Consider the following 123,620-nt stretch of genomic DNA (forward strand, 5'->3'; position numbering starts at 1 on the left):
GGGAGAAGCTGAAGTAAGCTGGAGGAAGGTGCTATGATCTGGGGAGTCCAAAGTTGAGTTTTTTGGCCATCATTTGAACACTGCACATTATCAAAAACCAACATCATCCCAACCGTAAAGCATGGTGGTGGCAGAATCATGACGTGAGGATGCTTTTCTGCAGCAGGACCTGGAAGGCTTGTGAGGGTAACAGGAATGCAGCAAAATATGGAGACATCCTGGAGGAAAACCCGATGAGGTCTGCAAGAAACTTGGGAGAAGATTTGCTTTCCGGCAAAACAACTCCTCTAAGCATAAAACCAAAGCTACAAAAAGAATGGCTTCAGAACAACAAAGTGAATGTCGTGGAGAGGCCAAGTCAGGGTCCAGATCCCAATCCAATTGAGAATTTGTGGCTGGAATTGACAAAAGTCTCTTTACTCAAAATCTCCATGACACCTGGCAGAGCTTGAGCAGTTTAACAAAATGCAGATGTGCAGAGATGATAGAAAATGAGAAACCTGAGCACACGGACTCAAGGCTGTCACAAGTACATCTATTAAATACTGACTTGAAGGGGGGAATTCTTATGTGATCAATTATTTTCTGTTTGATATTTGAAATTTAGAGCACCTTGCAGAGATCAGTTTTCACTATGACATTCAAGAGTGTGAACAAAGCCAAATTAAATCCACCGTGATTCAATGTTTCCTAACAATAAAATGTGAAAACACTTTGTAGGCACTGAAGGTGGGAAGAGAACGTGCATTAGTTAAGGATTCACTGCTCACGTACAGATTGTGTAACCGAATCACACCCCCAAGGATCTGTAGACCAATTGATTTTTTTCAGCCACTCTTCCCATTTCAGGTCCTCACCTGGAGAAGCTGCCTGGGACTTTGGGATGTGTAAATCAGAAAGTAACAATTTATCCAGCAGAGCTAATGAGAAATCCCTCACAACGCACAACACAAGGATTACTCTTTAGACCAGGGGAGTCCAGCTCCGCTCCTGGTGGGCTGCAGTGGCAGCAGGTTTTCATTCTAACCATCTTCTTCATTAGTGACCAATTTTTGCTGCTAGTTTACTTTTTTTGCCTCAGTTTTAATTAACTTGACTCAGACCTCTTAGTTGTTCCTTTTTTTTTAATTAGCTGCCAAACAAAAGTGAGACACAAAGCGAGCCGCCACATGACCAGCTAACCACAGCATCTGAAAATAAAGTGAAATTCTCGGTAAGGTTAATCTGCTCACCAAAAAATTTTGATGGTGTTCTTAGAAAAAACAGAAAATCAACAGTTTTATAAATGTCTGCTGTGGTGGAATGAGAGCAGCAAAAAGCCATGGAATTAAATAACGGGTTTAATTACCAGCAAAAATCGGCTTCTCACTAAGAAACTGGATGGCGTGAAACTGGTTGGAGTTTGAAGCCCCGATTTAGCTGGTCTTCTGTTGGCTTGTTTCGTGCCTCATTTCTGTTTGGCTGCAATTTAATGAAGAAAAGAATCATTTCAGAGGACTGAATCCTTAGAAACAGGGCTATTAAAATGAAGGGAAAAGGAGTTAATTAGCAGTGAAAACTACTCACTGATTAGGAAAAGGGTTAGAATGAAAACCTGCAGCCACTGCAGCCCACCGGGAGCAGAGCTGGAAACCCCTGCTTTAGACTTGATTTTTTTTGTACTCCGTATGTAAAGAGACCTTGGGTTTGTGAAAGACACTCAATAAATGTAACTTATTATTAATATTATTATTAAACACAGAGAGAGAGAGACCACCAGATCATGACACCTTTGCAGTTGCAGTTTAGAAGTCAGAAGACCACTTGCTCACTCTGGCTAAAAAAAAAAAAAAGTCTGCTCCTGCTTCCTGAATCTGTGGTCTGATGATTGTGGCCAGCTTCTTCAAGTGACAGGAGCAGGAGGGAACCCGAGTTATTTATCAACAGTTACACTCTCCCATCCCAAAAATATGCAAGTTAAGGTAAGTGGTGACTCCAGAGTGGACAGGTGAGCGTGCACAGACATCTTGTGATGGACTGCCATCCTGGCCAGCATTGGTTCCTGCTTTGTGACCAGTTTTACGGGGTCACCTTTGTCATGTTAGTTCATAATGCTGCTGCCAATATCTTTACCAGAACTGAAAAGTAAGACCACATAACACCTGTCCTTGTGCTGTTACACTGGCTTCCAGTTAAGCCGACTTCTAAATCCTCCTTCTTACATACAAGATTTAAATCTCCAAGGCCCTGCTTAACAAACCAGAGGATGCACTACTGTACATGCTCAAGATGCTGGCCTACCAAAGATTAACAAAATAACATCAGGTCGTCAAACTTTTAGTTACAGGACTCCAGAGCTATGGAATGATCTGCCTGCTTATAACCGATTCCCCTTTGTGCATGCTATTTATGTATCATTTTTCTCATCTAATTTTGTTTTTCTTTGCATCTAAGTACTTCTTAGGTATCTTGTAAAGGGTTTTGAGACACATCACCCATATGAAAATGTCCTATAGAAATAAACGTTCTTGTTATTCAGTTTCAAGCCAAAGACTGACAATTTCAGTCTGGTACACCCTGACTAGAGCTGCTGCATCTCTCACTTGTGCAAAAATTAAAGTAATACAATAATTATGAACCACTACTAACCCTTTTCTGTTCTGTTTCTCTTGTTGATCTGTACTGTAGACCGCCACATTCCCCTTGATGATGGGGAGAGCCACAGTAACTAAATAGTCAGTGAGGCTCTTTATGGGCCCCTATGTAATATAATCCCTGCATCCCCCAGATGTATGTCCCTGATTGCATCCAGTTTGACACGGTAGGTTCTGGTCCTTATGATCTTGAGCTGGCATTATGCAAGTCTGACAACTTTCATGTACAATTGTAGAAGAATGCCGCACCTGTAAAGCATGTATTCATTATAGAATAGCGCTATACAGCATACTGTCAAATAATGCTAAATTGATGAGGTGGAAAAAGGTACTGGACTGTAAACCATAAGAGTCATTGGAGAAAAGTTTATGGTCATACACTACGTCACCTAACCCATCTGTTCAGTTAATGTAGTACATGAAAATGTTACCACACTGCAATTATACACTCAAAGTGGCTGCCGTAGAGGTGTACTTTAAACATAGAGGGTAGATGAGCATTTACACACATGCATAACTCAAAATGTTATGTGTTGCAATGGTCCACATTGGTCATTGGGACACTCTTGAGAAAGGAGTTTGCATGTTCTTCCCTTGTTCTTGCAGATTTCCTTCCCAGCCGCCAGTTTATCCACACTTAGCACAGGCTGTCAGTGTATGTGAGAGGGAGGGGGGGGCTTGGAGTGGCCAGGACTGATAAAGGGGGTCCGCAAATGAGCTGGGTGGATGGATGGAATATGACAGAGAAATCTGATCAAGCCACAAATGCACTACCTTTGCTGAAGACTCCATGGACAGTCTTTCATGGAAGTGAATTTCACTTCTATCTTTTGCCTCTTCTGGGGTGGACGCCAGTGGGGTAATGCCAGGCTCCTTCTCATCCTGGATTTTCTTTTTCCTGCACCGCAGAAAGCCCATCGTAAACCGTTTGGACCGAGTCTTTTTATCTTGAGGCTGTAAAGATGGTTGATCTTTTCGAGTCTGGGTGTCTCCTGGGCAGGATGCACTGTGTACCTTAAGGAGAGAAAGAGGTGGGAAAACTAGTAGGAGTAGCAGTAGTAATATTGTTACATGGATTTCTATTACACCCACTGGTGGGTTCACCTTGATTGTGGTCTGCCGTTACACTCCTGTCATCACTAAAAGGAAGGGCTTTCCATTTCCGACACCGTTACAAAGAGTTCACAGCATGCCATTCACAGATTACTTCAACTCTGATAAACTCTCCCCCTATTTAAAGTCACTGTCTATGGAGAAGATCATCTCACGTCTCACACCCAGTGGGGGGAAGTACCGTAGCACAATTACTTGGTTACGGTACCCAAGGACATTATTCAGGAATCTGAACTTAAGTAGATTTAGCTGTAGATACTTTTACCATTAATTCTACTTCATCTTACAGCGAATATCTCGCCTTTCTACAATTCTACATGGCAATGTGTTACATTTTACAGGCACAATACTGCAGGATGACAGAAATGGGCGATTCAAGAATGATTCATTATCTGATCGACTCTTTTCGATAAATCATGGGAAGCAATTTGTGAGCACCAATGAATGGAGTCAGTAGAGCTCAAGACAGTGGTTCGAGCAGAAGTGATGTATGAAGCTGAGACATGGGCAGCGAAGGGAGGGCAAGAGAAGAAGTTACAGTAGATGTGGAAGAAATGTGTGGAGTTAGAAAAAAAGGAGAACATAAGAAATGAGACAATCAGAGTGGGAGAGACATCTAAGAAAATACAGACAATGAAAATGTAAGAAAAAGAGTGAGGAAAGAGAAAGCGAGGGAGGCCAAAGCAGAGTTGGATGGATAAAGTAAAAGAAGATCTGAAGTGAAAGGCTCTGAATGGAGAAGAGGTGCAGGACCAAACGTTTGGATAAGGTTGATCAAGCACATCGACTCCACATAGAAGTGGAGAGAGAAGAAAAGACAAATACAAATACAGTGATACCTTGAGATACGAGTTTAATTCATTCCGTGACCGATCTCGTAAGTCAAAATGCTCGTATCTCAAATCAATTTTCCCCACTGAAATTAATTGAAACGAGATTAATTCGTGCCAGCCCCCAAAAAAACCACCCCAATTTTTTGTTAAATGTTTTCAACATAAGAAAAATGTATTTATAATGAACAAATATTGTATACAAATAAAATTAAACCTAATACATAAAACAGAATCTAAAGTAATAAAACAGATGTTGGTGAAGCCGATTAGCGTATTGTAATGTTTTTTTCTTTCACTTCACTTAACTTAATTTTCTTCTTCACTAGTTTTTTTTCGTTTTTGCCACGCTTTCCTCACTTTCATTCGCAGGGCGTTTCAATAGAAACCTGTCCAAGGAGCTTTGTTTAGTCATCCCCTTTAGAATGTTTCTGAAATGAGTTAGGACAGTGTTATTAAATAGCGCCGCTGCATGTTCAGTTTCTTTTCAATAAAGTCAAGCGTTACGCAAGTGTCATTAAATAGCGACGCTGCACGATCAGTTGCAACTTTTTCAGGGTATTTCTTTTCTTTAAAGTTCAAAACTTTTTCCCACATTGCAAACACTTCCTTTATCTCACTTGATGAGGTAACCTCTTCCGCGATACCGATCTCCTGCAGAACCTCCATATGTTGCCGCACCTATAGTTCCGTCAACACCTCCGTCGTCAGTTCCTCGGAATGTGCGGGGACAAGCTCTTTGATGGCTCGTATTTCGAATTTTGGCTCGTAACTCAAGACAAAAAAAATCGACCTAGTGACGGCTCGTATCTCAAAAAACTCGTACGTTGGGGCACTCGTATCTCAAGGTACTACTGTACTAGCTTTGCTAAACACACGCTTGTTAAAATGGGCCTTATGGTACAATGGTAATGCCTTCCATTTCGATTGCGTCATGCATTCATGAACCACTGTTCAATAAATATGCCTTACAACCCTCTTTCTTTGTACGTCTTGTTGTCTTTCTTTGTCAGATATTCCAGTTATGGACGCCAGACGTTTTATCGCTGTATGTATATTTCCCTAAAGTTTTGTTGTCCATTTCAGTTCATTTAATGAAGCTGTGAGGTTTCTGAACTCTTTTGGGATCCCCCCTCCCCCAATGGGACGAAACGCCAAAGGGTGATTGCCATGTCTGTGGATGGCTTCTTGTCCATCGCAGAGGCAACCGCAGGTTCACAGCACAACAGTATAGCAGCACAGAAACAATTACAAGCCGATTGCAGTCGTGCTATAAACGCCTGTCGCCAGTGGGTGATGCAAGGAACATTAGAAATGCAGGGAACAGTATAACATGGCCACTGACCTGGCCACAACTCTGTCCCTTTGCTGTGTCTGTGTATAGGACAGTGGTAGCTCCTGCTGCAATAAATAACTATGCTGTTCCTGTTTCAAGTTGAATAGTGCTGGTTTTGCTAAAGTACTGAGACTCAGCCTCGTGTTTTGGGGAGCAAGACAGTGACTCACGCCTCACAAACCGCATTGCAATGTGTTAGACACCGAATAAGGAAAAAATGCCACCCCAGGAAGAACTGCTTGTGCAATGAAAGCAAGCAAGAAAGTAAGAAAGGTGTGGGTCTAACTGAATAAACCAAAGAAACAAGTGGCGAAGTCAACGGGAGGACGTTCGACCCGAGACCCATCATAATAGGGAGCCCACAAATGTGAAAAAAAAAAATTAATATTTGTTAAATCCTAACATAAAGCCTCATATAAATTATGTATATACAGTATATATAACACAACGCCATTTTGAAGTTCAGAATGTTCACCACGTTACACCATCACACTCCCTCCTGCTACAAAATAGGGAAGCACACATCAGGCACATGGGAGAGCAGAAAACAGCGACACGTTTGGTGGCGGCCCTCCATGAAGACAGAAGAACCCACAATTGTCTCTAAAATAACTTAAAACTGACAGAAGTAATTGGCGTCCATCATTGTTTATTTCATATTTAATAAAAATCATATTTTGCTTTAGAGTTTTGACTCAACAGAATATTTCAAATAATCATACAAGTGAACATGGCATGGACAAAAACAATGGGACCCTTAATGTAATATTTTGCTGCATAACCTTTAGAGTCGATCATTGCAAACAAGCCATTCCTGGAGCTCCCCATGAGACTTCTGCGCCTGTCCTGAGCAAACTGCTCCAGCTGTGTCAGGTTTGAAGGGGTCTTCTCCAGACTGCCTGTTCCAGTTCTTTCCATGGATGGTCATAGAAGGCCACTTCAGAATAGTCCAATGCATTGTTCTTGGCCACTCTTGGGTGCTTTTAGCTGTATGTTTTGGCTCATCATTCTGCTCAAGGATCCATGACCTATGACTGATACAGAGCTTTCTGACGCTGGAAGTATGTTCCGCTCCAGAATGTCTCGATAGTTTTGAGATTTCATTGTTCTCATCACAGACTCAAGCCCCCCCAAATGCCAGACACATCAAAGCAGCCCCAAAGCATAAAAAAGCCACCATGTTTCACAGAAGCTGCAGTGTTCTTTTCTTTGAAAGCTTCATTTTTTTTCATCTACGGACATTGAGCTGATATGAATTGCCAAAACACTCCAGTTTTGTCTCCAAATGTTCGAAGGACATTCTTCCAGAAGCATTATGACTTGTCAATATGCATTTCAGAAAATTCCAGTCTGGCTATTTTATTATTTTTTTTTAGTCAGTGGAGTTCTTCTGGGTCTTCTTCCATTGAGCTCACAGTCACTCAAAAAGCAATGGATGGTGTCACTAGACCTTGACTGACCGCAACCTGGCAGTTCAGCTTGTGTGTCTCTTTGGAATTTGTCCTTGGCTTTTTGTCTACCATTCTCACTATCCTTCTGTCCATTCTGGGGTTCATTTTCCTCTTGTGGCCGTGTCCAGGGAGGTTGACAACAGCCCCACAGACCGTAAACGTCTTAGTAATATTTGCCTCTGTTGTCGCCGCAATATCAAGATGGTCTTCTAGTCTTTGCCTTTAACACGCTTATCAGTTTCTTTCTGATCTCCTCAGGAAACTCTCTCCTTTGCTTTCTCTGGTCCATTTTTCAGTGTGGGACACCCGATGATACGAAACAGCAGGGTGACTACTTTCTCCATTTAAACAGTCTGAATGCCTGATTGAATGATTAGAGACATGTAAGATACTAATTCAAGAAAACAGCACTTTGAAAAACCACTCAAATCTAATTATTTAGGATCTTTTCTAGGGGCACCAACAAATGTGTCCAGGCCATTTTAGAATATCTTTGTAGAGTAAGCAATACTTGATCTCATTTCATGCTTGCTTTGCTTTACTTGATGACATATCAAAGACATGCAGGTACACAGGAGACAACTGCTTTTCATTCAATCACTTTTCAGGAGGCATATGGCGGTAAGGGGACCAACAAATTTCACTAACCCCCAAGTATGTGGCAGTTTAACGGTTAAAGCCCCAAGATCCCGTCGAAACGCCCTGCACCTTCTAAGGCTTCTAGCAATGAAAATGCGCTTGCATGAACTACAGTACATATAGCAGTAACTTCGGTATTTTACATTCTAGCACTGTGGGAGACATAGCAGTACAGTACTCTGCAGTATACAGGTTTACCTTTACATTCTTTTTTTTTAGGTAATGTATTAAACTGAGTTTGAAATCAAATTAAAGTGTTTTGGGGGCATATTTAGGGTTTAAACTATAAAAATACCACATCCAATCCCCGCGAATTTTGGGGGTGTACTCTATACCAACATGTTAAAAATCATTCTCAGTTCTTTGCTGTAAATGGTATTCTTTGGAAACTGTTGCCCTTCCAAGTAAGCTAGTGTGTTTTGAAAGAGGAATCACTTACATTGATTCATTTGATCGAGTACAGTGTACGCTTGACATAGTGGCATGAAAAAAAACGTGTGAATCCTTTGTAAATAACCACATGTATGTATAAATGTGTCTTAATATGTGGTCTGATCTTCATCTAAGTTACAATTATCAACACACATTGTCAGTTTTTGCCAATAAAGCAAATTATATATTCCTTATATATAAGAACAATACAATATCATTCAAACAATTGTAGTGTAGGTTGGAAAAAGTATGAACACCAAGGTTGAGGACTTCACCAAAAGCTAACTGGAGTTAGAACTTAGTAAGCCTGGTGTCCAACCAATGAAACAAGGCTGGGGGTGTGGTTTAGAGCTACTCTGACCAATAAAAAAAGTCTCAGGCATATTGAGTTTGACATTCACAAGAACATCTGCTGATATGAAGCACGCCTTGCAAAAAAAGAGACCTCTGAAGATCTACAATCAAGAATTGCATTTTTGTGTAAAGCTGAAAAAGGTTGCAAAATCATTTCAAAGAGTTTAGATCTTCATCAAATTGCTACTTTGTTTATGTGGAACATAAAAGGCCACTTATAGGAAAAGATCATTTTGCAAAAGGCTAAAAGTGGGCAGAGGGAATGTGGCATGGCATTATTAAATTTCTAATTTTACTACTAAGTCATGAATATACTGCACATACTTAAATCAATGGAAGGAAACAAAAAGCTTGGTTAGCCATGGACAGGAATTAGAGTTCAGACTGTTCTCTACATACCTCTCTCTGTGCCTCTGTGTTTACTAATTAATTTCCAGCAGTTAGACCAAATATGTATAAATGGAGATGATTTAATACAGGGGATACTCTTCGTAGCAGTAGATCCCCAGGAAAGAAGACTTGAAAGGCACAACGGAGAATGTTCAATGGGGTAAAAAAGAACCCTCAAGAAACAGATGAAGGCTTAAAGAAATCATTGGAAGAGGTTCAGTCTACCATATGGAACACATTGAATAGGCATGGTGACCTGCCAGGAACCCAAAAAAGACTGCTGCTGCCAGTGATCATCTTGACACTTCACAACATCATTGGGAAAACATTCTGTGAACTGGTGAAGCTAAGGTTGAATTGTTCAGGAAGAATACGCAACAGTACACACAGTGTAAAATGGGTACCAAACACCAATATGAAGACATCACCCCAGTGGTGAAGTATGGTGAAGGGAGCAGCATGATTTGGAGCTGCTTTGCTGATTGGGGCCTGGACAACTTGAATCTATGAGGTGCAAATGAATGACTTTATGAACATATCTGACGCTATAATGTCATGGTCACCGTCAGCCAGTGATGCAGCAGGACAATGACCCCAAGAACTGAAGTAAATCTACTAGAGAATGTCTTCAAAGAAAGAAAATCCGCCTCTTGGAGTGGCTCCGTTAGATCTCACATATAAACCCAATGAAGATGGTGTGGAATGGCATCAGGAGAGTCTTTTACACCAGACATCCTAAGAACAGGGCTGAACTGAAGCAGCTCTGAAAAAATTCTCCTTAATGTGGTGCAGGTCTGTTCCGCAGCTACCAGAAGCACTTGTTTGAGTTTATTTTTGCCATAGGAGGTTCTACCAGTTGTTGAATCCAAGGTTTCTCTTACATTTTTTCCAAGCAACCTGAATAATTCATGGGTGTGTTCAATAAAAACATGAAAGATTATAACTGTTTGCATGAAGATCAAATCACATTTTATGACCAATCAATGCAGATAAAAAAAGGTCATTCCAAAGATTTCACAAACTTTATCATGTGAAATGCAGTGCTTTCCACCACAAGAACCACCGCCACACACCTTGGAGATTTCAAAGGAAAAACTACTGATTAGTAACATAAAAAAAGGCAATGCTCATCCCTAACCGGGCCACACATGTATTTGTCTTGAGCTCATGGGAGATAAAGAACTAAAACATTACTATCAAATGGGTTCAGCCGCAAACATTGAGATCATCGGCAAACAGCTCACCACACAGATGGGACTCCATTTATCTAACCGTGTGACGTCTAAAGAGCCCATAAAGGTGCTTCATGGAATGAACAGAAAATAGTTTCAGAATTCACAATTTCCACTTTGTTTACAAATTATAATTTATCAGGAGAATTCTGTTTCTCAACAAAATACGTTTTACAGTTAATATGATGCACTGCACCAGGGACAGACACTGGTTGTGCGAACCATCTATTTGAATAACAGATGAAGAGGTGAATGATTGAATTTTAGAATCAATAGGAGTTAAGAGATTTAGGATACTCACACCATCAAAGGCCACACTTAAGATAGAAGGTCATAGTCCAAAAAGCATGACTCATCCAATCCAAAACCCATTTTTGCACTTTGATCCATCTTTTTAATTCAAGTATGGTTATCTAACTCAATCACATCAAACAAGACATCTCATTTTTTAACAGAAAAAAATAAATCAATCACTATGGTAGTAACTTAAAAGTGATCTCTTGGTAAGAGGACAAGCCTGTACAGACGTACCTTCTTATTAAGAAAGCACCTAAGGAGTTTACTGCCAAAGCTCCCCATGTGACCCTCAGCTTCACACAGAAATGACTCTGTGGCCGGGGCACTTGTGTACTGGACTCTGCTCTTTCGTCTCTTAACGTCACCATGCACGTGCGTCCACTCAAGAGTGTCGTAACTGCCTATCAGGGATATTGTTGCTGTGCACTTCATATGCATGCACATCCTGGCTGGTCCGGTTGCCCTGCTGCTGACAGAATTCTACATTTCATGTTTTGCCTATAGGTGGCATCGGGACAAACCACTTCAAAGCCTGATGGGTAATACCTGGAGTGAACCATTTCCCTGTGGTTGGAAATGAAGAGAATAAACTAAAGGATTATAATAAGGAACAGGAGGTTGGGAGTGTGCTCTGATTACAGCGCATTGCCGCACCCATCACACAGCGTACCACCCGGATTGAGATCCAAGTGCAGCCGTGCAATGGGTGACACCTCAGCACCACACTGAACAGTGTGAGGTTTTTTATGGTGGCTGGAGTGCCAATTCTGCCACCAAACCCCGAGATTTCCCTGCAAGTTAGAGGACCTGCTTGCAGGGCTGGATGCAGATTAACGTCATACCCAGGATGGAGTAATTGCAGGTTAAGGGCCTTGCTCAAGGGCCAAAAATTAAAAATTATTTATGTTTAGAAAATTAAGTAAAAGGCTACTGATCTCAATAATGTGTAATCCGATGAAACGCCATTATTTAAAATATTTCCACAGAAAAACCAACATCTACTCCCCATGACTCTGTAATGGAAAGTGTAGGATCAGGGAGTAAAGGTTTGACCCAAGTGACACACTATTCTTCATATCTACTGAATCCATCGGCCATTTCCTAAGGAACACATGGTTGTTTAAGGCCAATTAAGACTCCATTAACATAACATGTATGATTTTGATAATGTGGAAGGAAAAACAGATTACCTGCTTTTGTTTAAAAACTGCATGCCCCCTTTCATGTTTGAGAGGTTCCCTGCATTCCCCAAGGGACTTCCTGGCCTGATCGTCATTACAGAACTGTTTTAGCACAGCGCCATTTGATCACTTAACAGGCTTAGAGCAGCACCAATGAATTTAGGTCTTCTTTGGATCTTACAGAATTTCTACAGAGTTTAGCTCTCAGTAGGTTATACAGAAGTGCTATGGGGTTTTGGTCTCCAAGTCCTACAAACCCTCTGTGGAGTTCACTTCTCATCATTCTCGTTTTGGTCTTCCTTGGATCCTACAGAACTACTCTGGAGTTTAGGTCTCACATTTATCACTGGTTCCACTGCCATTTTCCTTAACCAGGTTAACCAGTGGCCCCCTCTAAATCTTTCTCTTCTATTCTATGCAGTCCTGGGGATTACTTTGTGTGAGACTCGGACTTTTGATATCATCTGACACCATCTCCAGCCTCCATCTTGGTGACCCTTCCTATCCAATCGTCATCCTTGGACTTCAGCTCCACATGCTCAAACCACCTTAATCTGTGTCTCCTCAGCACAACACCTACTGCTTCCATATTAAGTCTTCCTCTTTTCCTGTGACACTCCACACATCCACCTGATCATCACCATCACTGTACTTTCCAACGATGGTTTATATTTCACTTTCATCAGCCATTTCTTGCTCCAATACTCCTTTTCATACAGCTTTCATAAACATTACCCTTCAATGCCAGAGAAACTCCTTTAGACGTCAGAAGGACAGACAGCTTCCAGAATTTCCTTCATGTTCCTTTCACCCTGGCTATCACTGCTTTGCCTGCACTTGCTACTTGGGTGATATATCAGGACCCAACTTTCTTCAAATGAAATCCATTACCTTTCAGTAGAAACTTAAGCAGACAATGCAATGGATTGAGTTTCTCCTAAAACCCTTTACCACATACACTGTATATTACATAACTTTGCACTCATCACCGATACATAACATGCCACTTCAACTTCAACTGTGGTTCCTGCATTAAGCTTGAGGCCTTTCCTCTTCCAAGTTACTTTTTATTATTGTGGTAAGGCCATATCATGGGGGTCAATGAGTGCCTGGGGTAGCATGATTGGGTGTTAGTTTACCCTTCTCTGATTAGCAGAAAAAGTTTTTGCACTTACCTCAATAGGAGGAGGTGGTACAGTGCAGCACGGGATGCCAGGAAAGGTGGCTGGACCACTGTACAGAAGTGCTATGTGGGTGAAGGTGGTGGATGAGCATGTGTGGGTACGATAGGCTGATCAAACTGTGCACGTGTCTGACAGAGGAACTGAAAACCTGGTGGTACACCATTGCCTGTTGAAAAAGAGTGACAGTTGAGATGCCAGCTAGCAAGAAGTTGTGCTAGGGCCCAGATACAATTCAGGAAGACGTTATACCTCAACAGGGTTCAGGAGAGGAGACTGGACCCCATGGATCCATCCTGTGCACGTGCACACATGGGAAGATTTGAGACTCCATTGATATAAAAGTGGTGATTACAATGATTGCAGTTGTGTTAACTTGGCAGCGTATTAGACTTTGGGTGGGACTGAAGAAATGTCTGACAAGAATTGGCCACATGAGAATACTTAAAGACACCCCAATGGCCAATGGGGGGGTTAGCTTTTGTTGGTGCAGTGCATATAGCGATTGAGGTACAACAGCTTTCTGCAAACTGGACTGATTTCATTAATACTTCATTGTGTGGGACAAGTCTGCAAAATGGCATATACTGTATACTGTGTAATAAACAGCTTTTGTAATTTTTCATAAGAAGCTTGTGCTTGTGTCCCTCTGTCCTCTTACTCTGGTCTTTCAGCTATGGCTACAAGTGCCCATAGTCTGAGCTTTTCCTCTTCTAAATTATTTTGGAATAATGCACAATTCATGGGAGACTCAAAGATAGCTATGGATCCAGATCCCAAGACACTACAGCAGCTCCAGTGGATCTCTTATCCACCACCCTATTCCTGATGGCTCACAAGAGATTCTTCTGGAGTAATTTTTCACCAACATGACTTTATCTTTCCACATCTGATTTTTGTTCAGTTTCATTCAAGGATCTGTACTATCAGCCACTTCTGCCCAACAGAAAAGGACTTCTGGGAGAGCAAAGACTCTGTTCTGGCTGTCCTCCAATCTTTCTCAAATAATGGATGTCTGACCTTCCACATTTCCTGGAGACTTCTGCATGTAAAACTGGATGCCTCTGGGATATCCAGGACCATCAGACAGGCAGATCTGGTTATCTGTACTATACAACTGATCTTAATCTTATGGGGTACACTTCATAATAATATGTATAAACAGCAGACACTTATATGTACAGTACTGTGCAAAAGTTTTAGGCAGGTGTGAAAAAATGCTGTAAACAAAGAATGCTTTCAGAAATATAAATAATGATTGTTTATTGTTATCAATTTACAAAATGCAAAGTGAGCGAACAAAAGAAAAATCTAAATCAAATCAATATTTGGTGTTACTACCTTTTGCCTTCAAACCAGTATCAATTCTTACAGGTCCACTTGCAAAGTCAGGGATTTTGTAGGATTCTAGTCAGGTGTCTGATCAACCAATTCTACCACACAGGTGGGACCCAGGTACACCCATCTACTGTCCGGAGAAGTCTGGCCAGAAGTGGTTCATGGAAGAGTTGCAGCAAAAAAGCCATACCTCCGACGTGGAAACAAGGCCGAGCATCTCAAGTATGAGCGAAAACATAGGAACTGGGGTGCATAAAAATGGCAGCAGGTGCTCTGGACTGATGAGTCAAAATTTGAAATATTTGGCTGTAGCAGAAGGCAGTTTGTTTGTGGAAGGGCTGGAGAGCGGTACAATAATGAGTGTCTGCAGGCAACAGTGAAGCATGGTGGAGGTTCCTTGAACATTTGGGGCTGCATTTCTGCAAATGGAGTTGAAGATTTGGTCAGGATTAATGGTGTTCTCAATGCTGAGAAATACAGGCAGATACTTATCCATCATGCAATACCATCAGGGAGGCGTAGGACTGGCCCCAAATTTATTCTGCAGCAGGACAACGACCCCAAACATACAGCCAGTCATTAAGAACTATCTTCAGTCCTGGAAGTGATGGTATGGCCCCCACAGAGCTCTGATCTCAACATCATCGAGTGTGTCTGGGGTTACATGAAGAGACAGAAGGATGTGAGGAAGCCTACATCCACAGAAGATCTGTGGTTAGTTCTCCAAGATGTTTGGAACAACCTACCAGCCGTGTTCCTTCAAAAACTGTGTGCAAGTGTACCTAGAAGAATTGATGCCGTTTTGAAGGCAAAGGGTGGTCACACCAAATATTGATTTGATTGAGATTTCTCTTTTGTTCATTCACTGCATTTTGTTGATTGATGTAAATAAATGATTAACACTTCCATTTTTGAAAGCATTCTTTGTTTTCAGCATTTTTTCACATCTGCCTAAAACTTTTGCACAGTACTGTACATAGTCACTTTAATTGAACTTCTTGTAATTTTATAGATTAAGGCTACTCATAATGGCACCATAAAGATTATGATTGAAATATATAAATCTCTAAACACTTAACAACAGTCAAGCCTCAAGTATTAATATTTGCACATGACTATGCATCAATATAATTGAAGCTCTATTAATGTATCCCTCCATCATTCTATTAGACTCACTTCAGGGATGAGGAATTACAGCCTAACCTGGCAGTATAAGACAGAACTAACTCTGAACAGAGCATCAGTTCATTACACCACCCAGTTTTACAGGTTGAATTTAGAGACACCATTGTGGGAGAAAACTCAGTGTACTTGGAAATAAAAAAAACAGACATACATACATGTCGCCTCCACACAGTGTAAAGGAATAGCAGTAATGGAATTGTCAAGGTGCTTTGGCCGTTTTCTTACTATCTCTAGCTTCTCTTTCTCCCATCAGTTGAACTCTTCATGGCCTTTCGAAAGAGCCTTTGGAACTTGAGCCTGCTGGCACTTTAGGGGTAATTTCTAGACCTTTCAGAATTACATCCAGGGTCAAGATCTGATCGCCACTTGAACCAGGGACATCAAACTGGAGTTTCCCCTGGAAACACAAAAATAATGCTGGACAAAAAGTTACAGAAGGTATTTGGAAGGAATGTGTGGACTAACATGAAGGAAAATGCAGGGACGCTTAAAGCTCCGAAACTATTGTAAGCCAAGTCTCCCAAAACGCTGCACCGTGGGGTCAGGGCCACTGCTAATATATACCCAATATTATGAAGCAGAACATAATCACAGATCTTAGTTAATGCAAACAGTAATCACACAGCATGATTTTGGATAATAATAGACCTATTAATCAAAGGAAAGGCTTACTGTAGCTCTCTATCCAGTAACTGCAATATTTTGAAGAACCACCATTGTTTTGGTCTTATATGTTTAAGTGCTGAACTCTTACTAGACACAATTGAAGAAAATATTTATTTAATCACAAATTCCAAGTCTTGTAATGTGAAAGTGACTTGAAGCATTTTGTTATAGTGATCTGGTTACCAATTGTAATAAAGACCATACAAGCCATCACCCACACAAAGGACAACATGGCTAAGACATTCAAGGCTGGTGGTGAGGTACCTGTACATATGCTGTTACTCAAGAATAAAACTGAATAAAAAAAAAAAAAATCTCCACAATCATTCCCAGTCATGCACACCACAGTTTTTCCAGTCCTGGCCTCGGTCACGCACAAGATCTGGCACCGATTTCAGAGGTAGTATAACAAAACAAGTTTTGTGGGAGGGTTGTGGGAGCGTGAACATGACTGAGAATAAAACTGAAAAAAAAATGCCCAACTTTTACAAGTACTATAAATTTACACCAGCTGTTACAAACACAAATCAAATGTATGTTTTTATTGTATAAAATTAACAATAAGAGCAGCTCATTACTCAAAACAGTAAATTTGGGCGGCAGCCAGTATTGAACCGGCGACCTCTTGATTACAAGTCAGCAGTTCTTACCATTGCACCATGCAAGCTGTCATATCAAAAGCCTATCCTAACCTGCTTTCTTTTTCTTCAGTTATATTCTTGAATAAAAGCGTACGTATTTTGTTATACTTGTACCTTTTGTGAAAGTGTTTATTTGATATTTGGACTTCAGGCTTCACACATTATACACTTCATGTCTACATTTTGTCACTTATTACTAAAACATGAAAAATGTTTCAGTTTTATTGATGTGTTTACATAGATTGTTGTAGACACAGAACACACATGTATTCCAAATGACAATGTATTATTTACCCTATACAGCTCCAGGCACTTTACTCCAAGATAAACACTGAGCACTGAGAACCTTCTTTGCGAATTGAGCTTCTGCGGCGGTGGGCAGGTTGGGGGTATAGCAGGCTGCTTACTGCTTGTGTTGATCGACACATTTGCAACACAAAAGATGCTGACGGAGTGGTGTGAAGGAATTTAAGGTGGGCCGGGATTACAAGTTTTTTCGTAGGCTTTGGGAATTCTAGTGTTAATTCATTATTATAAAGGCATTCTATGAAAAAAAAAATATGAACAGTCTAAAACCCTCATCAGGCACAAAGAGAAAGGAATGAAACCTGAGGTGCCAGTTTATTGCAGGGACCATTCATACAGATCTGACACTCAAATGCAGCCAGTTCAGTCACCAACAAGCCTAAATTGCATGTTCGTGATAATGTTGGAGAACTGGAGTACTCAGAGGAAAAAAATGAAACAGATATTGTCAGGAACATGTCCAAGGGCACAATGATCAGAGACAGAATTTGAACCCAGGAGTCTGTATCTGTGAAACAGCATAAATAACCACCTTCCCACCATGCAGTTGTAAATTTGGCTTAGTTAACTGGAACAGAACACTACCATTCAACACCCTAAAAATAAATAAATAAATCCTCAAAAGCAAACAACCTAAAAATAAATTCATTAAATAACCCCTCAAAAGAAATGACAATTTCCCAATTTGACCCGCAGAGCAAACTTTTGCCAATCCATTTTCTTAACCAGCTTAAATCAATAATGGCTTGATGGAAGTCAGAATTTAACCATGTAGCATATTTTAATAGGTTGCCAGTCCATCACTGGATACTTTATTCACACATGCCCTTTCATAACTGCTCAGTTTAGAAATGTCAATTCACCTTACCTGCATGACTGTATAAAGGTGGGGAGAAAACCAGGTGGAAACAGAAAAAATGTGGAAAAGAAAATGGACCCCTGGTGCTATGAGGCTTCACACCCTTTACCACTGTGCTTGTCTCTAATGCTAATGTATTCAAATATTTATATACAGACCATTGGAAAGACTAACAGACACACACATATACACATGTAGCTCTTACCTTTGGAGTTTGCTAAATGATACTGTAGTATAAAAACTCTGAGTAGTAGCTTTTCACTAGTCAGGTTTATAATTGATAGGCAACCTGAGTATATGACTGCTATCAAAAAGACAATTATTTTGTCAAATGTCTTGTGCCAGTGCAGAACTCCAAGAACAACATAGTAATAGATAACACAATAACTTGGCTGATCTTTTATCTTAAACTATCAAACAAATCTTGTAGACTACTTATTTACTTGTCTTGGGACATAAGTTCTTAGGCTGACTCAGTTATCTAGATGAACATTATGAACCTATCTCTATTAAAAAAAATTACATTTTATTCTACAATTACACAACCAAAATAGAAACACACACTACACACATGAAAGGAGAGGATTAAAAGGAACACTAATACAGTGTATTGCTCTGAGAATTAAATTTATCTCAATGTTTCAAAAATAGCTGTACACCAAATATGTCCCAATAACAATAATTTTTCATTTCATGTAAGAAGAAATTTGTTAGCCAAAAACAATGATTATATATATATATATATATATATATATATATATATATATATATATATATATATATATATATATATATATACACACACACACACACACACACACACACACACACACACATATACAGTAAATCTGCTTGTGTGATAAAGTATAAAATACAAAGCAACAGTTAAATTCAAATAAGAAAATTGTCCCATTGGATTTTATCATGCATTATATTAACAAATAATAATCATCATTTACTGCCATACAATTAGCTGCCATAACGTACATGCTACATTATATGAAATAATATTTTAATAGGCCTGACGTAAAAGTTAAACATTTAAAATGTGAACCAAGTTTGTGCCCTACAGTTACAGATCATCATCTTCAAGACTTGTCTGCTTAATCATTCCCAGGTTGAAAAGAATTGAAGTTAAATTTATTGATAAAAAGGCATGATCACGATCAGTGGTCCTGTGCATCTCCTGGATAATCAGGTGGAGTGTGAACATTTCAAACAGTCTCTTGTTCTTCCTGCAATAATGGAGAAATATTTTGGACTTACATTGAAGGTTTAGCTAGAACACCAATTGATCAAAATGAAAATCAAGTTTACGTTTTATTTCATTGCATGCATAGTACATGGTGAGGCAAAAAGAAGTACCACATTTCAAATGCTTATTCTACAAAAATGCTACAAGATAAAATAAATTTCATTACGGCACAAGAAAGGGTATACAAAATATTTTTTTTTTCACTGTATTTTAAAAATTATGACATCAAGGTGGTGGGCATCATTGGTGACACACTCTTCAAGACGATTTCTGAACGCACACAGGACTCGTTCGGCCATTTCAAGGGGAATAGTGGCGATTTTGTGGTGAATAGTGTCCTTGAGCGTTTCAAGGTTTTGAGGTCAGTGTGTGTATACCTGCTACTTGAGATAGCCCCACAAGAAGAAATCACACGGAGTGAGATCCGGCGAACGTGAAAGTCTAAATTTAGCCACCTACTGAAGAATTGTTTGCCAATTTGGGAGGTCACCGTTAGAAGGAATGCTGAAGTGCATTCAGAAGGCACGTTGCATAGTGATGATGGATTTGTTGCTTTTGAGAATGCTTTGACAGCGAAAGCACAGTACACACTAGACCAAGGCATGTTGCAGACTGAAAACTACAAGGGATCACATATCAAAGGACCCCCACCCCAACCCACTTGGCTGCCTCTACCTCGCACAATGACCTTGAGAAATGTGGTACTTCAGTTTGGCTCATCCTATACTATAAAACTTCTACTTGCATCTCTACCCCCAATTTCTGACAGAAGTACATTACTAGCAACAGACAATGATCAGAAAGGAACACATGGGGTTCAACATTAGAGAACAGAAATAAACATGCATCAAGTGCACTTATCAGAACAAGTAGCTGTTGAGTAGCCTTATGACAAAAGGACAGAAACTATCCATATACCAAGTGGTGCAAGTGCCAATGGTGCAGAATTTAAGAATGAGAAAAGTGGACAGAATTTCTGAGGTTCTGGACAGTATAATTTGCCATTCTGAACAAGAATGTGTGCATACTACGGTTTGGACAGAAGGCGGTTCTAGCACACAGAATACATTCTGTTTTTGCAATGGATGGAGATAGAGATATCGTATAATACAGCTAAAAATACCAGGCGATACACCTGTAGCAACCATAAAGCCAGAATGACTAAGGTTTACAATGGATTAAAAATAATGGCTTTCATAATTAGAAACAAACTGTGAGAAATCAAAATACAAAATAAGGTAATTAAAACAAGCCACTTAGGGCCAGCCTACAACTAGTCTTCCTTGTATTCATAAAGTGGGTTGTCTGTGTCAAAATATTTTGCTCCAAAAGCCGCAAGGTCTCCCTTTAACTCTCATTCCTCTTTTCTCAATTCCTGGCCTTTCTTCCTTCCTTTGGTTTTTGCATTCAAAGCACATTCCAATTCAAGACTCAAATGCATATTAATCATACTTCTGAAGTCATTCCTGGCCATGCTCACTTTGTGGATCTGCCGAACATACATGCTGAATAAACTTGCAGTATTTTCAGTATTTATTTTGAATCTTTGTTTAATTGTTATCATCATTTTACAGACATTTCTATACCGCTGGTTTGATCAATAGACGTCTTCATTTTTAGGGTTTTTTTGATTGCATCTGTGAACAGCTGCTACCCTGTGAGATGACTGGTAGTCATGTTGTGTTATGTTCGTTATGCACCGTGATTTAAACTGGTTACACATGGAGATCCGTGTCCAAGTTAGTGGATATCAAAAAAGAAGAAGAAAAAGAGTCCAAATCATTTAGTAGCCATAAATGTTGTGTGTTTTCCTTAACTACAAATTTTGGTTTACGTATTTGGTTAGGTGCAACAATTGTCTGTGTCTCTGGTACTGACATCCTTTCCATCATTGGCTCTCTCCCTTTCATTGAAAAATGCATCCTGGGAAAATAAACAGCTTTCAATTTTACTCCTTAATGATGGCATCACTGCCTAACTGCATTACTGGGAAACCAACATATAATCTGGGCATACTGCCCCCTTGGTGGTGACCACTTTATTATTGAGCTATGAGGGTGATGTGCTTTGTCAATGCCAGTACAGATATGTGGTAAAGTGAGTTAGGAGTCCATGGCTTTGGAGTTTGTAAATAATAATCAGTGTAGCCCTGGTTCCATGTCTGTACATGGTCACGTGGCCCCAGGATGTTTAATGTGGAGATTATGGCTGATTGCACTTGCAACAAGTGTATTATTGGTTCAGGTTTCCTCACTGACTCTCTTGTGGGTTGCAATAAGGACACTCTGCTCACTGGAATACAAATTGAGTCTGAGCAGGCATGAAGGAAAAGGAAGAAAAGATGAAAGGAGGACAGAATCAAGAGTGTGAACCAACATGGTGGTGAAGAGGCCGGCAGTAAGTGGCCCTGAGAGGGAGCAAGGGGAAAGGCGCACCAGGGGTGGATCATTCCCCACTGATCACAACAGAGTAGTGGGGAGAAACCAGGTGACCTCCTAGGGACCCTGTAAATGCCAGGGTGGGTGGGTGGAAAATGTACGTCTGGCACCAAGCATCCTGGTGGATGCCGATTTACCCAGTTGTGTTAAGAGTCAGAGAAAGGAATAACAGCTGCAGTGTCTCCTCTAGCTGAGAAGACCTGAATGAGTGAGCAGCAAAGAAGAGAGAGTAAGATGCACTGGGGCTTGGAGAGTGAAGATGAAAGGGAACTTGATTTTTTAACTGTATTTTATCTGTGGATTTGAACATGTATGAAATTTAATTATTTAAATTTTATCCTTCATGGAAGAGAACATATTTTTATGGAACTATTTTATGGAACTGTTTATTGCATTTAATGAAACTGAACAGTACTGTCTTACCACTTTGCTTGAATAAACAGCACAACACACTGTTTTCACTATCTCTTACTGTGTGGAAGTGTCCTTATTGCCCAGTCCATCTTGGTTTCATGACTATTGTTGTTCCAGGCTCAACCCGGCTAATCACACGCTACTGTTCCATATCACTCTTCCAGGCTTGCAACACTCTAGGTCAACATGACATCCATCATAATGCTTGATGGGTAGCATAGTGGTTAACACAGTAACCCAACAATATAGGAGGACTAATTTTTCATTAAAAAAAATCATGTGCAGAAGCCATGTGTGAAAAAATAAGAACACCCCATCCCTTTCTGTTACTACCTGTTAACTCAATTTATCACAAAGACGTGTCACGTAAGAGAGAGAGCAAAGGCAAATAAGGTTTTATTAAAAAAAAAAAAAGCAGCCACCCATGAGTACTCCAAATAAAATGGGAAATTTGTGAATGCGAGGGCTTAGCTGTAACTGTTCTCTGCCGCCTAAACTATGTTTCATAGCATTTACACTCTGGCCACCTAACTAGGTTTGTGTGTTCATTAACACCCAACCATATAACAGCAATTCATTCTATACAACATGCAGACCTGGTCAAGATGTTTACTTGTTGTTTGACTAAACCGTACATTGGGCAAGGTGCATGATCTACACACATTTGAGCAATGTTGTGCTGGCATCATAGAAACAGGTGTCCTCCTGGGATGTTTTTATGGACTATAGTTGGGGTACTCATTATCATTCCTGGAGGGACATAATGGCAGCAGGTTTTTCTTAAAACCTAACTACTTAATTAGAAGTCAATTGTTGTTTCATTTTTAATTTGTTTGATAAGATTTCCATTAATAAACTGTTTTAGCCTTAAATAGCTGCAATTCCCATTTTTAATTTTTTTATCTTATTTTTGTAACCAGCTGCCAATTAATGAGACACAAATGAACAGGTACTGTAGCTCAGCATCTAACTCGATCCCATTACAACCTGTGTGTGTTCGTTATGAATTATCTGTTTAGAAAGGAATGGAAGAGGGTAAAAGACTGAAAATTGCTACTTTTCTTCAGGCCACAAATTATTTGGATGATATCCTGAGAAAGGATAAATATAAGAGTGAGAAGAAGTGGAAGAATGAAATTACTAACTTTCCCAAGAATGAAAAAATAAATCTCATTATATGTAAAGAATTAGGAAATTTGTCTGGAACAAAAACAAAGCCATTGCGACCTTCCAGGACTGAATTTGAGAAGCCCTGCGCAATAGTCTCTAGACTTTATAGAAAATGGGGTGATAAACCCAAAAAACTTCCAGCGAGTAGCCAATGTAAGAGCAAAAAAAATTGTTAATGAGAAAGGTCAAAGATGAAAGGTCAGGTTCATTGAAGCCAACAGAAATACCATAAAATTCTCCGTTATCACATCTTTGGCACAAGACTGCCGAAGGGTGTCTCTAAATGTCTCACATATCATGCCTTAAAGTGGATGCGCTCCACTCCTATACCCTAGGCTTCAGCGATTACTAAAACTAAAATATATGAAAAAATATTGCCTAGTTGCACGAATTTCAACTTCTACTATAACACATGGATGGTATTGTCAGAATCTGGCATAAATGCGAAAAATTAATAAATCTGCTTTGCTTTACATAAATATTTTGTTGGTACATATTGGGCCTCTTAATACCACTTCAATGACATTTGAATGCCATACTGAACCAAGTAATACTGTTGACAATGATCATCTTTTTCTGACCACAGTTGACTCTTTTTCAAACTAATAATGATCCATGTCACAAAGAATCCATTATCTTAAGCTGATTCCATGAACATGACTGACTTCAGTTTATAGAACAGGTCAGCACAGTCCCAAGATTGTAAACTGACTGAAAACATTTGGGATGAGGTTGAACAAGAGGTTAAACAACAAAAATGCATGGCCTAATAATTGCAGGAATTATATGTAGCAATTGAGCCTGCGTATTTCCAATTCCTAGGTGAATTAATGAATTAAATAATTCTGCCTGTTCTAGAAGCATAAGGGGTCTTACCTAGTACTTAATCCGTGGATTATATAAAGTGGTCACAGACTAAGCACTTCTATTAGATCCAATTCACAGATGGGTTTACACCATGAAACTGAGGTACCGGGATCAGTTTTAAAAGCTCTATGGTGAGTTGCATATTGATAGAAAATTGTAAATGCCTTTTCATTTCACAAAATAGGTGTTCTTCTACCAAAACTGTCTGTTAGACATATTGCACTTGATAGTTTTGTCTGATGTCTCGTACTTGTTATGCCACAACAGAGACTGAGACTGCATCTGAACTTGCCACACCTGGAAAACATTTGTACAGGCACTGGTTTTGTCAGGCAACACATTCATTGGCTGTCAAAATGAGGCAAGTTTATGATACTGTCAAAATCTTACAATGTGCTGAAATGTTGTGAGGCAGCTGTGTTATCCATCATACCCTGTAATTTATAGTTGTGTAATCCGACAAACTCAAGGCAACAAGATTTTATGAACTGCTCTCTGACTCTTAGGGCTGGGATATACTTAACGCTATGTGACGCATCTGCTTGCAGACATGTACTTTATGTAACCAGGTGGCAGTGTGAGATGCTGAAGTGAAGGTACATAAAAAAAAAAAAATTGCATTATTACAATGGGGAATATGCAATATGGCTTATGGCCGAATCCCTATTTACTTTCTCAAACATTTTCTGCTTTTCTCGGACATATATTTGTCCCGAATTTGCTTTCATTTCGTCTTGCACGTTCACTTTCAAAGAGCTGGCAATTTGATGTAAGCTGTTCTGATAGGCATGTTTATCACTATAGAGATGTTCATAGTAAAGAATGATATGGACATCACATACCGTACCAAAGCATGAACACACACACCACCCAAATTTTTGCTGGTACTGCACCTTGCACACACGTCACATTCATTTCTGATGACGTGCCAATGCCAAATACTACATCATAAACTACTGAGCTATGCTGGGCAGACAGTCTTTGTCCTCATGAGTTTGGAAGCCTGTAATTCTGAAAGACTATTTGTGGGGTGTGGCGCTTGTAAATGCAGCCTACTTGTTCATGCAATAACGTTTTTCACATTCTTTTTTCCAACTGTGGAGTCTCAAATCTGTGTATTATATTTGATAACTGTATCAAGGAACTGTTTTGTGTCAAAACCTGGGAACATTTTTTGTTGACCACCACATGGCCCACTCATCCCATGTAGACCTTGATAAAACAGAACAGACAACATACAGGTAACAGACAATAACAGGAAGTAGCATTGAAACAGCATGAGGTCCCAAGGATGGGGCAGTGAAGCACTGGGTTGTTTTGCTTATGATAAACCTCTCCACATTATTTTCTGAGATTACTCTGGTGTTAAGAACAAGGTATTTTTTCCTAGAACCCACTGCATCAGACAAGAAGGAACACTCAACAAATTTTTTGATTTCAAGTGTGTTCATCATCTCTTTCTAGTTGGCATTATCAGAGAAGCAGAAGAGCAACGATAACAGTTTTTCAAGTGCACAGAGAATGTGCAAGATTAGCAGAACAAGTACTGTACAGTATGTTTGTAAGGGTAGAGGGACTGAGAGATACCAACAGTTTTTGAGGGAAACATATCAAAGCTGGACTGTATCACAGAAGAAAGAAAATTAGAAAAGTCTCCTGTCAGTTACAAGTATATTATATATATATATATATATATATATATATATATATATATATATATATATGATACAAGAACCCAGCAAGTGGAAAAATGTTCAACTGATATTGAGAAAAAGATTAAATTTTAATCATTCTGTTTTTTCATTTGCTGTTTTATTTAATGCTAAATCCAATGGATGCATCGTATCTGAGATGCACATTAAGTTTTAACTGAAGAGGAACTTACTTCATTTTGGAAAGCTTTTGCAGAATAATGCTGGTTTTTTCCAGGAGTTCCACTTCTAATTTGGGATTACGGAGCAGCAGGGACATAACTCGGAAAAAATGCTCATTACTGCAGGCTTCCAGAAATTGATTCAGTAACCCTTTTAGTGAAAAGACAAAAAAAGAAGACAAGATTTTTTTTTTGTTCTGTAGCTTTTAATTGTCACTTTAAACATATTACTTTATTTTTGTATTTTATAACAAACAAGGCTTGAAGCAGGCAAGATTCTGACAAACAATGCAGTTTCACAAATAAATACAGGAGGCAGTACAGTAATCCACCGCTCTATTGGGGTTCAGCTATCGCGCCCCTGCTATATCGCGGAAAAATTCCATAAGTACATCCTACCTGTAGTGTACTTTGCAGACAATTCATAACAAAGCATATGGTTTTCAGCAGACAAAGTTTTGCGTTACAGCACCCAGATGATTTCTTACAAAGCCCGTTATTGGCTGAAAGAGGAGACTCAACCAATCAGAGCGGATTTTATTCTCTTGGGCTTTGATTAGCTGCTGCTAATCTGGTGTAATCTCGCAAGAACAGCGAGCGTGAGTCCCCGACGAATCACGTATTGCGTACCTTGCTTGTGATCCGACTTTTCTGAGCAAACTTTTGTGAACTTTCATTTTATTTTAGGCCCTGCATCTTGTAAGCCTTCTGGTAGCAGTGAGCTTAAGCACCAGAGGAAGACCTTGACCATACGAGAAGGTAAAACTGATGATGATTATTATTATGTTACTCATATCTTTAGCCCGACATCTGTGTATCATATGTGTATCCAAAGTGTGTTTTAATAAGTTTACAAGTGTTTAAAGCGTGTGGGAGTGGTATTTTAAGGCTTAAACTATAAAAAAAAAAAAAAGTGGTCTTTCTATATCACGGATTTTCACCTATCGCGGGTGGGTTTGGAACGTAACTTCCGCGATAGACGGGGGATCACTGTAAGCTAGTACAAGCAGGGGAAAGTATTACAAAAATAAATAAAGCATTCACTCAAAAGTGCAGAAGGTGGAACTTTATAGGTTCATTTAAGAATGTACCTGATCTGGGAATCTCCACTTAACACATTAGTGTTTATTTCTGTAAATTTCTTTGCATCTGTACTTCAAAATGTTTCTGTTTATTTTTTACTTCTTTCTTTCAAACTATGTTTGTTATTTCTGTATGTTATGCTGAGCTCAAAAGTGGAAGATTAAAAATATGAGTGTAAAGGAGTCATCAAAAATCAAAAAAGTAGACAGAAATGCCATCTAAGATAGTGTTAATGTTTATCATCTAAGCTCCACTTTATACTTTATTTTGAAGAGCTCAACTGATTCACCAAGAAATTCACTGTTTATGTTACTTGGGCTAAAGCATAAAAAGAACAATTCGGTGGAAATGTAAACCAAGCAGACAATGATTAAACTGAATAAGAGAGTATCCCAACTATGGTAAATTAAAAAGAGTAAGGTAACTCAACCAGATATTTTGGTAAAATAACAAGGTACTGCAAGATAATATAAAAACATGAAATTTTACAAACAAAAGGAGGCAATTCAGTCAGTTAAGCTCACTGGTTAGTAAACAGATATTCATAGAATCTACAACATTTAGAAAACTAAAAAGCTTTCAGTGATGCACATATATCCTTGCCTAAATTGCACATTTCGTCGAAACGTCAGGTGATATACAGTACTGCAGCCTACTCTGCCCATGACATCGCCCCAGGTGTTGCACATGCCAGGCTCTGCCTGCCTCCTTTGCCCAACAGTCATGTTGCTTCAAATCTGCTATGTAATTTTTCACGCATGCTTCTGAACTACACAGTGACTGGTCCTGGTAAAGATAAGCTGTCTGCTTTTGCTCCTCCTGGAGAATGAGGACTTAACGGTTTCATTTCTGGTCGTTATGTGAAAGTGGTTTCAAGCCACCAGTGAATGACTGCTTAATAACTTTTTTTTTTTTTTTACACTACCACATTGATCAATTTATGGCAAACTTTTTCTGTAAATTTTACATTTTGCAAGCTACTGTGCTATGCATTTGCCTGCACTTGAAAGTGAAAGAACAAATACAAAAATAATATCATCTCTGTTATAAGGTAACCAAATGAAATGTTGACATAACATCTCAAACTTAAAACAGGATATATTTCTGTGCATTTTATAGAACAATTACTATTTATATATTAAATCTGACAGCATGAGATGTCAGATTAAGTGAAACATACACTTTGACCATTGAAGCCCTAATTTTGCATACACCTTCATATAATAAAAAATTTTCCACATATAAAATACTGGAATATGGTCCATTTGGCTTCACTATATTTTATATACACGGTCTACAAATAATTTCCATTATAGCTTCATTGAACATTTTGAAAGCAGTGACTGTATTTACCTGAATATTGGCCGACATGTGGAATAACTTCTCTTTTCACATTGCAAAAATACAAAGACTCCATGGGGTTGGCATTTCTCTATAAATATGCCAAGTTCTGATAACATAATGTTTAAACTTTTTTTTTTTTTTTTGGAAAAGTTATGCAAGATTAAAGAAAAGCAGATTATTTGTGCAAGAACAAAACACCGAGATGCATTTAAGCTCTGAGAATGCCAAACAAATGTCCCTCCAGAATCACACCAGGAACACACCATTATATCTCGCAATATGATGGATGACAAATCTTTTACAGATTCTAGACTAAGACATCTAAAAGGTAATTGCACCAACTGACATTCCATCCCTGTGTCCAACACGGCCCAAACAAGAGTTAGGCATGGAAAGCTTCACATTTAATACATGTTTTGTTAATGTCAAAAGAGCACTTATACAATACAGCAATGAACGAACAAAAAGTACAAATACATTACAAAACCTCCAGAAAATGTAACAAACCTGTTTCTAATGTTGTTAGAGAAGTGCCACGTCAACTGGCATCTACAAAATGAAAACGAGTTAAAAGCTAATTCCAACAGAGGTCAAACAGTACATGCAAAATTTTGGCTACTGATCATCATATTTTTGAGTCACCAATGTTCTTTTGAATTTTTACAGTGAAATTAACGTTAACTTTTCTCCTTTTTCTAATTTTATTTAGGTGTTAAAAGCTAAGACTTTGATCTTTGCATGCCAACCAAAATAAAACCATAAATAATTTACAGCTATGTTCTTGAGAATGTTATATAGTGTGAAAAGAATCGACACATGCAATTAATATTGGACAAAACCAAATACTTCTTAGCTGAAAACAAATATCCACAGTGCACTGTATTCACTAAGTGGAAGGCAATTTAATATTTAAGGAACTGAATAAAGCTTTGCTCAATTAAAACTTTAGGTCATGACAGTTCCTGAAGGAGAGCTTCAACAGAAAGACATGGTAGATCTGCCTACAAAACAGAAGGGCAGAGATATTTTCATCACTATTCAGATGGCTTGCTTAATAGAGCAAAGAGTCAATAAACAAAATTGCAAAACAGGTCTATAATCTATAAAGCCAAATTCCTATCAGATTAAGTAATTTAGGTTTATTTTATTTAACCTCTCAAAACATTTCAAACTGAATTAAATTCATTGATCTGACATCACTCTCTGATGGCACACACAGGAAAAAACATGCAGACTGTCCACAAACAACATCTGGATATGAAATTCAAACTCAGTACTGCAGAACTTTGAAGCTATTGAGTGGTAGGCTCTGTTTTGCATGGTGCCACTGAAAAGAGGTTAATAAAAGGATTGTAATTTTAAAGCAGCTTTCTGGATTACACACTGTCCAGTGAAGAAAAGAGCTCTAAACCAAACAAACACAAAACTGATTAATTTGTCCTTAGTTACAAGAACCTATTAAAGCCATTATCAAGCAAAGAAATCCACATTCACAAAAGCTTCTTAAACCAAAAGGAGGAGTTCAGTTGGAGGTGGAAAGTTCCTTCCAACAACGAGGAGAAAACATGAAGAATATGGATTGAGATGTGATGCATTGCTGAGATGACATCATCAAACCTTGTTCATTAACAGGAATGAGTGGGAGCACAGAATCTCACAAGTGTCTCCATTTAATGGTCTAAATTTAATGTGTGCTGCTACTAGGAGGTACAGAGTTGACATAAAAATAGGACTGACATATGCCCGTCTTGCTGGTTGAACACAAGATGATTCAAAACGGAGCAGCACAGTAAGTTTACGTCCCTACTATTTGCCCAGAGAGTTTGGACATGTCATTGTATACATTCCTCCTCGGGCAGACGAGGAGTCAGCGAGTGACATCATCCATTCCGCTGTTGCTAAGTTACAAACGCAGCACCCTGAGGCGCTTGTGCTAATCGCTGGAGACTTTAACCATGTGACGCTGGACAAAACATTACCTGCATTCTCCCAGTATGTGCACTGTAACACCCGGGGAAATAAGACTATTGATTTACTTTATGCAAACGTTAAAGACGCATACAGCGCCACCCCGCTGCCTGCGCTTGGGAAAGCAGATCATAACCTGGTTCTGCTTCAGCCTCACTATAAACCAAAAGTTAGAGTCCTACCTGTAACCACACGATCATTCAGGAAGTGGACTCCGGAGGCTGAGAATACTCTGAAAGAATGTTTTGGAACTACAGACTGGGATATCCTGCAGGGATCTCATAGTGAGAACATTGAGGAAGTTGTTGACTGCACTACTGACTACATCAACTTCTGTATGGACATTGTAGTTCCAGTAAGAACAGTACGCTGCTATGCTAACAACAAGCCATGGATTACAAGTGACATCAAGGGCCTTTTGAATCAGAAGAAAAGGGCTTTTAAAGACGGTGATCAGCATGAGCTCAAGCGCGTGCAGAAGGAACTCCGAGTCCAACTCAGGGCGGCGAAGGAGCAGTACAGGAGAAAGCTGGAGCAGAAGTTGCAGAATAACAGCATGAAGGAAGTGTGGGATGGGATGAAGATCATCACTGGCTGCAGCTCGAAGCGGGGTGCCACCATTGAGAGAGACGTGAAGAGAGCAAACCAAATGAACAACTTTTTTAACAGGTTTGACCACCCTAACCCACTCTCACTCTCACCTCGGAGTACTGCACCCTCCACACATCCTTCTGCTGATACCAGCATAGGAAAGACATCCCCACCCATAATTACAACAGCGCAAGTGAACAGAGAGCTGAGGAGACTTCGTGCCAGCAAAGCAGCGGGTCCAGATGGAGTATCGCCACGACTGCTGAAGGTCTGTGCATCGGAGCTGGGGGGGTCCTCTACAGCGCATCTTCAACCTGAGCCTGGAACAGGGGAGAGTCCCGAGGCTTTGGAAAACATCTTGTATCACCCCAGTCCCAAAGGTATCACGTCCTAGTGAGCTGAATGACTTTCGGCCTGTTGCTCTGACATCACATGTGATGAAGACCATGGAGAGGCTGCTGCTTCACCACCTTAGGCCACAGGTTCAACACGCCCTTGACCCTCTGCAGTTTGCATATCAGGAGAAGGTGGGAGCGGAAGATGCCATCATCTATATGCTACATCGATCCCTCTCTCACTTGGACAGAGGCAGTGGTGCTGTAAGAATTATGTTTCTAGACTTCTCTAGCGCCTTCAACACAATCCAACCTCTGCTCCTTAGGGACAAGCTGACAGAGATGGGATTAGATTCATACCTAGTGGCATGGATCGTGGACTATCTTAAAGACAGACCTCAGTATGTGCGTCTTGGGAACTGCACGTCTGACATTGTGGTCAGCAACACAGGAGCGCCACAAGGGACTGTACTTTCTCCGGTCCTGTTCAGCCTATATACATCGGACTTCCAATACAACTCGGAGTCCTGCCATGTGCAAAAGTTCGCTGATGACACTGCTATCGTGGGCTGTATCAGGAATGGGCTGGAGAAGGAGTATAGGGACCTAATCAATGACTTTGTTAAATGGTCCGACTCAAACCACCTACACCTGAACACCAGCAAAACCAAGGAGCTGGTGGTGGATTTTAGGAGGCCCAGACCCCTCATAGACCCAGTGATCATCAAAGGTGACTGTGTGCAGACCTATGAATATCTGGGAGTGCAGCTGGATGATAAATTAGACTGGACTGCCAATACTGATGCGCTGTGCAAGAAAGGACAAAGCCGGTTATACTTCCTTAGAAGGCTGGCTTCCTTCAACATCTGCAATAAGATGCTGCAGATGTTCTATCAAACAGTTGTGGCGAGCGCCCTCTTCTACGCAGTGGTGTGCTGGGGAGGCAGCATTAAGAGGAAAGACGCCTCACGCCTGGACAAACTGGTGAGGAAGGCAGGCTCTATTGTTGGCATGGAGCTGGACAGTTTAACATCTGTGGCAGAGCGAAGGGCGCTCAGCAGGCTCCTATCAATTATGGAGAATCCACTGCATCCACTAAATAATGTCATCTCCAGACAGAAGAGCAGCTTCAGTGACAGACTGCTGTCACTGTCCTGCTCCACAGACAGATTGAGGAGATCGTTCCTCCCCCAAACTATGCGACTCTTTAATTCCACCAGGGGGGGGTAAACGTTAATATTTAACATTATACATAGTTATTGTCTGTTTTTTCACCTGTATTATTATCATTCTTTAATTTAATATTATTTATTGTATCAGTATGCTGCTGCTGAAGAATGTGAATTTCCCATTGGGATTAATAAAGTATCTATCTATCTATCTAGTAGCATATGCAGGTACTCCTCCCAATTGAAAACTGCAGTAGTCCAGATGTGACAAGATCAATACCTGGACCAGACGTTGTACTGCATAATCTGTCAGATAAGGTCTGATCTTGTGGATGAATCTGTGTGAACAAGAGACAGATGCAATGTGGCCAGTGAAGGATAGCTGGTCATCAATCACCACCCCAAGATGATATACTCACTTGAGGCAGGTTTTAGCAATAATAAGCAGAGCTGAATGGAGACAGGGTGTTGAACAGACGGACTGGATGGGATAGCAAAGAGGTCCACCTTTGACAAGTTCAGCTGGAGATGGTGCTTCTTCATTACGTTTGCAATATCAACGAGACATGCCAATTTGTAATGGATACATTGTGGTCCTCTGGCGGGAATAACAGGTACAGCTGTGTATCATCTGCATAGCACTGATATGACACAATATGTACTATCTGTGGGTGTATTACTGTTTCTTGGGTTATATTTATGAAGTGTGATTAACATACAAACAATAAAGGTAATTACTTGGGAAACATTTGTTAAAGTACAGTGATCCCTCCTCGATCGCGGGGGTTGCGTTCCAGAATCCAGAATTTGCACAGAAACACAGGAGGTTGTAGAGAGACAGGATCCTTATTCAAACACTGCAAACAAACATTTGTCTCTTTTTCAAAAGTTTAAACATGCTCCATGACAAGACAGAGATAACCGTTCCATCTCACAATTAAAAGAATGCAAACATATCTTCCTCTTCAAAGGAGTGCGCATCAGGAGCAGAGAATGTCAGAGACAGAGAGAGAGAGAGAAGCAAACAATCAAAAACTGAAAAGCAAACAATCAAAAACCGATAGGTGCTGTTCGAGCTTTTAAGTATGCGAAGCACCGTGCGGGAAGCCTGTCGCTTGACAAAGCAGCTGCAAAAAAGGGAGCAATGTGAAGGTAGTCTTTCAGCATTTTTTACACGAGCGTCCGTATCCTCTAGGGGTGCGAACAGCCCCCCTGCTCACATCCCCTCCGTCAGAAGCAGAGAATGTCAGAGCGAGAGAGAAAGAAAAGCAAACAATCAAAAATCAACAGGTGCTGTTTAAGCTTTTAAGTATGTGAAGCACCGTGCAGGAAGCATATTGTGCAACAAAGCAACCACAAGTAAGCCCAGCAAGGAAGGGAGCAATGTGAAGGTAGTCTTTCAGCATTTTTTGAGGAGCGGCTATATCCTCTAGGGGTGCGAACAGCCCCCGTGCTCACAATATATTTGTTTAATACGTAATACGTGCTCTGATTGGGTAGCTTCTCAGCCATCTGACAATAGCGTCCCTTGTATAAAATCAACTGGGCAAACCAACTGAGGAAGCATGTACTAGAAATAAAAAGACCCATTGTCCACTGAAACCCACAAACCAGCGAAAAAATCCACGATATATATTTAAATATGCTTACATATAAAATCCGTGATAGAGTGAAGCTGCGAAAGTCGAAGCGCGATATAGCGAGGGATTACTGTATATGCAATTTTGGCTACTTTTGTTATACTCTCCCTTCTTAGCAAAACACGTATTGCTCCCTTAATAAAGCTACCTCTTAACATGGTTGACAAGTAAATTGCACTGCTTTGACTGCCCAGTACCTAATTTCCGCCTAGTATTTATGTTGTGGGTTTGGTTCTTAAGTATGTCCAATATTGAACATTCATTCACCTTTAGATTTTCGAGTCATCGCCACATTCAGCACTTTACAAATCAGATGTCATTAAACTGTCCTTCAAGAATGTATACTTGTAGCCATATAACCTACCTTCACAAAATAGTGAAAACAAATGCATGCTCAATGTTATAACTCTTGTCCCAAGCAAAATTAAACACCACTTTTTAGTACCAGTTGAGATGTCAGTTTTTTAGTCCTAACTGCATCTGTTATTCGTACCAAAAGTATCAAATGCTTAGCTGCCTATGGCTGGTAGTTCTCTTAAAGGCCCTATCATTCAAGAAAAATAAGCATACTAAACAGAACATACTAGAACGCAACCTGCTATAAATAATTAAGACAACTGCCTGGTTGGATGAATACATAGACAAATGGATGGCGAAATTTAAAGGCTTAATGTGGAATTTATAGTAAAACACTCATGTTTTACTTTTCCTGTTTGACTCTTCCTCTAAGTTTGGTTAAAAAAAAAAAAGGAAATTGTCTCCATGTAAAAATCAAAAATAAAGACAGTTTACTTTACACTCATAAGTGTGATCTACATTACAATGGAGCTCGCTTTCCACACAATGCTGCCAAGATAGGCTTTTACCTAGAGCAACCTTGTGCTGCACTTAAATGGCTCCTGAAAACAGATGTGTTAGTTAAGCAAAAAAAAAAAAAAAAGTTAAAATATTTTTAAAGCTATTCATATAATACGATACAATTAAAAAATACATAAAAAAATAAAGGAGGAACACTGAGCACAATGTAATAAACCATCCATGGCCAAGGCATAAGCCTACAGTATTAAAACAGTGAAATGACAGGCCCCCTGCACAGGATTATCATTTGGAAGGGTCAGTGGAGTTCTAAATGAGCGCAGTAAGCATGTGAGATGGTTGAAGCAAGATGGCAAATTCCAATCTCCTTTGTAAAATTTTGGTTCTGCTTAAGCACATGATCAGATCAATGAATACACATGTTAATGTTAGAGGTGAACTGAGCCACAGGTTGGTTTGAATGGAGAAACAGAGGGGACTGAGAGAGAGAATGAGAGGCAACAGAGAGAGAATGAGAGGCTGATAATATTTAGAAATACCCAGAGAGGGATTGTAAGCTTAAAAAAAAAAAAAAACCTCAGCATTGTGCCTGTGATATTTACTATTTCATTTTAAAAATGCTTATCTGCTTACTGTCTTATTGGGGGCATTATTAAACAAATATTCTGAAGTAAGCTTGGAATAAACCTCAGCCTCCAAAGTACAAGACACCCTCAGTCTTACCCCATTTTTGTGTATAAAGAAGTAGATTATAGTAATAATAATAATTCTTTACATTTATATAGCACTTTTCTCACTACTCAAAGCACGGGAAGCAAACCCATAATCTCCTTACTGCAAAGCAGCAGCACTATCTTAAAGACAGACCTCAGTATGTGCGTCTCGGGAACTGCAGGTCTGACATTGTGGTCAGCAACACAGGAGCGCCACAAGGGACTGTACTTTCTCCGGTCCTGTTCAGCCTATATACATCGGACTTCCAATACAACTCGGAGTCCTGCCACGTGCAAAAGATTGCTGACGACACTGCTATCGTGGGCTGCATCAGGAGAGGGCAGGAGGAAGAGTACAGGAACCTAATCAAGGACTTTGTTAAATGGTGCGACTCAAACCACCTACAACTGAACTCCAGCAAAACCAAAGAGCTGGTGGTGGATTTTAGGAAGCCCAGGCCCCTCCTGGACCCTGTGATCATCAGAGGTGACTGTGTGCAGAAGGTGCAGACCTACAGTATAAATACCTGGGAGTGCAGCTAGATGATAAATTGGACTGGATTGCCAATACTGATGCTCTGTGTAAGAAAGGACAGAGCAGACTATACTTCCTTAGAAGGCTGGCGTCCTTCAACATCTGCAATAAGATGCTGCAGATGTTCTACCAGACAGTTGTGGTGAGCGCCCTCTTCTATGCGGTGGTGTGCTGGAGAGGCAGCTGGACAGTTTGACATCTGTGGCAGAGCGACGGGCACTGAGCAGGTTCCTGTCAATTATGGAGAATCCACTGCATCCACTAAACAGTATCATCTCCAGACAGAGGAGCAGCTTCAGCGACAGACTGCTGTCACCGTCCCACTCAACTGACAGACTGAGGAGATCGTTCCTCCCCCACACTATACGACTCTTCAATTCCACCCGGGGGGGGGTGAACGTTAACATTATACACAGATATTGTCTGTCTGTATACCTGCATTGTTATCACTCTAATTTAATATTGTTTTTATCAGTATGCTGCTGCTGAAGTATGTGAATTTCCCCTTGGAATTAATCTATCTATATCTATCTATCTACAACTGTGCCATAGTTTAAGGAACTCTGCTTTATAAACATATGCAATACTTAGATCCTTATGGTTATTAATTTCTTTAGATTTCCAACTCATTATTATACTTCACATTAAATGACTTCTGATTCTACTTTTGATATTGTCAGAATAAGCATGTCAAAACTTTTCTAAAATAACCACAGTAAGTGGAAAAATTTCTTATTAAGTGATTTTATATGTTCATAGGAATGAAGCAATCACATTATTAAAGAATGATGAATCATGAGAGCAATCTTTTGCTCAGATTGGCTAGCCAAGCATGCAAAGCAGTAACGCACACATGAAATACTGCAGTATAAAAGGTATATAACACATTCTGCGTTGCTGCATCAGAAGTTCAAAACCATTTTCCTTTAAATATAAAAACTCTTCTCTTTTCTGAAATAAGATCTTTGAAAAAGACAGATACAGTACCTCTTCAAAGCTACAAACACTAAAGATTAATGCTAAGCTGAAAGCAAGTGTTAACATTTAAGAAAACTATATGGAACAAATAATTTGCTTTTATTATTTAATACAACAAAAGGTTGCAGTGTTTTGGAAAACTGACCATTTACACATTTTAGAATCAACTTTGGATGGGAAACTACTCACTATGGCTAATTCAGAGGTGCCAACTAGCTTAATGAGCACATCTAAAAGGGATAGGATTTATCGTACAGTATATACTCGCGTTTTAATTCACCCATGGATATGTCGGGGCTTGATTTTACTGTATAATTTCCAGTATTTTATAATGTCAGTCGTATAGGTCGAATGCGGAAAACTCACGCTATTGATCCAAGAGATTATGATATGCTAACACCCACCTGAGAGAGTAACCATGGAGCATACTGCCTTTTTTTTCCTATGTATTGTGCCTACATGACCACACGGTAATATCTGAACTATTGCAAAGCAACGTTTGCACTGTTTAGTGTTTTTTGTATCTCACACCTTCATACACCTTTATCATAAGAGCATCCCTTATCTGTGATGGAGCGTTTGATCAGAAGAAAATATGAAGCTAGGTTTAAATTAAAACTCGTTGAAGTGGCGAAACAAATTGGTAACTGTGCTGCTGCAACAAAATTCAATGTGTCTAAGAAACTGATGCAAGATTGGAAGAAGTAAGAAAATGTAAAACAAAATAAATAAATAAATCAAGTGTCGTATTTTTGAATGGGAGTACAAGTCAGGGTCTGATTTTATGAACGATTTTTTGGGACTAATACGCGAGTATATACTGTACCCAGAAAAATATTATAGTGATACTATGTTTTCCTTTAGAAAACCAAAATGAAATAAACAGCTTTCAAAAAACGCTAAACAATTTAATATGCTCAATAAAACCATGCATACAATCCCTTAAAGAGCCTTCCAACAGCTAACAATCTTGAAACTAAGCAGGTCGTGTCACACTATTAGTATTGTGCACATTGATTATTCACTTTAACATCACATTTTTGAAGATATTTGATTTAAATCCCCAGGACCCAATTTGTGAAGAAGTGCTTCCTGGGCTGCACTTTGAATGTGTTTTCCTTTAATTTACCACTGTACTCCCCTACATTATTCAATTTTTATATGTGGGAACTGTAATGGATCAAATTTATCAAAAGCCTTTGAGCACTGCCCTATTTTGCCTTCACAAAGAAAAATGTATTCACCATGATAATAAACCAACAAATAAAGCAGAGTATGATATGGGATTGTGGAAAACCCCACCATATTATGGAATAATCTTGCCTGCATAATCAAAAAATTTGGTAAAAAATATTTAGGAAGCATATCATTTAATTTAAATTGTGTATTTTCCTTTCCAAAAAAATCAAGTGTATATTATTTATTTTGTAATATCAAAGATTAACAAAACACAATTCAATTTTTGTTAAACAAGAAAAAAAAAACAGCAATACTGATGCTTTTTATTATTATATTTCATACTCAGACCACAACACTTACATTTATGATACAGGAAGCCACCTCCACCCCAGGGATAAATAAAACTGAAAAAAAAGGAACTTAAGAATGCATGGCAAGTTGTGGTTAACTTGAAGAGAAATGCCTTTGAGTATACGTGTGTGTATTTTTGGCAAACCTATCTCTCTCACTGTGTTGCAGAAATCAGCATTAGTCAGCCACAAATACTTGCTTTTAAACATTGCAACATCCAAATCTTATTTGTGTTGACGGGTTAACAGCATCCATTTATTTTTAATTTAAAATATCAATAGTCTAGTCCATATAGTACCTTTCTTAAATAAGAAAAATCCTAAGGCATTTTATAAGTCTAGAATGCTATTGTTTATGTCTGTGTGCAAATGATGTATATGTTTGGTTTTTAATTGTAGCATTGCAAGATTAAATAATAATATGCTCACCTTGACCCACAAACCTAGCCATTTAGCCATCACACTGCCTGCTTAATAAAAGTTAAGTAATAGCGAAAAGCTGCTAAAAACACCAAGCAGACATCTTTTATATTGATATTGATAGATCTACCTATACACACACACACGTACGTACGTATGTATGTATGTAATACCTTCTTCAGCACTAAACACCATGATGTGACATGAAAATACACAGCAAATACCCAAAAGTGCAACCACGCCTTCTTTTCATACAATTAAAAACAGAAAGAATCCTTTATTTACTTGATACTTACTTGATTCTGTAGTCATCTGTAGTATCACATCCATAGCGGAAACTGGGAGGCGTTTACATGATGAGCCAGCATGTTTAAGAACAACATTCAGTGCTTGGTACTCTAGAAATAATGACTTTCCTTCGTTATTCTTCAGATCTCTTAACAAGGTGTCAAAAGCCTGAGCCAAGTAGTCTGCTGTAATGGGAAAAGCAAATGAATTATAAAATTCTAGTTCATTTAGGGTAAGTTCTTTAAAACTCTTATAACGCCTCCACAGATTTTCTACTAACAAACTATAAAATTGGCTAATTGTTTAAGACATCTACTTTGTGCAGGGCAAAAGTCATTTTTCCCCCAAACAATGTTCGGAACGAGTATTTCACTCATTATTGATTATGTCTGGCTTATTCGGACTATTATGATGTCAGAATAAGCCATTAAAGAGTTCAAAACAGAAAGCAAGCTTAAATTAATCCAGAAATGAAATCAAATTGAATTGTATTTTGAATCTGAAAGCCAGTGAGCAAAAGAACATTTCAATAAAAAAAGTAAACCAATAAATGCATAGTTGACAGAGTGTGAAACTGAATTTGTCCTTGTTTTTTTATTTAAAATGTGTGTTGTTTAAATTTGGTTAATTAGATAAGCCGTTTACCATATATACTCGCGTATAAGTCGGAAAATCGATCACAAAATCAGACCCCGACTTTTACACCCGTTCAAAATTACGACACTTAAAAAAAAAAATTTAAAAAAAAAAAAAAAATTAACATCGTCCTGCTTCTTCCAATCTCGCACCAGTTTCTCAGAAACAATGAATTTTGTTGCAGCAGCGCAGTTACCAATTTCTTTCGCCACTTCGATGGCTTTTAATTTAAAACCAGCTTCATATTTTCTTCTGATCGAATGCTTCATTGTAGATAAGGGATGCTCTTACGATAAATCAGGTGTAGGAGGGTGTGCGTCTGTACTTGTGCTGTTACTTAGAGTCAGATTGGGGGGAGGGGTAATGTTAGAGCACGTGAGCTTATTCAGTGCAGCAGGAACAACGCACATGTTGATCTTTTTTTTTGTTTTAGTACATGTGCCTTCCCTGTTTATTTATATATCTAGTGACTTCTCTGCCTGTCTGTCTCTCTATTACGCAGTGCTCTGTCTGTCTGTGTGTTATGGATCTTAAAAATAACAGTTATAAGGACAATTGTTCATGTTAATTGCAGTCTCAATTGTTAAAAAAAATATTTTAAAAGGATAATCCCGCATGAAAATATAACGATCTCATTAACTGACAGTGCATACCAATTTATAAATTTTATGTCCGTTTGAGGTTAAAAAGAAAAAAAAAAAAAAAAGTAACACTTTATCCCCAGCGGGGAATCGAACTCAGGTCTGTGAGGCACGGCAAGACTGTTGCACTCTGAGAAGCAAATCTTAGCGCGCTACGCCACGGAAACTGTTGTATCATCCTTGAACATTTTGTGAAAGTGTTTATTTGATGTTTGGACATCAGGCTTCACACATTCTATAGTTTATTGCCTACATTTTGTAACATTTATTACTAAAATGTGAACAATTTTCTGTCTCTACAGTAATCTGTGTAAACACATTGTTAAAACAGAAAACACATGAAATGCGTGTGTTCCAAATAATGATCTATTATTTCCACTCTAAAACTCCACTTCACTCCCAGATAATCAATCAAGGCATGAGCTGGGAGAAGTTCGTGTACGTTCTAAGTTGGTGGGGGGGATGGATTAGCCGGCTGCTGGCCGCTTGTCTTTATCAGCACATTTAGATGACAAAAGACACTGGCGGAGATGTGTGAACGGATTTAACGTGGGCCGGATCTACAAGTTTTTTCGTAGGCTCTGGTGATTCTAGTGTTAAGGAGACTCTGAAGCAAGACGGAAACCAGGCCTGAACAGAACACCATTACATATGTACAGTATGCTCACTTACCATGGGCCAATTTATAGCCATTATGCAATGGACAGTGAGGAGCAGGGGTATCATATGAACCAATAATTGTGTTTAGAATATGTAATTATATTCAAACAATATAATTGTTTCCAACAAATTTGAAAATATATTAAAAATTGTGGTGACTACATACATGTTTCAGTGCACGATTCAAGTCATCAGCACTAATATGTGGTTTTTGAGATGAAGTTTTTAACGAATAGTGTGGCATGGTGGTTAAGGCTTTGGTTCAGATCGTGCATGACCATGAGTAAGTCACTTCACCTTCCTATGCTCCAAATGAAAAAAGAAAAAACTAAAGAAATGTAACTAATTGTATCGCTGAAATGTTGTAATTTGTTTTGGATGAATGCATTGGACAAACAATAAGTATAGGCAGAGTTTCCCTAATCCAGAATGCCTGGGACCAGAAGCACTTTGAAAATTTTTGGATTTTGATATATTTTCCACACACATAATAAGGCATCTTGGCAGCACACATGATCAAATAGGTAAACACAGTCAAACCAGATAAATGATGACTCGTGTGTATAATAATACATATCCCTGACTTATCATAATGTGCACTGATGTGACAAACACATTAAACCTCAAATGTAAAGAATATGATATACAAACTCTGTTTTAGCTCCCTTTAAAGACATCCAATGCCATGTAGTTGTACTAAAGAACATTTTTGTTTGTTGTCAGCTTAAATCGGCTATTTCTTGTCACGTCTGGCCAATATCTCAGCCAGCCTTCACTCCATCATGCCCACTGTGGTGGAAGTCATCAATTGACCAGTGCTACATTCAGTTTTTTTTTATGGTGCAAGTGTACATACATAAAGCATAACATGTTTTTGTCAACATAAATAACATTTTAAAAAAGCAATTTGCATCAGACCTAGTCTTCTTAACATAACCAGAGTAATTAACTGTATTGAAAAAGGACATCTGGCGAGAATTAAGCTGATTTTGTTAACTGTAACCAGCAACATTCCATTAATACAAAAGGCATCTGCAACGTCAATAGGAGTTTTGAGGAGCATTAATTTATGAATATTTGCAAGATGATTATGATTTATAAAGGTAAACTGCACAGAAAACTATGCCTGGTATTATACATCATATTTTGTTTTGGCATATGCAAATTTTCATGGTCGAACTCAAGCAAAGTTTTTAAAAATGAGACTCCTGGTTTTAAAACAAGTATAGATTACGATTATTGATATAGTTACTCTGGTTGTTTTTATGATTTAAGCTTATTCACCTTGGCTTTGACCTTTGAAAATGGTAATAGTCTCTTGTTATTTGGCTTGTTTAAATCTCAATTAATACAATTCATTTAATGGTGGTGTTTTGGTTTTGAGATTTTTTTTTTCCTGGTTTGTGCCATCCTTTCACCACTTGGCCCTACACCATGGGTTCCCAAGTTCAGTCCTGGGGCACCACTGTAGCAGTAGGTATTTATTCCAACCAGTTTCAGAAATAAATTGTTCAGCCCAATTTCTAAATCATCTACTTGTTTAATGAGTATTTTTCTTCTCTTCACTCAGAAATATATGCTAGTACATTTACATGTTAACAAATTCAAAAATTTGCATTTTTACCCTTAACTTTTCTTTACCATATTCTTCTTAAAATCGCCATTTCCAGTGGAGTTTTCTCACTAAATTGTATCCAAATACAGACAGTTAGTGATGAGCAGTGCAGTCTCAGGCACAAATGACACTGAACAATCAAAAGTACCACCTACTTCACTATAAAAGTCTCTCTATTATATTTAAAAATGTTTTCTGTCATGTCCACATTATTTAGCCTTGACTACTCCCCTCCACACCGCTCGTCCAATCATTACTCCTACTGCACACATCCGCTCTACGTACCACCCAGTGACACTATCAGTGCTGCTGACTTGCAATTATAACCGACTGTGTTGAAGGGCAAGGCAGAAAAGCAAATTATCTATTCCAGAATGTCGAAGATCATAATAGAAAAACAGTGGTAAGGGTTGATAATGAATTTCAAAAAAAAGAAAATTAACAAAAAAGAGCTGCACATTATAAAAATCAAAAACAAAGAAAACCGTCCAATAAATGAGAACGAGAAAGATATCCCAAATAATATGCAAACAGAAATGACAAAAAAAGCAACATTTATAGAATATAAGTCAGAGGATAAAGTAATTCATAATATTGTTTTTGATGAGGTGTTAATGTAATTTTCTATTTACTTTTTATTATATTTTACTTTTTTACTTTTGCTTTTTACTACATTTCATTATTTGATGGTATTTAAAGTGGACAGTTGTACTGGAATACTCAAGTAACTGATTTTCTATCTATAATAACTAAGGAACAAACCGTCTTCCTCCAGCACCCTGCATACTCTTCTACTGTATATGTCACCACTTTAAATATAATCACTTTAATGGAGGAGCCTCCCAACACCCTTCAAGTGGCTTAACAGGGGCCATAGCCCCCCTATTGACTAAAAAAAAAAAAAAAAAAGGTTTAAAGTATTAGTATATATAAAAAGCAAAATCTTTAAAAGCAAGAAAAAGAACAATAATTAAAGTCACACACACAAAATGCTTGCTACAATCCCGTTAAAAAGAAACAGAAAACACATTTTGTAATTTCTAGATTGATAACAAAATGCAGAAACTGGAAAATAACAATTTGTTTATTAAATTCAGGAGTCCAGTTAAAATCAGAAGGTGGCTGGGATGAATACTTAGTTATGGTGGGCCACATGACTGAACTTTAGGACTACTTAAGTTGAGACTTTTATTACTAAATATCAAGCAAATGAATGCACCATTGAAAGTGGAAACTCTACTCTAATCTCCATTTATGCACAGTTCTGCACCACTCCTTCTAGTAGGCTGGCAGTATGTTATCAGACATATTCCAACCGGTTTCATTGCAGCAACGGTATTGCTGCCTTACGTAATAACAATGCTAGCATTCAGGGCTAAACAAGTTGTTGTTCTTTAGACTAGCTGGCAAGGTCACTCAAGGCCCAGTGTAGAATTTGGTTCTGAATTGTATATTTATTAACAGATTAACCACTATAATAAAGACAACTCAAATGTCAGATCTTCAGAAGAAATTTTATATGACTGATTTTTAAATTTTATCACTTATCAGATTATTTTTTAACTGAGCTACTAAAAGTTACTATATGTTAAACTTAATACAAGTTATATGCCACTCACTAAAGAGGGTATCAACACAGCATAAGACCATCTCAACCATCTCTACTTTACACACGCTTTATTGATTACAGTCTCAGAACCAGATAGCATTTGTGTGCAACTCATGTTTGGCATCCTTACTGGTTACCCAATTTGATTTTCATATGACATTAAGTAAATATATTAAATCATGAACTGCTTTATTTGTAGTATTACTGCTTTATACAATGTATTTATAATTATCTGCATTGTTGTACTCCCACAACTTTCTTGCTGCATGCTTTCCAACATACTGTTGAAGACTTTTCATTATAACAGGACTACCTGTGCTACAGATTGTTAAGTTGGAGTCTATAAGAACATAGCTTTTACAAATTAAATAAACAAGAACTAAAAGCAGCCTCTATGTAAATAACAGCACTGTACACAGTTTGACACTGAATTCATTTGCATCGGCTGGTCTTAAATGTTAAAAAGCAGCAATGGGATTACATTCCATAAAGTCAGGAGGTCATCCAAGAAAATATTTTGTAAGTTTCATTTCACAATATAAAGAACAGCATAGTACAACTTGGGTGGTTATGCTTCACGGGTTAGCAGTGGTAAGAGCAATAGTGTATAAGTTTACACAATTACACTTTGGATGGGTGACTTACTTGCAGAGAGCACCACAAGCCAGCAACACAGGTTTTAAAGTGTAAGCGCTTATAGAACTACCAAAATCCTGAAAATAAACTCGATAAACTGTACTTGCTTTCTGATTTCATAGTCTATCATCATCTATAAATAAAGAGAGATACTGTAGATAAACATATATGCTGGAGCCAAAACGTTCTGAACACTACCATATGAAGGAATAATATTGACTATCTTTTAACAACAGTGCATGTCAAGGTCAGTGACATATTAGATGGTAAGCTCACATTAGGTACTCATAGTCAGTGTATTGAATACAGAAGATATGGGCAAAGGGTAAACACCTGAGTGATTTTGATAACACCCAAATCATTATGGCCAGATGACTGGGTCAGAGCATATCCACATTGGAAAGGCTTGGGGGGGTGTTCACGGTCAGTCATGGTGCGAGAAGGGGAAAACCACAAACCATCATCAGCGTGTAGGGTGGCCAAGACAAATTGATGTGAGAGGTCTAAGAAGGCTACCTCACCTAGTACATATCAACAGCAGGGCTACTGTGGCATAAATCACAGGTAATGTTAACTGAAGTTATGTGAATAATTTTTTGAACCCTGCCGAGTATGGGACTGTGTACCTACAGTCTGCTCAAAATGTCCATGCTAACCCTTTCCCACTGTCAAAAACATACAAATGACATATGAGCATTGTAACTGGACCTTGGCTCAATCGAAGAAGGTTCTCTGGTCTCATGACTCTCATTTCCTTTGGAAAACTGGGTAAGTGAGTTTCATTTATGTGGTAAAGAGATGGCACCAGAAGGCACTGTCGGTGTACGGAGTATAAAACTTTGGCTAAGGTTCTGCTGGGAAGCCCTGAGTCTGGGCATTCATGTGGTTGTTAATGTGAGGCATACTACATACCCAAACATCTGTAGACCAGAACCACCATTACATTGCAAGAGTATTCTCTGATGGAAACACCATTTTCTTCATGACAATGTGTCCCACCACACTGCACAAATTGTTGGGGAATGGTTTGAGAAACATGATTATGACTTCAAGCTGTTGTTCTGGCCTCCAAATTCCCTAGATCTCACTCCAAGTGAGCATCTGTATGATGTGTTAGAACAACAAGTCCAATCTGCAGTGGCTCTGCCTTGCAACTTATATGGGTTAGAGAATCTGCTGCAAATACCAGATACTACAAGACACTTTTAGGGGTCTTGTAGAGTCCATGCTTCAACGGGATTGAGCTGTTTTGGCGGCACATGAAGGACCTCCTCACATTTACACAGGAAACATTTGTTTCCGATAACAGTTACTCATAAAGGGCCTTCAAAAACAAAATATTCTTGCACACATCCGCCCAAAACTAAATAGTTCAAGGGACAGTAATGGATTAAAAATAATACTTTCATTCAGCATGATATGGGTGCATGGATCAATACTACTCTCTTTGTAATGATCCTGCACATTGTTACTTTAATTTAGTAAGTTTTGTTTATATCCCATTCTTTAAAAATGATAAACTGTCAAATTCATGGGTATAATATTTACCCTGCATGAGAGTGGCTCTTAAGTGTTTGCTTAACTGTGAGAGTGACAGCACAATCTGAAGGAACATTTACTTAATACATTTTGAAAATAGATCACCTCGACCATTTGAGAAAAATGTTCCACTTTTCTTGCCAAAAATCAAATGAATCTGACAGAGTTTTTGTTACATGTATGTATAAATGCAACCTTGACTTGATCCCAAAAGCTCTGTCTGTTTCAAGAACAAAAGAACAATATTGCATACAGCTGGAACTTGGGACCACGTGCATAAAACACTAGGGAACAGTTCCAGGAATAATAATAGGTGGTTTACTGAATGAACAAAACAAACAAATATGTATAGTATTCTACTAAAAACATCTACAAATGGAGTAATGATACACTGAATGAAATATGATCTCAGCAAGACCTGATAGCTACTCCTGAAAGTCAGTTGTACCGTATTCATAATGATATTTCAGTCCCTTACAAATTGAACTGATGCAGACTGAGGTATTATAAGTAATTCAACTGTGAGAAGCATGGTGAACTTTAGGCTGTAAGGCATTATGATGCCATGCTTGCTGGGTATTTGTTTTTAAAAATTATTAGGAGGTTAAGCTGAAATTGATTACCTTAAGAATCTTTCTTGTATGTGACATATACAGGCCAGAGCAGCCCGACTCCAGGCACACTGATACTATTTCATTGTTCAGAAATACATCATCATATGAAGACTTTCTAATCTCTAAGTATTTCACACTATAAGTGAAAAATGAGTCTTTTACATGTGATTTTTAAACCTCTTCATTTACCTCAACAATACTTTCTACCAGGTTGCATAACACTCTTAAACCGTTAGGACATGGCATCATCATGGAGCTATTTGACCATGGAAGAACATAATTAAATTGTTCTCATTTGGAATGAAAATTGGTGCTGACATATGATGTTTTTCCAGAGTAAAACTGATTAATTTGGTACAAAGAAATCAGTGTAAAACTCTAATGACATTCCCAAGTCAATGCTGCAGTGCTATTAGCATTATACTGCATACTAGCGTATTATTAATTAGAATGAAAAAAAAAAAATGCCAAAACCTTTAACTCCTTAAAGGAAAATGTAATACAATGATTTTGCCCAAAAACAACAAGGATGTTTAAAATGTAAGTTTTAATAACTGTGCCAAATTTTGTTTGGACTGAACAGTTTATTTTGAAATTATTACAAAAGTCTCACATCTTGACACAAAATTTTCACACCCTTATTGAAATTTCAGTCTTTTAAGAGGCAAAGGCTGAAATCAAGTTTATGTCAGGATGGGTCTTTTTAACCTTTAACAAGATCTTGTAACCAACAAAATATATGTTTAAAACAACAACAAAAAAAAAAATCTCCCCTTTTTTTACCCCCACTCTTAAAATTTTACTCTGGCTGTTGCCCTTGTACTCTTTCTCGTGGGTGGTGGTGGATTTGAATTTAGTTTTCAAGTTTAACTGGCTTATATGGAATGTTACTTGCTTTTAATAAATTCAATAAAATGTTTAAAAAAATGCAAACATGTAAAATATATATTATATTGAAGGAAATAAACACTTTTAATGTCTGACATTTTACCCTGTACGTCCAATAAAGGTAAACTTCGGTAAATAAGTAGATTTATAAAATGATGAGATAGAGATAGAGATAGAGATAGAGATAGACTTTATTAATCCCAATGGGAAATTCACATAATATATATCATGCAAATTACATACAAGGATGCTTAAGACAAGTAAATCCTTTAAAAACTCAAAAAGAGAAAATTTTGATTCTGCCACAATACGTTCATAGATATCTACCTATCATATGTAGTATGTTATTATCTCTTGACAGAAAAATCTACTGGAATAACTTTGCTCAAAATCAGCAAAACCTATAAGCAATGCAAGTAGCAAATTTCATTATTATTGAGACCCATACCCTGACACAGACAAATTAACACACCATTTCAAAAGCTCTTAAACTATGCACAGGGATGCCTTGATCCCATTTAAATATGCTTTAGTTTCTTGCACTACTCGTCAATATTTCAGCAAACAATGCATGTATTTTGAAAGTTGTGAGCATGCTGCTAAGCAAATGCCATATGGACTATACAACGAGAGTAACATGGATGTTTTAATTCTGTTACTTGCTGTTTTGTGTTTGCCCCTCGCTCGCCCCCACTGAAGCACACTGCAGCAGATACCTTTTTATATATATATATATATATATATATATATATATATATATATATATACATACATACACACACACACACACACACACACACACACAGTATATAAATATAAATAATGGCTATTCTCCTAAAAAACATTATATTTTTTTCTCAGCAATCATTATACACAACACTAGGAAAGTAACAGTTAGTAATCATCCAAAGAAATTCAAAGCAAGACAACACGATAATCAGTTAACCCATGAGTCTGAAACAGTCCTCAAAGACTCCACTTTCACTCCAACTATTTTTTTCCAAATTAGAAGCCAAATCTTGTTGTTAATGGAAAAAAAACTCTAATACTTTGTTAGTGCTTGCATCCTGCTTATTTTCACGTTTGTGACAGCACCATCAAACTGTTACTTGCATCAAAAGAGACTTCCTTCTCAGACATTCACTTTACCTTTGAAAATATTTCCTTAAATCAGATATGTATAATGTTCATCTGCTGGTTCATTTTGCAGCCTCATTACTGTTTCTTTTCTGGTTTAATAAACACACACACACACACACACAATTGACAGTTCTGAATCTTAAAAAGACATTCATTTTAAATGAACACAAGGCCAGAACGTTCCATTAGCAGCCATACTTGGTTACTAATTAAGAACCTGGCTGAAATGAAAACTTTGGGCTGTTGCGACCACTGGATTTGACAGCCCTTGGATGACTTGGTTGCTTTGAGCCTTGCAATTTTAAATTGCTAGCTGTAGCCAGCTTTAGTAGACTGAAAGACATAAAACTTTGCATCTCATGCAGGAGGAATGTCAAAAACCAGATACACCTTTGAGTTGAAAGCAAAAAGTAGATTAAAGTTCCAGCAGCTCATTCACTTACACATTAAAACGACTCAAAACACATCAAGGATAAATCACAAGCAACCAAACATAAACACTGACATACAGATCTCCTCTGTAGTGCAATCCTCTAGAAAAAGAGGATTTTGAAATGCTCAGAACCAACTGCTGCAGACATAGCACATGTCTTACACTGACCTCCCAGTTACTTTTGTTTTTAATCCACTGATGAATGTTTTGAAAGAAAATAAACTAGGAGTGCTTTAGACAAGCTTAATATTGTGAGCCACTTGATTCGGGTGCTTGTTGATGAAAAGCTTTTTTGACAGACCTAAGCAGGCTTATATTCTCATTAAGGCTGGCAGGGGCTACTGCAGACAATCAGTGGGGAAACTAGCAAAAACTAATAATGATAGAACAAAAGGCAGCATTAAAAACTCCATCTGAAACCAAACATTAATTTAGATTTTTGTGTACTTGCTGTTGAACTTAACCAGGGCTAGGTTAAAGCTGCAAATGGCCAACTATTTTCAATACCCTCCTTTTTCTTGAAAGTATCCAATGTGTACATTCTATTTTGACTGTAGCAAAATTAACTCTTATTTCCTTTTAAAACAAATGCTTAATTATGCTGTTGTCTGGCATCATGCTTTAATAACATTCCTGCCATTTATTTTGGATTTGCTTAAAGGCTGAACATAACTATCAATTTTACCATTTGAAGGAGTTGTAAATAGTTCCAAGATTTGTACAGAGAATAAAGGAGTTCTACTGTGGTGGGTTCGCTGCCTTGTGCCCTGTGTTGGCTGGGATTGGCTCTAGCAGACCCCCGTGACCCTGTGTTCGGATTCAGCGGGTTGGAAAATGGATGGATGGATAAAGGAGTTCTAGGTGCACTGATGCAACGTCACTTTTCAAGCAGGTTGCAATAAGAGTGAAACTACTCCAGCATGGATGCCTAGGAGATACACCATTAAGCCAGTGACAAACCTGATTTAGTATCATTTCATGAGGCAGCAACTAGCAAAATTGTCAACTTTCTGCTTGAAAGAACATAGTGGATGGTGTTCATTTCCTTGTATTTACTTGTTTTTTTTCTTAATTTCAAGGAAGCATAAAAATAAAAAAAAAACAAGTAATAGATGTTAGACTTTCTATAGCAAAGACTCTTTAAAAAAAAAAAAAAGATTTAAGGTTTCTAAACATTAACTGGTATCAAATAAAGTGTTTTTAATAGGAAATGTCAAACTTTCATTACTGTAACAATATGAGGAACATACAGAATATAGATTAACCTTCAAAAGAATGAGGGGTTGCTACACTTCTGAAGCAATTCTAAGGCAGCACATTCTTCATATAAATTTTCTGATTAGAAATGCTGCAAATAAAAACAGTCCTCAAGATTTGAAATAGCTTTGAAGTTGAATCTGCTGAACCATGTTAAATCAAAAGCTTTAAAATCATTTTAAATATAGATGGCCCGAGTCCAGAGGCATCGCACATATTCTGCTAAATGCAAGCTCAACTCTTAATGCTCGTCTGAAAAGTCGGTTTTACTATTCAGTTTTTTTATTTATTTGTATTAACTTATTTTCAGTAATTGCTATTACAATTTAGAAAATGCTCGGCTTCAACACATTTTAACCACATGCAATGACTTAGCATGTCTGTTGCCTCCAACAGTTGAGTAAGCTATTTTTGATAAAAATAAATAGCATGGTGTTATGTTTGGTGTATGATGCATAGGATTTTTTTTGTGCATGTTTATTTAATCTTAGCATTTATTTCTATTATTAACTTGACTGATGCCATGGGTCTGTCACAATACAAACATTTATAAACACAGTCAGAGAGTAAGTCTGACAGTGAGCCAGTATCTACTTACATAAGAGTTTATGTTTCATATGATATACAAGCCACATGATAGCAAGGATATACAAGTGTGAACAGAAAGTTACAAAGAAAAACATGTGACGCCACAAGTGTGTTATGGGCAAAGCCCTGAACCAAAAACTGCAGCTAATTGTTAAATATTAATCATAAAAAGGCAAGTTTAGCTGGGGGGAGCTGAAGTGATGGTGGAACATAATTCCTATTATCTGGAAAACCCAAAAAATAGTGAAGAACACAAGTGGGAGTTCACAAATGTGATCAATGAATATTATTTCAGCATTTCACATCATCAATAAGATACGGAAGCGTATTTGGGCTAAGGAGATGGAAAAAAAAAAAATATGGACACAGTGAAGAAAATAAAGTGTATGTTGAGAATAAAGTCGACATTTCCACTTTAATCTTGACATTTATATCGAGATTAAAATAAACATGTTGACTTTATTCTTGAAAGAGGAAGTCAGTTTAAGAAGCACAAACCGATTAACATGGGTTGGGGAACACTTAACACACAGCTTTTAGTGTGCTACATTAACTTATGACGGGATTTGAGAAAATCTAGTAAATTAACCACTGATTTTAGGATGAAGTTTACAACGTTCTACTTTAATGACAAAATAAACTACAAGAATAAAGTCAACATGTCGACTTTAATCTCGACATAAACTGTGAGAATAAAGTGGAAATGTCGTGAATAAAGTCGACACACATACTTTTTTTCTTCACTGTGTCTGTATTTTTTTTTTTCTTCTCCGTGGCCCTAATACACTTGCGTAATAAGATGGTGATCCATGCTGAATTCCTTTCTGCAGCTTCAGAAACACTTCAGTAAAATATTAATCTAGAGTATTTTCCATTGATTTCTCTGTTAAGTTTTTAAACATACAGTAGCATATCATTCAATAAAATTAAACCCAATTCAGGGTGACAGGGGTCAGGAAAATATCCCAACAGTTTTGGCTACAAGGCAGGAAACCACCCTCACTACACCTTGGAATCAAAACATTTTGTGAGGAATCCATGAAGCTGCAGCACTAAATAAATACTGTGCGGACCCATTGTTAAACAACATGATAACTTTTCGCACTACAGGTAAAATTCTAACAAGTAACCTTTTTTTTGTCTTTATCATACCTAGTACTTGATTAAAGATCCTTCAACACAAAGTTTGATTTTTCCCTCACTCGTAGTAATTAATTTTGTTTTGCTATGTTGTGAACATCTTGGTGAATTATTTATCTCGTTTGCCTATTTCCTGCTCATCTGTAATTTTTTTTTTGATAAAAACTTTCATGCTTTTACAGTTTTTCTTTTGAAATGGAGTAGTAGTAGTATACAAAGCTTTTTTGCCAATTTTCTTAAATTCTACTGCAAATCTCCTTTCCCCTTTTTTTTTTTTTTTTTTAAACTTCCTGGAACAGTTTTCTTATTGTCAGATGCAGTTTCACATATTCCTTTTTGTCTTATTTTTTGCTCTATTTAATGAGCAATTTTAGTGTAGTAGTTTTTTCCCCCCAAAGTATTTTTTATAATCATCAGACTAGTCTGAGTTTTGTAAATAGGTGAGATTTTGTGACCACTTGTGTAGTACTGAATGAACTACTGGACAAAGTGCAGATACATGCTACTGTCTTTTATTTTGGAATTATAGTGTGGGTAATTGTTATGGATAATTATGTCCATTCCTTAAAGCTTGTTCTACTGGTACTTTGGGAGTTTTATATATTTTGACTTAACTAGTTCTACATTTAAAAATGTGTTTCAGATTAGAATCTGACGTGGTATGGTGGTGTAGTGGTTAACACTGCAACCTCACAGTTGCAAAGACCTGGTTAAGATCCTGCCCTGAGTACTGCTTCTTTAGATAATTCACAATCTTCTCATGTATGTTTGTGTTTTCTTTGAATATTCATTTTTCTTTCAAATTCCAAAGAGATGAGCATTATGTTAACTGGCTTCACACAAGTAATTGTGTGTTTAATTGTACCCAGCATTGGGCTTACACCTCTTCAGGATTAGCTCCTGCCTGGAAAGACTCCAGCACCCATGTCACCACACTGGATAAGCAGGAAAGAAAATGTATGTATTGATACATTTTTGTAATTTTTAGAGATTCTAGTTAAATATTTTGAAAACAGCTGGAACATTTAATTAAGTTGTCAAGAATTTCAGAAATACTGGTGAATTACAGGAAGTTTTAAATACAAAAAAAAATTCCAGCATGTATAAAGTACTAAATACTCTTTAAATAATTTGAAATATACTTTTATACATTTTTATATATCACATTTAAATACATTATCGACTCCTATTATCTTATGCCCCCCTCAAGTCAAACTTATAAGTTCATATGCCTTTCATGTAAAATGATACTGTATATACAACACAAAAAGAAAAACACTATTAAAATCAACAGTGTGCAGTTAAAAGTGTAAATGTTTAGGTACAAAAATTAATTTAATATGCAATATAGGTAATAAAACCAAGCATTCTGGATCAATCATTTGTGATGTAAATTTTAAATTAGGAAGTCAAAATAAATAAATCTATATATATAAAAATGGAATGGGTGGGTCGTCGGGCGGGCCTTTTTTTCATTCCGTCGTTTTTTCGACGTTTTAAAAATGTAGAATGATTATTTGATTTTTTTGTTTTTATTTGATCGTGTCTATGTAGCCGCCGTCGTAATAAAGTATCGCTAAAATCGTCATTTATCGTAATTTATTTTTGACGTATAACGTCGCCGTCGTCGAGGTCAGTGATACCACTGCAAAAAATCTGCTTACGGTTGAAAGACACGCCCTACTCACTGGACAGTTAAAAACACCAATCAAACTAACGATGACATCAAGTATTACCCAATCAAAAGTAGGAAAGGAGGCATCTTCATAAAATGCGTGTGGGATGATTTGCATGAGACGCTGCTTTAAAAAAAAAATTATAAAAAAAATACGGGATAAATCCCGTCCAGTATTGATTCAAAACGGGACGCGCAATTTCATTCTCAAACGCGGCACGATTCCGTATTTTAAAGGACGGGTGGCAACCCTACAGTGCCAGGTAACCACCCATACAATCACATTGTGATTCAGACTAGGAATGCAATGAATGTAATTACCCCGATCTACATACAAGGCGAAAGTCTTGCAACATTCAAAGATGATGGTTTGGGATAAGTACACCATACAACATAAAAGAGCTTATGAAGCCTTGAACCGAAAAAAGCAACATCTCAGAGATCGTAAAAAAAAAAATAGGAGCTAATGTCGTTTTACTCGCTGTAGATTTTAGTCAAACATTACCAGTTATTTCACGAGGGAGACCAGCACATCAACTCAACGCGTGTTTAAAATCCATGCTTCTACCACGGTCGGTTATATGTCGCGTGTTCTCGGGTAGGTGCACCAAAAAATGTATACATTTAAGCATGTAATGGGCAACAAAAAATGAGGTATACCCGAAGGCACAGCAGTAGTACTTAATGTAACTTTACTTCTTAAATGTTAATGTTTTACTGTTTAATAATTTATACGCTTCTTATATGTTGTTCAAATTCTTTTATCAAAATACCACTGACAGCGCAATGCACGATAACATCGAGTAAATACACCATACGCATCCGCCCACGGCTGCCCTGCTGTGCGCAGATAGGACTTGATTGTACAATAAAATAAAATAAAGATAAAAAGACTAAAACAATCATCACCCATAAAGCGGATAGTAGACGTGACGTACTATATGTGTACCACATTTCAAGTGTATAGGTGCAACGGTTTGCGAGCTACAGGTCATTTAAAATCCTGGACAGACACACAAATTGCCACGGTAGCAAATTACAGAAGAAGATTTTACTGTTTAATAATTTATATTTATATGAAATGTGCTTCTTATATATTACTTCATATTCTCATATGATAATGATGTTAATGTTTATATTGATTTCTGTGTTATTAAAACTGCATGTATGTGTGTATATGTATATATATATATATATATATATATATATATATATATATATATATATATATATATATATATATATATATATATATATATACGAGCTGTATATACCCGGCGTTGCCCGAGGCAGAAGTAACCTAATCGGTCAAACACTTACATATATACCAAAGTAAACCTAATCGGTTAAACAGCTTCATATATACAGAAGCGAACCTAATCGGACAAACAGCTAATCTATATACATAAGCAAACCTAATTGGTCAAACAGTTACATAAATACAAAAGCAAACCTAATCGATGAAACAGCTTCATATATACAGAAGCGAACCTAATTGGTCAAACAGTTATGCATGTGCAGAATAATTTTACAAAGATTATGCGTGTTAACAATCATTAAAAAGAAAAGATTGAGGAACTCTTCTTCTATATGTGATGAAGCTGGATGAAGCTGACTTGACGAAGACGTAGGTGGCATAGATTGGTTTTTCTAAAACAGAAGAAAAAAATGAGTATCTATTATTATTTTAAATTAGAATGAAAATGAGAACCTTCATTAGAGATAAGATTATCCGTATTAAAATATGTGCATGAATAAACTTTTGGTAACTCTCTAGCAAAAGTTTATTCATACAAATTGGCATGGGATGGCTTTGTGAAAAAGTAAAAATTAGATAAAAATAAATTGAGAATGCGTACTTCGATTTGACTGAGATTATCTGTAATGATGAAAAAAAAGTTTAGTATGTTTTTTTTTTCCATACGGGAAGGATGTAAAACCTTACATAGGCACCCTTCAGCCCATACTGAAGGGTACTGTCAGATTCTTACTGACTAAAAAGCACCCTTTTTATTCCACAGCTACCCCAAAAACCACTATTAGGCATTACTTTGGGGTGGCAGTAGTTTAGTTATGAAACAGCTGGGTCCTGAAAAAAATCTGTCTTATTAGTGGCTTCATCACATATAGAAGAACAGTTCCTCAATCTTTTCTTTTTAATGATTGTTAACACGCATAATGTTTGTAAAATCATTCTGCACATTCATAACTGTTTCACCAATTAGGTTCGCTTCTGTATATATGAAGCTGTTTAACCGATTAGGTTTACTTTGGTATATATGTAAGTGTTTGACCGATTAGGTTACTTCTGCCCCGGGCAACGCCGGGTATATACAGCTCGTACTCCATAAAGTAAAATACAGAAACATTCTAACAGTAAGTAGTGCTGGTTATCATGTTTCAAAGCCGAGTAAAGAGGCGTATTAGCATGGAGACAATGTAAGACTCTATAGGCAACTGATTTTAAGCCACAGCCAAAAAAAAAAAAACAGCATTTAATATATTATAAAGCCTAGCATGCTGGATCAATCAGTTGTGAAGTCAATTCCCAAGTCAAAATAAATATGTGGTAAAATATAGAAACATCCTAACAGTGAGTGGTACTGGTGGTCGAATTTCAAAGCTGAGCAAAAAGAGGCATATTAGTATAGAGAAGACATCCTAACACTAACAAATTTGGAATTTCTCCAAAAATGCAATTGCTTGAAGATGAATGGTACAGTTAATCCTTTTACCGCTTAAAATAAGTTTTTGAAACAAACAGGCTGTCTTTAATCTTTTCAAGTATGTCCTCTACTGACTTTTTTTCTTTCATGCTCATCTTGCTGACACTATAGCAAAAAAAGGCCCAATAAATCATTTATATTTCATTACTCCCACCTAAACCTATGAGTGATTCGCACAAAGAAATTTTACAATGCTGAAGGCCACTAGTCAAATAAAGTGCCCCACAATACCATTACATTGAAAATGTCTTAGTGGACAGAAAAATTATACATATTCAATCATTTCCCTTAATCCTGTGTGGATTCCCTTCTCCTCAACACCAACTGCAAACATAATATTGCTCTTTAAACATCTATTTAGAGCACTAATAAAAATATTCACTAGTTTATGAAGAATTTATATGCCAACAACTATTACACATGAAACAAACATGTGAACAATAATAAAATCATAAAAAGTCAAACTTTGGAAATCATCCATTTTCTATTGTTTGCTTACAGCCACACTTAATCCTGATTGTCAGTGAATACAGCCTGGTCTGTCAGCTTCAAAACTCGTTTCTTTTTTATTTTACTTTACCATATTGCAAATGCACACTTTGTTTTTGCAATTTTATACTGTTCTGTATATGCAGGGCTCTTTTTGATACCTTCAGTTTATAATCTTCCAGTTACATTTTATAAGTCCTTGTTTTTTTCCTTTGCATACTGTGCACTTCAGTTTGTGAGTCTGACACCATGTTGCTTTCTTGATAGCCCTGTAGTACTAGGGTGTTGTACCGTGTTAGCCATTATGAATGTAGAGAAAAGCCAAGCAATATGACACCTTTTATTGGCTAACTAAAAAGATTACAATATGCATTTTGATAGTGTATGATGTTAATGGCAGTATATAAAACAAAAATCAATTATACATTGGATATACATATATTTTTATTTGTTCATTGATATGGTAAAGGAGAAAGAAGGATTATTAAAAATATGAAGCAGAAGAAGAAAAGATTTAAAGAGGTGAATTAAAAAAAACGATTTGGCGTAGTCTAAAATAAATGATGTGTGGCTTTATGAGGAGGAAAAAAACACTCCCTTGTTAACAAATAGTCATTTCTGAGCCATGTTAGCAATTTTTTGATTTGCAAGACAAAGGCCACAACAAATAAGACTCCATGCCCTGATGGTTTAAGGGTGAATAGACTTGAAGGTATGCATTTACCAAAATAAAAACCGTTTTAATGAAATTTCTTTTTTCCCAGCAGTACTTACTTCTTTCTTGGAAAGATGATTTAAACTGACTTCATCTTTCAGAAGCAGGCCTAGGCAAGCAATGTGGCATAGTGGTTATGGCTTTGGAATTCAAACCCTGAAGATGTGGTTTCAAATTCTGCTACTGTTAATGTTTAACTATGAGCAAATCACTGCACCGCTCAGTGCTCAAATTAGAACAACAAAGAAATGTAGCCAATTGTATCTCAAATGTTATATGTTGCCCAAGATAAAGGTGTCAGACAAATAATAAGTAATAACTTCCACGATGGGCATGGTCCCTGTACTTTCAAAGGGAAGTAAAATAGAAAAAGCATTAAGTGTATCTATCCATGGTCATGATTATTACAGCACTTACTCTTTTAGTTTTAACCAGCGATGCTTTCCCAAAAAGCAACTCAACATATTTAACCAATAACTTTTAGCACATAGACATATAGTTTATTTGTAAAATGCTGAAATTGGATTACAATTAGCAACTGATAATCTTTCACATTTATCACAAGCAAGGCTCACTTTACTTTCAAAATGCAAATACAGTATTCAGTGCATGAATTCAGTGAAAGCATACCACTGAAGAGCAGTGTAAATGTCTATGTACAGTTCTCACATACAGTTTTTGAAACAAACAACAGTGTGCTAGCCAATTTTCTATAAGTACTTGTCTTAACAAAAGTCAGTCTCCTTACAAATAAGAAGATAACTGAAATGCTATCCTTACGGTGCGTAAAACAATAGCCAAATGTTTTAAGCAACTTTATAAAAGCATACAATACAGCTGTGACTTAAAAGATTTTATCTAAGTTAACATAATGAGATCACATAATTTACTAGAAAGATTTACCTCTCTCTCAGTTAATGGTAGTCTAATCAATGTGGGTTAAAGACTTCCTACCTGATCACCCACAAACAGTTTTTATAAATGGAACTCTGTTCCAAATACAGGCTTGCCTCTTCTCATCAGTATTTTATTTACATCAATGAGGAATGAAGGAGAATCCAATATTTAAACTACTGTAAGTATAACAACTATATGGTTTTAGTTGGACTACTGCAAGTTAGGGATAAAAAGGATTATATTTTAACTATAAAATTGATTGGTCAGTGCCAGCCCAAAGGATTCTTGCTCTTTACATCTCTCTTTCAGGTAGCTTGGTATCCTTAAAAGGGTGCCTCGCTGTTGTTGCACTAGTTGGAACTTAATATGACTCAGTGGCTGATTCTGAAGCTGTACATACAGTATGTATGATTCAACTTGTCAGCGCTGTTACAATATATATTAGATTGACACACACACCATATTGATATCATTGTACATTTTTATATATCATTGCTAATGTAGAACATCCATAGTCTATGTACGTTTTCCTATGGGTACTCAAGTTTTGCACCCACATCTCAAACAGCCAGTTAAGTTAACAGACAACTCTAAACCGGTCCTTGATGACTAAGTGCTGACAGAGGATTCGTGAGTGTGCAGGTTTGCCCTACCATCTCTGGTAGGTTCCTGCCTTAAACCCAGTGACGTTGGAACAGACAACAGCTCCCAAGATTCTAAACTGAATAAGCAGGTTATTAAATAGGTAGTCAAAAGGATAGATTTTAATGGGTTGCCAGAGTGAAAAATGGTGCTAAGATAGGGAAATATGAGGAGACAGGCTTGTACCTTTAAAAAAGAAGTTCAAACTGGTACCTTCATTAGTGTTGGCACTACAGTATATACAGTGGCACAATTTTTTTAGCAAAGTCTTTTTTAAATGCCATGATTTTTACATTTAACATAATTTTATAAGTATAAAATGTCACATTTTCAAAAGGAGATAATTTAAAAAGCTTGAGCCTTCACTCTTGCAGTCTAACTGCACCCAATTCAGAAGCATAGAGAATGTTCTCCTATAAGCACATTTACATTCTGTTTACCTGCCAGAAATAAAACTAACACCTCAACTCCTAGGAAAAAAAGAGAAACCACCACCAATGCCCTTTGCATAAATTACCACTAGCCCACCCAGTTTGTTCCGAGGCCACCCACAACATACTCCTCTCCTGTCTACACCAAAGTGATCAATCATAAGCTGCACAATGCTTATCATATGGTATAAATTATCGAGCATGCTTTGTTAGCTAGGGAACGCTTACTGTCTGACATACAGGCTCAAAATAATACTAATCGGTGTGTCTATTGCCTTTTCTAATATTTGCTGCATAAATAAAAAGATGTAGTTTAATACGTTTAGCCTATCTCACATACAATTCTGATACAATTCAATCATTAAAAGTTAGACATATTTTTCTTGTTTATATTAAAAATTACAAGATGCAACAAAATATTACCATGTTACTTCTAAGACTGATGAATTACCAGAATACACTGAACCTGTTGGGTTATACTCTGTATATCTAGTTCTAATTTTCTCTCTTAAAGACAAATAGCAAAAGATATTTCATCTTACCATCTGGCAGGAAGAAGCAAAAAACAAAACAAAAAAGGAAACTATAAACTTACAACTCAAAAATTTACATTTAATGGAGGAAAAAGAAAAAAAAAAAAAAAAAGAATTACATCAATGTACTGCCTATATTCAATACAATGTCAACTGCATGGTAAACAACAAAATTTCCAGGAGATTCACTTTGACGATAAGTATTTTGGAGGTATACAAATACAGATAATTAGGGATGCACCGATACCGAAACGGGTATCTGGTATCGGCCTCGATACCACATTTTCTAAAGTACTCGTACTCGTTAAAAGTCCCCCGATATCAGGGACCGATACCACGGTCTGAGAAATGTCTATGTTTGAGCGGCGTGTAAGGGGTTAATCACAGGCGCCGAGTGTCCGCCCCCAGGCCCCGGCTGCAGCTCAGAGCGGGGAGAAGGCAAGGCGAGGCGAGACATGTCAGCCGTGTGGAACTATTTCAAAGTGAATGAAGACGACAAAACAAAGGCGGACTGCAAATTGTGCTCAGCGAAATTGTCCAGAGGAGGCTCAAAAGGTAGCGCATTTAACACAAGTAATTTAATCAAACGTGTTGTGAGGGTCTGCTGGGAACGTCTGGCAGAGCCCACTGTCAGAAGTAGCTTCAACTCCCACCTCCGGCAGAACTTCGACCATGTCCCGAGGGAGGTGGGGGACATCGAGTCCGAATGGGCCATGTTCCGTGCCTCTATTGTTGAGGCGGCTGACCGGAGCTGTGGCCGTAAGGTGGTCGGTGCCTGTCGTGGCGGCAATCCCCGAACCCGTTGGTGGACACCGGTGGTGAAGGATGCCGTCAAGCTGAAGAAGGAGTCCTACAGGACCCTTTTGTCCTGTGGGACCCTGGAGGCAGCTGATAGGTACCGGCAGGCCAAGCGGAATGCGGCTTTGGTGGTTGCTGAGGCAAAAACTCGGGCGTGGGAGGAGTTTGGGGAGGCCATGGAGAACGACTTTCGGACGGCTTCGAGGAGATTCTGGTCCACCATCAGGCGTCTCAGGAAGGGGAAGCAGTGCAGTGTCAACACTGTATATGGTGGGGATGCTGCGCTGCTGACCTCGACTCGGGACGTTGTGGGTCGGTGGGGGGAGTACTTCGAAGACCTCCTCAATCCCATTAACATGCCTTCCAATGAGGAAGCAGAGCCTGGGGACTCAGAGGTGGGCTCCCCCATCTCTGGGACTGAGGTCACCGAGGTGGTCAAAAAACTCCTTGGTGGCAGGGCCCCGGGGGTGGATGAGATACGCCCGGAGTTCCTCAAGGCTCTGGATGTTGTAGGACTGTCTTGGTTGACACGCCTCTGCAACATCGCATGGACATCAGGGACAGTGCCTCTGGATTGGCAGACTGGGGTGGTGGTCCCCCTCTTTAAGAAGGGGGACCGGAGGGTGTGTTCCAACTACAGAGGGATCACACTCCTCAGCCTCCCTGGAAAAGTTTATTCAGGGGTCCTGGAGAGGAGGGTCCGTCGGATAGTCGAGCCTCGGATTCAGGAGGAACAGTGTGGTTTTCGTCCTGGTCGCGGAACAGTGGACCAGCTCTATACCCTTAGCAGGGTCCTGGAGGGTGCATGGGAGTTTGCCCAACCAGTCTACATGTGTTTGTGGACTTGGAAAAGGCATTCGACCATGTCCCTCGGGGAATCCTGTGGGGGGTACTCCGAGAGTATGGGGTACCGGCCCCCCTGATAAGGGCTGTTCGGTCCCTGTACGATCGGTGCCAGAGCTTGGTCCGCATTGCCGGCAGTAAGTCGAACCCGTTTCCAGTGAGAGTTGGACTCCGCCAGGGCTGCCCTTTGTCACCGATTCTGTTCATAACTTTTATGGACAGAATTTCTAGGCGCAGCCAGGGCGTTGAGGGGGTCCGGTTTGGTGGGCTCAGGATTGGGTCACTGCTTTTTGCAGATGATGTTGTCCTGTTTGCTTCATCAGGCCGTGATCTTCAGCTCTCTCTGGATCGGTTCGCAGCCGAGTGTGAAGCGGCTGGAATGAGAATCAGCACCTCCAAATCCAAGACCATGGTCCTCAGCCGGAAAAGGGTGGAGTGCCCTCTCAGGGTTGGTAGCGAGATCCTGCTTCAAGTGGAGGAGTTCAAGTATCTCGGGATCTTGTTCACGAGTGAGGGAAGAATGGAGCGTGAGATCGACAGGCGGATCGGTGCGGCATCCGCAGTAATGCGGGCGCTGCATCGGTCTGTCGTGGTGAAAAAGGAGCTGAGCCGCAAGGCGAAGCTCTCAATTTACCAGTCAATCTATGTTCCTACCCTCACCTATGGTCATGAACTATGGGTAGTGACCGAAAGAACGAGATCGCGAATACAAGCGGCTGAAATGAGTTTCCTCCGCAGGGTGTCTGGGCTTTCCCTTAAAGATAGGGTGAGAAGCTCAGTCATCCGGGAGGGGCTCAGAGTAGAGCCGCTGCTCCTCCGCATCGAGAGGAGTCAGATGAGGTGGCTCGGGCATCTGATCAGGATGCCTCCTGGACGCCTCCCTGGTGAGGTGTTCCGGGCACGTCCAACCGGGAGGAGGCCCCGGGGAAGACCCAGGACACGCTGGAGGGACTATGTCTCTCGACTGGCCTGGGAACGCCTTGGGATTCTCCCGGAAGAGCTAGAAGAAGTGGCCGGGGAGAGGGAAGTCTGGGCATCTCTGCTCAAGCTGCTGCCCCCGCGACCCGACCTCGGATAAGCGGGAGACAATGGATGGATGGATGGATGGATGGAATTTAATCAAGCACCTAAAATCCCAACACGACAACGAGTACAAAGAGTTTACCCACGCTTCTAAACCAACACAACCCACGCTGTAGCAAACTCTTGCAAGACGAGAGAAAATGTTCAGAGACAATCCACGTGCTGTGAAAATAACACAGGCAATTATCGAGTACATTGCATTGAGTGACCAGCCACTCTCGGAGGTAGAAAATGTGGGATTCCTGCGTCTCCTCCATGTTCTAGAGCCCAGATATGATGTCCCAAGCCGCCGCTACATGACTGACATGGAGCTGCCTAAACTACACGACTCCGTAAAAAAACATATCCACAGCCTACTGCAAGCCTCCTCTGCGTTTAGTTTCACCACGGATATTTGGACAAGCAGTGTTAGCCCCGTGTCGCTAATTAGCCTAACCTCCCAGTGGATAGACGAGAGTTTCTTGTTTTTTTTTTTGTTAAATTATATGACTAAAGCTGTTACCTGTAAATTTAAATCATGTTTTTATTAAGTACTCGGTATCGGCAAGTACTCGGTATCGGCGAGTACTGAAATGCAAGTACTCGTACTCGTTTTCCAAAAAAGTGGTATCGGTGCATCCCTACAGATAATGGCAGAAAATCTGTTAAATATTTAAAGTGAACATATATTTCAAGAAATTGAACTTCTCGTTTAACTTAAAAGTAAAGCAAAGACAAATTTCCTCTTTCAACTAATGCTCCCTTTAAGTTGCATGCATGTTCTGGCAAACAAAACTTTTTACACTTAAACACACTTGATTTTCCAGTCGTGCACAAAAAAGCAAGTCAACAAATCCAAACCATAACCTCTGATGATTTACAAAGGGTGGAGGGTGCAACGGCCACACTCCTTGCAAATGTTATTTATGCACAGTGTGAAGAAACATGCAGGCGAAAGTCCGCAGGGGTAAAATAGCCACTTAAACTGGAGCAGCATAAAACAAGCTGTGCTGAACAAGACATTCTGAAATAGAAAAGGAAAGGAAGACAGCTGGTGAAATGTAGAGAGCTTATGAAAACAGTGATTCCAATGAGAAAGCTTCGGACTTTTTAGAGCAACTCCCAAAGTCAACGGCAAAACGTTGCTTAGAAAAAGAGCAGCATTTTCTCGGGCTAACTCTTCTGTTTGCACAGTCCAAAACACCTACTTTTCTTTTTTTTATTCACAGCTATATATTTTATACATTGTATTTCCCGGTGTGGTGTAGCAGGTCCACAGCTCAAGTCAACTGGGCCACTTTTTAAAAAAAAAATAATCGCCACACTCGCAGCTTAGAGGGGGGGTGTGGTTTGTGTGGTCAGAGCGGTTCCCGTGTGATTCGTGATGCGGATGTTCCTCACTTAAGTGTACAGGTGAGGAGTCGGTCACATCCGTGATTGGCGGCGGGAGCTGCCAATTGCCACAGCTGATCCACATCCCCCTAATAAATAGAAGCGCGAGGTGGCTAGGAGGGGAGAAAAAAGAAAAAAGTGAACAGAGGTGAAGAGAAGAGAAGGCGGCGGCAGGAAGCAGGCAGGAGAAAGCCAGTATGTGAGTGAGAGAAGAAGGCAGCTGAGCAGTGAGACCTAACGGGGTGTTTGGCCGACACCTAGGGCAGTCGGTAGTGGTCGCTCCTGCTCAGCGTGTAGTTGAGGAGCAGGAGTGACTGAAAGAAGGATGGCTTGCCGCGGAAGATAGCGGGAGTCTTGTGAGTTGGATGCCCCAGCGTCAGCGTCCTGGTCGCTGGGGAATCCAAGTCTCGGTCGGGGGAGAGCAGAACCGAAGCCAGGGATCGTGAAGCCTCTAGACCAGCAGGCAGAGCAGGTCAGCTGCAGCTAGGGTGCCTCCCCCGGTGGATTGCCTGGATGGGAGCATAGAGTAGAACCCGCATTGTCACACCCGGTGAGCACTCAATGGTTGTCTGTTCCCTTGCACACAAAGAATCCCTCCATAACACTTAAGACAACTCACCCTTTGTTTCTGTCAAGACAAATTGCGGACTGGTCTGACTGAGTCATTGGGGATGTCAAACTACAAAACTTGTGTTAACGAGACATGGCACAACTGCCCCTCATTCGTTAAGATTATGAAAAAGAAGTCTGCAACTGAGAAAGAAAAAGTCATGTTGTGTTACAAGGCTTTAGTCTGGGTGCACATCATAAAAGTCCTTCCAAGGGCATGCCACTAAAGGAGGAATAAAAAAAAAAAAAAAAATACCCATAGACAATGTGGGAGCCACCTTCATATATTCTTGCCTATTTTTTTTTTTTTTAAACTTTTGGTCATGAGCAACATACAGTAGTGTGTTCATATTTATGAATGAATTAATAATTTTATTTTAATGGTATAAATAAACTTGCCACTTTAATACATAAACTTTCAAATAGAGATGTTACAAGAACCGATATTTCAGTACTAATTCAATAACAAAGTTACAAATACGTAACAGTCCCAGCTTACAGTATCAGTGCTACCGAGACAGTTGTAACTACACTCATACAGGACTACAAGTAGATAAATTACTCTGTATGGCACACTTAAACATAATAAAAACATGAATAATAACTATACAAAAAAATATCTCATAGTGGTGATGCTACAGCACTGTATCAGCACATGACCAAAAAAAAAAAAAAAACACAACAACAACACAGCAGTGGTAATGCCTAGAAATGCGAGAGCAGGAATCGTACTGGTTACTACAAGAAAAAAATGAAGCAAAACATAGACAGATATTATTTCCACTTTAGGCTGACCTTGCCTGAAGAAGGGGCCTAAGTTGCCTCAAAAGCTTGCATATTGTAATCTTTTTAGTTAGGCAATAAAAGTTGTCATTTTACTTGACTTCTCACTACATTCATAGTGGCTAACACGGTACAACACCCTAGTACTGAAAGGAGATGAAAAGAGAACATGATTAATCGCTTTTAAATAGTGTCCTATACAGTCCTGATAAATGGACCGAGGCCTTGCATTCATTTTCTGATTGTAACGAACACTTCTACAGATATCCATCAGTTCAAGTATCCATCCACTTTCTAACCAGTGTATACTGATCTGGGTCACAATTAGGGACCTCACACACACACATCTACAATTGAAGTATATTGGACTGTGAGATTTCGAAGGACTGGAGAGTGCTAACAATATTCAAACAAAAGTTATTTGGCTTGTTTGCACCGGTGATTACATTATTTGGGCAAAAAAGTCATCCATTAAATATTACTCTTTAGTAATATTTTTTAAACAGATAGTAAAGCAAATATAAATCTTACAACAGCAAAAGTTACAAACCTAACATACTGGCTTACTGACGAACCAGACTTTAAAAGCTTGTTGCTACAAAAACAGCTTTAAAAAATTTGTTTTAATAGAAATATCCTGAATTCTCTCAGAAATCACTAATTTAACAGAACATATAAAATATTGTTTGATTTCCTTCGTATTTAGCTTGAGCATTCTCTCTTAGTGCTCCTCAACTCTGGAGTTCTCTTCCCTCTCATATTCCTCAGCTCGATTCAATAACACATTTTAAAACTGTCCCCAAAACTTATCTTATCAAACTAGCATACCAATTGTGAATTTTGCACTGTTACTGCTTGTTATCTTTATTGCTTTGCTAATTATTGCTTTTTGATTTTATCATTCTCTTTGTTTTTATTTTACTAATGTTCAATTTCATTGTAAGGTGACCTTGAGTACTAAGAAAGGCACCTATTAAATAAAATGTATTATTATTATTATTTAGTGTGGGATTTAAACAGTATTTTTCAGTCACTGGACAGAAATTGCTATTAGGTAAATTTAGAATGTACACATGCTAAGATAAATCAGGTAGTTCTTAATATGTAAGTTTCTTGTAAATCCAATGCTTACATTTACTCAAGATTATAACCTCCAAATACCCACACCCACATTTATTGTTATACTAGAGGGATTACAACCTTTGCCACAAATTAAAATTAGAGTCTTTATTTTGATATTTATGAATGCCGATGCTGGCTTACTTAAAAGATAGATGGGTACCTACTTAATGGATACACCAGTATTTTAAAGCTACTGTTACTAACATTTTTTATTGTATTAAAGAAAGAGACCGGATACTTTTCACTTCAATGATGGGGTACTTTAATAAAATGCCATTGAATGGGATTTCTTTTTTTGCTGTGGTATCGAGCAGCATAAAATTTCACTGGTATTGATATCAAATACGAAAAATTCAAATACTGTGACATCTCTACTTTCCAGTGTGTTCTATAAAACTTAGAAGAGGTTTTTATATATGAATAGATGATTAGATTGCATAATTGTAGGAAGTGTTCACAGGGTAACAAAACATGAAATTTCCTGCTCACATCCAGTCGATCCTTAAAGGAAATACTGCTTTCAACCTTGTTCACTTAGAAGGTTTGTGCCTCTAAAGAATACTGAAAAAATGTCCATTTACAGGAAAAATAAATGCATTATACTGATGGTTCAGTACATATTGTTTGTACCTTTCTGTAAGCAAATCTTAATTATCAATTAAACATTACGATATGCTAAAGAATTGAGTAATCATACCTTGAGAAACGGTTTTAAGGACAATTAGTGTGGATAAAAATCTCATGTGGAGGATAGGGCTCTTAAAGTATACAGCAGGCTTAGTCTTAAAGTTGGCAGTCTGCTCAGGTGCTTCATCCAGTACAGCTGGTGACATAGTTCCTCTGTAGGCTTCTTCGCCCAGTCTTCTTGTTGTTGAAATCAAGGCAGTAAGCTAAATTAAAAAATATATACAGAAAAGTTAAATACTGTATTTCTGCAGAAATAAAAAAATTCTTAAATGCAGGTACACTACCAACGCAAGGAGCATTTAGTCAGTATCTGTCAAGGCAGTCAAATTTTAACATAAAATTCTCTATTTTTTCATGTTTCATTTAACTTTACATGTTAGAGTAACTGAAGTAAATTTCCTTGCTGTTTCTTTAACTTCCCTAATCCATTAATAGACATTATACTATTAACCTTTAATGGACAGACACATCTATACATATGCTCCACTCTTTCATATTATATATAAATAAATAAATAAAAAAATAAAAAAAAGGTTAGGATACAAACTGCATGTTTTACAAGAAACATACTAGACACACATTTCATGTGTTCACTTCACTGCTCATTTGTAACCATAGGTCAGCCTTACCACATCTATATATATATATATATATATATATATATATATATATATATATATATATATATATATATATATATATATATAATTCACTATAGGCATTCACACTGCCGGAAGACAACCATGGGATACGCAAAAATAGCCATGTCAGTCAACTCACAAAGCCCAGCCCACCAACTCACGCCCACCCACGCTCTCAAGGCATTCACAGTGCTTGCTCATGTGCCCGGATGCAACAACTCACCAACTCGCTTTCGTCTCTGCTACAGTACACATGCACCACTGAGCCACGTTGACTTTTCATTATTCTTTTCGGTTTCGGCTGCATTTCTATATATAATCCACCAAGTCGTCCGACCATAGGATACAAACAACAGAGCACCGCCCACCAACTCGAACCGATACAGAGACACGCCCACCAACTCTAAGAGCTTGGGACGAGAACGCCTGCCCGCCCGCCCGCCCGCCCGCCTGACTTACCAGTGTTCATCGCAATGTACTGGAGTGTAAAACCATCACAACTATCAGACGCTGTCTATATCTAAGAAGATATATAGATACTCATTATTCCCCGGCATGCGTCCACCCACGCTCTCAAGGCATTCACAGTGCCTGCTCATGTGCCCGGACGCAACAACTCACCACACACAAATTTTGCTTAATTTGACTCAACACGGGAAACCTCACTCGGCCTAGACAGATTGATAGCTCTTTCTCGATTCTGTGCGTGGTGTTGCATGGCCGTACTTAGTTGGTGGAGCGATTAGTCTGGTTAATTCCAAAAACGAATGAGACTCCCTACTGCTAAATAGTTACACAATCGCCAAGCGGTCGGCGTCCAACTTCTTAGAGGGACAAGTGGCTTTCAGCCACGTGAGATTGAGCATTAACAGGTCTGTGATGCCCTTGGATGTCCGGTACTGCATGCGCGCTACACTGAATGGATCAACGTATGTCTACACGGCACCAGCAGGTGTGGGTAAGCCGTTGAACCCCATTCGTGATGGGGACCGGGGGGAATACCCAGTAAGTGCGGGTCATACGCTCGCACTGATTACGTCCCTGCCCTTTGTACACACAAAACCCAAACCCCCGCTACTACCACGGTCGGGTGAAAAGCATACAGAAAAGCAGCCGGAACCGCAAAGAACAATGAAAAGAAAACGTGGCTCAGAGGTGCACAGATGAAAGCAACTCACGTGAGGAGTTGGGGACAGGCACATGAGCAGGCAGTGCGTACTGAACGATGATTGTATGTTGGTTTGTAGCGTGCATTGTTGCAATGTTACTTTTCTTGGTGGTTTATTAAATTACGGATTTTGCAAATGTTCATTTTTTTCCCTCTGCTAGTATTGTATATTATCATACATGCTTCTCTCACTGCTTCATAGTTTGTGGGCTCAAAGCTTCTTAGAACAATGTTTTTTGTAGAAACCTGGTGCCCACGTGACTTACTTAGCCTAGTTGGACTCTAAGTGAAAAAAGATGTGCAACAGCTATTGGATTTCTGTGCTAGTTATTGATTCTATTGATTGCTCGTGACAAACATCATGTCCAAACATAATTATGTTCATAAGTGTGCCTGGCATCAGAGTACCTTGGGACTTCAAATTGGAAGTCACATGGTCTGAATACTCTGATAAGGAGAGGTGCTGAGCTGTCAACTGAGTACCATTTGGGGGTGTGTTTGCTAATGTGCCTCTTTCAAATATTGCATAATGTGAGTATGTACCTCTGGGAAAGGGGTGCATGCCAGTAATCTACTGATGACATTCCTCAGTCTTCCTGCGGTACTGGAACAAACATTCCATCAAATTGCTGAACATCAAAATCAAGAGGGACAATCTGGATTCTGTCCTGGCCAGAAAACACTGGAACAACTTTTGGTCACTGTACAGATACTTGGTGCCAAGGGATTTTGAAAATCCCCATGTGCTTTGCGTACTAGTAAAATGTTTATGACCTTGTATTTTGTGGAAGGTGCTATACATGTACAGGGTGACACAGCCAGTTGATGCTGCATGCTATTGACCCCTGTATTTGCAAAGTGTCTCTGTGAAGAGGGCATTAAATTAAGACTCTTAAAACTTAATTTTCACAAGCAGGAAATCAAGACACAGCTGAGACATGGATGGTATTTAGTTGGTGAACCTATTGGTGGTAACTCTGGACTTTACAGATAATGGTGTCCTATTTACATCAGACTTTGATGTCTGGTGTGAACTGGATATGCACCTCCATATCTGAGATTACGGCATTCTCTCAGGGAAAGAGTGGCTTGTTTTCCTTACAAGAATGGGCTAGCAGCGGTCTCAGGTGGAGAAGTTCATGTACATCAGGTTCGAGTTAACAAATGAGCATAGAGTCGAAACAAACCAGTGCAGCAGAAGTAATTAAAAAAATCAGATCTTGGCAGTGAAGTGGGTTTTAATTTCACAGACAATTTACCAGTCGGCCTACATCCTTATCCCCCAACCTTGCCTATAGTCAAATACCTCCGTTATTAACTGAACAAATGATACTGTGAGAACATATAGTCAAAATCTGGTTTCTGGGCAGGGTTGCTGGGTTCACCATGGGTGTGAGGGTGAGAAGCTGTGCCATTTAGGAGGACCTGTAAGTAGAAGGTGCATGAATCTAGGATACCCTTTGGTACCTCACACAGGAGTTCTCCAAGGCATGACCCACTGGGACATGACTGAGAGGCACACACAGACAAACTGCAAGGATCAGCTTCCCAATTGTCCCAAGGTGATCTGGACCGTACCCAGGAATGTGAGGACACTCAGCGTGTTGCTACCATACAGAGGTGTAAATTAGTGGATTTATGGGTACAAGTAATATGTTGAGACTACAAGTTATATGTTGGGCAAACAATATCCGTATATTGTATGCACAAGGTACTGAAAGACTAGAAGGAGCACAACTGTAAAAGTCACTGGTTAACTGGAGAACACAGACTTGCGGTTCAAGTGAAATCTCATGGCCTGTAAAGGGTGAAGTGAGCGACGCCAAGAACTTGCTGTCCCTTGTTATGTGAGAGCTAATTAAAGGGGTGTACACTTTCCTTCAAGCAGAGAAAAGTATTTTTGTTACTACCTTATGAAATTTGATCTTAGGCAAGCTAACAGAACACTGTCCTACTGACCAGAATCTACTAGAGCCACAATAAATAAGTGAATATTCCAGTTGTGTGTGTGCAAGAGTGAACCTTAAATAGAAATACATTTTGCCTTGGTAAATTATCGGATAATTACTGCACGTTATTCGGTCTTCCCTTGAAGAGCAAAAGATAAAATAATATAACCAATTAAGAAAAGTAAACCACAGCATTCTTAATTCTGATAAACAAAAATTCCGAAATTGTTGCATTAATGTTTAACGTAATAATTGCCATTCTTAAACCCATCTTTGCCTTAGTGAAGTATAACAAACCCAATCTGTGTTGATTTTCAGTCAGTTTTTTATATATTGCACAGTATGTCTATTTGAGTGGTAGGGTTGTGAGTTGTTTACTTAATTTTTTATTCTTATTTTTTTTATTTTATTATTCCTCTCTCTGGAATAAGGATGTCTCATCTACTCTGATAGAGGAGGCACAGTGCAAGTCATATCCACACTCACCAGTACCACACTTCAGTTGCTCATTGTAACACCGACTACAGTTACATACAGACCAAAGGCAGGATTAATGTTTCTGTAGTGCATTTCTATAGCAAAAATATTGTGGGAGTGTTGCTTAACAAATAAATAAATTGTTCTCTCTAGACAAAGCCTTGCACCTTTATAATATTTTAGAAAGTACAAATTTGACTAAATACTTCAACTGATATTCAAGTATCACTTCTAAGTACTTTTTACAACTCTGCTACACCTCACCAGGAACAATGAAAACTAAATGATGAGGATGGTAATTTTTGTTGTGACACAAGTAAAGAATAAAGTCACCTCTAAGAAATCATTATTTAGAGCTCAGACAGAGAAGAACTGTTTATTTATAGATGTAAAAAGAAATATACTTTGCCAATTAACAGGATATGAAAACAGGAGGAGTTGAAGTGTGTAAAAAGTAATTTAAAATCTGCAGTGTGTGCAAATGGAAAACAATCGAAAAGAAATTATTTTACCTTTGCAGCATGCCGATAACATTTACACATTAACACAAATGGACTGGTGAAGATTAAAGCTACAAAGCATGGCTAACAGAGTACATTGGTCTCTCATAACGAACAACTGCATGAACAGAAGTTTAAAGCAAAACAGAAAGTATCAAAGTATAAAACATAATGACCATCTTGCATCTGTTAACTTTTTGTTTGAAATGGATCACTACTGTGAAGTAACCAAGCAGACAGATGGTACTGAAACATTCAAAATAAACTCCATCTTTAAATGATTTTTTTTATTTTTATTGTTTACATAGGTTTGCTATGGGGCATCTGGTTTCTTTCCATAGTTCAAACATACTGTGTTAAGTTGATGGGTCAATTTTAAATTACAATGCTGTGGTTCCTGCATTATATCCTCTACTACTGCTGCAAACTGTTCTCTCTAAATAAGAAGGAAAATATTCAAGCTCAAAACATCAATTGCATTCATTTATTAAATATAACTTCAGTTTCCTTTATCATATTTTACAGCACATTAGTTAGTATTGCCAATGTATTTGTGCACATGTTAAAGCTTTATTATTTTGAATCAGTCCTATTAGCCTTGCAGAAATTGTTACCAAAATCATGGAACCACAGAACAAAAATAAAAAAAATAAAAAATAAAAAAAAAACCAGGAGGTTAACATGAAAAAGTGAACGGCTATTATTTCTGCAAGTAGAAGAAAACTGGGGAAAAAACTGAAATGATGAAAAAACAAGCAGAGTGGCCTGGAAACTAACAAGTAACAGGTATACTATAAAGAACATAACGGGCAGCTTAATTACATTCTATGGTTTGAAAAACATAATCAGAAATCATAAACAGTGTGTTGTGTTTCTTCTGCTTTCTAATCTACTACATTAGTAAGTCATTTTAGATAATACCAAATAAATTCATTGTACTCTGTATAAATGACAACAATGACCACATACACCTATAAATATATGCCATTTGTCTATTTCCATTATTTATGTCTTGTAATACCTAGAAATGTACCAATTGATGCCCAAATAGTTAATGTTACTGAAATCAAAAAGTATGGGGAAGTGGATGTACAATTCAAACAGACTGTTACATATGCATGATAGAACTAACTATTTTACATTACATCAAGTAATTACCCATAGTAAAAAATAGTAAAACTTAATAAATTGAAAGAAAATTATGTTTCATGATGCATTAGAGGTATTCATTGCGTTATACGTTTTCATTCTGTTTGGCTTTGAAATTAACACACAAATACTTTTTAAACTTACACTTCTACTGTAAAACTTCAGTAGAAACAATTTTTTGAATTAACTTTTCGCCAGTATCGCACTGAATTTTGAAATCTGTGTTTGGACTTACATCATGACAACGTAACATATAACTACCAGTGAGCGAATATCGTTTCTTTCTCTCTAATAAATAAACTGACTTTTTTGAATGTTTGTCCCTGTGACTTGTTAATTGTCATAGCAAAAGCTATTGCAATGGAAAACTGTAAACATTTTAATACAAAAGGCATATCAAGATCTCCTTTGGTGTCTAATGTTATCCGTGGAAGACTTACTGCATTACCTTTCTTGTCGCCTGTTAAAATTTTACATATCATTTCCGTGTGAATGATCGATAATTTTTGCGTTAATTCGTTTGAAATATATATCTTTACAAAGAGAAACTATTCAATATAAAAGTAATAAATAGTTTTTGTAGTTTTGTATTATTTCACCTAAAATGTCATCTAAATTTCTTGCATGTCCTAATAATAGAGAGAGAGAGAGAGAAACTGATTAAACAAATAACCAGCACAGTTTTTACTTTTTAAATTATGGAAAACATTGAGGGAGCAATCATTGCAATGGTTTAATTACCACAGGGGCTGATCTTAATCTGTGCAGTATTTGATGCAAACATCAAGCAAGAACAGCAGGGGTTGAATTTAGTTACTCCCAGTTTACCAAAGATTTGGCTTCCAATAAATCAAAAAAGTGAGATCAAACAGATTATACATTGGCCAAATTTAGGAAAAGACTAAACACAATAAACAACATTCACTGTGAACACACACTCTACACTGAACCATCCAAAGTTGAGAATAAATCTGCCTCCTGTCCACTAGCTCCTGTGTTTAATGGTTTATTAAAACAGAACACAAAAAAGTCACCATTCAGTATTTAACTCAAAAAAAAAAAAAAGTGTTGCCACCGGTCTTTTCTGGTGTTATTTTTCTCTTTTCATCAGGATTTCTGCTTTGAGTGGGCATTATTGACAGATGTGCATCCATACCATACATAAACGTCTGAACCCTGATTACTAAAAAAAAGTAGTTAGGCTTTGATGTACGCAAAGATGAATGCACACAAAACATACATAAATGGAAACAAGTTTAAATTCCAGAGAAAAACACAAACACAGATACTGAATTTCAGTGTGACATAGCCATAATATACTGTAGCTTACACGGGGTATCAGAAGAATAATATATTATTTATTGTAGCATGTATGTATAGAAGAGAAATGTTTCGGACTCTAATTATCTAGAAAAATATCAGATAGCAGATGAACTAAATCATCAAGGATTATCTATCAAGACTGGAATGTGTATGAAACACTGTCTGTAGGTTTTCAAAATTAAGTTAAAGCATACTAGCCCTACTAGGCTTGAGAAGGAAGAAGATAAATAATGTTGCTAGCGAAGTTACTTCAAAAATTCAGCATCCTAGGTCTGAGTACTGCACCCGGTTGTGTAACAATAAGCACATTCTCCTCATGCTTGTGGGGTTTTCCAAAAAAAAAAAAAAAAAAAAAAAAAAAAAAAAGCTAAGATTTCAAGGTTAGTTTAACGGACATTACCATTCTGGCCCAATTTGTGTGCAAATGTTGGTGTTTGCCTGAGTGGAATGGTGCCCTGTATAGAACTAATTCCTGTCTTATTCCCAATGCAAGCAAGATAAGCTGTAGCCCCCTTTGAGAACGCTTGTATAAGTGTATGCAACACATTTTAATAATCTTCACATAAATTCTTTGGTCTATTTACCTAGCATTGCCATTTCAAAAATAATATATTATAAATTGATGTTGTACATAAATAATTTTCTGCATTATAAGAATGCACTTTAAAACAAACAAAACATATTTAATGGCTGGAATAAACTAGTTCAATCAATGGGTGGATTTTTCCCCAAATCTCAAGATAAGCAGAACCATGCCATTCTGAATGGCCCCATCCACCTCACTAATCCATCTTAATTTTGTGGAGGTGGCAATGTTCCTATTGATTGCGTTTGCCTCATACTCAGTAAATGCCTCTTGGATGTAAATATTACACGACACAAATATAAGAGCAAGCAGTCATAAAATACTTATACTGTGGACTCAAAACAATTAGCATTCCCTTAACATAATTCTCACAATGGATTAAATTATCCCAGTGGTACTTTTAAGAAAACAATTACCCTTGATTTGCTGTCTAATTGCCTTAGAGACCAATAGATGAATTTAACCAGAGGAACCTGAAGCCTGATGTGTACACCTGCCATTTGCTGAAGTTGTTCTGCCAATATTGGTAAAAGCTGTAAAAAGACAAAAAAAAAAGGAACAAGTTATAACTTTCAAACTAAACAGCAATCTCTTTATTTTTCTGGTTTATTACAAAGGTAGGGAAAAAAAGCTTTTGTATATGTATGCTTTCAGTAGCCTGCAAATATTCCACACCACTCTGTTGCTTCTGAGGTTTGGTTTTGCTTAAGTGATCAAAAGAGTAAAAAATTGTCTAAACAGGAAAATCATTGTCTAATTATGCTCATGACTTTAATATGCCACATATGAAGTTAATTCGAAAACAGTTAAAAACAAAGCCATTAACATCACATGGCTCAGACGAATTATAATGTTCAAATAAATCAAACAGAGCTAGCAATTCAAGGTCAACGTTTCTTGTGCTACTATGTCTGATTTAAGGTAAATAAGAAAAAAGTATAGGTCCACTATGTGATGATGTTTACATTAAGAACCTTCCCCTAAACACTATCAGCCTTCCTTTTATGCTTCCAATTATGGTAATCAAAAATATGATAAAAACCGCATTATGTTATCACTAATAAACAAAGATGTGAAAATATGTGATGAAAGAGATTCTCAACATTAGGAATTGGGCAGAAGAAATACCATGGTTTAATAATTGCCTCAGTTTAATGGACACTATAAGATTTACATAAGCAGTTTAATGCACAAGTCAGGAACTAACCCTGGAAGCATAACCTATTATTTATTTTTATTTTATTTATTATTTATTGCTCTTTAATTAATATTGCTTTTATCAGTATGCTGCTGCTGGAGTATGTGCAATTTCCCCTTGGGGATTAATAAAGTATCTATCTATCTATCTATCTATAACCAGTCAATTTCAGGGAACACACACGCATACACCCACAAGGGTAGTTTTCAGTTTTTGATATGAGTCAGAGGGAGAACACAAACCATTAGGCAGAGATTTAAACCTCTATGACATGTAACTGTTAATCAACCTTTCTAACTTTTACATACCGTCTTTCATAATATTAAAACTATATATTGTACACAAGAACAAAACAACAGTGTGCCAGAGAACAATGACTCAGATCTGGCCAGTATCAAATAACCCACCATTTCTGTCTATGGTATTTTTTCCATATGTCAAATAACAATTTCAGATAGATTTACAGTAATATTGATATTTCACTCAATACAGTATAACTCTACAATATAAACTAAAAACAAATCAAACCTCCAAAAAGCCAAAAATAACACAATTTGTTAAATGTCAATGCAATCCAAAGTCAAGGATTTTAAGATGTACTGTTCGCAGATTGTAGGCTTTAAATACATGCAAGCACTCAGATCCTATACTCTTTGAAGTGTGCTACAGAAAAATAAACTGAACTGAACATATTTGGACTATTGCAACCTCATTTTACAGATTACTGCATTTGTATATCTATCTAAATTTACTTATACAGTACTACCCAAATAAATAACTTCAGCAGACATTTCCAATCATCCTGTAATAGACAAGCAATCCACAAGTGTAAACTTTCACATAAACCTTTGATTCTTTAATGAAACTGCACTAAGTCCATGATGTGAAAGCTGACTCGGAGTTTATAGTCTTTTCGTTTTTGTTAAGGACAGTCACTTTTAGTTCTCCCCATTGGCCTTTGCGGAGAGCTGCATTGTAGAATTACAAGGTGAGAACTGTTAGTAATGACTTGGACACTGCATGAGTGTTACTTGCATCCATGATGCATTTAATGCATGGTGTTGTATTTGTTATCCTTCTTGTGAAAGACAAGATGCAAGTAAAAATTTCATTATACTATATAGACACAACATTGAACTTGACATGGAATGTTGTTAAAATATGTACATTCCCACAAAAAAAAGTATAAGAACACTTAGAAGCACGTTTTGCAAAATTTTACACTTGATATTGGTTTGTGAATATAAATCGACATCTTCAGAGATGAGGAAGGTTCATTTTGAATGCCAGAATTATGAACAAAGAGCAGTGTTTCAATGCTTACATTTTTCTTTGCATTGTTTTTCCAACAAGTTCCCAAGATTAAATTAAAATATGTATTATAGGCACTAAGCAACAAAACAAAAATGAATAGCCGGGAGAAGTTGAATGTTTTGCAAACTTGTACATTAACATTCAAAAGTCAGTTTTCCATAAGCCATTGTTCTATTCATTAAGAAAACAAAGGCCGTCATTTACTGTGCACAAGTTAAAACATGAAAAGGTTTTTTTTTTTTTTTTTTTTTTTGAACACTGACTTGGCAAACTTAAGTGAAGAAACCCAACACTCTTCATACCTTTGTACATTTTTCTTCCATGCAGTTATTTGGTAAAGTGTTCAGGGCAAGCATCTCTTTGTTGTCACTTTCATCTTCAAGTTTTAGATTACAAAGGTGACTGTCTGATATCCAGTCCATGAGGATGGCCAAGAGCTCATAGATGTTTGAATTTGCTGGAATCTACAATAACAGATATTATACTTCAATGAAATATTTCATTTTAAACAACTATTACAAAATAAAACTATACATCAGAAAATGTATAAACTGTTGACTGGCTTTTACATTATTTGTGTGTATAATCCATCTCTTAAATGGCAGTAAAATGTAGATTTTTTTTTTTTTTTTTGCAAAATGTCAAATAAATAACACATTCTGTACACCCTCTAGTGGTAAACTTGTGGCAATACATGTCGTAGTATTATATTTAAAAAAAAAAAAAAAAAAAAAAAAAAAAAAGCACCTATAAATTTCCTTTGTACAAAATGTCATGTGAATCTTACAACATAAAAAAATTACAGACTAGCAAGATGTTGATCAGCGTTAATACAGAAATGCTAGCCTTGTTGCAGAAACTCAATTTACATTTCAAACACATGCAATTTTAGAATATGTAGAATAAATGTGAATTTCCCCTTGGGATTAATAAAGTATCTATCTATCTAAACAAACAATACTGGTAAGTTTTCCTCTATTAGCATCACAACATCTAGCAGTTAACAATAAAAAAATTAGGAGAAGGAAAAAAAAAAACTAAAAAGCAATAACAAATTTTAAATCTTGTAGAAAAATGAGCTTGCTCTAACTGAAACAAATGATCAAAAGTTAATCAGTGTTACAATATCTGATGCTTACTTTGGATGTTTTATGGGAGGCTTGAGGCTTTTCTTGCTTTGGTTGCTTTAACTCTTGAACTGCTGTTGGGATGCCGTCACGAATTTTTTGTGCCATTGAAAACTCATATTTTCTCTGATTAAAAAACAAAAATTCACATCACTGATATTATATATCATTACAGGATCTTCATTTGATATTCATTTAAAATGAAATCAGTAGAACATATGAAGGTCCATATGTATGATTTGCAAAAGTGTGTATATTTTAAAATTGATTTTTATATTGATTAGTCACAGCATTCAAACCACTGACAGATGAAGTGAGTAACAATAATCAGGATACAATGGCACCTGTCTGGAGGGGTTTATATTATAGGCAGCAAGTGAAGAGTCAGATCTTAAAGGTGATGTGTTGGAAGCAGGAAAAAAAATAGGCAAGCAGAAGGATCGCTGCAAAAATGACAAGGGCCAAATTGTGATGGCTAGATGACTGGTTCAGAGTATCTTGAAAACAGCAGGTCTTGTGGGTATGCAGTGGTTAGTACTTAACAAAAGAGGTCCAAGGAAGGATAATGAGTTGAACCTTCAATTGGGTCATGGGCACCCAAGGCTCATTAATGAATGTGAAGTGAAAGGCTAGCCATTCTGTTCCAATCCCACAGAAGAGCTACTGTAACATAAAACTGCGGAAAAACTTAATGCTGGACATTAGAGAAAGGTGTCATAACACACAATACATCATAGCTTGCTGCACATGGAGCTCCATAGCCACAAACTGGTCAGAGTCTGTCCACTGCCGAAAGCACCTACAATGGGCATGCGAGAATCAGAACTGAACCATGAAGCAATGGAGGAAGGTGTCCTGGTTTAATGAATCACATGTCCTTTTAAATCATATATGGATGGCCGGGTGCGTGTACGTCATTTAGCTGGGGAAGAGATGGCAGAAGGATGCACTAAAAGAAGAAAGCAGGTTGGCAGAGGCAGTATGATGCTCTGGACAATGTCCTGTTAGAACACCATGAATGGCAAACCATGCTGCCCTTCATGTGGATGTCACTTTGACATGTACCACCGACTGAAAGATTGTTGCAGACCATATACACCACTTCAATGTAATGGTATTCCCCAATGGCAGTGGTCACTTCCATCAGGATAAAGCACCATCCCATACTAAAAAACATTTCTCAGGAACATGACAAATGGTTCAAGACATTTACTTAGCCTCTAAATTCCCCTAATATCAGTCTTATCAAGCATCTGTGGGAAGTGCTGGAAACACAACCTGGATCCATGGAAGCACCACCTCTCAACTTAGAGGACTTAAGGATGTCTTGGTGCCAGATACTACGAGACGCCTTCAGAGGTCATGTGGAGTAAATGCCTCAACGCTTCACAGCTGTTCTGATGGCATGCCTATACAATATTAGAAAGGTGGTTTTAATGTTATGGCTGATTGACATATAATGAATTTCCAGTGGAAGTTAGAAATCCAATCATTGTAGTTGATAACAGAACTTTGACAAAAGCCAACTTTCAGAAACTTAAAAAAAAAAAATTAGCTGACAACCATGAAACCATAAGATCAACCAATTCTGAAAGTTTTTTTTTTTTTAATATTTCTCAATTATGTGCGAGTTTAAAATGTTCAATTATATCATCCATTGGCAATTCTAAATTAGCAATAATTAGTGCAAAATGCAAGGGGGGCTATGCACAGCAGGGCAGTAGCAGTACTGCGGCCTCACAATAAGGTGACTGAGGTTCATGCCCTCTTTTCTCTCACAGAGTTTGCATGTTATTCCCATGTCTGTGTGGGTTTCCTCTGGGTGCTCCAATTTAAACATAGTCCAACACCCTACATGAACAGTGCAAACACATGCTGGTTAAGGGAACTGACTTTGATAAATTTGCCCTAATGTTTGTATGTGTGAGTTCACCCAGTAAAGCACTGGTGCCCAGTCCGGGTGTTGCTTCTGCCTTACGCCCAATGAATGCTGGAGTAGGCTCAAGATGCTCCACGAGCCTACCCTGGATTAGCAGGTTAGGTAGATGGATGGCTAATGCAAAAAGAAAAAAAAAAAGAATGTCTTTTAAATAAAATAAGTCAACGGGGCATAAGGAAGAGGATGGTGGAGCTTTTGATAAACAGTATATACTCATGTCATTATTCTGAATCTTACAAAAACAGACATACAAAATAAATCTAATATGTATTTCTGTTCTCATCAGTAACTACTAGCTGCTCTCCATTACATTTACTAGTACCTAAGGTAACCATTTAAGCTGTGTAAAATCTCACTCATATGCATACAATGCAGCATTCATAGACCTGCTTAATCTAATTTAGGGTTTTGTTTTTTTTTTTTTTTTAAATCTAACAGAAATCTGTGTTAGGAAAACTGGAGTATATGGAAGAAAACCATAGAAAACACAGGGGTAGGTCCAGAAAGACATCTATTGGGCATTGGATTCAGATACATAATGCCTAAATTTGTGAGGCAGTAGCTCTAACTACTACACCATCATTAACTCTTATACACATAAAAAAAAAACGCCAGAACTGTGAGTAACCTGAGTAACTCGTATCTATGTAGAACTAGCGTATGTGGAAATAATTTTTAAAAATGTATACATTAACACACTCAGCAACCAAGTCCATAAACATTTCACATAGACAAAATGTGGGAGCACAGCATATATACATCTCACAGGTGCTTGAGGTTCTCATCATCCCGTCCTTAAAAAAATATATTTTCTTGAAAGTTTGAAATCTAGGATGCTTCAAAACAATGCTACCTTTATATTCAAATCACCGTCCATCACTTGAATCACCACTTCAATACACAATTTCTACAGGAAACATTGACCAAGAACTTTCAGATTTGCCAAGTAAGGAAAGCAGAAATAACCCAAAAGAATCACTGAACTTAACAATAATTTCCACAGTTTGCTGCCATTTTGACTGCACTTCCCTGTTTGTTGTATTAGAACATTTAAATTCACAAAGAAATATTAATATTTGTTTCTATTGCTTGAAAGCCAATTTAAGTTTTATATACAGTACTATGCTAAGAACAATTCTGTGAAAACTAAAAATATACCTCTGTTAATGCATTAATTTCATTGTAATTGTGTTCTGGGCTTCACTGAATTACCGGTGGAAAAAGTAATTGGTAGTAACATTCCTAATTTAGAAGCTCAATTAATCATTCTCTGTACATCAGAAGCATATAGGCCCATTCTATTTACAGTACTACTTTAACTGAATTGCATACTATGACTGTCAAAATGATAAGCTCACTTCAAAGTTTGTCACATTTTACACTAAATTGGTTATGTCCAGAACTAATGCCCTGGCATTCCAAAATGCAAAGTGCCTTCTTCTTTACCCATTATTTTACAGTTCTAGGTTTAAGATTGTTACTGTGCTGCCTAATCCCAACATTTTCCTGTACCTGTTATAGATTGAATCTGGAATTCTGTATTCTGAAGTTTATAAAGTCAATAGGCTGCAAAAACTGTGTTAAAGCATGATACTCCTACTGCCGGGCTTTACAGTTGGGCTGAGGCATTCCTTTTGGAAAGATGGACTTGGGAGTATTTGTTCACCAAACAGCACTTTTTAAAAAATAAATAAATAACACAGGCCTTTAGAAAAGTTTATACAACATTTTTGGCTTCATTAGGATCACCATTTTTCCTTGTGAGCCCTATTTTGCGGCATGAATCACAAACTTTTCTCCATGTCTGACCTAAACCTGTCTAAATTTTACATATAAGTATGCAGTCACAGTTTGTTCCATCTCCAAACAGGCAGAAGCTGGGTGCATAGGATAAATCAAAGGGGACAGGACAAAGAGCTTGAGATGTCTCACAGCTTGTTCTTCTTTCTTTTCAGCAGTAGACTGGATGCTTCTAAAGAATGATACTCCCCTGGAGGGTTCAAGATGGAGTGGAGACCTAGACCAGACCAGTAATGTCACCCAGAGGAACAGCATCACTTCTAGGACTGTTTTAGATTAGCCCAACCAAGTTATAAAACTAAGGAAAAGGCAATCCAAGAAGCCCTGTGAGAGGCTGACAATTTAATTTAAAGACTGATCGTTGGCATAAACCAATTACTTAAGGAACTGTGTTATTTCTTCGAGAAATTTGCATAATATATAATCTCTGTTAAAAAACATTCCACTTATAAGGATGCAAAAGCAGACAGTAGACGTCACATAGTATATGTGTACCAACTTTCAGGTCAACAGTTCAAATGGTTTACGAGCTACAGGTGATTTAAAATCCTGGACAGACAAACTGGCAGCAACGGTAGCATATTACATAAGAAGATACAAATAAAAGGTCAAAAATGTGTGACTGACTCAAGGGATTTTATGTGATAAGACACCATATTTAAATATGTTTCATATTATATACACTGATAAAACAAACTTTTAACATTCTCAAGTATCTGTAATAGTTTGTAGCATAAAAAATATTTTCAGACTTGGGATGACACATTTATTAATGTTTACTTTTCCCTACATACTGTATGTTGTCATTAGTTTATGTGTGTATATTTATATTTAACTTAAAAGAAAAAGATTTATATTGATTTTACTCTATAGAGGTACTGGTTTTACTTTATTTGCACAACTGAGGAAGGAGAATTAAAGTTTTTTCAGCTATAATGCTAAAAATCACAGCATTATATTGAAAAAGTAATGTAACCTTTTTTTGCAGTCATAAATGGTTGAAGCCTGTAGAGTCCGTTCATGTTTTGTATTTAATGCAGCCTTTGCAGATTAAAAGAATTATCCACCCAAAATAGTCTTTTCTACAGATTATTTACCCCATGCAATTTGGAGTGACGGCAAAGAAACATTTTTAATCTCAAATCTGCAAGGAGAACAGATGTAAATTTTAAGATGGAACGGTGCCCTATGGTGATCAGCACTGGACCACATCAAACAGTAACAAAATGTCCAGGGAAAAATAAAAGAATCTCACATTGCTTGTGTCGCATGATCTGTGTGTCACTTATTTAGTTATATGCTCCGAACATGGAAAACACATGAATTTTTTTGCAATGTGTCAGAGAAAAAAAAAAACTGCACCAGGCATAATAAGCAGGGAATGCAATTCGCAGGGAATTGAGCATTTGAACTGAAGACGGGACTCTTTGCCAATGAATGAAGGGGGAGGTGGATCACTACAAAATATATTACTGAGTTGAGTATTTCTTTTTAGTGTAACTTTTTCTGCTGCATGACATGTACATGCATTTCTACTGTTTTGAGATTAATTTAGGATAGTAACAAACCATGCCCTGTTCTAAGACAGATATTTTTTACAAAATATGATACATTGCTAAAAGGGAAATTGACAACTTGTATTTCACATACATGTTTTAACATTTTGTGAGATCACAAATGTTTGTGTTAAGCTTACTTGAAACTAGAAGGTTGAAGTGACAGTAATATTACATTTTAATGCTAAATTTACTAACTTATTCAAGGAGAATTCATCATTGGTGATGGAATTTCAAAAAATAATGAGTTATGGATCCAGATGTTTTTCTGTCCCCAACAGACACCAAACTAGACAGATATTTCATACTGAATCTCGGATTAAGGGCAGCTTATAACATAACAAGATCTGTTAGCCACCTGTTGAGTTATTTTATTTTTAGGAAATTCAGCGAATTATTTCACAGTCAGAATTAACCCATCATCATCTACTTAATACAGAACAGGACCCAGAAAAAAAGTTTACACAAAAGCCTTTACCTGCAGGTTGTCCAGCCGAGCCTGTACTTTCTTAGCCTGCGATTCCAGCTTTTTGTTTTGTTCATTCAATTCATGTAACTGAAAACAAACAACTCATGGTTAGTTGTATGGATATGACAGTCAAGTCATACTCAAAACAGAGTCATTACCAAAAATTATAGCAAGGAATTATGCAAAAGAAAGAGAGCCACCTTCAGGATTTTGGTTGCAATGTTCTTAAAACTATATTGTATATAGAATACATGCATTTGCCATGATATTGTACAATAAGAGTGCAGATTTTCAATTTATATAAAAAAAAATTAAAAAGACAAATGTATAATGCTACCCATTACTGTACATGTTAGAGAAAGACTGCATCAGCATATACCTTCAAAAAGAGCGGTAATGTTACCGGTTCCCCGTGTGCAGTTGATATATAAATGACAAGGGCTTTTCCCTGCTTGTTGTTCTAACAGAAAGAAACTATTATCCAGACAAAAATGCTTAATGCAAGATTTATTAAAGCAACTCCTAACAATAATAGTATTTTGTTGTTTGGTTATGGAGATATTACATTCACAAACAATGAAAGTAATTTTTTTAGATGATCTGGCATAAAAAAAAAAAATGCTATAACACAGTTCATTTCATACATTCTTACTACCTTACAAGATATCTGGGATTGTGTTTTACACAATGTTTTTCAAAATGTAAAAAAAAACAAATACACACAGAACAAATACAGTATACTTGCCTGCTTTTTCATGGAGTCATTGACTTCTTTGATTGTGTCAAAAGATGATTTAAGTCGCTTATTCTCTTTAACTTGGCTTTTCAGTGCTTGAGTTAGTTGCTGGACATCATGGTCATATTGCTGGAGGAAAAAAAAAAATAGCATCTTTATTTGTGAATGCCAAGTCTAGTCTTTGATGAAAAGGTGGAATATGCTTATACAATAGAATATGATAATCATAAGAATGGCATGGAGGATATAAAAATAATGACAAAAATGTATGCATTATCATTATTAATTAATATTAATAGTGAATGCAGCACTTAAAGAACTTTTTATTGAATATAAATTAGCATTTATATATATATTATATATATCTTTCAGTTGCACTTTAACTTTTGCTTGCATTAACATGCACTTTAAATAACCTGTTTTTTCACAGAAACCCAGTTTGAAAAATGCCATGTATACTCTTATTCCAGTTAAAGAGACCAGGAAATTTGCCTCTGCAAAACCAGGTTATCAAAAGTGTGTTTTTCCATGAACACCCTGGTTATGAGGTCAAGTAAACAGTTAAATGGATTGCAGGTTTGGATTTCGTAGTCTGAGTGTGTCTTTGCTTTGCACATGCATCCTGGAGCCACGGGTTATGGGAGGGAAGAAAAAAAAAAAAAAACAGTACAAGCATCCACCATTATAAATTAATGGAGGTAAATCCTCAAGCCAACAAATCACTCCCTCTTCTGGTTGAAATAATCTGTCTCAATATTTCACAAATTGCTAAACTAATGTTGACGAGGTGAACAGCACAACCTCAGACTCTAAGACTCTGTGCTTGCTTTTGAATTAACGTTGGCCATTAACAATGATTAATCTTTTTAGGAAATATTTACGACATTGGAGCATTTTGCCAAAGGTAAACCCCATTGGTGGACACCTGCATGTAAATTTTTATTTATTTATTTTTTTAAGAAATCAGGTTTCTGCCTTAACTAGGTTACTCACCTCATACCGGTATTGTGTGTACATGTAAATGCAAGTTCACACATTTTGGGTTTGGTATCTTTCTCTTTAAAAAGAAAAAACAGTTTAATCCAGTAGGTTGTTAACCTTTTCAATTTAAGGATCCAAATAAAGGGGGGATGGATGGGTGTGTGTGTGTGTGTGTGTGTGTGTGTCTGTGCGTGCGTGCGTGCGTGAACGACCTCAGTACCAAACTAGGGACCCGAGAAGAAATTAATAATTGAGGGCAGAGCCATATAACAACAAAAAAAATAAATATATAATTTTGATTCCATCCATCCATCCATTCTTCCAATTTCCAAACCCACTTATCCTGAGCAGTGTTACAGGCATAGCTGGAGCCAAACCGAGCACGTGTCAGGCACAAGGCAGAAACAATCACTGTATAAGGTACAAGTCTTTCTACCACTTGCATATTGCTGGACTGACAGAGAAAACTGGCGCACAAGGAAGAAACACACAAACAAAGGGAGACCATGGAAACTCCATGCAAGGAACACCCAGGACACAAACCCTAGTCTGTATCATTTTTTTAGCATATAATTTATATTATTAATAAAATAATAATTAGAATGGATTAGATATATTTTATTAATCCTCAAGGGGAATTTGAAAATGGAACAGATTCCTGAGGTATATCACTGCCGGTGTACATGCCTACTGTAAGCTTTAGTAAGGCTGAGAGAAATACAATCGTGAGAAGTAGTGTCACTGAACATGGTCACCTGACTTAGGGTACTGGATGAAATACACAAAATATAATTTAAATAACTACACAGTATTAATCTATGCAATTTATTTAGCTCGTCTTAAAAGACATTTAAATATTATTTTGAAAAAGCACCGTTTGTATTTTATATGGTTGGTACGATACATTTTGAGGAAGAATTAGGCAAACAGTCCAATCTGAAAGGTTTAATGTTATTAACTGATCATGTGCTTAATGAAGATAGATATATTTTCCTCTTACAACCGATCTCAACCTGGTATTCTTACAGTTCTCAATGGTCCAACAAATACATACTTCACACTACCAGTAGACTGAAGTTTATAATCGCTTTAAAATATCATTATGAGAGGGAATTCTTCCTTGCCAATCCATGTAAAACTTAATGTAAAATCTTTGCATATCAGTTGTGGATTTAGATGTAATGTGTGCCATAAAGGCAAATATACAATGAGGCTTCCAAGCAGCTGTCCACAGCCAATGTAACTGTATTTAGCATACAATACTGCCACTGTACTACACAGTATATACAGTACCTCCACCCCACTAATTCACTCCTCAACACTACAACAATCGTCACATCCTTGTGCTGCACCCATCATTTTACATTTCCAACCAGCACCACTGTGCATTCAGCTCATAAGGCTGTATGCGTCTTTCTCTCATCTCTCCCCTTCTAATCTCTGCTGGCCAGTCATCTTAGCTTGATAATTTCACCGGTTGTGCAATGGGTAGTGGTGGTGTCAAGGGGAATATTCTTTATATTTTCTTAACACAGAAATGAAAGATCTCAGTGATGCATCAACAGTGTTGTTTATAGTCTACGTCTATGATGACATACTACTACAATAAATAGTACACTAAATAAAGGGCAGTGTATCACTCACCAGAGAATTTGTGCTTGGATGAACATGGTTAATTTTACTGTATAATCGTGTGGTGACCCATCAAAAACATTTTACTGTATTACAAAATACTACTTAATTACTTTCTATCTTAAAATATTATTTTAAGCATACTAAACTATATTTTATCATATTAAAGTATTTGTTTACAGCAGTTAATTAACTTAATATACAATACTGTTCTCCATTCCACTGGGTCCAAATATACTACAGAGTCTCTATAGTCAATACATGAATAAAAGAAAAGACACTAGCAATCACATACTGTAGCTGCAAAGGTTTAAAAAAAATTATGCGAATATCAAGTAAAGAATGCACAATACTTAAGGACAGTATTTTCCTATAAATGTTTTTATTACAGCACAACACCACCATGTGGTAGAGCCTATCAAGTCACGGCTGAAAAGTGAACAAAACAGTTAATTCACTGAAATAGGCTCTCTTCATATGCAGTAGAAACACAGGCCTAAAGTTTAGGGCTAAAGAATAGGCTTTGCTGTATTATAATAATGAACACTTAGAGATCTTTATCAAGGGGAAATAATGTCTAACATGATTTTAGCCTTTACCAAATTGAAACTGCAGTAAGGGTGTGTAGATTATCATATACTGTACACACTGATCACATCAGTAATCAGAATTAAATATTATACTTTCAGCATTAGATTTTATTTTTATCTCACACTTTAAAAAAAAATAAATAAATAATGTACAGACATGAGTTTACTCCTAATTAAAACCACAATTAAAGGGGCTGCATGTACTTTACATCCAAAAGCAGAGGACAGAACATTTGAGGTTTCATTTATAAATTGATGAGGGGAAGAGATATGCTATAAAGAGGCTGATTACCTTACTGTACAGCGAACGTTAAATTTATCAGTATTTGTTTGGCTTGCTCTAGAATACAAAATGGAATTTAAATTTAAAAAAAAGATAGAATATGGGGTAGGTGGGAAAAATATTCTATAAAATAAATCTTATCATTACAATCATTTTGCAGATTTCTTTGTAGACTGAAACAGATAAGAATTGCTTAAAATGCGACTTAATCTACGGGCAGACTTGGTTAAAAAAAGATTTTGCTTCAAATTTCTCCTCAGGAGAATTTACTGTACATTCCTCTTATTTTTATTTGCTGTTACTTCTTGCTTTTTAACATGGTAAATAAATAATGTGCTTCTTATATCTCTCTCTATTATAAAAAAAAAATCCTGTAGAGAAACAGTAGGGCGTCGAGATGCGATCTTCACGTTAAGATCACGGAAGACACTTAAAAGGCCCGCGAGACTAAAGAGATTAAGGTCCCCGCGAGATGCTCTGTGGCCAAACATGAGACTTTGTGCCAAGAGATTGACCCAGGACCATCTCACGATGACGTAGAACATGACATTCTTGCAAGACACCCCCTACTTACAACCAAATAAGAGCACAGGCAGCAACACACTCAGTCATGTTTTGGCTTTGAGTACACACAGATCCAGGGATCTCACCACATATAAAGCATATAAGGACAATATGTTATAGATGAAACGTAGACGACTAAGCGAAGAAGAAAGCAGAGCGGAGAAATGAGACTCAAAAGTGTTGGAGAGACAAAAAAGAAAAATAATAATCTAGGTGCAAATTCAGAAAATAAGGAAATTAATTATCAGCCCGGAACAAGTGAAATTGAAAAAAAAGCACGTCCAATCCGGACGTTGGTGCTATACACATGCAGAGCAGGTTAGAGATTATGAAAGCAATGGAATTCAAAAGGCTCAAAAAACACCTTGGTGCGATACACATGTGGAGAAAGTTAAAGAATATGAAAGTAGGAAAATTAAGCATAAAATAAAGAAAGTAAAGATCGCAGTAGCTCAAACAAACGGAAATTATTACTGATGATGTGGATTGTTTTGTCTGTGCTGAAATTCCAAACAGTGAAACCTATCCGGAATTATGGTACGAAGTCATTAAACGCATGTCTCACTGACCTCATTAAAAAGATTCCGCACATTGGGACTCAAAAGATTCCAAAAATTGTTTTTACAGAACCTTCAGAAATAAAAGTAAAACTAATGAAATAGCAACAATTCAAAGAAAAAAAAATCTTAAAAGTGTGTATCCGGAAAAACAAAAACGGGGGTTGGCGAGCGAAGCGAGCAGGGGCCCCCTAGTCATAATTATTTAAATGTCATTGTTTCTTTTTAATTTTAGTCTTCAGTTCATCCATCCATCTTCTAAATCAGCCTATCTAGGGCAAGTTTGCAGGGGAAGGTGGAGCCTATCACAAAAAGCATCTGACGTAACACAGGAATAATCACTAAAGGGGCGCCACCCCAATTTGACTTAATTATAAAGGTTAATAGCATTTTAAAATGAAAGGTCATATCATCTTATCATCTTGACAGCAGCTCTTCTTTTAAATAAAGATGGAAAAGGCATCACTGGATCTCAGCTTTTTTGTACTGCAATGTTTTGAGTTTTGAAAATTTTAGTCTTGTGGCTGCCTTCGAAATTCAACAAATCCTCGTCATTAAAGAGATGAACTCATATATTTTAAACTTGATAAAGTCTGTCATTCCTAAATGGCTCCTACAATATTTTTGGTAAAACCCTTAAAATTAAAGCTGAAAGTCTTGCTTCAATTACATAATGATTGGTTTATTTAAAATCCATTTTGGTGGTGTACAGAGCCAAAATTATGAAAATTGTGTTACTGTCCAAATACTTATTGTCCTAACTGTATGTTATGGAAACTCTTCTCACTCTATTAGGAACTCAATATCAACCCAAAATCAATGGGATTGAAGTGATCACACAAGTAGAAAAGTGAGACAAATTTGGAAAACCATTCAATACGCTGAGAAGCAAGAAAGAGCTGTGCTGCTTGGAGGGGAAAAAGGATTTGCTATCTTATCTTATCTTATCTTATCTGACAGTGGGGAAGTTCCACTGCTTTTGGTTCCAAATTTTGTTTTCACTTCTTGTACTGATCATTCCCTTGAGTGTGCTTTAAGCCACATTTTAAAGCAAGCAAAAATGCAAGTCATAAAGGACTATTAAAACTTACCTGCTTACATAAAGTACTGTTTGTTTCCCAACTAGATTAATTTTAACATTAAATCCAGTCACAAAACGCCAAATGATCTCAGCCAAACATTTACACTGAAGCAATAGCCAGGATATACTCTGATTTCGCTTAACATTTCAAGACTCACCTCTTTCATAATTCGGATACGGGTACGGACTTCTTCCTCAACTCCTTTAATTTTGCTCAAAGCGTGTTCGTGTTTAAGAACCAAAGACTCCCGAAGCAACAGCTTCTGTTCCCGTTCATGCAGCTGCAGGGCAAACTCTTGCTGGGCAGCACTTTCTAGCTGGTAAAAAACAGAAAAAGATTAGATTATTATTTGCTAATTTCCACTATTATCATAAAATAAAGATATATTTCATCATAAGCACAAGAAAGGGCAGAAACTGGTCACAAACAACCTTCAGCAACTTCAATGCGGAGTGGTGGCTCTGAGGCTAGGGATCCGCACTGGCAATTGGAAGGTTGCCGGATCGAATTCCGTAAATACCAAAAGGGACTCTGCTCTGTTGAGCCCTTGAGCAAGGCCCTTAACCTGCAATTGCCGAGCGCTTTGGTTAGTGAGAATTATTATTAAGTATTTTTCCACCATGCAAACTTTCCAGAACCACTGTGTTCCTGTAAAATGCAAGCCCTGAAAATGTAGTGGTCCCTGGACACTTTCATGTTGCACTCCCACCACATAACAGGAACTGTAACCTTTACACAAATATATGATGTTCAAAGATGAATATATATGAAGTCCAAACTACTAATAGATTTGTAAGATGGTGCAATGCTTGGGGGTGACCAATCACAAATTGGCCCTTGTTGAAGGCATTCTTATCCTTACGCTTGCCCATTTATTCCCCCACTTCCAAACACACTGACTTCAAGAGCTGAGTGCTTACTTGCTGTCAAATATGTCCCTCCCCTTGACAGCTACCACTGTAAATAGATAATACATGTTATTCAGTGAATACTGATCTCAATTTGCATTCCATCTCTCTTACAAATGTTCAGATTGTTAGTGAAACCACATTGGTTTTAAACACACATACACCTAACTTATCTGCAATGAAAATATGTACAGGAGTAAATGAAATTCTTTAACTAGTAAGATCAATACCTGCCCAGGATATCTCGTTTAAAAACGATATTATGCAGATGCTTTAGATACCTTATTACATTTTCATCTGTAAGGCAAGACGACAAGCACTAGCACATAGAGATTGAGACAATCTAAAGTGAAGTACAGTAATCCCTCCTCCATCGTGGGGGTTGCGTTCCAGAGCCACCCGCGAAATAAGAAAATCCGCGAAGTAGAAACCATATGTTTATATGGTTATTTTTATATTGTCATGCTTGGGTCACAGATTTGCACAGAAACACAGGAGGTTGTAGAGAGACAGGAACGTTATTCAAACACTGCAAACAAACATTTGTCTCTTTTTCAAAAGTTTAAACTGTGCTCCATGACAAGACAGAGATGACAGTTCCGTCTCACAATTAAAAGAATGCAAACATATCTTCCTCTTCAAAGGAAACAGAGAGTAAAGCAAACAAATCAATAGGGCTGTTTGGCTCTTAAGTATGCGAAGCACCGCCGGTACAAAGCTGTTGAAGGCGGCAGCTCACACCCCCTCCGTCAGGAGCAGGGAGAGAGAGAGAGAGAAACAAAGTCAAAAATCAATACATGCACATTGAGCTTTTAAGTAAGCGAAGCACCGTGCAGCATACTTAAAAGCTGCACACAGAAGGTAGCAACGTGAAGATAATCTTTCAGCATTTTTAGACGAGCGTCCGTATCGTCTAGGTGTGCGAACAGCCCCCCTGCTCACACCCCCTACGTCAGGATCACAGATAGTCAGCGCAAGAGAGAGAGAGAGAAAAGTAAGTTGGGTAGCTTCTCAGCCATCTGCCAATAGCGTCCCTTGTATGAAATCAACTGGGCAAACCAACTGAGGAAGCATGTACCAGAAATTAAAAGACCTATTGTCCTCAGAAACCCGTGAAGCAGCGAAAAATCAGCGATATATATTTAAATATGCTTACATATAAAATCCGCGATAGAGTGAAGCCGCGAAAGGCGAAGCGCGATATAGCGAGGGATCACTGTACTTCAGAGATGGTGCAGAAATATCTTCAGTAACAATTACTATGTCATTGGCCCAAGACAAGCCATCTTTCTTCCATTTGCATTTCTAGATCTATATTTAAAATATTTCTTTAACCATGGACTAAAGGGAATTTACACCCTCTCTTACTGTATCAGCCCTCTGTTTTCATTTAACAAATCATGCAAAATATGATTACCAAAAAAAGGACCCAAATACACATATGCATTCCCTTACCTCATATGAGAAATGTCATATATAAAAGCCAATGAGGCAGCTGAGTACCTAATAATCATACAATTTCTTACCTGGGTTAATCAGATGACCACCAATGGTAATTTACAAATTTAGAAATGAATTGCAAAAGGAAGATGAAATCCTGTTGACAAAATTTCAGAGGATCAAGGAACTCTTGAACAAGCATTTCTATTCTACATACATAAAACCTTGTATTTTGTCTAAATGTAATTCAGTGGTTTATTTTAACTATGCACTATTTAAACTTTACACTTTGGACTAGAATTCATGCTGGCACAAACATAAACCAGAGGTCAGTTTTAGATAGGGAGTCAGTCCACAACGGGGCGCGCTCGCTCAAATAAATCGATATGTTGCTTAAAAATGTTTATCTTTGCACTGGGAGAGGAAATTGAAGCCTAAAAAAATTGTCAATTTCGAATTCTGATCATTTAAAAATCAAGGACACCGTCTCCACTATAAATATAGTGAAGAGTGAAACAGAGTTAGGCTTTGCAAAGAATTTCACAAGCAAAAGATGGTATTTTCCAACCAGCAAAATCTGCAACATTACTATATATATTTTCATCAACCTTTTTACCACCTGTACAAAAGCATTGGGGAACTGATTTTGATGCAGAGCAAGGTAAAAGAGCACTTAACCTGTACACATTTCAGGGACACCATTTCTCTGCTATAATCTAATGTGATAGGGCGAGTGGCTGCAAGGAGGTCTTCGAAATTATCTGCTTACATGATCATGTGGGGAAAGTGAGCATAGATGATGTAATGTCTGACCCAAAGTGAGCAGCGCGAGGTGGAACCTGATGTGTAAATGATAATTAGCACATTTAAGTAAGAATTCCACTATATTCTGCACATACCTATGAATACAAAGGCAGCCAATAAGAGCCATGGAAGAACACTGAGGTTTTAGGCAGAGGTATACCCATAGTGCAATAACTCATCATTTTCCTAACTTTACACACAAAACAACTTTAAAAAAAAAAAATAAAGTGCTCAGTCTCACAAAAAACATCAAACTCCACCATTTTAATCCAGAGTAAAACCAAAAATTTTAATTATAATAATGAAAGGATGCACCTTTTGAAGAGCCTCACCTGAAGCTTGTTCCGTATAGCAGACATTTCCTCATAGACCCGTTTCAGCTCTTGTCGGACAGAACCTTGCTCTCCCATAATTCGGGATTCAGATTTCAAGTGACCTCTCTTACCAGACACTTTGACCACCTCTAACAGAGAGCAAAATAAATAGGATTTAAATTACAAACAACAACATCTATTTTATGCTATATGTAATTTCAATAATCTTCTGTCTAAAACCTGAATAATCAGAGTAATTAAACATGGTTAGACATTGCTATCCAACTATTCTTCCACTTCCGAAAGACTACAATGTTAGTCCGACTGTTAACCCATTATGCCCCCAAGGGGTTTTGGCATTACTATGCCTAAATTACATACCTAAAAATAAACTGCTATTATTCCGTTTATATAGTAAAGGAGCTGCAAATACTGTGAAGAGCAGTGAGTACAACCCTCCAAGTTTTTAAAACAAAGTATTTATAGGATTAAAAACCTTTGCTTACACCAAAATTGACTAAATACATCACAAAAATATTGCAGTTTTAAAGATTTCTGTCCAACAAACTGGATTGTACAGCACAAAGCCATGACATTTTATGATGCACAACCCTGGAATCAAGTTTCTTTTGTGTCCCAAAGTGTCAGCTATCATTGCATTGTCATATCCCATAGCATTGCCAAGTTATACTGTTATTTTTTTTTTGATGCATTTTTCTTGCATTTCACATCTGGAATAACCCAAGTACATACATACATACATGCTTACATACATTTTCATACCAGCGGGTTTATCTGAGTGGGGACAATGTCTTTGCTGGCAGCCTTGAACAAGTCCCTAGAGCTAGTCACACACACTACAGACATACACCTAAACTAAAGTTTCTTCATCACTTTTGGGTCACAAGCACATGAGATTTGATCATTGTATAATGTCTCACCCCCACACCACCATGCTTGCTTCTGCAAGGGCATGTTAAAGTGAACACTAACAGAAGCAGAAAAAGAAATATCACACCGCGGTGTTGATACCTTTTGGTGAGAGGTGGGCAAGAGGGGATTATACCATGAACAAGTCACAAGCTAAGTATAAACCCTCAGATGTGATGGATGTAATAAAAGCATGTTATATTTGATCAGCAAAGATTAAATAACTAAAGCTAGTGTTGGTCCTGTTAATTTTCTAATGTTGTATTTGTACACAGGCAGAGCAATAAGAGTCTGATCACTTACATACAATAATCTGAAAACAGCACAACAAAGGCTATTCTATGGGAATTCCGAAATAATGGAGTAATATGTAAATGACAAGATTGATTTAACGCAGGAAGCCTTAAAGTTTGGACAAACATAAAAAAGGAGTCTGTAACATTTAAACTTAATTCATCCATTAAATATTACTTTTTAGTAATTTTTTTTTTTTAACTAGCTCATAACACAAACATAAATCTTACAATGGTAAAGTTAAAAAACCTAATTCTCTGACAACCCAGATTTTAAAAGCATGTTGTTAGAAAAACAGCTTTAAAAACTTTGGTTAAATAAAAACATCATGAAATTATCTAGGAATTCACTAATTCAACAGTACTGGTCATTTTTGCCCCCTAATCATCCCCCGTTTCTAACTGGTTAACTAACTAATTAACTATCTCTCACACCTTCACCGCATAACAGCTATTGTGTGTTGAGCATACTGCCACAAAAATGGTTGCAGTTGCATCATCCAGGTAGGAGGTGGTGGTTGAAGTGGCTCCCCACTGACTATGAAAAGTGCTTTGAGTAGCAAAAAAGGGCTGTATAAATGTAAAGATTATTATTATTATTATTAAAGGGAAAATATCAGTAAGTAATCTTAGATTGAGCACATGGTAAGATAAATCAAGCAGTCTATGATGATAGCATTCTTTATTAAAATCCCCAGATTATACCCAACACCCCAACGTGTTGTTACAAAGTGGGAATCCAAAGGTTTATCACACATTAAAATTCAAGCCCTGCATTGAATTCTGATATTGATTAAAGTCAATACTAATTTACTAAATGATACTTGGGTAACTACTTGATGAATATACTTGTACAGAAGAGACACAATAATGTATACTAGAATAATGGAAATACTTATATAAAAAGCTATTGAATGGGATTTCATTTTTGCTATGGTACTGAATAGGTCTCAAGTACCTGAACATTTCGGTTTGACACAGCTATCCCTACCTACCTATAATCCGGAGTAAGCAGACTATAAAATTACTGGATGGGCATTTATATCATCTACAAACACATAAGATCTTAAACGAAACCATTTATAAGAATGACAGCATATGTGAAAATTCTTGCACATTTTGCAAATTTGTTTATCTAGTGAAGTAGAAAGCAGTAAGGCTTTTATATATGAAGTGAAAAGACCTAATATACAGTACTGTATGTGAAAAAATGTCATTGAAAAGGAAAAACAAATTATGAAAAATACAGAAAGACCAAATGAAAGGTCATCTACAAACCAGTTTCTGTACCCAGCTGAGTGTTCATATCTTGTTCTATTTCAGGACTGGTCTCTGCTTCACTAAGTTCATCGCTTGGTGTATGAACTGAAGTATGAATGCAATTATTAATCTTTTCCAGCCTAAAATAGTACAAAATGATATCATTAAAAAAAAATGTTCAGAGAAATAAAAAAAATTCTACAAAGCTGCCAAACTGTACCTTATGGAGTACACTGCAGTATAAGACACTATAAAAAAGCAAACAACATTATAAAAGTACTGTATGTCTAGAACACCATTAAGTATTTTGGATGGCTGTTATACATGATATACATTCATATTTTGAGTTTCTTACACTCTGTTTTAATAAATACTGATATTCAGATACTTACAGAAGATGATTGTTTAAAAAACAAGAAACTGAACTATCAACCAGAATGCAAAAAGTTGAAGGGAGGGTAGTAATGCTACAATTATTGCATGCTTCGAAAATATCACTACTGTATCCAGACAATGTCTGCAATATGAAATGACAATGCATTCTTATTTGATGACATTTTAACATATTTTATTGTCACAGAGATGTATGTTTGATCCTAGATAAATTGCTCAAAAAATATGTTAATATGTTCTTGTTTGTGTAATCTTTAGCAGGAAAGGCTAATGTTGGCCTTATGGAAGTACAGCCATGTGAAAAAGTAAGTCCACCCCATTACATGTCATGATGATTACTTCTAAGGAATTATGATCTGGCATATACTTTTCTGAAATACAGTATTTATTTGGTAATTTCAAATTAAAATTTTCTGGTAGAATCATCTTTACAAAGTGAAATAAAATGTGACTTTATTGGACTCCCACTCATCGGTATTATCAGACTTTTATCTTTCAGATTACTTTAAATAAATCTACCAGATGATTACTTTATTCAGCTAAGGTGTCAGGTATGCAGATTTCTCTCCACCAATTTTGTTTTCTTTTTCTTAATTTAAAGCAAATTCCTGTTTTTTTAACAAATAAATTTCATATTTAACTGGACAGCTTCTTTGCCATAGTCTCAGAATTAAAAAAACAAAAAAAAAAAAAAACAAAATGCTGTCTACTTTTTTATGTTCAGAAAGTTAACATTTTTAGTGCACGTTTCTATTAGGTTTCTACATTCCTTTTAATTTAATTCACTTGCTTTTTAAGAACTTTAAAAATTCTTACACAGCAGCCAACTGCACCTGAAGTGCAAATAAAAGATGGAATAGTGAAGGGTTCAACACTGGTTTCTCGAAACAGACTCACCGACATTCTCCGCTGTCAGTAAATCTAGTGTTAATTCTCTTGTATAATTTATCTTTGATCCTGATGGAGAACAGGTGCAACCAGTTTCCTCTTAAAATGTTGGAGTGAAAAGGGGCAAAGACAGGGGACGTGCACAAATAAAAGGAAAACAGCAGTGACTGGCTACAGGAATCCCCATATTTCTAAGCTTACTTAAATAACGACTTACCGATCAGAATTATGCCGGACGATCCTGAAGAGATCGCTTAATGTTTTGTTGTAATGTTTTAGTTCACTGTAGCTAAGGCCACATGTAGGAGGTTTGATCGCTGGTGCCACCACTTTCATTTCTGACCAACATTCTACAAAATTAAAACAAAAGAATACAAATAATAGATATGTACACTTCACGATTTTGAACAGAGACAGAGTAAGAAATACATACATTAACAAATGCAGAAGATAACCTTTTTTTTTTGTATGTAACCCTTGTGCAATTAATTTAGTGCTTTAACTGGCTCTCATACATTAACTCAGTAAACAAAGTTCAGTAAGACTGACTTATCTAATGGACATTACCACATACTGAAGCACTACTGCAATTTCCACCAGTGGAAAAATTCTCTTGGTGGGCCATTAACTTCCCATCTTCAACTGAAGATATCCTGGATGAATCATCTCCAAATGCTAAAACCACCTCAACAGAAGAATCCTCATGAACTATAGGGCAGCAGCTTTAAATATTAATTTAATAAATATCAACCTAAGGTACTTTACAAGTACAGATAAAATGTTAATGCTGACTGTCACATACTTTTCTATGCTGCAAATAATACACATGGGCATGCTCAAGGAACAGCTGCTATCCCCACTGCAGTCTTGTACTCACTAGCAAATGTGGGCACCTGTGTCTGACTGCTTAAAGCCTGAGGATGCCAATTAATGTGTAGCGGGGCCACATAGTGTTTAAATGTCAGTTCTGAGTGAGTCTCGTTTCATTGTCCCGTTTACTGTTTATGTGCATCAGTTAATGCCGTCCCCGAAAAGGGGGGACGGATGATGGAAGGAGACCACAGCCGCAAACCTGGAAAACACCTGTTTACAATCAATCAATCCCAGCCGTCACAGGACTATATAAGCCAGCAGGAAGAGAAGGAAGAGAGAGGAGAGAAGGAGATTTTTCATTCACGACCACGAGCTAACTGTTCCAGTTATTGTCCACATCGCGCTTATCCATCCAGTTTGTTTTTCCATCTGCCGGATTTATTTCAAGGACCTCACCACGAGAGACCCCGGGGTAGGACTTAATCATCCACCACACACACGAGGATTCACGGTGAGGCTGTTCCATTTTTTCCGGGGAGAATCAAACATCGCAATTTCACTAATTCAGTCATCCGCTTTCAGGACAGTTTCTTTATTACCGGACTCACGTTCTCATTCATTTTCAGTTTATCATTCATTGTTATTCGTGTTGTGTGTTTATTTGTTACAGGGACAAGGGAGGGTTTTTGTTGTGTATATATATATATTTTTGGTGGTGTCTTTGTTGGGGTGGAGGGATATTTATATTTATATATATGTTTCTGTTTTTTGCATGTCATTTTACTAAATACATTTAATCCGTTTAAATTTTACATCCTGTTTTTGTGTGCTTATATTTTTCACCGTCGATTGTGGGGGGGGAAAAGTTTAATTGGTAAGAAGTACGGCTTGATAGTTAGATCATTTCTCAGTAAATTATCCAGGCCACTGGTCTTGGAGGTGTAGCTGCCGGCTGGGTAAAAGGGGTCGGCCGTTACAAATGATCCTTCAGCACATTACATAAGCTCTGTTTGGGAGGGAATGTCAAACTTGATGACTGCATTTGCCGATCTTGACACTGGAGGATGTCAGATTACACAACAAAGTATTGCAAACTTGCCCCTTTTTATGACAACCAAAAACGTGCTGCCTGACTGTGCTGGCACCCATGCTAAGACTTTACAGGTACAGGGTGTCCCACTCGGGAGTACAACTTTAAAAATGCGAATTACTCTGCAACGCGTGCATGTATCATCATGCAACAAGGTTCAAAATATTCCTTATTTAATGAAGAATTGATTCTGTGTCATAAAGAGGCGGGCACTATAGCGGGCGCTGCTACGGGGCAACGTGCCATACCTCTCATGCCAGTATGGAAGAGATCCGATCGTTTTTTGGAGACAGGGTGATCTCGAAAGGTTTGTGGCCACCTCGATCGCCCGATTTAACTCCCCCAGATTTTTTTCTATGGGGATATTTAAAGGGCAAGGTTTATGCAAGCAAACCCAGGACCATTGAACAACTGAAAGCAAACATCGAGCGTGAAATTGTTTCCATCGACAGCGACATGTTGCAGAGGACATTCTAAAATATGGAGTGTCGCTTTTCCTTGTGTGCGGACGTTGGGGAGGACATTTTCAGCACCTTTTGTAATGTGGACTTGTTTTCCACTAAATACAGGTATGTTCAGTTCTTACAACTCGCCTTTACGTTAACGCGTTCGCAAGTAATTTGCATTTTTAAAGTTGTACTCCCGAGTGGGACACCCTATATTACAAATTCAGCTGCAAACTCCACCCTTTCTTTTAACTTTTTCAGTTCTGTTATGGTATATACCGTAAAACACAAGAAAGACTCATTTCTTTTATGTTTGTCAGATCCAAAATACCAGTATTCCTTATACCTTGTAGCTGTGTTATGCACATTGCATTTCTGAGTGAATGAAAATTGGTTGTCCTCTCTCACATGTACACATGCCCACTCCTTCAACTTAAGGCAAAAATCAAACCTGTTTGACTTTATCAGGCGAGTCACAGACTGGGTGACCAGAGTGAGTATGCCAGACAGAAAACTGATGGTCAATGGAGCATGCTTCCACTTTAAGTAAATATAGTCGTTGAAATAATAAAAAAAATGCAAGCCTGGTTCGTAATTGAAGTAAAATCCTGCAGTACTTCTTTATATTCCCTGCTTTGTGCCCCAATAAATGCAAGGTATCAGCAATATACTAATAACCCAATTGTGCTTCATTCAGAATATGGAACCAATGTAGAAAGCATTTTAAGATGGAGAAGCTTTTATCTGTGGCACCTTTGCAAGAGAACCACCTCTTTCAACCCTCGCAAACATATGCAGTTTTTAATATCTGGAAAAGATTTGGGATTAAATTTCTCAGAGATCTTTATATAGACGATATCTCTGCATCCTACGAACAATTACATTCCAAATTTAACTTTCCAGCTACACATTTCTTTCACTATCTTCAAATTAGGAACTTTGTTAAACAGAACCTGCCTGATTTTCCTCATCTTGCACCCTCATCCATGCTGGAAAAAATATTCCTCAATTTCAAGGACTTAGACACCATCTCTGCAATATATAAATTATTTTACAGTCCCTCCCTTTCAAAGATCCAAGAGGACAATGGGAAAAAGATTTCTTAATATATCAGAAAGGGAGTGGAAAGTAGCAATGCAGAGAATTCACTTGAGCTCCATATGCGCAAAGCATGCAATTATTCAACTCAAAATTATACAGTATATCAAGTACATCTGTCTCGTCTAAAACTGCCCAAAATGTTTCCAGGGCAAGATGCAACCAGCAAACGTTGCAATCAAGCCTCAGCCTCACTGGGTCACATGTTTTGGGCCTGTGCCAAATTAACATCATTTTGGACCAAAATTTTTAAGTGCCTCTCAGACAGCCTTGAAGTCACAATCCCTCCTAACCTATTAACAGCTGTGTTTGGTGTTCTTCCAGATGGGTTTAAATTGGAGAAGGACAAACAAACGGTGATTGCACTCACTACACTTTTGGCACGCAGACTTATTTTGCTAAACTGGAAGAATCCTAACTCTCCTCTTTTAAGTCAGTGGGTAACAGATGTTTTATACCACTTTAAATTGGAAAAAATCAAATATTCAGTTAGAGGATCTGTACAGAATTTTTTAAAAACCTGGCAGGATATAATCAAAAAAATTTTAGAATAAGCTCTTAAAACACCGAGAAAGTAATTATCTCCGCATTTCTTTTTCCTCTCTATTCGTTTCTACTGGCCAATTAAACTCATCAATGTAGGTATGTTTACAAGCCTTAAATTTTACCCCGTTGGTCATGCGCTCTCTCTCTCAGGGGTGGGGGTCGACTTGTTTCTCAATCCTATTTTTTGTAAAAATTGATCGAATTGTATGAATGATTACAATAAAATTAATAAAATTTAAAAAAAAAATAAAATAAAAAAATGCAGGAAAGGTCATTTAATGTGGCATGGCCTTAAGTAACCGCAAACAGTAACACAGATATGCTGTCAACTTTTTATTATCTTTTAAGAGCTGAATAGCCATCTTTGTAATTATACTCTTTCACATCAACATCATTTGTAAGTTTTCTGCTTTGTGGTGTAATTTATTAAATTTTTTTAACCAAAAAGGGTTCATTTCTGCTTTCCATGGAGTACTGCTATAGTACTGCCTTCTTTTGCAGGTTAGTAAGTAGGACTCAAAGGGTTTGCAAGTAGTTTTCCTGCTTCGTTGTCTTATCACATTTTTTGGGAACAACAGAAATAATTTTTGTGCTACCATCACTCCAGCATCAATGGGCACGAGGTGAGAGTCAATCCTGGACAGGCCAGTCACGCTCTATCACTCATCCCCAGGGGCAATTTTTTTTTTTGTAATTTGACAATTAGCAGGCATCCTACCAAGTGCTGTTGTGTGTGTGTGTGTAGAAATGATAGTAAGAAAGGAATGATGTATATTTTGACATTTGAGAGTAGTTAGTGACATTTCCAGTATGCATTCGTACAAAAGGTAAACTTCCATAGTTTATCATCAACATTATCATTGTTAATATGTAGAAGTAGGAAGGAACTCTAAAGTATTAGTAATATATAATTGAAGTTACTGGGTTTTATAATTTTGGCTGCTTGCCTCAGAAAGGTTACAGTAGCAAAGGGAGTCTTGCATCTGGGTCACTGTGCTCTCCTTAGTGTTTATCTTTAAATCTGGATATTCTGGAAAGATTATTTTGGACAAAAAGTTTAATTTGTTATTTTGTTCAACCCACTTATTCAAATTAAAGGTTGCAGAGAGGTAGATACTATTGTAAGAGCACTGACACAAGTCAGGAAATAACCTTTGGCATGGTGGCAGTCCACTGCTGAGCACAATAAGGCCTAAAATCACGTTAATTTTAAACTTGCTAGTCTATCTACCCAATAGTGTTGATCAATGAATTTCGTCAAAATGGTTTTCATAACATATATGCCGTATTTGCCAGTGACCTTGCTCGCCAAATATTTTCTGGGAAGTTTGCAAATCAGCCAGGATAAAGATTTTTTTTCCCCAGCAGCCCATGCCGGTTTGTGAGGTCAGTGTAACATCAAAGAGCTGTATCAGCAATGCCCATGCATACTGCAAGATTTGTTGCCCAATCTGCTTAGATCACGTATACATAATATGCAATGTGCTGCACCTACAATCCAAAACACGCCTATGCCCCTATGAAATAATAACATCAAACCATGTATTACTGTTTACAAGGTATTTCTGTCTTCTACACCAAAGAAAAAAGTACAAAGCAGCATTCGTTTTAAGAGATCAGAAACAAAAAAAAAAACCAGACATTCCAACTGTGTCCAGAGTCAGTACTTTCAACAATGGAATGGGCCTGTCCCATGTGTGCCCCAAGATTGGAAATCTGTGAACACAATGATAGATATATATAAACATTTTTTTTTTTTTACTTATTGCTAGTTTGTGTCATTTGTTATATTTTGTTTGTGGTTATCACTCCGTCTGGATCTTTTGTTGCCTCAGGTAGAGTGGTTAGCACTGCTACTTCACAACTCAGATCACCTTTTATTGGTCAAAATATTTGGTCCAGCATAGTTGGCAGGTGCCTCTGGCCATCAGGGGAAATTACAAACCCTTACACCATTATAATCCACTCAAAACTAGTTCAGGCCCTACTACTCCATTGATTTCAATGTATTTTGCAGAGTTCGAGAAGTTCGTTAACCTTCCTATGAAGCGAAATCTGAGGAGTCTGCTCATCACAACTAGCCAAAATGCAGATACACAGTACACCATCTAATGCAAATTAAACATTTTACACCCAAGATTCAGCAGTTTTGGGTGTTTTTGTTTGACAATTTGGAGACAACCTTTACTATGCACAACATCATCTTCAGTTTTACATACGAGATATATACCTGCCAACCCTTCAGTATTGATTCTTACTTTGTTATGAAAACAGGCTACTTCACCCTGTTATTGTTAGATGCTAAAAGTGAGGTTCAAAAATTGGGTGGTTAGATTTCTTCAGCATTATTGTACTAGTTATGTAACCTGGCCTCACCCAAAATATTTCCTAAGAAAATGGGCCTTGGTTACAATGCTGATTGCTAATCGCATGTATCCAAGGTATTATTTAATCCTGTATACAGTATTTGTTGTTGTTGTTCCTTTACCAGGGGCTAACATTATTAGTTCACAGAAGTTCTTTACTCCTGGATATGCCAAATATAATTGCCCATGAGTAAAACATTTGTGCTGTAGATCAATTTCTGCTTTTCCTACTGACTGACTTTTGTTGATTGTCAATGGAAAACACAAACTTACAAGATTCTGTATTACAGGACGAGTCAAAATCATGTTAACATTTGAATGGCAGAAACAATTTATTCACAAAACATACTTCATATGTGCAAGATGATTTATAGGAATGTCTCAACCTGTTCGCCATCATGTTCAACACATGTACCATATGTGGCACATAAATTGTCCACAAAAATTGTATACATAGCAGTACAATAGTGTTAACATAATTTTGACTCGCCCTGTATTTTGAATTGAAACAGGTAATAATGGGAATTTTGTGTATAAAAATAATTTCACCCTGTAGCACATCCTGTAAAAATGGTATCATCAATCAGATTTGAATGTACCACTTTGATCTGTAAATGTGTACCGTTATAAGGTTTTGGAGTGTTTAGATCAAAAGCAACATACATACTCAATTGTGTTTAACTATAACTTATTACTTAGCATTGATATTTACAGGGTGTACATTTATGTGGCCCAAGGAATAAATTAAGTGTTACAAGCACTGTACAGAAAAGATAACAAGTTACACAACCGTTTAAACTCACCAAGACGTGCTATCACCCTCGGCCTGTGTTGAACCCAGGGCTTGAACTGGGCCAGTATGCTGTACCGACACTTCCCTCTTTCTACTTTGTGAACCTAAGTGTAGCGGTGGTACATTGTGGTCTGATCTCCAAGGGGACACCCTAGTTTTACACAATACTGCATGTATTTCACCACCAAGAGCTCGCCCGGGACCGGGAAACAACCACCAACCTCCCACTATCGAATAAATATTAGTCAAACCATGTATTTTTTTTTTTTTGTTTTTTTTTTTTTTTTAATTTGTTAATTTTTGGTAATAATACTGTAGTGAGTGGGCCATTCTTAGGCACTAAATCCTTTTTCTGTCTCAGTGCAGAGAAATGGAGCTTTGTAGTTCATGCATATGAACGCCACCAGCATAACAGCACCACTGACCAGGCTGAGGGTGCCATTTTATGCAAAACACGAGAAGTAAGAAGAAACCGACTGAATAGGGAGAACTGCGTGTACCCAGTAATGCAATACGGAGAACTGTGTGTACCCAGTGATGCAACTTGCCAAGCAAGTCTTCTTTGTGCTTCGTCAAACTATTTCTTCCACTTTACTTCTGGCCATGGCATTCATTCGAATAAAGCAAATTAAATTAAATACAATTCAATTAAAATCAGTCAAAGCATTTTTGAGACTAAGGAATTCTTTTCTTAGCAGATTTACCTAGTCTTAGATACACCATCCTGTCAGGAAAAAGACCAGATAACGGCATAATGTAAAACAGAATATTTGGAGAAAAACATGGACTAAACAATTTGATTTTAAGTTGAATTACTGTACCCTAAAGATAATTAAAGGGCTGACTACTGCAAGGAAGCAGATGGCCTTTTCTTCAGTTGCAATCTGATAACAGCTCACAGCCCCCAGAAGCTTAAGAAAGATGCAAGACAACACCTGAAGCAGAAGAGCTAAAAATGACTATGTCTAATTCTTCCTTGGCTACTATGTATCCTCTTGGAAAATACTACCGAGTATTTAATTGATTCTTATTAGGAAAGTTAGAGCAATATAATCTATATATTATCCAAAACTGAATATTTAATAATATTATAGTTAAGCCAAGTCACAGATGGGCTCTTTTTTGTCATTGCTCTGTCCTAGGCACTGTAATGAGCATACTGTGCATGCAAAAGTGAATGTCTAAAGTAAATAAACAAAAGTGAGTACATTACAAAAGATGTACAGTAATGACTGGCCAAAGAGTCCAAGAGCTTTGTCTCTGCAAGTGCTTACAGGGGTCTAGAAGTGCCTTGATGTTGTGAAAGCTGTACAGCAAAAGTGTTATTTTTAATAAGTAAGCCAAGGGCCAAGAAGGCAATTACACTAGCTCAAAAAGAACCATCCAACCTCAGGGTAAAGCTTGTCAGTTATAAAAAAAAAAGTCCATCTGATGGAAAAGATTGCCTTTTTATTGAGGCTGCAGATGGAAAATTTCACTGAAAAACTGAAGCCACTTACAGAGGAGGTAGAGGGCCCATGGGATTATCTATCTTAACTTAAATCTCAAAGTGAAACTCTAATAGCAACCAAAGGTGTCAAAACAGTCCACCCATAAAGTTAACTATGATGAAAAAGATTATGGAAAAAGAAAATTCTGGTATATCCTACCAGTATTATCAAGTTAACATTTATCTCCTTGTATTTCATCTTTACTTTTCTTATTTTATTGGCTAGGTTTGATTGCAAGCAATGGCACTGAAATATAGGATGATTAATGACAGTTGCATTTCAAATGATAACGTACATACAAATGAAGCTATTGTTAGAGTTCTACTGTACAAGTATATATATATATATATATATATATATATATATATATATATATATATATATATATATATATATATATATATATATATATATATATAAGAACACTTCAGAAATCTTGGTAACTTATTGTTGGTTAACTTGTGAATTCAGAGAATTAAGTAGTCGAAAAAAAAAATCCCACACCAACATATACATATTGAATAACATCTAAATATAAATGTATACAATACAGTATATTGGGTCAATACTGTTGCTTGATTGTACAAGAGGTGGAGAACTCTGTACAGTGACTGAAATAATGTAATACATTTTTTTGGAATGGCAGAAATGAGCTTCTGTACAAGAAATTTTTGAAAATGTAAAATTACAAATGAAGAAATCGTGTAAACCGTTTACTCAGAAGTGACCCTGAAAAATAAAGCCCAACAGTTATACGGCTGGGTGATGGAGAAGCTTGGGGTAACTGCTGAAATGGTGGGAGGAAAAGAGTGATTTTTTTTTTCTTTTTGGCGCAAAGGGACAGATACAATGAGGTAATGCTGTAGCCAGATAAAACAAATGAAGTGTGCTTGAATGGGATGATGACCTTTCTGCAGTTAACTAGTTTGGCCAACTGTTCCACCGCCTATTTTCTTTCAGGCAGCAGTGAGGATGCTCAATGACTGGGGATGAAGCAAAGTGATTGTTGAGTTTTTGATGACCAAATGTTGATGATGAAACATAAACATAAAATGAAGGTGAATAACAATATTGAAAGCACACCATGTGCAAACTGTACATGAAGGTTATTTTGTCAAATCTTTTTTGCCTCGGAGAAGATCTGAGAAAGAATACAGTGAAATATTTTCCACCAGCAATATGGTAAGGAATGTTTAAGTATTAACTACACAAGCCATATCATTAATATTGAGAACTATAACAACCCAAACACACGTCACACTTGTAACCACTACAGAAAGTCAATCTACAGTAGGTCCTAGAACCTCTGTGGATATTTAAATGACAGAAAGGGTCAGAGAGACGTGGCCAGCCAAATGTATATGAAGAGCAACTATTTTATAGCCATCATAGTTTTGGCAGAGGACTGGTAGGCCTGATGTAACCTAACCTCCTAATGCCTGCACTAAGCATGACGATCCAAGGTCCAAAAAACAAATTCAGCAGTTAAAAATCTTACCAGTGTCAGACAGTTCACCATCAGCTCCAAATCTGTAAGAATTCACTGCAAAGACCTAAGATAAAGAGACAGATGAAAAGTTACTTGAAAAAATAAGGGACAGGTATGTTAAAATGTGTGTGCTACACCAAATAATTACCTGTTAATATCCCTCTATTACATATACCTTTCATTATCAGAGAAACCCCTATTGGTACTGATGTTTAAATCAAGACTGAAGACTCATTTTAACATAGTACATTTATTTGAGCAACTACGGCTCATACTTTATTTTAATAACTCTGAATTCTTACGGTTGGCTTTTGTTGAGCCTATCAGTTTCTTCCTCTACCTGTGATGGCACTTAGCAGCACTGCTACTTTCACCTGACTTTGAAACAGACCCATAGCAATACCAGTAAGAGACCCAAGATTAAACATTACCCAAGGGGAAATAGAGTTTTTTTACAGAAGCCCAAGAAATAAATAGTACAGGTGCTGGTCATAAAATTAGAATATCATGACAAAGTTGATTTATTTCAGTAATTCCATTCAAAAAGTGAAACTTGTATATTAGATTCATTCATTACACACAGACTGATGTATTTCAAATGTTTATTTCTTTTAATGTTGATGATTATAACTGACAACTAATGAAAGTCCCAAATTCAGTATCTCGGAAAATTAGAATATCAATTAAGACCAATGCAAAAAAAAAAAAAGATTTTTAGAAATGTTGGCCAACTGAAAGGTATAAACATGAAAAGTATGAGCATGTACAGCACTCGATATTTAGCTGGCGCTCCTTTGGCCTGGATTACTGCAGCAATGTAGCGTGTCATGGAGTCGATCAGTCTGTGGCACAGCTGAGGTGTTATGAGAGCCCATGTTGCTCTGATAGTGGACTTCAGCTCTTCTGAATTGTTGGGTCTGGCGTATTGCATCTTCCTCTTCACAATACCCCATAGATTTTCTATGGGGTTAAGGTCAGGCGAGTTTGCTGGCCAATCAAGAACAGGGATTCCATGGTCCTTAAACCAGGTACTGGTAGCTTTGGCACTGTGTGCAGGTGCCAGATCCTGTTGGAAAATGAAATCTGCATCTCCATAAAGTTCGTCAGCAGCAGGAAGCATGAAGTGCTCTAAAACTTCCTGGTAGATGGCTGTGTTGACCTTGGACCTCAGAAAACACAATGGACCAACACCAGCAGATGACATGGCACCCCAAACCATCACTGACTGTGGAAACTTTACACTGGACCTCACGCAACGTGGATTCTGTGCCTCTCCTCTCTTCCTTCAGACTCTGGGACCTTGATTTCCAAAGGAAATGCAAAATTTACTTTCATCAGAGAACATAACTTTGGACCACTCAGCAGCAGTCCAAAGGCGAGACGCTTCTGACGCTGTCTCTTGTTCAAGAGTGGCTTGACACAAGGAATGCGACAGCTGAAACCCATGTCTTGCATACGTCTGTGCGTGGTGGTTCTTGAAGCACTGACTCCAGCTGTAGTCCACTCTTTGTGAATGGGTTTTGTTTCACAATCCTCTCCAGGGTGCGGTTATCCCTATTGCTTGTACACTTTTTTCTACCACATCTTGTCCTTCCCTTCGCCTCTCTATGAATGTGCTTGGACACAGAGCTCTGTGAACAGCCAGCCTCTTTAGCAATGACCTTTTGTGTCTTGCCCTCCTTGTGCAAAGTGTCAATGGTCGTCTTTTGGACAACTGTCAAGTCAGCAGTCTTCCCCATGATTGTGTAGCCTACAGAACGAGACTGAGAGACCATTTAAAGGCTTTTGAGTTAATTAGCTGATTAGAGTGTGGCACCAGGTGTCTTCAATATTGAACCTTTTCACAATATTCTAATTTTGCGAGATACTGAATTTGGGACTTTCATTAGTTGTCAGTTATAATCATCAACATTAAAAGAAATAAAACATTTGAAATACATCAGTCTGTGTGTAATGAATGAATCTAATATACAAGTTTCACTTTTTGAATGGAATTACTGAAATAAATCAACTTTGTCATGATATTCTAATTTTATGACCAGCACCTGTATAACAAACCACTACCAGCACCACCTTAAACACACATAATTACAAAGAAAGAAAAAACAAAAAATAAACATACACTTCTGATTAGGTTAAACATAAAAACAGTAGTCACAGTTGATAGTGAGGCTTTATACAGGCATACTGCCATTGGTATAAAGGAGCCAAAGCAGTATTTCTCAAAACATAATCCTTACAGTGCTTCCAGCTTTGTCCAAATTGGAACAAGCCTTGTCGAGCAGAGCAGACCTAAAATTGTGTAGAGCACTACAATCATTGGTCAACAGGGAAACTGCAGTGGATCCAGGTTCTTTCATAACAGGACTCAGATGCACTGGACATTTTGTTATAGTATAATTACAACAGTGTGCATCAATAACCTCATTTAAACATACCATAAAGTCTATCTTAAAAAAAAAAAAAAAACACCCACAATATGACAGGGTGCCTCGAGAGGAGCTGTGGTATTGTATGAGGAACCTGGGAGTGGCAGAGAAGGATGTAAGAGTTGTACAGGATATGTACGAGGGAAATGTGAGTGACAGTCGTGAGGTCTGCAGTAGGAGTGACAAGTGCGATCAAGGTGGAGGTGGGATTACATTAGGGATCGGCGCTGAGACCTTTCTTATTTGCAATGGTGATGGACAGGTTGACAGATGAGATTACACAGGAGTCTAATGATGTTTGCTGATGACATTGTGATCTGTAGCGAGAGTACAGAGACCCTGGAGAGGTGGAGATATGCTCTAGAGAGGAGAGGAATGAAGGTCAGTAGGAACAAGACAGAATATACATGTGTGAATGAGAGGGAGGTCAGTGGAATGGTGAGGATGCAGGGAGTAGAGTTGGTGAAGGTTGGTCGGGTTCAAATACTTGGGATCAACAGTACAGAGTAAAGGAGAGTGTGGAAGAGAGGCGAAAAAGAGAGTGCAGGCAGGGTGGAATGGGTAGAGAAGAGTGTCAGGAGTGATTTGTGACAGATGGATACCAGCAAGAGTGAAAGGGAAGGTCTACAGGACAGTAGTGAGACCAGCTATGTTATATGGGTTGGAGACGGTGGCTCTGACCAGAAAGCAGGAGACAGAGCTGGAGGTAGAAGAGTTAAAGATGCTAAGATTTGCATTGGGTGTGACAAGGATGGACAGGATTAGAAATGAGGACATTAGAGGGTCAGCTCAAGTTGGACGGTTGAGAGACAAAGTCAGAGAGGTGAGATTGCGTTGGTTTGGACATGTGCAGAGGAGAGATGTTGAGTATATTGGGAGAAGGATGCTAAGGATAGAGCTGCCAGGGAAGAGGAAAAGAGGAAGGTTTATGGATATGGTGAGAGGGGACATGCAGGTGATAAGTGTGACAGAGCAAGATGCAGAGGACAGAAAGATATGGAAGAAGATGACCCACTGTGGCGACACCTAACGGGAGCAGCCAAAAGAAGAACAAGAAGATTTAGCAGGTCTACAGGTGAGCAAGGAGCACAAACACTGTGTGCTTGTTTTTGAAGGAATCTTATTTTTCAATTCTGAAAATAGAAAGAGAGGTGCTAACCTGAAAGAGGAAAGTAGACCAATGGCATAAAGAACAGCTCCTTCATTTTACGTAAAATAAAACTGACTAGCTCACTGCTGCTAAACACTGAAGTTTATTATGAAACTGTCATAAGAAGTCAAGCAAAATGACCCCTTTAATTGGCTAACTAAAAAGATTACAATATGCAAACTTTCAAGGCAACTCAGGCCCCTTCTTCAGGCAGTTGCCTCGAAAGCTTGCATATTGTACTCTTTTTAGTTAGCCAATAAAAGGGGTCATTTTGCTTGCTTGACTTCTCACTACACTCATAATGGCTAACACGGTTTAACACCCTAGTACTCTGAAACTGTCAGTAAAAGAGTTTTAATTCAATGCTAAAGAGGGTCACCATTTTATCAGATACCACCTTATTGGAGGTGGTTACGGAGAATACTTGGTAGGGGTGAAAGTGCAACATGTCGAGAGTGCCCAACATCAAGTGGTAAAGCACAATGAAAATGGTGAGAAAGAAAGCAGCTCTTCTCAGATGTCTAACAGATGCAATGTCTCTGCTTTGGTGCCAGGAGTTGATGACCAGGAGGCATGATGAAGAGAAAAATTCGGTCAATAAGGGTTGCTTAACAGAATTTCCAGAGGTCTTTGTCAAACATTTTGTATGCTAATATCTTCACAGTTCACTCTGTCATTCACTGTATTTTCTAGAATTCTTGCATGGTATTGCTATTATAGGAGGTCAAAACAACTTTTTTGTTTGTCAAATAGACGAGATAGAAGGCATTTCATACGATGTGTAGCTGCACATTATAATGAGTTATGGGAATATTACTGGCTTACATCAGAAGTGTTTCACTTGTTTCTCTGATGTATCAGGTGGGCGAGTTTTAAAAACTCTAGTAAAGGCTGTAAAAGTACTTGTCAGCATTAAGCAGTAAAGTATAGCTATACGCGAGTTTTGTTATTACTTGTGTGACGGACGACTGGGATACTGGCCCAGTCGGGACACCTGGAGGATGGGAGGTCCAGGTGAAAGACGATACTTCCCCCAGAACATGAGAATGCAGCCTCCCTGGTTTACATCGGGGCCACGGGACTGGAGCTTGGAAGCTCAATACCTGTTGGGGACCATGGCCACCGCCAGGGGGTGCCTGGACAATTCCAGAGTCCTGGACTGCACTCGCAAGTGTAGCAGGAAGATCGTCAGGGAGTCCCTGGAGCACATCCGGGTGAACTATAAAAGTGGCCACCTCACTCCATTCTGGGAGCCGGAGGCGGGAGGCAGAGGACAGAGCTTGCGAGGAGAGCAGTAGAGGTGGCGGAAGACAAAGGAAAAGAAAGGACCAAGTATCTGAGCATTATTGCTGTTGGTTTGTGTATGGTATGTGCTGTTAAAGGACTGTGCATAGTGAAAACAAAATGAAAGCGTGTATTTGGACTTCCGTGTGTCCTGGTGTCTGTCTGCAGTTGGGCTGAATGTTCACACTTGGTATGGTTTTTCTTCCCATTAATGACAGCCAAAGACACAGCACCTGAACACCTGAACACAGACAAAATAGTAGACGTGTTTACTAAAGTTCAACAGAAGAATGAATCATCTTAGCATAATTGTATGATGTCCTGAAATAATGCACTTTTGAAATTCTATGACGTACAGGGCAAGTGTGGCAACAGAAAGGCATTTTAATTCCAGACAACAGAGGTTCCCAAAGTGTGGTGCATGTACCTCTAGGGGTATGTAAAGACTCTCCAAGGGGTACATAAAACACTGTAAAGTTCACAATATAACACTTGTTCACTTGTTCTCCCTCTTTAGTGACTACTTTTAACACATTGAGCTGCACCACGAGTACCTCCTCTAGAGTGTGTAACATGTAACGTAAACTGCAATTCCTCAAAACTGTGGTCTTACTTCAAATGTTCCAACCAACCACTTACTATCTGCATTTGTAAGAAACATGCCACGGACAAGTCATGTTAAATCATCCCTAAAACCAAGGTGCCTAGTTTAGCCAAAAAAAACAATACTAATTCAGAAACAAAACGGACTGGTGCTTGAAATCAGCTAAAACTAAATCTTCTAGAGCAGGGGTAGGCAACGTCGGTCCTGGAGTGCCACAGTATGTGCAGGTTTTTGTTCCAACCCAGTTCCTTAACGAGAACTCAATTATTGCTGATGAAGCACATATTGCTTAAGTGACATTTTAATGCTTCATTTTAGTGGTCTCGCTTGTTAAGGTTCTCCAACCTTAATTGCTTATTTCAATCTTAAACTGCTGCATTCAGTGTTTTAATTGCTCCTTATTAGCAATAAGATGTAAAAGACAAAGCAGCCAGCAGTTCTCCAGCTAGCTTTTTTCCAATTACATCTGTGTGTGTTCATCATGCACAGTTTGATTTAATAAAACACTTAACAGAAAAATGTGACAGACTGAAAATGATCTGTTTTAGGCTTCAAATCATTTGGATGATATCCTTGGAAAGGAAAAACATCTACGATATAAAAGCCTTACATTGCACACACTAACAAGCCATAAAATTAAATAAGGTCTGAGATTGGCAATGATTGGTTTCTAATTAAGCAATTGGGTTGAATGAAAACCTGTAGCCACTGCGGCTCACCAGGACCGACATTGCCTACCCCTGTTTTACATCTTATTGCTAATAAGGAGCAATTAAAACACTGAATGCAGCAGTTTAAGATTGAAATAAGCAATTAAGGTTGGAGAACCTTAACAAGCGAGACCACTAAAATGAAGCATTAAAATGTCACTTAAGCAATATGTGCTTCATCAGCAATAATTGAGTTCTCGTTAAGGAACTGGGTTGGAACAAAAACCTGCACATACTGTGGCACTCCAGGACCGACGTTGCCTACCCCTGTTCTAGAGAATCTGTGGCAAGCCTGAAGCAGCAGCTCAAACCTGCACTTTGTCTGGGACTGAGAAGAGCTTCTCATTGGTTTGTGATGACATTTCACAGTGTGGTACGCAGCACAGACACAGACAGGCAGACACCGAAGGTTTAAACACTAACACGTTTATTCATAATTTCTCTATTTACAGTGCACACAACCCAGTACTCCAGTACCAATCACCCTTCAGTCCTGGCCTCTCACAATGCCTTTCTCTCTTCTTGACCACCTCCACTACTCTCCTCTCCTCCAAGCTCTGTCCTCTTCCACCCGACTCCAGCTATCGAATGAAGGGAGGTGGCCCCTTTTATACTGTAACTACCCGGATGTGCTCCAGGTGCCTCCTGATGAACTTCTGCCGGTACTCCCTGGTGTGGTGGAAGTGCCGGCTGTGCACCCGGAAGCACTCCAGGTGTCCCTGGTCTTCTTCCCTCCAGCACTTACGCGTGTGGCGGAAGTGCTGACGACCAGGGCTCTCCAAGCATTCGGGCGGCCCCTGGCGGTGACCACAGGCCCCTATAGGGTTGAGCTTCCATGCTCCTTTCCCGTGGTCCCCATAGCCACCAGGGCGGTTGCCCCCTCATGGTGCGGATGAGGCGAAATCCCTCCTCCGGTCCTTCCGGGCCTCCCAGCTGGGTACCACCCCCAGCTGCTCGCCACAACAGCTACAAAAATTATTAAAACAACAACATAAATAAAACAGACCACAGCTAAGAGGCGTTAATATGATGACAAATACATCAAGGTGGGCTTCACTTGTGTCAGTACTGGCGATTACCCTCAACTGCAGCTTGCAAGGTGCTTTCCAGTGATAGTATGAAACCATCGCTACTATGAAGACACCTAGAAACAAAACTTCCACAACATAAGGATTCCTTTTATGATCATCCATGACACTACCTGGCTCTTGCAATTTAAGCTACATTTTCCATATTTTTTCTTGTTTAAATGACTTAAATATCCACCTTCATGGTTTAACCAGCAATACATTTGATGTAAATGATAAAAATCAGGAGACTGAGGATTAAAAAAGATGGCATTTTGGTTTCATTGTCTAGATGAGAACAGATTGCAGGTCTTTTTTCTTCCCTGAATGAATTATTCTCTGAAAACCAACTTGACCTGGCAGACTGTGTCAAACAAGGCGTCAAGGAGCATCTCACACATCTGGCTGTGCACTTCCGCATGTGGAACATAAGAAATTTGACAAAGAAGAGCAGACCATTCAGTCCATCACAGCTATTTGATTAGCCAACAGCTAAGCGGTCCCATTATCTCCTCCAGATTCTTCTTAAAGGTTGTCAAGGTTTCTGCTTCAATTTTTGGATCTGTACTCCTTTCAATTGTCTTACCAGCGCCCCCAGTCATCATCTTCCACTGAGTCAGCGAGAGAACTTAATAGAGATTGCCATGAATCGAGGACTGAAAAGTGAGTATCAACGTATATCACTGGCAGATATTTGGTTAAATTTACATACAGAGAATTCAAACATTTCAGACGTGGCTGGGACGTTCCTGTTGAAATTCCTAACCACACAGAGAACCACGGTAAGTGAGGTTCTACTGCATTGGCCGCACTACAATCAAAGTTCAGTCTTTCTATTGAGAACATCTTTGTCATATATTTCACCAAACCTGCAGTAACTGCTCCAAGATATAAGCCCACCCATCTCAATAACAGAATAATTTAATAGACAAAATAATTGATATAGAATAGTTAAATAGAACAAATTTAAAAAGAATAAGAAATTCAAAAAAACAAGTAATGCTTTTTGTTATTGTGCAAGACTACATACTGCATGCCGACTTTTGCTACTAGTATGAAGAAGGCCTTCATAAGGCAGAGCATCTCTGGAGCTACCAAGTCTGGAAACGTATGGGAAACTCTGCTGCCAAATGATACATCGATGCTGTTCCGTAACATTCGGTTCATTCTGTCATGAAGTTTAATATCATGCAGCATAAAATGAAAGTATTTAAGCATAGAATTTAAGTTAAAGTGATGTGCTGTGAACTCTTGCTCTTAAATTCTACTTGCTACAGGGGCGGACTGGCCATTCGGGCATTTGGACAATGCCCGGTGGGCCGTGGACTCTGGTCTGGTCATGGGCCGGTCGTTTCATGAAATAAATTTTATATACTGGTTACTGTTTGACATTAAAATTATTTTTTTCTAAACTACTAAACATTATCTGTCCAGTACTGTGATTTATATAGTCCTATATAATATACCATACTATGTCATCAAGTTGTTTTAGTTGTCAGTACACAACGTTGCAGCGAAACATTTGGTCAAAACTACCTTTTGCTGATTTCGGTTTCAATACCGCTACATTTCAGTTAGCATATACATTATTGCAATTTACTTTATCTCACATCTAGTATTTAAAGTTCTTCAGTACTAAGAATTAGTTTAGATTATGTATTATGCATTTATTGTTCTCTGGTCGTTGGCATGAGTGATAGTGATAATTAGTGGTTTTCAGCTGCGATTATTAGTATGATGAAATAAAGTTATAAAGCACAGGACAGGAATTTTTCATATTAGGACAGAACATTTATAGTTTATCGTCAAGTTAATGGAACATTTCAATCATGTGAGGTTTTCATTATAACCTCGGTTATAATTTATTCCATTGTAAATCAGCAGCTACCAGCCTACTAGGGTACTGGCACTTGGACATGACATTGAATTTGACATGTACTGTACTCTAATAACGTGTAAGCCGTGTTACGAAATTTTTATTTTTCATTTAATTTTATTTCTAAGCAAATTTCAAGTCTAAACAACATTATACAGATTTAGTTTGGCAACCGTTTAAACAGAGTTCATATAATTGGCTCATAGCAAGTAGCGAGCCGCGTACTCATCACAAATTTTAAGAAAATTACAATGAATAATGGGCCGAGTGGGCCGACCTCATCACCTGACTCATTGAAGGATGCCCGGGCCGGTTTTGAGAGACAGTCCGCTCCTGACTTGCTATTTCAGGTAACTAGATGGAAATTCCTTTATTTGCTTTTTTCCCCCTGACCTTTTGATATATCATTTATTAGGAAGATATAGCGGTGTAGAGATAGATAGATGTGAATGGTACTATATAATGAATTGATAGATAGATAGATACTTTATTAATCCCAAGGGGAAATTCACATACTCCTGCAGCAGCGTAGTCTCATTTCTTATAATCCGACATAATAATCAGTCATTGACAATTTTTTTGCTAATGTCCCTGACAATGCATAAAAATGTCCAGTAAAACTGAAAACCTAGAATGTAAGCACTAATTTGTGTCAACAATTAGAATAATAATAATAAATAATAATAATCCGTCTGGTTTGTAAGCTTTACGTCTGTTCTTACTACCGACGGACCTCTTGTGACGTGTAAACCGTCCTGTCAGCACAGAAGTGATTTCGCTTTAAAAATGCTCGACTATTAGTTTTCACATTCTTATATACCAAGTAGTCACATTTATACATAAATTCTACGTCTTGCTCTCTCTTGGTGTCTGTGCACAGTGAATCTCTATTAAACGCAAACACTCTTGAAGTGTTTTAGACATACTAATGACTCTCAAATAACAATTACTCGTGTTGTTTAAAACTTGCAGTAATTCTCTAGCGTTCGTTAACCGTCCCCCGGCATCGCCCGCCACTCTCCACCCCAACAGCGCTATCGTTACCGCGTCTCCTCCGCCAGCATATCTGAGCTGATCTCTCTCCAAAGACACTTCCAAAGAAGATGACGAGTCTCCATCGCTCATGTCGTCGGCAGTCTATATTAACCACTCTTTACAAGTGTTAAATAACTGAAGAATCGAGACGGATTAAATCACAACCAAACTTTGAAACACCAGCGTCGCTACCTCAGCCACCGCGGCTCAATTCAAGCGCAGCGTAAACGGAGTTTAGGAACCACTTCCGGGTCTCCTGTAACGCAAATGTATCAAAATAAAAGCACATGACTACTTAGCTTGTTAATCATCGTCGCTAATCCTAACTAAAATAACTTTACACTGAATCTTGAGCGTAATTAAAAAAAAACAAATAAGGTTAACACTATACACTTTTGGTTGCAGTAAAAAATGCTTTCTGAAAACTGTCTGTTTTTTGGTGCAAGATGACTGATGCATTGCAAATCAGATCGAAACAGTAAAGTCTCACAACAAGCCAGCCAGCACATAACATGCTATACCTTTTTTCGGCATGATTTCAGTCAGGGGGGTTGATTGAAGGCAGGACCTAAGCATCATCTTATTCCCGACGCCGAGTATTTTATTACAGATGAGTTGCTACCCTACTATTTACAGCAACAAAGCATTACTAAAGTTTAGCGCCACAAAGTAGCGGAACTGGACGTGGGACTTTTATTTTTAAGTGCTGTGACGGCACATAATTCGTTGATCGTTCGTTGCTAGGCAGCCGCTTGCTGTTTTCCTCTACTGCGCAGCTGCAGGAGGGCGTACAAAGCGACAAAGGTTTCACTTGATTTAGTAGATTTGAATTCCAGTAAAACGAAGACTGGGTTACCGAGATCACAAGAATTACTTACGAACGCTTTGAAATCAATTTAGTTTATTTTGCCTCCTGACTCACTGGTACAAGAAAACCACCAAAAATGTACCTTTCGGGAACACCTTAGTGCGCCTGCGCCAACTCAGCAGTGACACTGAGTTACACGGGACACAGGTGTCTTCATAACTATTTGGAGCCATTTAGTGCAGAAAAACACTCATTTTTTAGATAATTTCTGACAATATTTTGTACAGGAAATAGGTGTCATCAGCAAAAATTATCAAAAGGACTTGAAGGTGTGCAGGTCACATCAACTGACCCCAGGGATTCACCTCCTAAGTAGGTACGAGGGGACGTAATTCCTCCTTTTCAGAAATATTGGGGCTTGGTAATGCAGGCACGTGGTGTGTTGTTTTATGTTATTTTGAAGTTGTTGATCACAGATATGATAATATTGAAACGAGCTCTGGTTCCGGACCTCAGAGGGCCGTGCTCCTCAGGTGGCGGCGGGAATACCTGAAGAAGCCGACTAAACAGCAGCCCGTGACCAGCACGAACCCCCCTTAGAAGAGCACTTCGATCGGACTATGCTGAAGCCCATCGGCTCGGATGTGTCGACCCTGGCGAGCCTCAGATTGGACCCTGGACTTGGGTTGACTCCGGTAGAGAGGTAGAGAGGGGGGTAGTGTGGCATATGGGTTGGCTCTGATCCCAGGTGAAGCGTGCATTAAAGTACAAAGGGATACCATCCCTCAGTCCCATGCGAGGTCGTTACAATATTCTTAATATCTGATTCTTTACCAGTGATCCTAACCCCCTAAGAGCATCTGCTAGAAGGTTAAAAATGACAAATTCAAATATAAGCATGTGGGGTATCGTTTTAGATCAATTACAAGATCAGTGATTATGAATATGGTGCAGTTCTTGACTTCCGATCCTTCACAGGGGATCTAGCCCTTTTATGAACAGAGATTACAAAATAATACATTTCAATTACAAGCGAGAATATTCAGGCTTTAAACATTTAACTTGAAGCACTTTTTAATATTTGACTCAACTGTTTTTGTTTATTATGTACTTCTACCTTATGAAGTAAACCCTTACATTTATAATTTAACACCCTGAATTGGGGAAGCTTAAATTAATTCAGACTTTTTGTGATTTGATTTCTGCTGTTAGCTCTGGTCAGTCATCACACCGCAGACCGCCTGTCTGTTTCCTCTGTTTTACAAATGGCAGTAAGTCAGAGAAAGTGGCACTGTGGTGCAGTGGTTAGCAGTAAAGGACCCTTGGCCGGTCACCTCCAGTGCCGAATTTCTATCCTTTTGTTGCTTTTGCATTGATTAACTCCTAGTGTTGTAGATTCTCGGATCATAAATAGCGCAGGTTAACTGGTAACCCCAAATTGTCCCAGTGTGAATGTGCTCACTAATGGACTTCCTCCGTGGTCAGGTTAGATTAACGCCTTGAACCGAGGGCTGCATGCATACACACTGGCGCACCCCAACCCTGAACTGCATATGCGGGTTATATAAAGAACGGGTTGTGTTTGGGGGGCTTGGGCTTATCATGAGAGTCACCTCATATATACTTGCTACTCTATGAACTTTTGTATTTTGGTCATGTGTGTGACGTGTGGTCCTTGGCACAGTGCCGATTTTAAATAAACAGTCGCGCCCTGTCTGGTGCAGGCTCTATCCGGGTGTGGAAATGCGTTTCGCCATGGGGTTCGCCGAGTGGCCGCATTCAAGTGTACAGGCGGACGGATCAGTCAACAGCCTTCATGCTTCTGCGGAGATAGCTAATTAGCGGCTCCTCGCACCTGCACCCAACAGTTTTAAAAACAGCCTGTACCCTTGGGTTGGGGGTCAGGGGTAGGGAATGAAACAGGCCAGTCAGCTGGTACGAGCGATCTTGGGCCACGCGGAGCTGCTTCATCCCACTTGTGTAGAGTGGGAGTGAGGGATTTGAGGTACGACTGTGGGTGCGTGAAGGATGACGGGAAGAGGACTGACCGCGACTCTTAATGTCTCCGCCGGCTGAGCGAGCAATGGGTGAGCCGTGGAGATGAAGATGGAGTTGTGCCGGGCTCGTCTGGCTGTGTTTTAAGGACCCTATGACTGTTTTACGTTCCTCGTTTTTATACTGGATTTCACTTTTTTGAATTTATTTATGACATGTAGGTATTGATTTATTTTTCTTCCTTATAATAAAAGCACTTTGCACTTTTTTTTTTGCACCATCTCCTTGCAGTATGCGTGTTTGTCCTCATCTCGGCTACGGTACTGACGGTGTCGGGTTCAAGAGGCTCCCAGAACTGAAGGGGAGCTGGAGCCGACCCGCGCCGTCTCACTATACTTAAAGTAGAATTTTGTTCGGAAGAATACATTTCCTTTTTGGGTCTCATCTTGACTGGTACCTATTTGTGCGGCGTTTACGTGGGTTCTCTTTCTCTGTACATCCTGAAGACGTATATATCACGTTGATTGGGGAGTCTCAGCTGGCCTGGTGAAGATGACGACTGGTGGGTAATGCAACTGGCATGAGCCTCCAAAAGCCTGCACTGTCCATAAGCAGATTATGAATGTTCCATTATTATTGTTACATTTATATGAAATGCACAGAATGATTAGCATATTGAGCCATGTGACAAATATTATGTCAGTTATTATTGTGCATAAGAAAGAAAGTTGGAGAACGCTATGGTATTGTGGACGGAAAAGACCCCCAAAATGCTATTTGTATTGAGGATGCAGAATGAGCATTGTAGAAATGGACAGATGGACTTCAGGGTGTGTGTGTGTGTGTATATATATATATATATATATATATATATATATATATATATATATATAAAAAAAAAAAAACATATTACACTTTCTATTATATAAAAAAAATTCTGGGATGAGACTTTTCCAGAGAGATAATTTCAAGTCCTGCGAGACACGACTTTGTGCCAAGAGATTTAACCACACCTGGGGCCGGAAGTAAAAGACAAAGTAGAACGTCGTAAAGAGGTTCAAAAATGTTGGCGCAATACACATGCAGAGCAGGTTAGAGGTTATGAAAGTACTAAAATTTAAAAGTCTCAAAAAACTGATAGCAAAGATCTCATTAGAGCAAACAAACAGAAATTATTACTCAGTGAAATAACGGAACAGTGAAAAGAGATTGAAATATATGGACATAGGTGATATGACAGAAGTATGTAGATATTGTTTGGATTTAAAGTTTTACGTCGAGAGACTTGTAGATCATCTAATTCATGTTGCCATCAGCAAAAAGTAGTGTTTCTTCCCAAAGAAGAGGCGTATCCGCGAGAAATAAAAGGTGTTATTTAGTGAAAGTGAAA

The 123,620-nt window shown here is 38.0% G+C and overlaps 1 protein-coding gene across 2 annotated transcripts; it reads right to left on the reverse strand.

Annotated features, from left to right (window-relative positions):
• Positions 1-18,868: 18,868 nt before the first annotated feature.
• LOC114650948 (coiled-coil domain-containing protein 138-like) lies at positions 18,869-120,098 on the reverse strand. Of its 2 annotated transcripts, none has more exons than XM_028800899.2 (15): positions 119,437-119,649; positions 109,282-109,336; positions 99,359-99,491; positions 97,879-98,000; positions 95,396-95,526; positions 92,069-92,227; positions 86,232-86,351; positions 85,496-85,573; positions 79,735-79,848; positions 78,898-79,059; positions 76,500-76,616; positions 68,301-68,493; positions 39,499-39,675; positions 26,094-26,232; positions 18,869-19,299 (listed from the first exon to the last, which is right to left on the reverse strand). In XM_028800899.2, exons 1-15 carry the CDS (start codon positions 119,515-119,517, stop codon positions 19,137-19,139), a joined length of 1,944 nt encoding a protein of 647 aa, XP_028656732.2. In that variant the 5' UTR covers positions 119,518-119,649; the 3' UTR covers positions 18,869-19,136. The 2 variants fall into 2 exon arrangements, with proteins under 2 accessions (XP_028656732.2, XP_028656733.2); XM_028800900.2 differs by lacking the exon at positions 119,437-119,649 and adding an exon at positions 119,949-120,098 and having other exon boundaries at positions 18,870-19,299.
• Between the last annotated feature and the right edge of the window lie 3,522 nt (positions 120,099-123,620).

The sequence above is a fragment of the Erpetoichthys calabaricus genome, chromosome 4, assembly GCF_900747795.2.
Source record: "Erpetoichthys calabaricus chromosome 4, fErpCal1.3, whole genome shotgun sequence".
In the NCBI taxonomy this organism is placed as follows: Eukaryota; Metazoa; Chordata; class Cladistia; order Polypteriformes; family Polypteridae; genus Erpetoichthys; species Erpetoichthys calabaricus.

What these genes read in the sequence shown, in the direction of transcription:
- LOC114650948 (XM_028800899.2), bottom strand. Translation starts at nt 119,517, where the DNA reads ATGAGCGATGGAGACTCGTCATCTTCTTTGGAAGTGTCTTTGGAGAGA. An exon ending in ATGCTGGCGGAGGAGACGCG is followed by an intron (nt 109,337 to 119,436) that starts GTAACGATAGCG and finishes TCTTTATCTTAG; the next exon opens with GTCTTTGCAGTGAATTCTTA. An exon ending in TGGTGAACTGTCTGACACTG is followed by an intron (nt 99,492 to 109,281) that starts GTAAGATTTTTA and finishes TTAATTTTGTAG; the next exon opens with AATGTTGGTCAGAAATGAAA.